Source organism: Nipponia nippon, unplaced genomic scaffold (assembly GCF_047370975.1).
Source record: "Nipponia nippon isolate SJK-2023a ecotype South Korea unplaced genomic scaffold, ASM4737097v1 scaffold_6, whole genome shotgun sequence".
Lineage (NCBI taxonomy): Eukaryota > Metazoa > Chordata > Aves > Pelecaniformes > Threskiornithidae > Nipponia > Nipponia nippon.
Window position 1 is genome coordinate 11,895,426 of NW_028262380.1, and position 144,179 is coordinate 12,039,604.

Genomic DNA, 144,179 nt, shown 5'->3' on the forward strand with positions numbered 1-144,179 from the left:
TTGCATCCTATGTTTGGTTGTTATTAAAAAGAATTTAGTAGTTTAATCCTGGTCTCCAGTTGTCAACATCACAAAGTCATCATGCAGTCCCAAACTACTGCAGTCTGTGGTTAAAAGGAGCACCGAAGTGAAAGTTCAGAGGTGCTATTATTATAGGTCACAACTGACATGGCAGGTACCAGGGCAGAATTACACACACGAGAGATTGCATAACATCTGCTCACATTTTGTCTTCTTCAAGTCCATGTTACTGGTTTTGCTCTTTAATGAGCCCTGAAGTCACCCATTAAAAGGGCAAAATGTAGCTTAGGGAAACTAAAAGCAAGACAGCTTTCCTTTATTCCACAATGAACAGAAGTGCCCTGATTTCCTACGTTATGATGACTCACCACAATTTCTTCTTCTGATGACCATCTCAATGCTTCTGAGGTCTCCAAGCTGTCAGTGTCCATAACTCTTCTGCTGCTCTTAGTCCTTCCTACCCTCAAATTTTCTGCTGTGCTGGCAGTGGAAGGGCCCTTCCTTCCCTTTCCCCCTCAGTCTGTTTTTCCTGTCCTTCTGCAAATTTCCTTCTGCAAATTCCACCCCATTAACCTGCTTCATCTGGCTGTTTCAGTGTCTGCCTTCCCTATCCCTCAGTGCCCATGGAGAACACCTACAGCTTTCCTCCACTTCACGTATCTATTTGCCTGATCCTGTGCTTCCATATTCCCTAGAAATGCAATCATATCCACAGAGTATTAATTCCTCTCCTTGTTTTCTGTGCATGTCTGTTGAGCAGTTCTGATTGATAGACCTTCTTGGAACCACTCAAAACTCTGACAGCAGATGTGATTAACAGGTTACATTGCACAACTGATATAAATTCCATTGGAATAGTATTTCAAAGCTTTATTATGATATATCTAAAAAATCAAGACTGTGTGATGGAGTCATGCCTCTTCGGCGATTAACACCTTGTAGTGGTTATTTATCATCATATATAATTTCAGTCAGGAGTCAGTAGCAGGCTGCTTTCTGTAAAATATGGTTGTCAACTGCATGTTAATGTGAGCTATATGTTCTGGAGAACAGAGCCAGTTTGTCTGATATTTGCAAATTACTTTATCAGGCACAAAGAAGTATATCACTTTTCTGTGGGTAAGGATCTGCTAGAATTGTTGTCACATATCTAGTTTGCCAAAGACATAGTAGTTATTTCCAAAACACTGAGGAAAGTTATTAGCCTAGAAATTCAGAACCATCTTCCAAACTGAGGTCCAGTAACCTGAGGAAGAAAAACTGAGAAGGGGGAAAATATGATCACTCATGATCCCTCTGACATACCTAAGGTAAAGAGGAACAGAAGCTTGTACACATCCTAAACTGAAGAGTCTTTCCTGTAAATGCCTTCTGAAGCATGCACAACAAAACTCCCTGGTGCTATGGGTTACAAGAGCACCTACACCTATGCAGCTAGGTACGGAGAGGGAGACAGGTCTCCTGGATTTGATCTTGTAGATAAACAAGATTTTACTTTCTGTCACCAGCATCCCACGTTTACACTTTGGTGTATACAAAGGTTTACACTTTGTAACACTATTTTGGATTTAATAAATAAATACTTAAGGCTTAAGCTAACTACAGTAGGTTAACATTAGGGCATCCCATTCATAACATGGTGTCCCAAAATGTTTTTCCAAGGTGCCCAAAGGGTAGGAAAGGTCATCTCCACAAAACTGTGGAGCTCGCTTAGAAGTCAGTAGCACTGAGATCAGTATGGAATAAATGTCTTCTAGTCACCAAAGCCAGTGAGAAAAGCTCTTTGGTATACAGCAGGACATCCAAGGGCCTGAAGGGAATTTATAGCAGCCTCACACGCTTTTTTTAATTTTTAATTTTAAATAAAAATCAGTTCTGTAAATGGGCAAGTAGGAACAAAGCCTCACTGCATCTTTTCATAAGCACAAGGTGCTGAGAAGTGCTTATTAAAGCTGCAAGTGCTTGAAGCATGCTGGGATATCCTCTGCCACATGTATGTGTCCCTTACCTCATCTAGCCTTCAGTAGGTTTTTTTTGTTTACAAGCCATCCATATGGCAGCATCATTAAACATGTCATAAAAAGACTACTCAAGTGGTTGTCTTGTTACTCTAATGAAATTACATGTTTTTTAAAACCTTGCCATTCCAACTGCCATATGCTATGAAAACTCAAGCCTACTGGGATGCCATTTCATGTAAAGTTTAAGTGCCTTGCCGGTGAATATAATTAACCATAATAGCATTTTATTAGCTTTAGTTATGACTGCAACTAAAATAACACTTTGCAAGTCATGCCAGCACACATAAAAGGGAGAGCAAGTACAATGCATCAGCTAGGAAGGAGACAGCTACTCCTAGCAATTGCCCTCCTGTCTGGCCTAGCCAGCAGGGGTAGAGGATAATCCTTAAAAATCTCTGCTATAGGGCATAACCGTTGCCATCAGGAGGAGAGCGAGGCAGGGAGTGACTGTTGAGGAGTGCTGCGGGAAGCCAAAAGCCAGACTGGGCTGCAGGAGGAACATGCTGGAGAACCACACAGGCAGAGAAAGCTATGGCTGCTGTATGGCTAAAAAATGGGTTTCTTGGCCAATTTTGCTGACTGGCTTCTTATTGCTGAAAGATGATACAATGCTAACACTAGATGCTCAGCTAGCACTGGGAGGATGGTGATGACATGCAGCTGGGGACAGTAGCCTCCCCAAATGGCAAAGCTGGAGCAATCACTGCTATTAAAACTCCACAAAGCTAGATTTTCCACTACACAACTTCATCTTTGCCTCTCCAAAGTAGTCTGAGCATCCTGATACATCCTGATACATCCTGATACATCCTGATACATCTGATACCCCAGATCACAGCTGGGAGAAGACAAACAGGAAAGAGACATAAGGGATGATAATTCCCAGAGGGAAAGAGGGTAGGAAAAAGTGGGAAAGGAAGAACAAATGGAGGGAAATTGAAATGCTTGCACAGGTGTAAGCTGCTACACCAAAGGAGAGCAAACATTCAGAAAAAATAAAGCTCTTAAACCCTGTGTGTTACTGCTGACGTCCACAGGCCCTTGCTGAGGCTGCTGAAGCTAGTTACAGCTTTCGTGTATGTAGAAACTATAAGACTATATGTGAACAGTTTCTTCCTGCCTAGGAAAGAGCTAAAATATCCTGGGATGGATCCCGTTACACTGTTCTGAACCTGGGAATACTCCAGAAAGGAGCAGTTTGGCTGTGTCTGCCCACTTCCCCTTTCCTTTCCTTGTGACCCTTTCCCACTTTCTGTCGTACCCACTGTAACACATTACTGTTATCACAGGTCTGTTTCTGCTTAGCTAGTTACTACTAGTGAAAAACAACAGAAATTACAATAAAAACTGCTTGTAACACTGGAGATAGACTGCACATGGCAAAAGGAAACAAGATTTTGGCTGAAATCACCCCTCACCTCTTTCAGAATACTCTTTTAACAAAATAAATTTGTTAGTGAATAATATGATGAAATATAAAGCTAGTTAAGGAAAAAAATTTATTTCTATGAATGTTTTAAATAGGCAAATTTAGCTTTTACATTATGAGGAGGAGCACTATTCACTTGAATGAGTCTTAACCTTTCTTTAGGGTGGTGAAGCATGTAGTGGAAGAACTTGGTGTTACCTTTGATCATGTTAATTATCAGTGCAGGGTTTTATCTTTACATATGTTCAAAACAGAAAAAGAAAATAAAGATATTGATCTTTTTAAACTTATTTTATGTATTATAGCATTGCAATTAGATAGAACCCTGCTGTTAAAGACTTGACAGTTGACAAAAATATTTTAGTTAAAAGGCAATTGACAAAAAAAGCAGCAAGTGAGGGACCACTAGCCACTTGGATGGATGAGTAGCTGAGGCATTCACTTTGTTGTAATTCATTCAGTATTACAGCAAACTTGGGAACTGAACCCAGATGTCTTGATTTCCAATCTCGTAGTGGAAAAGTTGGCTTTATTTTGCATCTGTTTATCCCCTTTAATAAGTTTTCCTGTCATCATAATGTTCCTGGGGAATAACAGAAATCAGATCTATGTGATGTTGTCCAAGAGCTGCAACTTTCTATGAAACCATTGGTGCGTTGGCCTTCCAAATAAAAGAGGATATTACTGTCTGTCATGTTTTCTGTGCACCAGTGTGACTGAAAAGCCCAGTGTGTGCATGGCACTGTTTTTCACCGCATCTACACATGACAGAAAGGGACATCAGATCTTCAGTCTGCTCAGCCTTTCTTTGCTTTTCCTGCTATCTCTCTTCCTGTGGCTCACTGGAATACTTTAAAAAGACTTCTGTACTGAAATGCAATCTTGTGTGGGCTGGCTGCTATCAGTACGTCTCAGTGATGTGCAACCAATTTGGTAGACCTATCATTTCAAAGACCTCATTTGATCTGAAGCTTGATGCCGTCCAACTTCTTCACTCCAATAAATCAACCAAAATCTTCCTTGGCCCTCCTGACACCATTCAGCAGCTACTCATCCAAGACAGGGCATCATTCAGGAGTCTCTCACTACAGTTACAGCCTTTGACCTTTTTGGCTGTGCTTTGCTCACTGTGATTACTTGTTCTTTGTATTAGCTTAACCAGGATCAGCTGACATGGTGGTGATGTTGATTTCATCTTCAAAGTCTGATGACATTTCTTTAGTTTTGAATGATTAGGGGGTAAAAAAACCCACCTTGTATACTCTGTACCTTCTCATGTTTTTTTAAATTCCTCTGCAAACTGTATTGGAAAGGCGGCTAATAAATTTTAGAGGAAAAGGAGACAAAACAATGCTTTGAGATTCTTAGGAATAATTAATTCCACTTGAGAGGCACAAAGAGAAAGGTTTTTCACTATTGCTTTGAAGTAACACCATGCCTTTTAAATCCATAATCTGGGCAATTTGATGTTCTATGCACCCCAAATTCACTGCTTGCATCCCTTTGAAGTACACGGACTCTTCAAGCATCAGAAAGCCTTTCCTGAGACCTTGCAGGACATCAGATTTAAGTTCTAGTCCTCTTTCTCTCCTCAATCTCTTACCTAGCTTTTGCCATTAAACATCTGCTTTCTTCCTCCACATTTTTCTGTCTTGTCCATTGAGATGGCAGTCTCTCTGTGTCAGAGTCTGACTGACATATCCTAGGCACAGGTCTCATTTGGACTGCAGACTGACATCATGACAGATCAAAGCAGACCATTGACTCATTGGTCATAGACCTGTCACAAGTGGAGCCCTTGATTTCTATTGATGGGCTTATTCTTCAGAAGTGGTCACTAACTAAACTGGGGAACATTTTTCATCAAGAGGTTTCAACAAACAAGCTACTTAACTATTTGCTGTTTTTATTACAGTATTCACTATTTATAGCATGTGGCTGGTTATTCAAGGAAGTAGCACTATCACAAGTTCCTACCTGATGAGAGATATTCTGTAAAGAAGAGAATAAGAAATAAAAACTCTATTGTATAACTTACATATAATTTCTCTATCATATTTTAATAGAATACTTCCAACTTTCCAAGGTCCTATCTCCTGTCCATCTCTCTTAATACCAGACAGCACACTGAAATAAGTGGTGTCCACATCCTTCAAGCAGCTGAAAACTCTATATGGCCTCTTGGAGAAATCAGGGCAGAATATTTCTGAGGAAAAACAACTTGTACCATACATATCTGGTATAGCATGTGTGACTTTTAAATACAACTAAAGATAAAAAGAAGGGGTACAGCAGACATTTCAATATATATATTTGTTTAATATTTTTATTTTGGCTTTGCTTAGCCTTGCAATTTTCACTGATAAAAAGGAAAGAAAACTTTTAAATACACATTGCAAAAATCTACTCTTCAGTTCTCCCTGTGTTCTATGGTTGTTCTTCAGCCTTCCAGAGCATCACTACAGAACCTCTATGAGGCCTCCAAACTGGGTCTAGTATTTACATTTACACCTGGCAGTACCTTTAAAAACTCCTTGTACCTTCACATGTTTTTCTTTCGTAAGTAGCTAAATTAATGAAGTCCCTGTCACCTATATCAGTCAAAATTTCCAAATCTTCTCCTAATTGCTACTCCTGACACTTCTGCTAGAAACATTTCTCTCTGGAATACCTGTTTTTGCTTCTGCACTACACCGAGATTTTTGACTGAAGTTTCTTTAAAGTATATTCTTAAAAACACTGAAATTCACACAGGGCATAAGGGGGTTTTATCATTAAGTTAATGATGGTAGTATTAAACACCTAAATATTAAAGTACTTGGAATGCCACACTGTTGTTTGTGTTTTTTTTTTTTAAATACTACTCACAAAGAAGCTTGGATTGCAGTTTCTCTATTTTATGTAGAATAACTACAAGGGAAGGAGCAAAAGAATGTTCTTACATTAAATACAGAAGAATATTTTACAGTAGTATTGCTTTCAATATTCAGTTCATGCATAATAGGCCATGTAATATAATAAATGTTTTGTTTAACAGAGGATAATGTAAAACAGATAGAATTAATGTCCTCTGTCTATTGTCAAGCGTTTAAATTGGATCTCTACATGTTATTATATCTTAGGGTCTATGCCTCTAATGCTCATCCAAAACACATCTCAGGTTTCATGCACTTTCTCTTTTCTTCCTATAGTCTTCCTCCTCCTCCTCCTCCACCACCATCCAATCCTACAGTCTTTTTATCCTCATCTTTAGCCAATTCCCACCCATTCTCCTTCTTTGGAGCAATCTGCCTATTCTGGCTTTGACCCAAGTAAGTAATGAGCTGAAAAATCTCCTCTACAAGCCCTCTTTTTCTGGGAATCTTTTCCTAGCTATTCTCCTCCCTAGCAATCTCCACAGTTTTCTTCCTGAAATTTATGTGATGCCTTGAATTGCCTATTGGCAATCTATCTGTACATTAAATAAGAGTCTCTATAGTGATATGAGTCAGAGTCAGGATTTAAATTCATATTTAGTGTTTTTAAAGAAAACCAATGCCCTTTATTAATTTCATGGTAAAAGACTTCTTCACAAGTTTCACAGTTTCTGCTTGCATAACAATTTCAGTGCAAATCTGGGATCTGGTCTAATATCATTAATGCCAGTGGGAAAATTCCAGCTACATTTTGTGGGAACAGGTTCAGCCTCTAAGATTCCCTCTAGCCTTGTCTACAAGCTGCCATCATCAGTCTACTAATTTGTTTCAGTTTATTCTCATTTTCAGTATTTTTTCACATCAGCCTTAGTTACTCTCCTGTAATTTTCAGGCTATACCGATGAGATAAGGTTGTGAAGAGTAGCTTTCTTATACTATTAATAAGCATGTCAAATTGTGTATCTGTAATTTTTGCAGCCATATAAATAGTATAAGCTGGCAAATGAGGAATGACAGTGAATTTTCAGGCATAGTGGCAAATGGAAGGTCAATGTGAAAGGATGGTAAAATAAAAAATACAGGAAGAAAAAGCCTATGAGGAAGGAAAGCTTTTTTATTGGGGAAAAGATATCAATCTCAAAGAAAGATAAAAGACTAGCTTTTGAAAAACTTAGGACGTAGCAAATGTTTCTCCAAATATATCAAAGTCTGCACCATGCAGCATGACATGCCATGTGACCAAGATACTCCAACTCTATCATCCAGACATTGAGAGTACTACTCCTTATACTTGCCTGCTTGCTGTATGGAAAATATGACTTCTAGTAAGCTTGTAGCAGTAGATGACATACAAGAAGCTATAGGGACCATGTATTTATTTTGCTAAACACTGTGTCACAGATACTATCTTTCACCCTAGAGATGAATTAACTGGTACGAGGAAGACAAGAATAAAGTGAGGTGCGAGTCAAGGATAAAATAATCCCAGTTGTGTTTTGGGAGTTTTTTTAGTTTAAAAAAGTCATAAACAAATAACTATAAATATATATGATGGCGGTGTATGTTAAATAGTATATTCACAGTCTAAGTTTGGGCTGCTTTTGCCTTTCACTGTAAACTCGAAGTGGCTCACAATTTCCTAGAAAATTTCTTCACTTATGTAAATATTTCCAAGCAGAAATTTTCCAGGGAAAGTAAAAGGATGTGTAATCAAATCCAGACTTATTTCTGAAAGGAAACTGGCTCATTTTTAGAATGAAAATATGTCTTGTGTTAGGGAAGTGTGATCATTCTTGATTTTGTGACTTCCACAAAGCAAAAACTCCAAACCCCCAGATCCTATTTGTGAAACAGAAAGAATAGGACTTTCCATACTGGATCAAACCAGAGGCCTTGTTCAATATCCTGTTTGTCACTACCCGAGAGAGCAGCTTCAGAAGAAAGCATGAGAACTCCCCGAGGGAGTTCGTTTGACACAGTCCCCCCCAAGATAATTTCTAAGGGTAATTCTAACTTCTAAAGTTGGAAAATGGTATAAGCTCTTAAATTAAGAGCTTTAGTATAAGTTTCAGAAATTTAATATAACTTACAAGACTTTTATTGAAGGTATTTTTGTATACTTCTGCTACCATAAGGCTATGAGTCACACTTGCTTAATTTGTTAGTAATGAATTATGTGCAGGCACGTATATTATTTTAAGATTTGTAAGAAAAAGTTGCCAGAAATTACTCTAATCATCTCAATATCTGCAACCAATTAAAGCATTTCGCTCATTTCTGTTGATGGCTCTGAAATATTCAGAGGGAAAAAAAAGGGGGGGGGGAAATGAGAAAAAGGGAAAAAAATGTTACTTGGCAACAGTCAAGCAATTAAAACAACCCCCATGTAGCAGGGGTGCAGCTACGTGATGCACAAATGCGTGGGGATGGTGAGCGGTGCTGGAGTGGTTGCGCCGTAGGGCGGACATGAAGAGCTTCTCGGCAGGACAGGGAGATGCCACGTCGCTGCTGCGGCAATTGCAAGCTGAAGACCATCAGTGACCGGCAGTGAAGCATTAACCACAATGGCCTACCTGCAAGTGGCCTGATGCTAATGTGAAATGGCAGCTGAGAGCAGCTCCATACAACTTTCTCAGCCTCCCTAAGTAATTGGTAACCTCTGAACCTTGCTCACATGAGTAGCTGGGGAGAGCTGCTCCCAGTTAGGCAGAGAGGTCAAGCTAAAGCCTGATTGTCTGGACCTTCAAACATGTGACCTTCTTCCTCAAAACTTTCTTTCTCACACCTAAAGATCATGCCACTGGCCCCCAGAACTGCACTTTGATCGGTGCTTGGAGCGCTTTGTTTACCTTATGTATTAAGCCCAGTCAAATGTGCTTGAACTGTACAGTATCAATTTTTCCCAGGTCCTTTAAGTTTGGGCAAAGAGAAACTAGCCTGTTTTAGCAAACTTCTACCTTACTTAGTGCTGATCTCAGTCTTTTGCAAAACTGACAGTATCACTAATCTAATCCTGATGTCTGCAATGAGGTTTAACACTTGGAACATCCAAATGAAGTTTAACCGGAGCAATACTGAACTTCTAGGTCCAGCATTTTTCTGGGGCATAATCTGCTTTTAGATTGAATATGACAGTATGTTCTGATTAGCCCAGTGTTGTGAAAAGTGGAATCAAAGCCTTGTTCCAGGCAGCTACCAGGTACTACGGCATTCCCAGTCACACTTAGCATTTGACCATGCATGCACTAAAGTTTTGACAGAGCTTTTGAGAGGCCAAATCAAGTCTTTGTTTTTTTAAATGGAAAGGTAAAAGAATCAAAGTCAATCTCTGCTTAGTTTTTATGGGCTTTAAATATTTTTATTTGGAAAAATATCCGAATATTCTAGTTGCAGCACAAAATGGTTATTTTTTCTTTGCTTCTACTACCAACATTTTCTGGAAATACACTTCACTGGCTGATCATGCTCCTACATTCCAGATAAAGCTTTCGCTACATCCTTTCCTCTGGCAGAAACTCTCCTGTTGCCCAGCATCCTCAACTCTGGCTCATGTTAAATATCTAATTTCCTTTAATAATTAAGAAGACAGTTTGGAGGCAGTTATTCCTATTTCCTTCCTACCTATTCATCTGCTCTAATATCAGCTTCTTTCCCTGCATTATGATTTCTGTTTTGGTGGAAATAATTTTCAAAGCTGGTCACTAATAGACTGGCAATGGTCCTGCTCACAGTGGTATGAAGAATAACTGTTCTGTCATTCTCTGATACTGAATTTCACATAGCAATCACTGGCAAGCCCTAAAATTGTTGCAAGTTTTACCAGTACAAAAGGACATCCCGGTACTCCAAAAATTTGGTACTCACTTAACCTAGTCAAATTCTTTTACAGTTTAGAAAGCCAGCTGCCTTGCAGTGACCGTCAATTTTATTGTACAAATCAATTTGTCTCCACTGATGGAAAATAATTGCAAAGCAAACAAATTATCCATGCTACATTGAACCCTATTCACTCCGGGGATGCTGAGCTTACAGCTTGAGATTTTCCTCTGCCTGTCTCAAAAATAGAGATTGCTATTAAAAAAAAAAACAACCAAAACCATTAAAAAAATCTTACTGCTCTTACTCTTACTGCTGCTGGAGAACTTCAGTATATTAATTTTGCATTTGTCTGGGCATTAAGATGTTATTACGTGGAACTTCTCTGCGTATATTCAAACCCAAGTATATGATAGGGCTTTATATACTACATTTTTAGTACAAAGAACACTGTTGTTGAAAGTGAAGGATTTGGAAGCTGCTGAAGGCTTACAAAGTCACTCAGGATCTTATGTAAAAGCACAGTCCAGCGGCTTTTTATATAGGCCAATATCCACAGAGGGATTTAAACTCCTGAATAGACTGCAGGGTTGGAGTGCATTTACTCAAATTTCACTCCTCAAAAGCACCACCTTCTTTTCGTCTGCCACTGGAAACATTTAAATTCTGTCAACACGCCTAATGCCCCAGCCGTTCTGCTCCTGCAAACCCCCCAAAGTACCTCCAGCCAGAATGCAGGTCTGGCTGCCCTGCTTGGAAGATGGAGAACATCAGCTTGGACTCTACAAAGTGTGGGTGCAGGTGTCATTTCCTAGGAAACGCCTACCATAGGGTTTCCCAGTAAAGTGGACAGCCCCTGCAGCTAGTCCCAGCTGGACTGCCCTTACCTGAGCAATGCCATGTTCCCTCTTTCTCCCTCTGGCATAACAAATATTTAAGTACTTTGGTGAAAAGTAGGACAAACTTAACTCCTCCTCAGGAAGACTGTCAGACATAGGTTTCATCCCCTACTCCATATCCCTGTGATGCCTCCCTGAGGACAGGGTAGCCTCCAAGGTGGTGGCTCCAGCCAGCTCCTGGGAGGGTTGAGATGAGGTCAGCACCAAATGCCAGTAAGACTTTGTGAAAAGAGAGACCTACCTTTAGGGTTAGGTCTGCTTGTAAGCCCTATGGAGAGGGAGGTGCTTCATCCAGCTGGGAAAGTTGTACAGCTGCCAGAAGAAATATCTTGTGCCTTCAGCACTCCCTAAGGAGTTAGGAAAGTCCATGATTAAAATTTTGTTGCCTTTGGGAGTCAAGGTCATAGTATCTACTGTAAGTAGAGATCACGAATGCCAGCTCACAGTCCTAATTGAAGATGTCCATCTTCAGACCATAGAGTCTTTACAGATTCTTGCCCTGAATTCAATGACTAGAGAGCTCAGTGCCGGGCATTGCAGAGCTCTCCAATATCCAGTGGGGGAAAAAAAATTACCCAGTGAAAATAAAGATAATAATAGTAAAATGCACACACATATATATATATATTTACTTCCATCTGCTTAGATTTCAGGTGCTGAAGGTGATTCTTCTCCTCATTTAAAATACTTTCTCATTTTCCTGTTCTAGCTCTGTGGGGATATTTATAACCAACATTCAGTGGTGTGGCAGAAAAAAACCTGGGTGCTTTCAGTATTCTCTGCTATCAGTAAATTTCAAAAGAATAGTATCACCTTACCTATTTTTAAATAAAAATGAGGGCTATATAAGCAGGGCTACTGCTGGTGTTTCCAGTCTGTCCCAAAGATCACCTGGGTGGTAACTTCTTGCCCCAGTAAATCAGTCATTGAGGCTGCATTTCATTCCAAATGTAACTATTTCATTTCACTGCCTCAGCATTTCAAATAGAGTTGCTACGTGGTAAGAGATGTAGCAGTAAGCCACATTTTTTTCCCGGAGATGACATTGAATACAATGTTTGATAAAATACCTCCTGCATGGCTTCTGTTTTTTAAAGGTGAGGTTTCTAAGAAATTAATCCTGCGGTGTCACTCTAAGTGAATATTAAAGCCTATTGGATGGTCCATTTTTCTTTATCATTTAGTGGAAAATTTTAACAAAATATATCAAATTGTATTGATGTAAATTTGTCAGGGGTAGGTTGGAAGAGATCTCAAATTTTCTAAATTGTGGAAATAGGTACTCATTATTAGAAAAAAGTTGTAAAATTACCTCTGCTGAGTAAATAGTTATGGTAAAAACCCTACTTCTTGTTTGACAATGTAGAACCTACATGAAAGAAAAGCCTTAGGAAAGCTCTAAATGCATAAAATGGGACATGGACCTTCCTTCTTCTTAGGTGTCAAAGCCAACAAACCTTTAGACAATCAGCAGTGAGAAGCCAGACTTCCTCAGTTCCAATGTTCATCAACCACCTCAAGCTACTTACCAGACAGGAAAGAAAAAGAGAGGCCAAGAAGTCAGTGGAGGGAGTTACAAAATACTTGGTAGCATACAGCTTAAATTTTTTAATGACATTTTTATTAAATGTTCTTGCTGCCAAATGCGGTTTGCTTCAGTATCAAGTCTGTCTCCATTAATAATGCGTAACTCCACTTCAAAATTATTCCTATAAAGCACTTTCTTAATAGGAGGCATTAGCTTCATGCCTTGCTAAAAAAGTCAGTAGAACTTGGTTTTTGTGAATGTATGGAGTTCTTTATGCGAACATTTGCAATTTAAAACATCACTAAGAACTACGAGAATTCCTGACAGAAATCCACTCTGAGAGAGGCTAAAGTCAAATCACTGGAGACACATTTCTATGATCCTGACCTGGGAAGAACATTGCCCAATTTAGTCTATGATGGGAAAATATTTGAAACGGGGACAAATTTCTCATTGACCTCCTCTTCCCCCACTGAGCTCACATTCTTCACCTTCACTTCATAATTTTTCATGGAACCAGAAGAACAACACGTATTTTCTCCATATGTTTCTGCTCAACCTCTAGTGCATTTGCAGTGAGGTTAACCTTCCAAATAAAAAGGGGCAAGCATATAAGCTCCACATTTGTATAAGAAATAAGAAGGGGCAAGAGTATAAGCATTCAGATGTTTACAGGAGTAGAAGGTCTGAAAAAAACCAGAAATATTTTCAAGAATACACTTTTCATGAGATTTCCAGGAGATCCTTCAACTGCTCCCCAAATAAAGTGAAATATTTTTGCCTATCTTAATCACGTGTCACTTGACATCTACTTTCTGCTGAAATTATGTGAAGTTTTGGAAATTAATATCTGGGAGAAAAAAAAAATATGTGAGGAAAAAAATAGACAAAAAGATTTGTTTCACCCACTCATTAACATCCCAGGAATGGTATGTGAACGCCCTTTATTATCACTGTAAGCTAATACTAATTATTACATATGTTAAATGATAGATTAAATATCATAGAATAAAACTTGGCTCCTACTGGGCATTTTAGAAGAATTTCTATTTAAACATCAGGTATTTCTCTTTCTCTTTTTGCATCTCATTTATCTGCTAAACACTAAAAACATTAATTATGTGGTTATCATAACATCATTATGTAAAAGGAACCAAGACGAGCACTAAGCTCAATCATGTATAAAGTAAACAAACCGCAAACAGGCAGATGGCACATTTGGGACCTGACTCTGACCTGTGAAGTCATTTACTGTTTTAAAACTGAAAGTGCAATGTCTGCATGGTCTTTGTCACTGGTTTAGCAAAATCATTTTAAAACCACCTTTTTGCTCAAACTGGTACAACCCTGCTTGCAATGGCCATGCTTCATAGTCTCTGTACATAAATTTGTGAAACATGGCTTTTAGACCTACGTTGATTTAACATTCAGGTAACTCCTTTACCTTTAATGTGTTTCCTCCCAATTCCCACCTGCAACTCGGAGGAATAAGGAAGCCCATTGCACTCATTTAATATTTCATTAATTGCATTTTAAGTCCACGGCATAACCACGCACTGCTACTGGGAGGACGAAAGGAAACATCATATTAAGATAATATTGATTCATTTAACCAGCATAAAATGAAGAAAAGGTCAAACTGGGGCAAAGCTGGTGCAAGCAAATACATCCCTGGCAGTTTACTGTTGTGATTCAGCTACCGACAACTGCAGGAAGAGCACGGGAAGAGACTCTCCAATGCTCAGTAAAGTGTGCCATTAGTCTGTTCTTTGGAGTCATCAGACTGCCTCGAGCTGGGTTTTGCCCCCTAGGCAATCATCACAATTAATTGGGCATGCAATTTATCATAGACTAATTAAGTGGCTTCTACTGCATTTATCACTGCTTGTAAAGTGAAGGAGCTCATTCTGGCTTTTTATTTGTATGTTTTATTTTCAGGGCAGTTTAAAGCACATAGATTCATCACTTCTAGATGGGTATTAGATTCCCAGCAACTGAGCACCCTTGCACCCAGGAGGGAATGGCAGTCCACCCCAGTGGTCTGGGGCAGATGTGTTTGCATTTGCAAGAATATTAGGCTGGTTTCTGCAGGAAAAGACCTTGATACACTTATGGGTGTGTGAGGCTGTGCATGTGCATGCGTGCTTTTGCAGTTATCTCTACTTCCCACTGACTTTTGGTCAATTGCAATCAAAATTTGAGAGAGGGAGAAAGATCTCAAAAGAAAGAAATTCTGCTAAGGCTCCCACTGAGAAGGTGACTTCACAGTGAGTTAAGCTCTGCTTGGACATGGGGGGATCTTCTTGGGAGCTCTACCTTGAGACAGAAATCAATAGGACACCAGACATCCTTGGTTCCTGTGCTCACAGAATTATGTGTACTCACCACTGCTCCCTGTGCTGTTATAACTTTCTGCTGTCACCAGAATATTTGCTTTCCTCTTGCTGATCTGGGAGTCATTTTGCAGTCATTAGAGAAGATGGCAATTTCAAAGGAAATCTCCTTTGAACTAGACTCCATATTTACAGCTATGTCACTTTTAAAGACAAGGCAGATCAGTGGTACCTGTACGGTCATGGTGGGGTGCAGTTGCTTCTGAAAGGCATTTTTTTCACCAGAAAGCTTTGAGCAGGAGCTCTGCTGGCTTACTCCTGCTGACATGGCTAGTTAAGCCAAGAGCATTCAGATTTGGCTGCCTTTGCTGGTGCAACACATCCTACAGCACTGAGCCAGTGGAGATAACCCAGTCTCCCCACCATTGTCTAAGAAAATAAGACCTGAGCCAACTCCTTGGCCCACCACTTCAAGGTCAATGTTGATGTAGCCAATCAGACACTTGAAAAGCTCCAGGGAAGTGTGTACAATATTTTTTATTATTCCAGAGTTTAGCCGTGTGTAACTGTCTACAGAAGAATGAATTACATAAGGTGATGAAGGATGGAAGGATTTTAATCTAAATGATAAGAGGAAAAAAATGTTCAGCATTGTTTCTGTAATTGGCATAAGAAAGCTATCTATTCTCCAGCAAGTTAATGCAGCTTAGCTACTTTATGTGATTATTAGGGCATCTTAGCAAATACTTCTGAGTCCTCACCAACGAAGCTGGTGAAGGGTCTAGAGAACAAGTCTTACAGGGAGCAGCTGAGGGAGCTGGGGTTATTTAGTTTGGAGAAGAGGAGGCTGAAGGGAGATCTTATTGCTCTCTACAACTACCTGAAAGGAGGCTGTAGTGAGGTGGGGGTTGGTCTCTTCTCCCAAGTAATAAGTGATAGGACGAGAGGAAACAGCCTCAAGCTGCGCCAGGGCAGGTTTAGGTTGGATATTAGGAAAAACTTCTTCACCGAAAGGGCAGTCAGGCACTGGAACAGGCTGCCCAGGGGAGTGGTTGAGTCCCCATCCCTGGAGGTATTTAAAAGATGGGTAGACATAGTGCTTAAGGACATGGTTTAGTGGTGGACTTGGCAGTGATAGGTTAAAGGTTGGACTCTATGGTCTTAAGGGTCTTTTCCAACCTTAATGATTCTATGATTCTATGATTCTATAAAGACTACTCCCAGATGCCCCAAAGAGTTGCGTGGTCTCTTCTCTTGGTCTGTGCAATGCAAGGTTGACTTTACACACAGAAAATCAAGATTGCAAACACATTCCTCAACAAGGAGACATTTCCCATTTAGTTTTCAGCTCCTCATTGTATTTCCCACCCAGTTAACCACAACATTTATTTTTATAAACCAAACTGCCAGGAGCATGCCTGCACTACCCTTTTGCATTTTTAACATGGACTAAATAGAAGGAAACTGTCTTGTATCATGCCAGCTTCACATCTCTGCATTTACCTCCCCATTCAAATAGATTTTCAGTCATCGTTAAGGGTGGAGTACGTATTTAACGGTATAGCCACACTGCACACTACTATGTTGAGTGGTGATAAGTTAATGAAGTTACCTTTAAGCCAGGTACATGTGGGCACTGGAAACTGTCTAACCACAGCTGCATTGAGCTCTTCAAAATTTTTTTTCCCCTCACTTTTTGACATGCTACAAGTTTCTCCCTTTTGTAGCAGAACAGGAGCTGAATGGAAACTAGTAACAGCAGGAGGAAAGCAGAAGAGTGCTTGACCTTTACTCCACCCCAAGATGTGTCCTTAAAGAAATATAAGACTTAAAGTTATCACACAAGCTAGTGTAGCCTGAAAAACTTTCTCACAGCCTAGGGGCCAATATGCAGTATCTGCTCCATGTCCACCCTTTGCCAAATCCAATAGCCCATTCCTACTCAAGAAAGCATTCAAACTTATGTTCAATGAGGGGCAAATGGCCAGTTCCCACCAGAGAGATTTCTGCATCACAGTTTCTGAAAGTTGTTCCTAGTCTCAGCAGTGGGGCTTAGCTTTATTTAGGTAGTAAACTACAATATCATCTTAATAAAGATAAGAACATTAAAATGTCTGCAAACTATAGAAATAGGTGCCTCAGAGTAGAATTGAAGCAAAGTACTTGACAAGAGTTTAACATGACGGTTGACATTAAATAGCTCATGAAGACGTTCACAACTATATAATATGTTAAGGGGTTATTTTAAAGGAGATATTGGTTTTTATACATCAGAACTGTATGCCTTTATATAAGCTCAAAAGTTAAGATTTCCATCACTATCCATTACTGCATTTCTTCCTGTAATGGAGAATTTCTGAGAAATCCCTGAGCAGACAGGTCTTTCAGAGGAATGAATGTAGTGTGTCATGTTGCTGTTGTTTCCCATCAATGAAGTAGGCAGAGGCTGGATGAGAGGAGGGTGGAAGGAGAAGAAGCAGGGAAAGCACTGCAGAGCAACGTGGACCTGCCTGGGAGCATACATACTGCATGGGTGGTGTTACTGGACACCAACGTTTAAGGAAGTCTCCCCTCCTACCTTAAAGATATTCAAGCAGTAGGAAGAGACACTTGAAACTGGAATTCTCTTCTGGATTTTGTAGAAAGTTGCATGGGTGTTCATGATTGTACTCACAAACTTAAAGGCTAAGATCTTCTAAAGTGCAGATGTTTTTGGCCACATGATTGTCCCCATCTCTAATAGATTTATTTATCTATCTGGTATTTCAGTCTATGATGGTCATCTTTGTGTAAAGAAAAGCTAAGCACAATAGCTGATACACCTTCAGCATTCTGTCAAAGAGTATTTGCAAAAACAGCAACCATTGTACCTCTGCTAAATGAAAACTTGTCTGTACAGACGCTAGCCATGCCATGAAAGATTGCATGCTCCTCACACAGCTCCTTCCCTGTCTCCTGAATATTTCTACCGGTCAAGTCTTACCCAAAATGCTTTTCTAATCAATCATTTGATGTCTTCATAAGAAGTTTGGAAACACACTCCCTGACTTGTAAAATATTCTGGACTCAGACTAAGTGTCAGTCTGCATGTTCATTAAAAACATCATGGTAAGCCACAGAGACTGAGGTCCATTCTGTTTCTTCTTTTGGCGATTGAATCAGACAGAGCTGTGCTCTCTTACCAACGCATAGATGCTTCATATCAGCGATTGGATTTTGGTAGAGTTTTTACATATAAACATACCTTTCTACATGATAAAGCAATATAAAAAGGAAGTGAAATGGTCCTTGGTAGAATTTGCTAGTATCCTTTAAAGGATGAGATCCTCAAGTATCACCTAATCCCTGGGTATTCGAAGACTACAGATTTCTTAGTTTTGTTAGTAAAGTTCTCCAGTAATCTACACAACTGCTTCTGTGTGTGCAAGAATTGTGCCAAAAATAGCCCTTATGTTGCAAAATGTCTTATTCCCTACTTGGGATCCAGCTAGAGCTGGTATGAAGATGTTTGCATCTAAGGTAGTCATCTCATAGCCAATGGAGAGAAATACATGCAATTTTGGGACAATCCATTCTATTTCAAAGCAGGCATGAAGCAGACCTCTAGTTTAGATGGATAATGACTTGAAAGTGCCTAATTCCCTGCATTAGCTATAAACTAGAGCTATTATCTTGGTTGCATATATTTACATTAAAGTCTAGTGAGATGAAGCCCTCCACAGGTACTCCACCTCTTCACATGTCCAGTCTGGTAAGTGTATTCAACACACTTTAATAAGAGTAAGCTACCCCCTGAGAACAGAAAGCATAGCCATGATATAATGTTCTGTCTTTGCCTTTTTTTAACTGAAAACATATTTATACAAAAAGCGTAAGAAATATCAAGCAGCTTACCAAGAATGGCTTAGTGATCAGCAAATGGTCCAGTTAGAGGGAATATATGTGATCAAAGCACTTTTCATGGAGGGCAGAGCTGAACATGTAGCAGCTATACTGTAAACGTTGGGCTATTGAAGACACGGCTCTGCCTTCTCTAGCTGGGTTTTCAACACAGGTTGACACAGTCACTGGAGTTTTCCGGATGAGCAACATGAGTGCTCACTGGATCAAGTCTTTCAGGGGAAGTAGTCAGAGGAAAACTCAATTTGTGAATCCCAGCAGATACTGAAATAGGAGCCATACCCCTGAGTATGCCAAGACTGATACTTTTGAGCAAGCCAAGAAGTAAACATTTAAGTGAGCATTATTAACATCAGAAGCAAAGTAACCTGCATAGTTTTGGTACACAGATTGGAGTAGCTGTGTAAAAGTTCTGAGATTTTAAAATATGGATTTGTCCAATTCTTATGCCTAAAGTGAAATTACCTTCTGGTCAAAAATAGGTTTTCATATGTCCTCTACACAAATAGGACAAATGTTTTCTTAGTGATTTCAACTGACTGCAGTGATTTATTTGCTAGAGACAGATTGGTCTGCATTTAATTTTTTAAGTAAGTTTCTCCTTTCTTCATTGCTTTCTTAACACTAGTGAAAAAGTAGAAATTTTGTCAAAACACGCTTCTGATTTCCTGATTACCTACTGGAGGACAGAAGCGTTCCCTTAAGCATTGCACTAGCCACACAACAGCGTCATTTTAGCTGCTGCGTCTCTTTGTTTTGTTTGTTTCCTGGTAGACCTAGCCACTAAGCCTTACTGCTGCTTTAACTAGCTCATATCTCACCTTTGATTTCATTAGTAATTCTGTTACTAAAGGCTTGCACCTTGTGAACTGCATAAGTTTGGTATTTTACACTAATAAAAGCAACAGAAGTAACTAAATCACTTGTACAGTGCTAATTTTTGGCAGAAAACTCACATATTCATATTTTGGTGACATCAATGTTTCATTCAATTTAGCTGATAAAAAATTAATGAAGAAAAATACCTTAGGTTTTGTGACCCACCTGCTTTTGAAGCCATTTTTATTTGACTTGAAACAAGGTGTATTTATCAAGTCTTCAAAAATAAGAACCAATTTAAATAAAGGCAATATTACTTTTTAATTCATAATGGATCAAATATATTTTTGATAGCAATAGAAAATAATAAGTAATATGTTATGTAACTTACAAGCCATTATTGTTTATATATGCATTATATAAAAATACACCTCCGTTCACGTGTGTGCATGTGTGTGTGTATATATTTATGTATAAGTGTGTGTGTGTATAAATTAACAGATGTTCCAAATGAGCATTCTAAATTTTGGATTTCTGGTTTGTTACATTCTTAATTTAATAGGTATATAATCCCTTTTCCGGTCTAGCTTTTCATTTAGAGGATTGTCCATGTGGGTAAGAAAAAGAGTAAAACATGTTGTGGGTTAATAAAGGCTCGTGGCATTTCTTAAAGCTTAAGGAGGACTCACACCATGGGCACAGGGATGCAGAGACACCTGGGGACCTGCCTCGGTGCTATCCCAACCCTGGCAGCCGGACATGATGCTGTCCCACAGCTGAGCCCTGGCAAGAGACTGTTTTGTTTGTTCATTTGAGCACAGACACAACCATCTTGCTTTATTCTGCTTTCCCCAAAGTGCTGGTAACATACCAGCTCAATTTCAGCATCTTTGCTTGGGGAATGGGGCCAAGGCTGCATTCAGAAGCACTTTGCAGCACTGGAATTGTGAACCAAATGCAGCCAGATCACACAACCTTTGTCTGCCTAACTCAGGCCCTGCCTAAAGCTGCTAATGTCCAGCAAAAAACTCCTGTAAAGGTGAGGGCTTCCTGCCATGACCTGTCCCACCTGGCTGGGGAGGATTAGCTGCCAGATACACTGCACGGAGGTGACCACTGGTCTGGTCCAGACCGATGTTTCCTTCCTTCCTCTCTACTGATCTGACTGTCTTAGAGGTGAGTACAACTTCCAGTTAGTCCAGCAAGAATTTTTCTGTTATGCGAGTCATATCATCACAAAAGTGCATTTTTTCTTCTTCCCTCAGGGAAATAGCTCTGCTAGTCTTTGGGCTAGTTCTTTCATTCCTCTTGGGTAGCAGCTGTGCCAGCTGAAGTACTCGCCAGCCTCTTGCCCTGTTCACACCACCCTGCCACCCAAAAGGTCATCATGCACCTGATCTACTGATCACCTGCCCCAGCTTCTTATGGTCAAAAAGAGCCAGCCTGGATAACAACTCAGTGCCAACTTGGTTTTTGTAAGAAAGATTTACAATTTTGCTTGAACGGGCTGATCAGAAGGGATGATAAAACCAGCCTTATCCATGTCTGATAATCCTTACCATTAGATGGATTTACTTCATACTAACTCCTGTGCAGTCCAGTTTCTTAATTTCTCCTTGAAGTTTGTAGTACATTTATGATTAGACTAGGTATCACTTTCTCTAGACCACACAGGAGATAAAGTATTCTCCAAGGCTGAGTAGCACTCATACCATCCAGTCCTCCAATATACAAGCTATTGTTTTTAGAAGTCACCATCTCCCTGGATTATATTCATGTATAAATATCTGTTGCCTGTATTCCTTTTTTTGTACATGTGTGTGATCTATCTCCCAGAGATATACTCCTTCTATAGGGTAAAGGTTTTTACTTGGCAGTGTGATTTTTTAGTAGATTTATAAACTATTTTATAACTACATTTGTGACTGACATAAGGGTTGACTGAGACATCCAACATATGACTTAATAATGCTCCTTTGAATAGTGGGTTATATGGTTCAAATACGTATTTAGCTGAAATATTATTACAGACATAAAATGCTACTTAATGTCAGTGTAAGAGCTATGCTGTCTTATTTTCGTTTTAGTTAGTGGTATGTTGCTTTCTACAATATATTGCTGCATACTTGTCTGTGATTTTTATCTATGAAACTTTATTTTCTGATGACAAACGTTATCTTTATTTCTGTTAAAGATGAATAAAGCAGTGAATTCTGAAGCCATTTTTTATTAATCTAACTTACATGGGTTTCACCAGTCTACTCATCATTAATCATGTATTATTGCTATCATCTGCATTTAGCTGTTACGGTGCTCGAGGACATGGTTTAGTGGTGGACTTGGCAGTGCTAGGTTAACGGTTGAACTCAATGATCTTAAGGGTCTTTTCCAACCTTAATGATTCTATGATTCTATGTGTAGCTTCAATAGAAGTTCTCATTTTAAAATGGATCACTGCTATTGCACCTAAACTAATACCACTGTGCAGCTGAGGAGAGCAGGCTATCGTAAGCCATGGAGGTACCTGAATGAAGAATAAGCACAGGGCTTTTTCAGCTAGCCTGCTAGTCACTGATAGTCAAGCCAAAGTTAATGGAAATACATTCTAGAAGAACTGCCATTGGTTTCCATGTGGTTGAAGAAGCCAAGAAGCCATAAGACTAAATCCTCACTCTGTCATCACCTCCATACACAGTCTTAAATGATTCCTTAGCTTTTTCAGCAGCCAGTTTGCTGAAAGGACTGCCAGCAACTCGTTAGAAGACACCTCAGGCCTGCTTATGTAGATTCACAAGCAAACTTTGTCCTCATCATTACATCTTTTTTTTTTTAAGGCTCTGATGCTTAGGGGAATTCAAAACACATGTTAAATACCTGCTCACAATATAGAGGGCATGTCACTCAGTGCAAAATTCATTGGGACATGCAGACACTATGTAGTGGGTTAACCCTGGCTGGCTGTCAAGTGCCCACCATGCTGCTCTCTCGCTCCCCCTCCTCAGCAAGACAGGGAAAGAAAAATAAGATGAAAAACTCATGGGTCGAGATAAGGACACCAATTACTGTCATAGGCAAAACAGACTTGACTTGGGGAAGACTAATTCAATTTATTGCCAATTAAAAATAAAGTAGGATAATGAGAAAGAAAAACCACACTAAGAACACCTTCTCCCCACCCTCCTACTTTCCAGACTCAGCTTCCCTCCTGACTCTTCTGCCTCCTCCTCCTAAGCAGCACAGGGGGATGGGGAATGGGGGTTTTGGTCAGTCCATAATACTTCATCTCTGGTGCTCCTTCTCCTCACACTGTTCCCTTGCTCCAGCATGGGGTCCCTCCCATGGGATACAGTCCTTCAGGAACTACTCCAGTGTGGGTCCTTCCCACAGGTTACAGTCCATCAGGAATGGACTGCTCCAGTATAAGTCATCCATGGGGCCACAGGTCTTGCCAGGAGCCTGCTCCGGCGCAGGCTCTCCACAGGGTCACACCTTCCTTCAGGGCACATCCACCTGCTCCAATTCTGGGTCTTCCACAGGCTGCAAGGTGGATATCTGGTCCACCATGGTCCTCCATGGGCTGCAGGGGGAGAGCCTGTGCCACCATGGTCTTCACCATGGGCTGCAGGGGAATCTCTGCTCCAGCACCTGGAGCACCTCCTCCCCCTCCTTCTTCACTGACCTTGGTGTCTGCAGGGTTGTTTCTCTCACATATTGTCACCCATCTCTGTCACAGCTGCTGCACATTTTTTACCCTTTCTTTAATACATTATCACAGAGGCACAACCAGTGTCGTTTTATTGCAAGCAATCAGGAATAGCATTAAAATTAGGGAAGAGAATCACAGATGAGAAGCAGGAGCAGGAGCATTCTCCTACGGAGCTAAACTACCCCTCTTCAAAGTCAATAGCTTAAAGGAGGCCCCTGAGCGTGGGGTAGCCACTGCCCTGCATGAGTAATACAATGCAGAGCCTGGCTTAGCTGCTTGGGCTCAGCAGCAGAAGGAAGCAACAGGCAAAACTAATTTGGGATGTTCACATGATGCAGTGTGAAAGGGTTGTGATGGTTGCCCTGCTACAGAATGGGCAGTGCTGTGCGTGCCAAGCAGCAAAGTTCAAACAGCTACAGCAAATCACTGACTGTGAGTTAGGAAATACAAAGCCTTCAAAGTTAGGCAGAGCTTTAGAGCCTTTACTTACCAAATTTATAAGCCAAAAGTTACAATTTTGTTCTTAAAGTTTCTTCCAAATTTACCCCTTAAACTGTTCAAGATTTAATTTCTAATTATTGCAATACTGCTCATATTTTTATACATGTAGCTGTAGGATAAATGGTGGTGCCCATCATATACTGCAGAGCATGTATTACATTGAATAGTCTGAGGCTGCTCAGTGAATTTTTAACGAGAAATTAGCACCTTTTGCATTATGGCAGGAAAAAGCTTTCCTTAAAACAGTAAAACCAAATACTGTAATTTAAGACTTTGATCTGATTATTCAAAATAACAATTACTAATGAGGTAGAAAAGAAGAGCAAGCCTGTTTTTCACACACTAAGTCACAGTTCCTAAAAGGGAAGGAATAGAAATTAGAAAGATCTTCCTCAAAACCTAAGTGGGTGCAAGCTGTAAAATGAAGTTTCCATCCTGCAGGAAACTGGTATTTCAGAATTGTGCTTCTGTGTGAATCATGAAAAGCTAAATATCCAGACTTCATCAGAAAGGAATTTTCCACTGCTTCTTTCTTGTAAATTTCATTGAATTACTATTTTTTAAACAAAAAAAAAATCCTAAAAACACTTAATCAGATCCAGCATAGAGCAAAGCCAGTACTAATTGCATGAAAATAAAGAATATGTATCTTGTGGCAGAAAGAGAAAACTGAAAGGCATGCATGTGCATTACATTACTGAGTGCACAAAAATATTTAAATTCCATTTTGAAAGAAAGAAATTAAAAACAATATCAGGATCCATTATCACTATTCTTTTAACTCTATTGTTAGAAGGTGATATAAACCTTTAGAGAAATATTTAACGTCTAAGTCTCTTTTTCCATCATTTAAAATAATCCCTGATAACAAAGATTAGTTACAGATGTACACTGATGATTTTTTTGTTGTTGTTCTTGCCTCCTTTTGAAGTTAGGACTTATATACTGAAATTATAGATGTATTTCAAAGATATGTATGTCAATTTATAAAAATATTTTTAAAATGCTACATCCCTTTCCATGATCCAGTTCCACACAGACACTGCAATAGCAAGCACCTGTCAAAAATTCCAATATTTATAAAATTATTTATTTGCCTGTTCAGTGATATGACCACACCTTGCCAGCTGGCCTTATGTGCTATTAACATCTCTGAACGGGATGGGAAAGTGGTTTTATGCTTCCAAGCTCTGCCCATAAAGGCAATCTGGGTCAGTCCCAGTATTACAATGAGGTGCTTACTGATGGTGTGCTGCAGAGGTGCTCAGCCTCTTCCCCTATGGGGTGCCACACTGACACTAGTGCTGCTGTACCTGGGAGCCAGGAGGACCTGACAAACTGAGGGGAAATCCCCCATTCATCACACACTGATATAAGCAGACCTGGAGCCAGAAACGACATGGCCACCAAAAAGCCCCTACAGAGAAGCCCTTCTTCTGGTGTTCCGCCATGTGCGATGCGTGGCTGGAAGCAGCACACCTCCTTGCTGATGTCCGGCTGCCCCATCAAGAAAGCCGATGTGAAGCTCTTTCTTTGGCAGCATGACTTGAGACTACACAACCTCAGAAAAGACAAATGTCAAATGGGATCTCTCCTCCAACATGCTGTGAAGACAAAGACAGCAGGGGAAATATACTACAACCTCCCCATCCGCTCCTTTTACATTGTGGTAGCTTCAAAAGACAGATCTTACACAGCAAAGGAAGACAGCATAGGAATATCTCTGACAGGAGCTTTGTAAAAAGGTGTATCAGCTTCAGCTCACATTTCCATTCGAGCCATCCGAATGGCTCCATTCCCTGTTGTTCCTCATCTCCTGAAGGCTGAATCTTCAGTGCTTCACTGCTGCGGGGGGGCTACCCAGCCATCACAGAGGTCTTCCAGTCTGTCTGTAGGCATCACTGCAGAGACATACAGTCTTGTCTCACTTTGACAGATGCTTTCGTAACAGTGAAAGACATCTCCGGCTTGTTTTTGAATTGCAGTGCAATACTAGAGTGATGGACACAAAGAAATGGCATCAGCTTGGAAACTCTGCTCAACAGCTGGTTCGCAGGACTTCAGAACAGGCTGCAGCGTTGTTTTGGAGTGCTTCCCTTTAGCTGCTAAACTGAGGCATGAAAGGAACTGTAAAAGCACTATGAAAAATGATAGGAGGAAGAGCTTCTCTTAATCAGTGATTGTGCCACTTCAGTGGCCAAAAAAACCAAAACCCTTCACAGTTTTGTTTTCAGGCAATTGGACTAAGACACCTTTCTATTTTTTTCTATCTTTAGAAAAATAAAGATGCTCCTTCCTATACATGGGTGGCCCAAGACTGGAACATCATTTTGTTACAGGAGATGAAGATGTCAACAGCTGCAAACTTTTCTGCCTTTGTTTATTATTGTTATTTTTGATCTAAAAAGCTTTTATTAATGGAACAAACAGATCCAAAGCTTCTTTGTTATAATGCATGGACACAACTTGTAATTTATCTCCTTATATTTTTTGTATGTGTTCTTGAATTTTTTCTGCAATATGAATGTAAAAGAAATTGTGCATATGACATAAGCAGACCTTTCTCTTTGCTCTTTATACTTGTAATGTTGTTAGTTAGATTTGCATGCTTTGACTTGTTGGGAAGATTCATTGCTGGCAGAGCGATGATGTCTGGACAGTTGGCAGGTCAGAACGTTTATTAATGTGATTGCTTTGTGCAGAAAAGGTTTGGCTCCATGGAAGAGAAGATCCCCTCTGAAACAAACGTGGAGACTAGGAAATTAATTATTAAGGAGGATGTTACAAAAACATACATCAATACTGTTCAATATGTGGTTGGAAGGTAATTGAAAAAAATTATGTAGACTCTGACTTAAAAGGAGAGGGAGTCTCGTGAACACACACTATAATTCCTGACAGCACCGTCTGGCTGCTGAACCTGTCACACTCCAAAGTAGCACTGGAAAAATGCCAAGCCCACTCTGTAGGGCATGGTTTAAGCATGATGGAGACTGACAGGGAACTTTGGTTGGTTTTCACTTCTTTCCTATGTTACTTGTACTTCAGCTGTAGGAGGGCATGTTTCACTGAAGCATTTCAATCCTTCTTTCTCTTCAGAAAGTATTTAATATGCTCCTAACTTTATATTCCATTAAACCCTGCACATGGGCATCTTCCAGAGAGGTGCATGAGAGAGCTGATCACTGTATTCATTTTCATGCATTAATTACAGAGTTGCCTACACCTGCTTAAATTTCACCACCACTCACAATCCCTTTAACCATATTATAGTTGTCGAGTGGGTTGGTTTGGGGTTTTTTTGTTGGTTTTTTTTTTCTTTAACAAAACTATCTGATATTAAAGACACATTTCTTGATTGAAATAAATATTGAAGATTTATGTAATCCAGTCCAGGATACAAATCCAATAATTTCTCTCCCAGATAAATGTAGAACTGAACTTATATTAATCTCTAATAAAAATGGAAAGGTGATACTAATTTTGGTTGCATTGTTATTTGGCTGGCTTTTGACCAATTATTTCTTTCTTTCTTTTTTCTTTTAACCTCAAAGCACCAATAAAGATGTCTGAAATCTAATCTAAACTCAAATGGATTTCTGAGAGGCACCCAGGGAATTCTGGCAGTCTTTTCCACCTCCAAGGAACTGAAAACTGAAGATTTTATCTTATGAAAAAATGTAGTTCCAGAACACTGAGGCATACGTTTTTCCAGGAGCCTCATAGTCGCTTCAATGAACTTTAATACATCCCATCTATACATGCTGTTGCATGTGAACTAACAGAAGTCTGATCTTAACTTTCTCCCTGCTGGACACCTCTTTTTGTGGATGAGGTAGAGAGACACAGGGAGGCTACTTTTGCTCTATCATACTGATTTCACATTAGTGGTATAGTAGTACAGAATACTAGTATTTCAAACTCTCTCAAACATAACACATCTTTGCAATCTTCCCAGAAAATCATCTTTCCCCTGTCTTGACAGCCATCTGCTATTTCAACTCGGGACTCAGGGAAAGAAATGGATTTTCTGCACAGTCATTCTGTTTTGCATTTCAGCTGGTTTGGGTTTACTATGATTACTTGAAGAAATTCTAAATAGCCCTGTAAGAATCTAGGAAATACTTATAGGAAGCATCTTTCTAAGTGTGCAATACATTATGGGCATAAAAAGAGCAGCTAATAGCCAGCAATTTGGCATATTGTTCCGATTTTGTTAGCTTTACCACTGTTTTCACAGGATGATGGCTTTGAAAAAATGACCACAGAAAATGGTAGTAATACCCATTACTGGAAATAAAGTCTGGAGGTGTATCTCTTGCTCATTTATCTTTGGCATATGTAGGATTCAGGGTTTCTTTAGCTGATCAAGCCTGGGCAACAAACATTTATCCATGTGCATGCAGCACCTGCACTCCCATATTACTTTCTGTTAATGCTATGAAATTGTTTTCTTTAATTTTTACATAGTCTCCAGACCTGCAGACATTCGAGCACATGAGTAACAGACTCCTAACTTCAATCAAATTACAACTGGGAATAAGGTACTTGGGCATGTGCAGCATCTGGTTGCAGAATTAAGATCATTCATCTCTTGGGTCTTCTTAGGCAATTATAGTATGAGATACATGTGCATGGACTATAGGATTCATGCAAAGTGGGCTTCTTTGCCTAAGATGAGCAAAAAAATTTTTAGAAATCAAAGGGCCATCCAGACAGCTAATCCAGCAGCTCCTGCAGTAAGTACATCAGCTCCAAACAATCACCCTATTCACACACTGCGGCATTTAGATGAGGAAATACTGTGAGTATATAGAGTTCATTAACCAGTTCAAACCAAATGGAAGTGTGGGCCTATGTGTTTCATCAAAATTAAGGATATTTTTTTGAATCACCCTAAAATACACCCTAAAAATGATGTCTGAGAGAGGACAGCATCTTGCAAGACCACTATTCGCCTAGATTTACCCAACTATCTTGAAAAGAAGTTTGTGATTTCTTTGGTGTCTGCAAGCTTCATTAACAAGTATGTAGATGCAAAACAGTGCATGATGTTAACAACCTTAGTGTAGTATGTCCCATTTTAACCTAAATTCCTCATGAATTGTCTCATGTATTTTTCTACATCATAGGATGCATGTATTTCCAGCAATAAAAGTATTTTTCAGTATTTTGCTGAAATAGATTAAAAATCTATTTGCTTAACAGATTAAAAACTGTTTAAATTGTATTAATGTTTAACATGTTGTTTATGTTTACATCATAAAGATTGGATATTCAGACTCCTTGGAACAGAGTTTACTTTCCAAGCATTTTTCTGGATTTAATGGGCCTCCTCATGGTGCAAGAGATTTCAAAGGAGGAAGGCTGTAAAGATCTAACATTTTTAATGCGTATGTCTTCAAAGGATAACTTCTGAAACTTTACTTGGGAAAATATGTTATTATTGCTACTGACCTGCCTATGAGCAGATCATCCTACTGAACATGTTACTTATTCAGATGCAGATTTATTTCCAAATTCCCAATACCTAATGATTATCTTTTTCTGTCAGAAATCAATGCTAATATCACATAACGGATTTTAAAAAAATCATTGTGAGCTGTATTAAGAGTTAATTAACTGAACTTAATACACTAAAATAATGTAAAAAAGAGGAAAGAAAAGAGTTTTCTGAATATTTCTGAAAGTTGTTTTTAGTATATAGTCATTAATGTGTTAAAACATGTACAAAAATGCATTAAAGGATCAGGAATATTTTCCTGCAGGTACTTGGAACTTAATAAATAATAAATGTGATGATTAACTACACGGGCAGAAGTACAGAACATTACCAAGAAAAAAACTGCATAAAATCTGGCCTTTGAATGGGTGTGCACCATTGTTTTTAATACATAAAAACACTTGAACGTACTCAGTTGTGTGTGAAGAGAAAACAAAAGAAGTAAGTGTGCTTGAATCAACATTGTATTTTCAAATGAAAAAGATTTAAATATTGCCAAGAGCAGTGACGGCCTCTGGAGTTGGGTGGAAGGGCAGCAGAGCCAGGTGAGCAGAGCACCATGATGCCGTTCAGTGCTGCTTGAGTAGCCACAGAGGTTTGTGCAGGTCTAGAGAGCTGAAGTAAGACCACCACCAGGGCTTCTCCCTGCTCGGCGGTGACCCTCCTCGAGCCTCAGGCTGCCCGTGTTGGGCATGAGGGTCAAAAAGTTCCAGCGGGTCGTATGGGTCGTACATGTCTTCCATTGATCGGCGGAGGAGCTTGTTGGGCCAAGCCTCCACAGGTCGCAATACAAAGTCGACTCGCCCAGCCCGTTTCATCTTGGCAGGAAGGGTGACCCTCTTCATCACCCGGCTGTATCCTGCTGCTTGGGCACTGATTATGTATGTCCCCGGAGGCAGGAGTCGCCAGTAGTCTCCATCAGCAGCTTAGGAAAGGTAAAGGCACAAGAAAACTGAGCTTAGTTTTTAGTCTTGCATCCTTTATAGTTTCATACTCACATACACGTGCATGCACAGATAGCACAAGCATTTAGGGGGCAAATTTTGAAAGAATCTCAGACTTTGATTCAGATTTTGAAAAAAGTTCAGATGCAAACTCTTGAATGACAAAAAGAGACTCCACCTGTGAAAGTCTGGCCTTTAGGAGCTAATGGAGTAAAATTTACATGCACAACGTCAGTAACTGCTGTGCCTGTATCACAGGGAAGGGAAGCTTTCCTTCATGCTGCTTTCCCAGGGGTACAAGGAATAACCCCAAAGAAATCAAATTAATTTAAAACTATGTGAAACTGAAGAAAGTGAAAGCAGAATCCAGGCTGCAATATATATATATATATACACACACAGATATAGCATGTCTAAGGAGCTAAGAAATCCCTGCTTTTATTATATTACATTCAATTACTTTGCAGACATTATAGCACATAAGCCTATGGAGTTGGAGCTGCAGCTGGTATAAATTGCCATTAGTGTAAAACGGGTGTAAATTTCCTCCAGCTGAAGGTTTGAGCCTGCAGGCAAAACCAGGGAGTTTTAAAATAGAAAATTTATTCTTCATTCTATATTTCCTTTATTTTGAATGGTAAGTTTCTCAACTTAGTTAATATTGCATTAATGTTATTTTCTCATGGAATTCCTCAGTCTTTTTTAACACCGAAATTAAAAGACATTTTAATCATATGACATTCTTAACACCACCTAACTCAAGAAAAAATACTCCTTTTTCCTTCAATGTAAACACATTTTTTATTTAATTCTTAATTCTTTAAGGGTCCATTGCCAATGGAAAACCATTGTCTGGGAAGAAGCTTGAAAAAGACCCTAATTCATGCCAGAGTCTCCCACCAGCCTCAAGAATCTGCATCATCTCAACTATTGTATTCCCTCTAGTTTTTTTGAAAGCTGGAAAGCATCCACTACATTATAAACCATTCTGGCTTTCCGAATTGATTCAACAACTATCATTAGAGAAAAATGTTACCATTCATGTCTTCTATTTTGCACTCCTATGGCCTACCCTGTTCTCACTGAAATCAATAATAAAATGAGAGCATTGATTTCAATGAGAGCCTAAAAGCTCAGAACTTTATGACTGTGAAAATTAACAGTTGCATATGCCTCGATACATGTTTACCAGCTGACGATAGGTATAAGGTGAATATAAGTCAATGTTCTAGTTTTTTGGACTTGATATAACTATTGTCCAAAAATAACATATATTTATGCTTTTCCACATGAACAAAAAATGTCTCCTGCCCTTCAATCACTGCAGTTATTCCTGTTAAAGTCAGTGTGGACCTTTTACTCTAATGTCCACACCTCGTGCTCACAGTATTTTAACTCACTTATTCTATGAGAGATCCATGCCTCCACATGCTGAGTTACAGCTCCTGAGCAGGGCTATTGCCATATTCCCCCAAACAGGAAACAAAAAGGTTAATTTCTGAATCTCATAGAAGACACATTGGCTTTGATGGACAGCAGAGAGTTTGGAAGTTTTAACAGCCAGGACTGCATCACCCCAGAGACACGACAGATTCCACTGCCAGTTTGATGTGTCGTCTTTCCTGTTATTCTAGAAACAAACCCACAGCTGAGCCTTCAATTCTCTGTTAAGGTGCCATTTCTATCAAATATGACAAGACTTTTGCAGGTTAAGCTCCCAGTGCCTTCACCCTGCCCCAGGAAACAGCTCAAACTAAAAATATTACCTGTGGTGACATCGTGCTGGATGCCCCTGACTGAAATACGAGCATTTTTTATTGGGTTGCCAAACTTATCAGACACAATTCCTTTTATCCCTCGATGAACCTGGCAAAGAAAAGCAAAGTTAGATGGGGGTCATTTATTACAGTACCACCTCCTCATCTTCTACAAGGAAACCCCTGTGGAGAGGAAACGACTTTCAAGAGGTTCAACCCATTATAGAGGCTCTTGGATGCTGATGCCCCTTCAGATCACATCCTCTGTTTTGGGAGCTCTAAGGGGGCTGAAGAAAAAGGATAACTGGACAAGGGCTTTTGGGGGCTAGGTATGTGGCTCTGCATTGAGTGTCCCTTCTCTGCACAGATCACTGGCACCTCATGATCTGACCACAGTGTTTAAAGGCTGTTTCTGAATGTCTGCCCTAGACCCAGAACCACAAAGAAATGAAAAGTTAAAGCTTTTAAAAACAATCTGATGCTCTATACACAATGAGAAGGCATCAGTGGTGCTATGAGTGAAGTTAATCCAGCATGAAGCAATGGCCCTTTAATCTATTCAAAGTGCAGCACTACAAGATGTGTGAAATAAATCAGAATCAAGCAGAATTATTAGCTTTCAGACAGTACCACTTATCAAACAATACACTGCCATCCTGGCAGCAGAATCAATTAATGCGGGTTGTATAAGGAAACCAGGTCTTTAGTATTATTTGAAACACAGAGTTTTCATTTTCTTTCACCACATCTAAAAGGATCCCAAACTGCTTAGAGATAAAGAACCAAAACTGATCAACTGTCTTGTGATAGACACACTGTTATTAATTTAAAGTAGAGCAGAAGCATAAGAATAAAATAAGAATAAGAAGGATACTTCTATATTAGTATTATTTAATGTACAATCTTTAACACAATATTTGTTAATAATTCTCAAATACACTGATGCACATTAATCAATATATAATATTTAATAAAAATCCTATCAGTGAATAGGAATAGGTGAGGGAATTCTTTAGCTACTTGGGACTGATCATTGCTCTGCTGCCTACACTTCACTACATGTCAGAATGTCATGATAGCAGTGGGTATAATATCCTTTTTCCCTTCTCTACAAGCACAGAACCCAGCTGCTTGAGCTGATGAGAAACGTGCTTGGTGACAAACTAAAGAGTGGTGTGAACTCTGTCATACAAGGAGGTGCACAAACTGCTCACTATATTTGAAGTTCAATAAAATAGAACAAAACAAAACAGGAAAAAATCCAAGTATTTAAATATTCAACCTCCTAAGGTTCTTTTTTTGCAACCTTCCAAAATGAAAACATTTTCTATTGGAAAATCTATATGACCTTTTTAAATGAAAAGTAATTCGATTTCGATTTTTCCCCTGAACAGCTATGATCAACTTGAGCTGTTCTTTACTTCAATTTCCCCCACACTTCTTTCTCTTCCTCCCAGTTTTCCCTCCCCATTATTCTTTGTCACAAAAGAAGAACAGAAAAAAGAACAAACCACCAAAACAGTAGAAAAAATATATTTGCTTTTCTGTTGGAATATAGAGATGTTTACAAATAAACATTAAAATATCCAGCTTTACAGTAATTCTTAATACAAAGCTGGAAAAAAAAAAGTCTAGTCTAGTGACAGCAGTTTTTTATTTAAGGTGAGGCTGTGTTGTCACTGCTTTTGTTAAATAGCCGTTCTGTACTGCACTTTTTAGTTTAGGAACAGCTCAGTATAAGGACTTGAAAACTGTCCCTTAAGAACTATTATGATGAAGCACTGCAATTTGCTTTTCAGCATGGACTTGAGGATTTATCATAGGGATAGTGGGGTAAATCTGGTCAGAAGAGTCATCTCAGACCCAAATTTAATTTACAGTGTAGACATACTCAAAGTAGTATGACCTCATCCAACTTCAATAATAATTTTGCAATTACAACATGATGGGATAAAAATGACAAAATTGAAATTTCTTTAACAATGTTGATTTGTTTTGCTTTAGCAAATATACTATTTTTGGTTTTGCCTCAAGTCTGTGCCACATAAGTTTGGGAGAGTGTTTTGATACCATGTCTGATGGGGAGAAGAGATCGGTGTTTATGAAAATGAATTCTACTTCTTCGTGTTAAGCCAAGTAGATTTGTACACACACCAAACAGCCTGGTATATATCAGAGTAAGAAAAGTTTGAATTGGTTATGGCAGACTTAATCCTTATCGGGAGTAATTCAGTCATCCTTATCTACAAAGTTGTTTTGCTTACTGTCCTGCATTTACTCAAAAAGCTTTTCCAGCATAGACTTCTACAGTATCTCACACCATAAAAATCTTTACATCTTGAAGACTTCAACTGCAATATATATGGATTTAACCCAGCTCCATTTGGATTCACTAAAACTCATTTTCATCAGACAGCTGTAAAATGAAATGAGTTTGGTAGTCTGTACTGTAGACTTTATTGAATGATAATACTTACCACAAGTAGAAAGAGGTTGCTTAGAAAGACCATAAAAACACTCCTAACAATTTTAAATTACTACGTACTCTATCAAAATGAGGCATGACAGAAAGCTAATCTACTAATGGCTGAGAGAAAGATGAGCAACTTCTGTTTCTGTGTTCACTTACTTATTGTCAGTGAGGTATTTGTTTTTGCTGAGCTTATACTTATTATTAAAAATGACTTTTAAATGGCATGTTTTAATGCTCACAGACATACAGTTGTTCCTTTAGAAGATCAGGCTTCATATCTTTTTTAACTACTTTCATCAAGAAATCAAGCTGAAAAGTGTGGAAATGGCATTTCTAGCAAGATACTTAGTACCTCTCCATTTCAGCTGCATCTAAATCTCCTGCAGCCATGTGGTAGGTTTTGGGCCACAAACATGGAATATGGACAGGAAAAAGTTGCAAGAAGCTCTCTGGAAAGTAGATCTTGTTGGTTTATTCTTCAAGAGAAAGGTTGATTCATATTTTGCTGAGTATGTGGGTTTTCTCTAGCATTAAATTTTGGACAGTTGATTTATAATGTTGCACAAAGTATTTACAGACAATTCCCTTTTTCACTGTTTTCAAGGCCTCTACAGTCCTCAGTCTCCATCATTCCTACAAGACAGGCAAAATATTATCTGTGTGTCCTGCTAGACAAACTGAGGCACTGTGGTCCCAAGTGGAGTGTGATGACTGAGTCGGTGCTACCTCGTCAATAACTAAAGAAGCAAATATCGACAAAGAATGAAGAAGAAAAACTGTAAGCACAAAGGTCTGTAAAAGCAGAGCTGTACCATTTCCATGTAATTCAGAAGGGCATCTCTGTTTTCATGCCAGATTGTAAACAGTTCTTCCTCCAAAGGAAACTTTTCGCATCCTACCTCCACGGTAACTTCAAAGCAATTTGTGTGAAGGTAATTAAAATCTGCCATACCTACAGGTTTAAAAAGAAAAGGGAGAGATCATGAACAAGCCATTTAACCCTTAATGGGAGCTTTGCTGTTGCAGTCAGCTGAATGCAATCCCTGTGGGTGTGGATATACATATTGTAAAGACTGTGCATGGCCAATACATAAAAAGCATTCAACAAATTCACAATTCTACATCTCATTTCAGCTACAAATTAACTAATGACAATGACACTTTTTTCAGGTGAAAAAGCATAATTTTAAATTATTATTCACCTGACCAAGAAGTAGCAATAGAGAGATAAGGATTGGTTAATCATGGTAATTGGATAATCAGCTGTATCAGAGGTGATTGCCAAGGGTCACCAGCAAAGATATGACCTTTTGCCATTAGTATGTTCAAAACTGTTTCTGTACAAAAGACATTGGATATAATTTTCAGAAGAATGTAAGCTGAAGATATTTAAACCTAATTCTCACTCATGCCCCAAAGCTCTCTAAATGCCTAGTTTCAACATAATTATTTGGGGATCCAGCTGAGTCTTATTTGAAAACACAAGGGAAGCACTGCTGAAAATTTTATGAACACTGATATTTCATCCATGCCAGTATTTCAGAAATCCTGAAGAAAACTAAAGACTACTCAGCATCATGGGTTTCATTGCATATTGCTTAAGATAAAATGTGCAAGAAGCTGGGTGGCTAAAATCCTATTTTTAGAAGTGATCCCAATAGAGGAAATCAAATTAGCAACCTAAGCACAAATGAATGGGATGTTTGTCTCTGTTATAGTTTTTCCTGAAAAAGAGTTTATTTAAACTGCACTTGCATAGTCTGCAGGATGGATTCAAATTCATGCTGCTAAGGAATGAGAGCATAGCATTAATCATTTATTTCGACATTTCAGATTTTAAAACTAGAATGATATTATAGGCAATAACAAATTTGACCCTTGTATAACTTGTTAACTTTTCTCAGGTCATATCAGAGCTGAATACATCCCATGGTAACTGAATATAGATGTTACCAACATACATTTTGCTACTTAAATCCCTTACAAGTTACTTCTTCCAGGGGACTGACCTAAAGCAAACTGAAACGAATAAAATTATTTCTTTCAAACCCTTGTGTCTCATAAAGGTCATATAGAGGTTTTACCTCACTCGATATGATGGTAAAGTGGTTTTACCTCCAGTGAAGCTGTACCACTCAGCACCATTTATAATACCTCCGCGTTTTACAAAATTTCCACCGCAACGAAGTTCGGATCGGTCTGAGATGACTGGATGTGCATCTGCGTAGGCTTTAGCCAGCATTTTAAACATCTGTAATAAAAGCGTTTGAAATACATTTGCTTTTACAAACTGTAAACTCTGTCATTGCTGCTAGTAACCATTGCTGTTGTGAGCCCAGACAATGAACCACCCTGCAACCTCGAGGCTAATGGAGGGGGTGAGCCTCCGTGCAAGCATATTCTGCCAGGAAGTTTTCACATATCTGCTTCTCCAAGGTCCTTCTCTGCAATACAATACATTTAGCCAGAAATAACATTAAATGCCAGTGGATTTTGTGATACTTGGCTTCAACCTATTGTCTGGGGCAGGAGTAGAGGGCTTGCTTGGTTGTACTTCAAGTCCCAGGTTTTAAAACTGAAATTAGCTCTCCCTGTTATGTTTTAGCTCTTGCTATTTTTACCCTTTCAAAAATACCTACACCAGCCTCAGCCCAAACAGATCTTTGCATTCGCCACTGCTGTTAAAAATAGACAGTGTCAATTTGCTTTGTGCTTCTCACTCACACAGGACAACCTGCCAGTTTGATCTCAATGACAGTTGCTTCTTTGCGGGGCAGAAACCATTCCTAAAAAGCGAAGGATAAGATATGGTGATGGAGGATGTCACCACTGATTTCCTAAGAGTCTTGATACCGATGAGGAGCAGAGGAGTCACCACCCAGAACGGAAAAGTGACAGGTACATGTAGTGAAGACAGAAGAAACAGCAGTGATCTGCAGAAACCATTTCTTTGAATCAGGTTCCTGCCATTTTTGTCCAATGTTTGTTCCAAATTTCTGCAGAAATCCCCCCTCTTATTTTTGCTCATTTGAACCTCATCTACAAAAGCTATAATTTCAGATTTCAACGTTGAAATGACAGCAATTATCAGATGTTGTAAGATCCTACCATTCAGCATCATGGGTTTCATTGCATATTGCTTAAGATAAAATGTGCAAGAAGCTGGGTGGCTAAAATCCTATTTTTAGAAGTGATCCTAAAACTTTATCCTTGATGTTGTCATCAAGGATGAAGACCAAAATGACAAAGCACACAATTTTGATCTAACATTTACGAATGTTTCTAATAATCACAAAGCTGAGACAATTATGGGATCGGGTAGGTGACCAAGGAAAGGTGGAAAGAGACTGATACGTAAATGTAAAGACAATTTTCCAAAACACTTCTGATGACCAGGCACTAAAAATCCTGACCTAATACAAAATGCTTTTGCATCTCCCTTGACTTTCTATGTGTCTAAATATTCCTCATCCCAGATGATTACATCTCCTTCAAAGTTCTGCTGGAAAGAAATGGATGTTAATTAAATATGTTAAGAAGTTTTACTGGCACTAGTTTGGGGTCAGGCCCGATATCTTTAATTTCTACAGGAATTTGGGTTTCAGTTCTGAACTTTCTGTGGAAGATATTTGCTAAAAGTTTAGAAGGTGCCTATGTGACTTAGGAGTATGTTCCTCACCTTTCCCAAAGACATCTGCAGATATTTTATTTCCAGTGAACAAGTCTTTCTTCTGTTTCACACCAAGAGGCATGAGGCTTTTGCCTGGCCACTGGTGCAAGTGAATGAAGATGGGTGGTAGTGAGAAGAGAAAGTGAGAAATCCAAAATCAAGTGAACTTGATTTTAAAAATAAAGTTAAACTTTTTTTTAAAAAAAGTTAAAATGTGCTTGGATAGCAATAAATTTATTATCACTTAGCAGCTAAGGTGCGACTAGTCATGGACCTCAAAAAAATTTAGACATTTAGTGTAATACAGTAGAACAAAAAGAAAAAAAACACAGGGGAATCCTTGTGACTTTGGAAGCATGATGCTTCATTTCGTAAAACGGGATTAGTGCTGTTACCTTGGCCAGCGCTTTTACCCCACTGAATGTCACAGGTTGGGATTTTCAGGGGGAAGGAAAGGAGTGTTTCACCAAAGGGAGTGAACTTGACTTGGTGTGCATCTTTCTGCTCCTGTGAGCACTGGCATCAATGCAGCTTCTTGTGTAACACAAAGCAAGAAGAGCCTGCTAAAACCATCCATCTCCACAAAAGCCAAAAAATGGGAAAGTTCTGGGTTAGGTGAGCTGAACCAGATGCAAGAATGTGAGTGTAAGGACATGGTCCAACTTTGAGACTCCTTGGTACCAGCAGGTACCAGCCGAGGCTGCGATACAGGCTAAAGAGGCTTGAAATCCGCAGTGTCTTGGATCCTTGTGCTACCACCTGTACACCATAAGGGACACAGGGAGGTGGCAGTACCCAGATGCATTTTCAAACAGGGCAACCTGGTTTGAATGTACTTTGCAGAATTTGACTTTTTAATTTCTGGCCATTATCTGCACTGCAGCATTTCACCCTGGGCTGCAGTCAAGGGTACAAACTTGCCTCGTTTCCCCTTGCATGGCAAATTCAACAGGTCAGCGGTCAGAACAAGGGTTATGGCTAGTGTATGGCAGCTAAACCAAGCTGCCATATTTCAGGATGCAGGTTCCCCAGCAGCAGCAGCTGCCGATGTCATTACTTAAATGCAGGTCACTTCACAAATACAGGGTTTATAACCTTCTGGGCAAAATTTAAAGTGATACAGGTAGTGTAAAGTTCCTGTGCTGACTCATTTGAAAATTGGTTTTAATTGAGGACATCCCCAGCCCTTCCCTGGGGGGAACTCAAACTTGAGTACTTATGGGTAAAGATCAGGGGGAAGGCTAACAAGGCAGATATCGTGGTGGGAGTCTATTACAGACCACCCAACCAGGACGAGGAAACAGATGAAGTATTCTACAAGCGGTTGGCTGAAATCTCACAATCCCTAGCTGTTGTTCTCGTGGGAGACTTCAACTTACCAGATATCTGCTGGAAATACAACACAGCAGAGAGGAAGCAGTCTCGGAGGTTCCTGGAGTGTGTGGGGGAGAACTTCCTGACGCAGCTGGTAAGCGAGCCAACCAGGGGAGGCGCCCCGCTGGACCTGCTGTTCACGAACAGAGAGGCCCTGGTGGGCGATGTGGTGGTCGGAGGCTGTCTTGGGCTCAGCGACCATGAAATGATAGTTTTCAATTCTAGGAGAGGTAAGGAAGGGGGTCAGCAAGACCGCTACCCTGAACTTCAGAAGGGTGGACTTTGGGTTGTTCGGGAGTCTGGTAAACAAAGTCCCTTGGGAAGCAGTCCTAAAGGGCAAAGGCGTCCAGGAAGGCTGGACGTTATTCAAGGAGAAAATCTTAAAGGCGCAGGAGCAGGCCGTCCCCATGTGCCGCAAGTCGAGCAGGCGGGGGAGAAGACTGGCCTGGCTGAATGGAGAGCTTTGGCTAAAACTCAGAAAAAAAAGGAGAGCCTACTGCCTTTGGAAGAAGGGGCAGGCGACTCAGGGGGACTACAAGGATGTTATGAGGTTATGCAGGGAGAAGATCAGAAAGGCGAAGGCGCAGCTGGAACTTGAACTGGCCACTGCCGCTAAAGACAACAAAAAAAGTTCTTGTAAATATGTTAGTGACAAAAGGAGGGCCAGGGAGAATCTCCCTCCTTTGTTGGATACAGAAGGTAACCTTGCCACGAAGGATGAGGAGAAGGCAGAGGTACTTAATGCCTTCTTTGCCTCAGTCTTTAATAGTCAAGCTAGTCATCCTCGGGTTTTTCAGGCCCCTGAGCTGGGAGATGGAGATAGGACGCAGAGTGAAGTCCCAGTTGTTGAAGAGGTGGCAGTCACTGACCTGCTCCTCCACCTGGATGCGCACAAGTCCATGGGCCCAGATGGGATCCACCCGAAGATAATGAGGGAGCTGGCAGAGGAGCTGGCCAAGCCACTTTCCATTATTTATCAGCAGTCCTGGTCAACCGGGGAGGTCCCGGATGACTGGAAGCTAGCAAACGTGACGCCCCTCTACAAGAAGAGTCGGAAGGAGGATCCCGGGAACTACAGGCCTGTCAGAGTGACCTCGGTGCCGGGGAAGGTCATGGAGCAGGTCATCTTGAGTGCCATTACGTGGCATGTGTGGGACAATGGGGGGATCAGGCTCAGCCAGCATGGGTTTATGAAAGGGAGATCCTGTTTCACTAACCTGGTCTCCTTCTATGACAAGGTGACCTGCTCAGCGGATGAGGGGAAGGCTGTGGATGTTGTCTACCTGGACTTTAGTAAGGCCTTTGACACAGTCTCCCACAGCATTCCGCTGAAGAAGCTGGCTGCTCACGGCTTGGATGGGTGCGCTCTACACTGGGTTAAAAACTGGCTGGATGGCCGAGCCCAGAGAGTGGTGGTGAAGGGAGTCAAATCCAGTTGGCAGCCGGTCACGAGTGTGTTCCCCAGGGCTCAGTACTGGGGCCAGTCCTGTTCAATATCTTCATTGATGATCTGGATGAGGGGATTGAGTGCACCCTCAGTAAATTTGCAGATGACACCAAGTTGGGTGGCAGCATTGATCTGCTGGAGGGTAGGAAGGCCCTACAGAGGGACCTGGACAGGCTGGATCATTGGGCCGGGGCCAACTGTAGGAGATTCAACAAGGCTAAGTGCCGGGTCCTGCACTTCGGTCCCAACAACCCCATGCAACCCTACAGGCTGGGGGAGGAGTGGCTGGAGAGCTGCCTGGCGGAACAGGACCTGGGGGTGTTGGTTGACAGCCGCCTGAACATGAGCCAGCAGTGTGCTCAGGTGGCCAAGAAGGCCAATGGCATCCTGGCCTGTATCAGGAATAGTGTGGCCAGCAGGACCAGGGAGGTGATAGTGCCCCTGTACTCAGCACTGGTGAGGCTGCACCTCGAGTACTGTGTTCAGTTTTGGGCCCCTCACTACAAGAAGGACATTGAGGTGCTGGCGTGTGTCCAAAGAAGGGCAACGAAGTTAGTGAAGGGTCTAGAGCGCATGTCTTATGAGGAGTGGCTGAGGGAACTGGGGTTGTTTAGCCTGGAGAAGAGGAGGCTGAAGGGAGACCTTATTGCCCTCTACAACTACAAAGGAGGTTGTAGCGAGGTGGGGGTCGGCCTCTTCTCCCTAGTAACGAGTGATAGAACAAGAGGAAATGGCCTCAAGCTGCACCCAGGGAGGTTTAGGTTAGATATTAGGAAAAAATTCTTCACCAAGAGGGTGGTCAAGCTTTGGAACAGGCTGCCCAGGGAAGTGGTTGAGTCTCCATCTCTGGAGGTATTTAAAGAACGGATAGATACGGTGCTTGAAGACATGGTATAGATGGACTTGGCAGTGATAGGTTAACGGTTGGACTCGATGATCTTAAGGGTCTTTTCCAACCTTGATGATTCTATGATTCTATGATTCCCAGTTTGTAGCTATCTTCCCAGGCTTTGCAGCCACAGACTATGCAGCAGCCACCTGTGTCTTACACTGTTGCAAACCAGGGATGCCATTAGGGCTTGCCCAGCTGCACACTGCATTGGGATGGAGCACTTTGTACGTGTGACTGCATCATTTCACTCAAAACTCACATGCTGTCCCTGTCTGGAGATGATGGAGGGACTGCTGTCCTTTCATCCCGCAGGTGAACTGCTTGATAAGGCACATATGGCCACATTCCTCCACCATCTACGCGTAAATCAGGACACCCCTAGCCCAGGTGATGGGATATAAGTGCACAGGTTTATGATTTCCCCTAGTCCTCACCAAGAGCTTCTGCAGCTTTTGTTACCACCCACCAGACATTTCTTACATGGGCTTTTTACCCTGCAGTGTCTGGTCTATTTTACTGCCAAATCATTTTCACACACGCATAGTCAGTAGGTATTGTACAGCTCAGATAAAATGGATTGATATAGAAAATGTTTAATAGTCATAAATATTTAAATATTTAACAGGTGCTGGTGAGAACTGTCACTTTAGAAGAAGTCAGCCCAGAGATATGCTCAAAGATAACAGATGCTTCAAGTTAAAGATCAACTTCTGACTGTTTTCAACTGCTGTTCGTTATCTAATGAACCACTTTTTCTTAAGAGATCAGGGACGTTTTTAACATATGCTAGAAGGCTGAAAAGCTAGCTGTTCTCCTAGTGGGCATGTCGGCAATGAATACTAGAGTGAGGAAACCAAAGGGAAATAGGAAAGATGGCAAAAAATTTCACAGAAGATTTACAGTGAGTCCCAAATGGGAACTTTCCAGGGACAGAAACCAGGGAAAAAACATTCCTGTTCATCTGACCTGGAATAAATGTTACAAGGCTGCCACCATACGGCAGCCAGCCTTTTCTTTTTTTTTTTTTTTTTCCCTACAGATTTCAACAGAAAATAACATTGCTGGTCAGGCTTGTTCCTTTTCTTCTGGAAATCAGTGGTAAAAATATCATAGCTTTCACCCTTTAAATAGTAAAAGCCTGGTTTTTCCTAACTTGTGCCTTGTCAAATTGTGTTTGGCCTCACAAAACATGGGTTAATCTTTACAGATCAAGCTGATAGTGTGTAAATGATCCTATATTTTAAGGCACATTAAATAAATGTATAAATCATATTATATATATGTATATATACATACATTATATATATAAACATGTTATTTATTACATATTTAATACATACATGCATACATAGACACACATGTATACAATCTAAATAAATAAAAATTTGTTACTTGTTAAAAGAAAAAGTTTCCATAGTTCCACACGTGGAAACCATACTGATACTCTCACCCTGCAAAAGCAACATTACCTTCTCATCAGGTGTGGGGGAGAACATTTTTTCCTCCATAGGATGCCTTGAATAGTCGTAAGGATAGGTCACAACCAGCTCACCCCCATGGAGGCTGGCAGAGAGCACAAACGGGATAGACCTCAACCACTTCATGACTGCTTTTGTTTCGGGGGCCACCTGAAATCCAGAAGATAAAAAATCTGTGAGTAGTCATGCAGCTCCAAAGGGATTTGGTCCTGGGCAGGATGAGGCCCAGCAAAGAAGGGAGTGTGTCAGACTGGAGAGCCATGAGGCTCTTGGGCTCTTCCATCCCAAAGGTTAATGGGGGAAGAGTGTCAGTTTGCTCCAGGGAACAGATGAGACACACTGTTCACTGTGGAAAAACTGAAAAAAAAAGTGAAAATTTTGACAGAAGAATAACTTTTTACTACAGTGACATGTTCAGCAGTTCAAAGTGACGATGGCAGCATTTTAGACTTGAAAAATCGTGGTGTTGTACCACTAGTTGCAAACCAAACTACTTATCTAATTTAATTTCTGAATCAGCAGGATTGACTTTGGATGGATAAACTGGAACATGGGGATTTATTTGTAACTCTCAGCACTTGTTGGAAATACATTTTCTTATTTGCTATCCTTTGGTTCAGGTTCATCTGCAAATAAATGAAAACTAACGCATATAAAGCTCAGCAATGACTGCAGTTTGCCTGCAGTGAACTGCTGCAGATAAGTCACAAAATTTGTCTTTCTGACAGTCCATGCTCATAACAGCTGCCAAGGGGGTGAGCACAGGACTCCCAAAGATGCTCAGGGACCCGTCTCCCCCCGACAGGCAGGAGGCTCCTCCATCCCCTTTTTCTGAGGAGTAATTTCACGGAGCTGCTCCAGTGTTGGTTAATTCTTAGGGGTAACAGTGTCATCTGGTGGCCGGTCCCTGCAAGCCCAGCCACACGCCAGTGCCCTTGAGGAGGTGAGGTTCCTTTCCTTGCAGCTTGTGAAGTTACCAGGGGAGAAGTGGGTGAGGGCAGAGGCTGCTAATCCGGACTCTGCTTTGCACAAGTGCAGATATGCAGATTTAAAAAAAAAAATGAGCAAGATCTGTTGTGACAGACTTAGTCCAGCATCTACACAGGGCTGCTAACATTTCATATCACCCTTTGCTTTGATTCCATCAGCCATCAGAAAATCATCTAGCCAGGATCCCAGAGTGGCTAATGACTAGTAACAGTGAACCAAGTCAGCAATGTGCAGGGGAAAAAAAAAAAACACAAAACAACCAAACAAACCAAACAAAACAACTAAAGACCTATACATTAGGGTTGTAATAATAGTAATTCCTGTTTTCTTTGCATCAGTCCCTATTCTGCTATTGGTAAATCACAGTTCCGGAGATGCAGTGGGTAGCACAAACTTAGGTGGGGAGCAGAGAAAAACACTGTGAAGCAAAGGCGCACCATGGATGTATTACAGCTCCCAGCAATGAGGTAGAAAGCAAAGTGTCTCAGGAAAAGCCATGTCTAAACATGGTTTTACCTGGAATAATTTAAGAAGATATCACCCTGCCCATTCCTGACCTAGGCAGGAAGCTACCTCCCTTCAGATGCCATATTTATTAACTGAGTCCTCCTGGTTTTCAGGTTTCCTTAAAATGTCATTCTGTAGTTGTTGAGCTGAACTAGTGCCTCCAGCCACTGCAGCTGTGCTATTTGAAAAGGCTGTGCCTTGTACTTGGGAAGAAATAGGAACATGAGGATTCCCACTGCTGTAAGGTGAATCATTAAAGCAGTAGCTTGTGGTTAGCATATGGACACAAGTCAGATTGTGCCACTTGTCCTCAGGAGAAACGGGCCAGGTCCAGTTTATCTGTCAACCTAGTGGTAGCCTCTGAAACTCTGTGTTGCAACCCTTTCAACCTCAGTATTATACAGAGGCCACTTAAACAGAAGATGAGATGTAACAGATAAAGTCTGACCAACTCAGGAACACAGAATGCACTTTGCACACCAGAAACCTAACCAAGGTTTTTTGTATGACTGGGAAGATTACACACAGAGTTTCCAGGAACGGCATGACCTGAAAAACATTTTTAAAAAGGCAGATAAAGGGCATTCCAAAAGGAAAGGACAAATGCTCTGCACTTTTTGCAGCCTCACACACCCACTCACACAACACAGAGGTGGAAGAAGAAAACAGCTCACCAGGTTTCATGGCAAGGAACCTGGTAGTGTCCAAAGAACACTACCTGCAGTGGTCAAAGTATTTGCTTTTCTGGTCTTTGTACAGTGCCCTGGGATTGTATGATAATGACCTTTATCCCAAGGGAATTTGGGACTGAAGCAGCCACTCTCAGCTGAACCCTGAAAGTGCTTTTTTCCTCCTTTGAACTCATGTCTTCTGAAGAGCAGAAGCCCCCAGGTGGCTTGTAAGGGGCTGTGAGTGACTGCCTGCCCCACAGGACTCTGTTTGGGGGTTCATGGGGTGGCTGAGGAGCTGGCAACAAGCCTGTATCCCCCAAGCGCTGCAGCACCAGCACTGCCCAGGAGGATGCTCCCCCAAACTCTCAGCAGCTCCCTGCCCTGCCTGCAGCTGCCCCAGCTCCCGCTGCCCAGCCAGAGAGGGCATGCCTGACACCAGAATCAGCCCTGCTGTCAAACAGGAGTCTCAGGCCTTGATAAGAAGATTTTTAAATTGCTTCTGCAATTCAGTGGGCAAGGGTGAAATGCACAGTTTTACGCAGAGAGCTCCTAAATTCGGTCCCTCCCCCTGATTAGCCAACTTGCTCACTAGATACCTGCACAACCCGCAAGACACTGCTGTGTCACAGAGTCAATGTCTTATTGAAGTGAATGTTGTGGAAAATCAGGAGTTTCAATGTCACTATTTTTATCCTAATAGCACTTCAGTGACATCATGTACAGTGATTAAGGCTTTGAAATGTGCACATCCTGGTTCAGCTCCACCGGATGATATCAGATGCTATCTGTGTCACTCTGGCATTTGACTATTCATAGACTTTTCCTTTAATGTGGGTTTTGTGGGGTTTGATTTTTTTTTCACCAGGTCTCTTGCTTTTTAGCCAGAGGAGATCAATTTTAAACTATCCATCTCACAAGAACAATTTGGGGCACAATTAGAAAACAGCTAAATTATTTCTGCATAAGTACAGGGAATGGCCACTACCCTTTTTAAACCTGAATCTCATTTCTGTCAATTATACTGCAATTAGTCACTGTCTCCATGGCTTTGAAAGATTTCTTTTTTCCCTTTTAAAAGAAATCAGACTCATTTTGCTAAAGACTATGCCAGCCTCCACTGGCACAACTTCCAAATTCTGTTTGAATCAAGCCAATTTAACTGACTTCATTTCAGATGAAGCCTGAAGTCTCTCAGTCTGAGCCCTCAGACCACTTATTACAATAACTCATAATAGCGGGGAACAAGACACGCTGTACAGCAAGGGTTACGGGGAGACAGGAGCACTCCTGAGTTTATGGGGTTGGCTGGGAGCTCAATTTCCAATTTCTGACCTTTATACAATGCCCTGCAATACTCAGATAATTACTTTAATAAGGCAGGTAATAAACACTATTAAGTAAATGAAAGCTGAGAGGCTGGTGTTGAAACATCCAATTTAATGTTTTTGCATGCACAAAGCCGGCTACTGTAAGAGCCACAAGTTCATCTGCCTGACAAAACTGAAGCTCATTATGGGAGAGCTGATTTGCCTGTCCTGTGATACCACCAGTGCAGGAGAGGGACTGGAGGCTGTGAGACCCCTTCCTGCCAGGTTTCTGAACCATATTTGTTGTGCAAAGCATATAGATTTGGAGGTGCTTTGGGTGTTGTTTAGGTCAGGACCCCTTTTGGGGTCAGGAGAACATCTAGATGTTCCCTGAGGCTTGGTACTGTGAGGAATGAATCGTTGAACCATCACCTTATTTCAATTTCTTCTTCAAAACCAAGAAAAGGTTTGCAGGAGAAGGGGTGTACTTATAACCCCATGTCCGCACCCACCGAGGCAGAGCTCAGACAGAGGGTGGTTGTGTGCCAAGGCCTCCTGGTCCCTTGTCCGTGGTGACAGACACCCTGGGGTGACCAGCACGCTGCAGCTGGGGCAGAGCTGGCTGCAGCAGTGGGGGTAACAATGGGAGAAATGTTAAGCTGTCTCCAGAGGTAGATGATATGCACATTATCCTGAGAAAGCGAGATGCTTTTATCCAGATTTCGCTGCTGTGAAATGGGGTACCAAAACACTGGGGCGGCACCAGAGATGCCTTTGGGATTTAGACCCAGCCTCATATGAGATCACCTGCAGCAGAGTAGAAAACTGACGTATGGTCTCTCAAATCTTCTGCTAATACACCAGCTGCTGAAAAAACCCTGTTCCCCACCCATCTGAGTCTTTGTGGTAGTAATAAAAATGGAATTAGAATAAAATGAGTTTAAAAGCAGAAGAAATTTGGCTTCCTGTGTTTCTTCTTTTAAGGCGAGCTAAGTTCCCATGCGAGTTGCTAGTGTTGGGGCCTGCTGGGCTGCTAGCAACACAGGTAGGACTGAGCTTTGCATTCCTGGACATCACATAGCACGAAGCTTAGTGATGATGAGCACGAGGCCCTGCAGTGCTGCCTCCATCCTTCTCTCCAGGCCTGGAGGCAGCAGCTCTCCCTTCCTGCACCACTGCAGCCTGACAGGCTGTTTCCATTGCTTCAGCTGGTTACGGTCATTTTTAACCATGCTTTTTGTGGAAAGCTGATGCCACACAACTTCACATGAAGCCTTTGTGTGTTTTCCAAGGCAGAAACCACTATTGCATCAAACCTGCACAGAGCTTAGTGCAATGAGAGCCAAGTCCATAAAGTCTTTAACATGCTACCACAGATTAAATCATTAATGATGAATCATTACACACTCGTGACCCCCTCCTAACAGTCATTATTCTTAATCTAAAATAGCAAAAACCAAATTATCCACAAATTTTCCCAATGATTTGTGAAATCTGCCTCTTTGGCCAGACCTACACCATGACTTTTCATGCCAGTTCTGAGCCTGTCCAGTTTAGTCCTACGTATAAAATCTGATTAGCAGAGAATAACTTCAGACCAAACAATCTCACTTTCTTAATTGCTGAGTGTCTCTGTAGTATATGTGATTTATAAAATCTGTAATTCATACCTTACCCCACCAGTAGGATTGTGGAATGGGGATGTGGTCAAGGCGGGCCCCACGAATCCCAGCTCTTCTGTAAGCCTCAGACGTCAAATCAGGGAAATTTCTGTTCAGGTCCAAGTTCTGAGCTGTCTGTCGTCCAATGACCCATCCGTTGTAACCAGCTCCCTAATTCGTAACATAGAAGCCAACCTCAGAATAACTTCCTGTCCCAAAATATCACTTTATGGAAATTGTTTAAAATGCCATTTTAATCAAGGGGAAATGTTAAAAGAAGTAAACTGAAAATGTCTATACTGTTAAAAAACAACACTTATTAATCATTTTTTATCCCCATGAACACTAACGCACTAACTAGCATGCAGGAAGCATTTCGCTCACCAGTGATGTGACTCATGAGAGGAACACAGCAGTTTCTTACTCAGCACAGAGCAGCATGCAGAGTGGGTTAGAGGAGGAGAAAAAGAAAATATAGCTGATGATCCAAGACAAGAACGTAAAAAAACCCAGACTCATACAACAGACAGAGCTCACCACATGAGCAGTGCAGAAAAAGAAAGGTCCTATTTTCATGCTAATGGTGCTGGGGACAAAAGTGAGGTGAAAAGAAGAATGTCGGATAACATATAATAGAAGTTTTGCTTTCACAGGTCTCTTTCAGACGCCAGCTGATCTCTGAAAACTGCCATCCATTATGAAAGCATAATAGTACAGAAAATGTTCACATTTTATTATACCTGCTCTTCTACAAGAGGCAGAATATCTATTCCATGATATTAAACTACATTTCCTTATAAAATAATTTAACAGTCATTAAAGTGAGTCAGTGGGCATTTTGTTCTAGAACTGGTAGCAGAGAGTGCTAAATGTGTGAAAAAGTAAAACACAGTCATTCCCACGTCATCGCATGCAGAGAGCAAAAATGACAAACATGGCTCTGATTTCCTCTTAGCTCTGTTCACATCGCCTTTGGAAAGCAACCTACCACCAAACCAGGCTGGGATCCTGGCTGCTGATTACTAACACTTCCTCCCATATGTGACACACCCCTCCCGGTTTGTCCTTTCCCATGGGGAATTTTAGAAACATGAAGCACTGAACATTTCCTTATAAAAAAATCTTTTACCTCTTCTGCAGCCAGTTCGTACCCATCAGGGTTGAGTGAAGGCAGGAGATGAATTCTGGTGTTATTAATCAAGGTCTGGATGCGAGGATTCCCGAGAAGATACTCTGAACACAGATACTGTGCGAGGTATATTAGCAGTTCTTTCCCCACAACTTCATTTCCATGCATATTGCCAATGTACTTAAATTCTGGCTTGACTGTGAAATATGAAATAATGAGATGCTTTAATTTGATTATACCTGGATGGCTTCCAAATGCAGAGTAACCCAAATAGCTTACTGATGAGTCAGAAAGTTGTATTTACACTGATTTAATGCATACATTTCTGTAAATAATAGCACACCAGTTCCAGGTGAATTTCCCTCCATTACAAGTCAGTTCAGTGACAATTTAAATAGTGTGAAACTAAGTAAGTCCATGCTTTCAGGATCCCAAACCATAAGAGGCAATTGCTGCTCTAAGCTTTTGCTGGACTCATCATTAATTGTGAACAACGAATGCTGCAGAAAAAAATGTCAAGCAATGGCTGGGAAGGAACAAAAAACACTCCTGGCACTCTCACTTAACTTGGGCAGCTTCAGTGCCTTATATTGTCACAGATCCTAGAAACGACCTGCAGATGTGTAATATATTACCCCTGTATTTGGAAAAGAAATTAGGTCGTGCATAAAAAGTGGCTTTTAGGCTAAATAGCCTTGGAACAAGGCTATTTTAGAAACATATAACTTCACAATTCCCTGCAGTTCTTCTCCCATTTCCATCCTTCCTTAGAGACTAATGGAAAGTAGAAAATAGATGCACTTTGGAGACACCCTTTCCTGTCTACCCCTTCATCTTCGTCTTTGATCCTGGCCAGCCTCGAGCACCAGACACTGGAGGAGGGCTGGCACAGACAAATTATGCCAGCTTGCTCGGGCTGGCAAAATCTCCAGCTCTAGAGCTATTTCCACCCTCTTTTATGATGTCCTGAGCAGCATGAAGCAACAGATTTAGAAGGTAATGGTAGATAATATGTTAAACTACCATCTTTTGTCATGCCATATCACAGTTTTAATTTAAGAGGCCGATTCATAGGTTTTGTGTTTTCCTGGCAAATGGAGCATCAGCTTAAAAAGACACTTGCAACTTCTTTTCTTTACACAAGAGAGGAGGATGACAGGCCAGGAAATAGTAATGTAGATATTTGCTCTGTTAGAAGACGTCTGCTGGGATCCTGATCAAGTTTAAAGGCACCTCAAAATACCTCTACACCATGCAAGGCAGCGTGGCCAAGAGTAAACAAAGCTAACACCGCTCTTCACTCTGCCTCCCCTGCAGCACAGCACACAGAGGACCCAGTAGCTTGACCTGAGATGATAATCTCAATAAAGTATTAAGTCAGATGTAGTTCAGTTCTACTACACTGCTGAGGCTGCTTTGATGCTGGAGCTAGTCTGATAAGAAGCAACCTGAGGCTCTTGGTATGCAGCAATGGCCACAGCAGTCCACCAGCTTTAGCCAGGTACTATATTTGAGCCAGGAGCTGGTAACTGGAAAATAATACTTAGTACTCCCCAAGAAAATGATCTGCATTTTGAGGAATTTAGAACATTTAAAAATCTGGCCCTTGCTGTCTCAGTGATGAATGTACAAAACAGAGAACAGCACTGTTCCCCTTTGCAGAAAAGTTGTGAAGACACATATCCTTTAGGTGTTCAGGCACCATGATAACATAAATTCCTGGTATCATTCACCTGTGACACTGACAGGTATTGCACTGACCTGAATTTCCATTCAGGGGGATTGCTTTCTGTGCTGGATTGTCCTTTTTTGCTGTCAATGTCCTTCTGAGGCCTTCTCACAAGTCGTACATATTTTAGGACGTGAAGGACTATGTTTAGACTAGGCACAGGCGTTACTTGTAGGAAGCATGTAGGGTTTGATGGTACAGTGATAAATAAAAGGAGACTGAGGAAGTGGTAGATGATGGAGAGGGCAGGTCAGTAACAGAAAACTATCCAAACTTCTTTGTACGTTGGGCACAAATAAATAATAGCCATATCACTGCAACCAAGTACATGGTCATACATCTAGGAACAAGGACTGTCAACCATGGTCATAAACTGAGGTTATAAAGTTAGGAAATTGCAACCAGACTGTAATTGCTACAGTGAATCATCAGCTATCACTGTAATTCAGGAAGACAAAGGAGGAGAAATGTTTTTGAATCAATGGTTTTTACAGTTTAAGTGATATCCCGTTAAAAGGACCTGTTTTCACTCATATAATCTGGAGTTCCCTCAAGCAACCTGATCAACACTGATATAACTCACGCAGTTCATGGTGTCCAGGCTTGGTTGAAAACTCAATCACAAAAAGATCCTTCCCTTCAAAACTGCGACCTATGCTGTAAGTTGTTGCAATATGGGAGCATTTAGAAGCAGTCTTCTTCAACGTGCTCACCATTTGGGAATACGAATGGTGTTTGAACTGAATAAAGGTTGCTGGCAAGTCTGAAGGCAAATCTTCCTCAACATCTACTTCTCCTGCAAAGAAAAATTGTAACACAGTGCTGAAAATGATGGTGCTCAGAGGATTGCATGAATGCCTGTACTTTTCCACAAAATATCTTTTTCAGTAGTAGAATTATAGAAAATATAGCCACAATCAAAACCTTAAATCTACGTAATACATCCTACGCTGTTTATTGTGGCATATTTTGTTGGCAAAACCATACTAATGCATATGCACACTGACAAATATTTTGTGCAACCTCCAGTTATAATTTGGCCCTTGGCATGCTTAGCACATTTTAGTCACAAAATGTACAGATTTCCCCCTTTGAATCTAGTGGATCAAATTCATTTTTTTATGAGATTCAGCTGTCTTCAGCTATCTGGATCTTCTTCATCCAAACAAAAATCTGTGACCATCACTAATAAGATTATTTTAATGAGTTGTTAAGCTTGTCAAGCAGTCATGAATTTATGAGTGCATTAAAGTTTCAGTTTTTAAATAAAATATTTCAAATACACAGACAGCTATCACACAGGGCAGGGCTTATCTAAATGCACATTGGCAGTCTAAACATCTAGCTCTGAGCTGCCTGTCTTGATGCTCTTTGTGTGTGAGGGAAAGAAACAGATGCTTCTTGAGCACAGTTTAATTAAGTGTTTAAAATAGGTGGAACAAAATGAATCACACCTTACATGTGTCTGTAAAGACGACAACCTGAGGTGACAAGCGGAGAGGTTTTGTGCCACAGACATGTCAAGCTGAGTGAGATGAGACCCTTCCCAACTAGATGAGTAAGATGTGTCAGCAGAGCTTCCTTCCTTACCTCGCAGCTTTGCCAGCGGGTCAAAACATCCCTCTTCTTCCCCAGCAAAGAAGCGGTCGCAGTCTAAGAAGTAGGGCCAAGCCATGTCTATTGCATCAAAGGCAGGGAGGCAATTTTTTTTCAGGTTTTCACAGACATGCCTGCAGGGCTTTATAACTTTGTCCTTTTCACACTGTGGAGCCAGCACTGAGCAGCCCAGGAGCCTCAGGTCTGGATTGCATTCTCCCTGGAGCAAGTTGTGCAGCACGCTGATGAGGATGTACTCAGAGCTGTACTCAATCACTTCTCGAGACTTCTGATCCAGAAAATTAGGATACATCGTTTGAGTATAGGCAACATCAGTACAAGAACTTAAGGCAATGTCCACGCATTTTGCTATGAAAAGGAGATGAACATAAGAAAAATAACTTGCTTCACTGACACTCTGAATAGTTCAAAGACAACATAACAAATAACATGTTCAATGAACTGATTTTTTTTTTGTTCACAGATAGACTGGAGGCAGTTTGCAATACTCTCAAATGAGTCTGATGTCTAAACCCACTTATAGAAAGATGATGGAAAGTATGCTTGGTCTGGAGATTGATTGCAAACAGTTTGATGCAAGTAGATGTCATTCAGCATTCAGAAGGTATCTGACAATTTGATGGGGCATCAGGGGTTATTTGATTGATAAGCACTGTTCTTAAAATAAGATTTATTTTGTTAATTCAATACTTGAACAGCAATGAAAGGACAAATCCCTGGCCAGAAAACACTGGAGTACCGGGCCCACATGGGAGTTCATTTAACAAACAGCTTGGAAACCACCAAAATTAATAAAGCCTGGTTTCCAAAGGAAAGGCTGTCTCATACTCAATTAAATCTTACCTGATTTAAATTAAGAATACAGTTTGAGCTTATTAAACACCAGAGAATCCATAAGAGAGAAAAATCCCCTGTTGAGGTGTGATTTGCTGGTGTCTAACATGGCAAAAACTCAGATTCCTGAATAAAGTGTATTTGTGATAACACTCTCTCCCCTGTCCTTGCCTTTTAGTATGGATTCACTGAGGAGGTGTGAGATGATATAGGGTTTTTTTCTTTAGTGAGAAAGGTATCAGTAAGATATTTGTCTTCTTTGCTTGGCCCCACAAAATTTGTAAGACTTTAATATCTCTGAAACTGCAGCCCCTCTGTGAAGTTTGACTGAAATTGCCCAGAGAGATCAAAAGTTATTCTGGGACTTGACTCACAGGCAAGAAGGCCCATAAATGTGCTTACACATATATTCTCATAAACCTAGTACATTTTAAGAAATCAAGTTAAGAGGTCTTAGGAAGGATAAATGTTGATAATACCTTCAACCCACTCCGAGGTGAAAAGGGAGTAATAGAGAGATGTCTCTTCATAAAATTACTGGCTATTACAGTAATGGGCCTACGTTTGAGCCTCCTTCTCTTGCTAATGTCTCTCATTGGTAACAAATACCATTGTCACAGCAGCAAAATCCTACCTTGTGTGAAAGAGATCATCTCTCTAGGAACAAGACCTACTATAGCACCAACATTAGAAAACCTGTCAGGAAATAATGAAAAAATACTTAAGGTTTCGAGATTCTCCAAGGACAGCAAGCAAAGTCACGTCATACCTTTCTGTACAGTTTGGCATTGACCTGCAAATAAAGAGGAAAAAAAAAAAAGCATTATGGGGCAGGTACCCGTGGTACCTCCCTCATGTTAGGAATTGTCCAATCTGGTAGCCTCACAGAGGCTGCTGCAGCTCTATGTCCTGAGGTCCAGCCATACCACGGACAAGTGCGTATTCCCAACAGGCACATATTACATATATACACAAAGAGAAAACACAGTACAGGCAAACACAAGCAGCACTAAAAGCATCATCCCATTCCCCTTGTTGGCTAATCAGGATGAAAGACCAATGATGGAAAAGTACAGGTGGGTCCCTCCAGTAGCTCAGCTTAGACACACTGGAACCCCAGTAGCTAGGCTCAGTTTACCCAGTAGCTGTCCCCTGGATCCATTGATCTCCCAGTTGCCTCATGCGCTGACACACATGCCGGTCTCTCTGGTAGCTGGCCCAGACCTAGGGTCTCACTGGTAGCCAAGCCCCAGACACCGTGGTATTCCCAATAGCTGGCTTGGACCTCCTGGTTCCTCCAGTAGCCAACTCTGAGACCCTCTGGTCTCTTCAGTATCCAGCCCAGGATCACAGCAACTCAAATACCCAGCTCCCAAATCTTTTGTCCTGTCCACTGCTAGTCCAGCTTGGTGTTTGCCAGCAATTGCACACACTGACATACACACACAACGCACACGTGCTCTGGTCCCTCCAGCTGCTGTGCTCCAGACACACAAGGCCCTCTGACTTGTGGTATTACACCAGTTGCTGCCATGTGGAGCCCCATACACCCCCATCCACACACAAAAAAAGTGAGACCCTTACACAGGCAAAGGGTTGGAAATGGAGTTTAATAAGACAGGACAGATTGCGGGGATCAGGTGCAGAGCATGGCCAGTCAAGCACACTGACCAGCCAGTCTTTGATCCACTTTAAAAAGGGAGGACTTGACAATATGTCTGAAGTGTGGTTGTGTAAGAAATCTGTCCTATGTTTGAAAAAGGCATTGAGCTGCCCAACCCTGACAACTTGACAATATTTATAGGCATGCTTAAAAACTGTAAGTTCGGTGCCTAGGAAATTTCACTAATGAAAATGTAGGTCTTTAGTAAGCTGGTTTAGTCTAAAAGTCCGTGTGAGTCCTTCTGCACATACCAAGATGCCTCATGGGTCTTCCTCTAACAAATCTATTGGTCCTACATAATGCTGTTCATACATTTCTTGTAAAGCAATTAAGCCTTCGGTGGATATGAGGGGACCTATTTCTTCCCCATCCTACTTCATCCTATCTCTAGCAACTGCATTTTACAATCCTTTTAATAACATCTTAAAACTAATTATTTCCCTCCCCAACTACTCTCACGGGAAAGCTTTTCCAAAAGCTGACTCCTCTAATGGCTAGAAATTGCCTTTTAATTTCCTGCCTAAAAGTATTCGTGGCCAGTTTATATCCATGTGTTGTTGTGCCAGCATTGTCCTTTAGCTTAAATAATAGCTCTCTGTGCTCCCTGGTGCATGCCTTCAACGTGTGTTTGCAGAGAGCAATTAGGTACCCCTTGGCTTTCTATTTACTAGGTCACATAAATGAAGCTCTCTTGATTTTGAAGGAATGTGGTTTGATGACCCAGGAGAGGCCTTTTTTGCTCCTGTAGCCAATGATTCTATATTGCTCTTCTCCGATACTGGCAATTAAAGAAAAATATTGCTACCAAGGTACTGGAGCTGTTTTCACCAGTGCCTCATAGGAGCTCAGCCATTATGTGCAAGCTTTTTAAACACCAATGGGTCTGTTTTCCTTGTGATGTATTGGGGATGTAGCTATGTTGCTATTTCTTCTAACTCTCACTGGGGAGACAGGCATCTAGCTCAGTGAATTGAGCATTTGTCCTCATAAGACCAAATTCATGATGTTTTCTTTTTTTCCTACTAAGAAAGTTTAAACTTCTCCTCCTGGCATATTTGTTTAAATGTAATCATATACATGTGTGTTGCTAATGAGTTGATCATTCTTTAGCCAAAAACAAAATCATTATAATGAGAACAAAAATAACCTTGGAATTTTATCTTGGAGGGAGACATTTAATTGGAAATTAGTCTGGTTCTATATTATGAATTGTCATTGATCCACATTACCTCATAAAACAAATGAGGGATCAGAACTAGCAGAAACAGCCCATCTCCAACACCAGCAAGTCCTGGTAAGCAGCAAGCTGGAAAAAATTATATTCACACAAACTCCTTTCCTGGCTTGGTACATTATGCTAATAGCAATAAACAATACCTGGTTCATCAACAGTGCCTTCTGTTACAGCATATCAGTGTTTCCCTTAGTTAGGCACAATCCCCTCAGTGAGTTAGCTATTAAGGTCAAGGCATTTCTAAGAAAGCTTATCTCAGCCAGATACTGCATGTAGTTTTATATCTGGGAATAACCAAGGAATAGCATTTTGTACAATGCTAGCTGGGAAAGAGAAAGGAGTGATCACTTGTTAGTAAAAGCTCCAGCAATTAATCCTGCTGATAAAATTGGATGTCACTTCCTCCCTGAATCCGGATAGCCCTATATCCCAACACCATCACATGCACAACAGCTTGTGAGGCCTTGGACACATGTCTGGAGCCAGACAAATGTTCCATACAGAGGGGAAAACTTGGTGTGGATGGGACTGGCTTGAGCACAGCCACGTCCCAACAAGCAGAGTGACCCTACCTCTGGTTATCACCAGGGTCATTAGCAATGAATCTCCTTCATTACTTTGAAGGGTGGCTAAAAAATATTTGACACTTTTTTTTTCTCCTCAGCATAAAATGACTGTATTGTAGCTATTATTTTAGACTAGAGGGTTGTGTGTGCTGAGAGCAGTTCTTCGTGGGTTCATTTGGGGAGTATAAATGGTCTTTCCACAACTGCTCACATTTCCTCAAAGGCAAGAGCCATTTCCCCTCTGCTGGCTCTGTGACCAAGCTACAAATGTCCTTTTTGTTTGCCTCTCCAACATGCACTGATCAAATAACGAAACTGAGGCACACACAACCTTCCAGACTGCTATTACTGTGCAGGAGTGCTGTAGCCATCAGTCAGTTTGATACGTGGCACAAACCTATTCTCAGTGGTGTCTCAGTATTCTGCTTACTCAGCTGGAGCAAAAAGGTATTTTGGCAACATGCTGGAACAAGCAGAGGAAACCAAAGGGAAAATGCAGCAGGCGGGGTCTGGGCATGGCGCTGCTGCTTCCCCCTGCTCTGGCTCTCCGAGCAGCAGCAGTCTTGCTGCATTTAGCAGATGCCTCTTTCTGCCCAGCTGGCCAGAAGGAGAGGTGTCGGGAAGCAACGGATAGCTAATGGCAGAGACAGGCAAAATTTTGCTAAGTCATATGCTGTAGCTGAGTTCACAAGAGGACTGGATTGTTTTGTGAGCAGGAGTAGATGTTAGCACAGGAGAGGTAAAGACAGCTCTGATTTCACACTGTCTGCTACCTGGCTTCTACACTTTGTTATTTTTACCATACTTATAGGAAGAGGCAATCTATTAAGCAACATGGCTATTACTCACTAACAAAGACGCTGACTGAAGAGGATAGATATATTTTTTAGATGAGGAACCCAAATCCGTATAAACCTTTCCCATGGCAACTTAAGTTGTTCTTCTCAGTATGTGATAAGCAGGGGTGATTCTTCAACAAAAGATAAAGCTTTTCCACTACTTTTGGCCCAGGATATCCCTCACAAGCTCAGAGCTACCAAAACTCACTCATTGACTAGCAGCAAAACTGCTTCCTTCCTCCTGGGTCCTAAACCTAGATCTAAGCCTAAACTTAGATCTAAGCCTCACATTTTTGCAGCATACTGTGCTGTTTTCTCACTATCTCTCTCTGCCAGATACCTCTATGCAGCTGCTTCTGCCCTCTCAGAGGCCAGCTCTGCCCAAACTGTAGCACCTCTGCCCACCACAGCCCCCTGCAAGCTGCCTCGTGAGCCATACATCATGGCTCTGGCATGTAAACACCCAGGAGTGAAACAGCTTGAGCTTTCAGGTTATCCAGAGTTAATATACATAACAGCAAGACAGAAAAGCACTGGTTTATACTAGACCTTGCTTTATAGCGAGTCTTAAATGTGTATGTGTGCTGATGTGGTGTTTGGACTTTTCCTATGTTTCCTAATGCCAATGTTTGCATATGTTTTGGAGGGTGCGGCTCTGCAAGGGCCAAAGATAATTCTCCAGTGCATGTACTTATATAAATAAGTGTGGATGCACGTAACTGGGCCAGAGCCTGCCTGCCTGGAGAGCAGGCAGCAGGAAACTCTCCGAGGCCAGCGCCTGAGCTGCAGCTGAACACTCTGCTCCCGGAGCCCTGCACCCATGGGTCTGGGTCTCTGCACACAGAAATGACCGGCAAATCTCTGTCCCCACCTGCTACAGCTCGTTTTGTCGAAGCTCCAGCAATGCCAGCTAGAAGAGTTCAGCCACTCCCTTTCTCTTTTTCGTAAGAGGAATGGCAGGCAATGATATACAGATTTTCTCAGGTCTCCAGATTAACTTGGCAGGCTTCAATCGCTGCTTCTTGTGCGGTTGAAAGAGCCTAAACCTCTTCCATTTTTTGAACAGAGGCTTCCTGGGCTCAGAGGAAGACAGTGCCACCTCCTCTCATAGTTCCATCTGCAGACAGGTTGGTACAGAGAGACGTTTTTCTTCCTGACTCAGAACAGCCTTTTCAATTTTTTATGTTTATTTTGGTACTTTAGCTAATCCACTGGAGCTACAAAAGTCCTTTCAGTAGCAGAGCTTCTATTTAAGATTACGGATAAAATAACTTATTGAAGAGGAGAAAAGCCATTTCAAGCTTTCTGAGCCCCCTCTATAATATACGCTTCTGGTTTTAATTTGCAAAGGCAAGCTTGAAAATCTACAATGCAGCACATACATATTTTACTGCCAAGCTTACATTTTTTCCCCTTGATGATTCAGCACTGAAAGAAGCAAGCTGCTGTGATTAACCCTAATGCAGACAATAGAGCTCAACAGCTACTTCCAGTGCCATGGCTTGGCTGGTTGCCTGTTTGAGAGCAAAGCCAACAGGATACTTGAGCGCTTGAGGATATTGAATAAGCCCAAGGGCCAGTTTTAAACTCAAAATACCTAAATCATTCAGTGAGGTTTACACAATTGCATTGTTATGACTGACAGATGGAATAAGATTAGATAATTTATCTTGTACAGACCAGCACACCCCCTACCAGCTTTCTGGGTTTCTTACAATACTGTTTTAAACTGGAGGACATATGTATTCATTTCAGTCTGTTTATAGTCAAAACCTCTGCTTTTCCAAACAAAGCATTTCAGTTTCTGATCATATTAGTATTACTGTCCTTGTGGTTCTGCATGGTTCATCGAGTCAATCTTTGCAACGATAATTTGCCTTGTAACACTAAAGAGACAAAACTTAATATCAGCGGTAATATGCAAACACTGCTGGGCTGTACCATTTTGCAAAACATTGCAACAGCACCTGCAAATGGCAAAGCACAGCCTGCCTCCAAAGCCAGCTCCTGGCAGCAGCACAAGGACAAGAGCAGGACAAGATCCGTTACAGAATACTGTAACGGATCAGAATTGCCAGGAGGAGGGTGCAGGAGGAGTGAAGAAGGGGACTAGTGGTAGAGGAATGAGGCAGTTGAGTAGCTTGGCTAGGGGGAAAATGGTGGAGCAGAAAGCCCAGGAGAGAAGGCAGCTACATATCTAAGGCATACATGCAGGGGCAGAAGTGCAGAAGATCCCCAGCCACGGAGAAGGAATTCCAGGAAAACTGGAGGAGAGAGGAGTGATTGCAAAAAGCAGCCCATGTGGTTAACTCCTTTTTCTGGCTACATCAAAGCTTTTGTGAGTAGAGGACTGAATTCCTGGTACTAATCTTCCACTCCAGCAATTGCTATAACTGCCCCAGGGGAGCAACGTATTTGCAATCAGGCAGAAGGAGTATGCAGGAGCCTGATGTGCAGGCAGTCAGACAAGCCCTGTTTTAGCTCTGCTCCCTCACACGAAGAAGCCTGAAAACACCTGAAAGAGATTAATGCCTGATCAGCCTTCACTTTGTAGAGCAAGATCACAGCAGGAAGACGCAAGCCAGTATTTGTTATTAATCACCCTTCTTTCTAACCCACCTGCTGCCTGGCATTCGGTTAAACACCTGTTTTTATCGAGTTACAGAAGGTGTTCCCACAGCAATGACACTGCAGTTGGCTTTTCCATGACTGTTTCTCTCACAGGAGGGTCTGGGGGCTGCGAGAAGATGCTGAAGCTTTCCCATGGGTGACGGGAGTTCACACAACCTGCAGACCATAGGTCAAAAATCTGTGCAGATGCACACCAAGACCTGCCACTGGGCAACAGCTCAAAGCCAACCTCAGTGGTGGCCAACAATTCTCCCTTGTTCCTAATTGTCCACATGCAACTCAAACAGGGCTGCAGTTGTAGGAACCTAAAAGAACTGAGGAAGAGTATTGCTGTCTGCCTGTCTGTCCCCACTGCCTGTCTCGGTCCCTGTAGTGACAGGATCCCTGGTGCCACCACAGCTGTGTCTCTGGCCAGTAAATGCTGCTCCAGGGAGTCCTCCCAGCTGAAAATCCTGAACAGAAGCATAATCCCAAACCAAAAAAACCCTAAGTGACCTTTTTTGTCCTCATCTGAGATGTTTTTCCAGTTGAGAGGGGAAAAAGTACCAGTTAGGAAAACAAAACACAAGGAAACAACAACAACAATGATGACAGCAAAATGGCCTGGGAGTTGCCAAATTGGCTGAAGACCTGCTGGGTTGCACATGTGGCTGGGCTGCTGCTGAACATGCATTTGCTGTACACCAAGATGATCTGGAGACATATAGACACCATCTCTCAGTGTCTGGCCAACAAAGGAAGAAGAAATCAGCTCAGGTCTGGGAAATGCCGGCATTAAAACAACAGATGGGGTGAGAAGGTGGAATATGTCAGAAAATCTCCACAACTATCGTCTAAAGGATCAAATTTTTGTCAGGGTGACTGGAAAAGGGTGAAAACACTTATTAGGCTGGTAATCTGGAGCTGTGATGCCTCCATAGCTTCACTTTGTGACCATACACTCTCTATAGCTCAGTTCCCACTAAGGACTCAGTACTCTCTAAGTGCTTTGGCCAACAGCTTACCACAGAGTCAGAAGCTTACCTTTGAGTAAGTTCAACTCTGTTGAATGCCAGACAGAGGACATGGGACAGAGGATCATGTCTGAAAAATTGAGGGTTTTATTTTTGATGCTACAACTCTTCCAAAACATTTGTGAAAACATCATTCCATCCTCTTTGGACACAGCCCCCTAGCATAACTCTGTCTTTTCGTAAGTTTAGATGTATGAGAACTACTGTAATTAACATCACATCTGGTTCTTCTGTAGGTAGTTGAGTTTTATCCCAATGTGGTATTTTTCTGTTACAAAAGATTGACAGTTAATTCAACAGCCTTGACTTAAATCTGTGCCTTAATCTCATATTGTCTCCTAGATGAGGTTGTCCTGTTATAACCCTGTAAAACTGAAATAGTGCCAATTAAATCAATGGAGTTACAGCAGGATAAACAAATGAATTGAAATTTCAGTTTTATTTCTGCAATGGGCAGAGCAACCCTAAATCCTTAAACTTCATTGATCTGTGACAGCTGCGTCCAACTGGGAGGGTGACTCTGTCCAAAGAAGATTCAGCAGTCATAAAAGCCCTGGGTAATAAAAGCCCAGCAAAGAGACCAGAACGTGGCCCACCAGCCTCAAACGCCGTGTTCACAACATGATAGGTAACTTCTGCATGGTACCTCCATGCATAGCCCCTCCTCAAACAACGGCACCTGTGACATTTATCCAACATTTGGTCCAGGCTTGAGGAGGGGATGGCTCTAACATGGCCTTGGCAGCCCAAAGGGGAGCATGGTAGCTATCAGCCAACCAGCACCCCCAACCAACCACTAATTGACTGGGTGAAGGGAAAGGCAATGTCTAGAAATGTTAAAGGGGATCAACCATTAGTGTTACTAAGCCTTGCTAAAAGCCTAGCTGTGCCTTAGGGCAGTGGAGTTTTTGTTCAAGTTTTGACTTCTATGTATTTACACACCGGCACTTTAAAAATATCTGAACAAGTATTCTGAAGAAAACTTTGCCTTCAGATTAAAATAAGTCATAAACTATTTCAGCAGTAAAAGGATATACCTGTGTATTATGTTTTCAATATAAAGTTACTTTCCCCACATAAGTGGCTATTTCTGATCTCATTTCCCATGTTAAATGTAGCTGAAGATCAGTGTTGCTAAAATAATAATTGTGTAGAAATACTAGAGTCAGTGGCGGGACTCCAGAGCAGCTTACATGACTCAGTGATGACAACTGGCTTTATGAGAGCTGGAATTTCTCATCTTGTGAGTGTGCATGATGTAGATGCTAGTTCTGCGTTTTTTTGCTTTCACAAGACTTGGACGTATCCATCTGGGGTGCGGCAAGCGAGATTCCTACAGCTTGGGCTTTCCCGCACATGACGGCGCAGTGCTGTGGCCACGCTCCGTGTCTGCGCCTGCCCGTGGCAGCCACAGCAGGACGAGGGACCCAGCTGGCACCACTGGCCCTGGGGCAGAGGAGCAGACCCCAGCCCACTACCAGGTCACCCAGTGCAGCCACGCGTATGAGGGCAGCAGTAGCTGGAGAGGCTCTGCCTGCGTGTGTGCACACAGATATGGGTTTCACCAGGAAACAAGCATTAGAAATATCCACAGCAGGTGAACTAATATGCTCAGGTCCCATGAAGCTGGGGCCAGTGTGAAGCTCATGGAAGGAAATGGCTTTTTCCTTCTTTCACTTAGCAAAAACCATGGCACACTATGGAGATGAGAATGGTGGACAAGGAGAGGGGAAAGGTATAACATCTATATCTGAAGCTGTTTTTTCTGTCAGTCTGACTTTCCAGAAGATGATCAGTCTTACTCAATGCCAGAGAATCATAGAATGTCCTGAGTTGGAAGGGACCCACAAGGACCATCGAGTCCAACTCCTGTCCCAGCATAGGACAACCCCAAAATTCACACCATATGTCTGAGGGTGTTGTCCAAATGCTTCTTAAACGTTGTCAGGCTTGGGGCCGTGACTGCCGCCCGGGGAGCCTGTTCCAGTGCTCCACCGCCCTCTGGGTGAAGAACCTTTTCCTAATATCCAACCTAAACCTCCCCTGGCATATCTTCCTGCCATTCCCTTGGGTTCTATCACTGGTCATCAGGGAGAAGAGATCAGCGCCTGCCCCTCCTCTTCCCCTCATGAGGAAGCTGTAGACTGTGATGAGCTCTCCCCTCAGTCTCCTCTTCTCCAGGCTGAACAGACCAAGTGACTTCAGCCGCTGCTTGTACGGCTTCCCCTCTAAGCCCTTCACCATCTTTGTGGCTCTCCTCTGGACACTCTCTAGCAGCTTCGTATCCTTTTTGTGCTGTGGCGCCCAGAACTCTGCACAGTGCTCAAGGTGAGGCCGCAGCAGTGCAGAGCAGAGCGGGACAATCCCCTCCCTCGACTGGCTGCAATATGGTGCTTGATGCACCCCAGGACACGGTTGGCCCTCCTGGCTGCCAGGGCACACTGTCGGCTCATGTTCAACTTGCCATCGACCAGAACCCCCAGATCCCTCTCTGCGGGCCTGCTCTCCAGCCTCTCGTTCCCCAGCCTGTACGTACATCCAGGGTTGCCATGTCCCAGGTGCAAAATCTGGCACTTGGCCTTGTCAAACTTCATGGTGATTGCCCAGCTCTCTAATTTGTCCAGATGTCTCTGCAGGGCCTCTCTGCCCTCGAGAGCGTCAACGGCTTCTGCCAACTTTGCGTCATTGGCAAACTTTGATAACAAACCTTCAAGTCCTGCATCCAAGTCATTTATGAAGATATTGAAGAGCACTGGCCCCAAGACGGATCCCTGCGAACCCCCCTAGTGACTGGTCGCCAGCCCGATGTAACCCCATTTACTGTAACCCTTATAGCTAAGACAGGAGCCAGTGCCACAAAATCTGTTCTGGGCTGCAGAAGAAATACAGTACCTGTCCCCTGCCTCCCACCCTAGTGGTTTCTCCCTCCCCAGCCTTCCCTCCTTACACCTCCCCACTGCCTCCCATCTGCACTGGTTAAACCGGGAGCCTCTCAGGATGGAGCAACGTCTGGCTCAGGAGCAGAGCGAGCCAGGATGGTAGGAAACACCAAGGTGCTTGGGAGAGAAGGAGGCCCACAGGTGACAAGCGTGCCAGCCAGGGCTACCCCGCGAGCAGCGCTCCAGCTCAGACAGGCAGCGGGGCTGGCAAAGGCTCAGGCATCCCTTCTGCATTGAAGCTCCGTCCAGCGCCGGTGCCTCCCCAGCAGCCGTCTGTACCAGCCGGGGAGCCCACACGGTGGCACCACAGACGGCGGCGCGGCCCCGAGCCGGCGGCGGAGGCTGCGCTGCGGCGCCCGGTGCCGCCCGGCCGCGCCGGGAGCGGGGCCCCGGGCAGCGGCGAACGCTCGGGTGTTGCCTCCCAGCTCGCCCTATAAGCCCTGAGGGTTCGCACAGGCACTGGCGTACCCCTGCCCCAGAGGTCCCCAATAAAGCGCTCTCTGAACACGAGTGATCAGGAAGGGCTTTATCGCCTGACCTCTGGTAGCATCTTAACGGTAGAGCTGGCCCCAGTTGCAAGAAAAGTCATCTGCTTTTGCTCTTTCAAGGCATGTGAGTTCAGCCTGCTTCTACTTTGTTTTTATTTTTGTTGTCAGTGATGGTCAGGTGCTGCATTTAACCAATTACCACTGCAATACGTCAGTCAGCAGCAGAGACGTGCACAACTCGGATAAAACAGGAACCTGTGCTATTAGCTCCCTCCACCAAAGGCTGGCCACCTTTCAGGGCAAACATGCTAAGCTGTGCTTTTCTCATCCAAACTAGAGGCTAAGAGTCCAGTAACACTCATCAGGGTCTGGAAGTGCTGCCTTGCAATGAGGCAATGTAACATCTTATAACTGGTGGGACAGTGGCTTACTGGCTCCCCAAGGATACAGGACACAGCTGGGGAGAAGGCATCTGCCCTCTCTCTCAGTGCCATGGTTCCCAGCTGCTGCTCAAAAAGCTCCCCACAGTGTGTGTGATGCCTGTGCCGTATCGTGGGGCTGGTTGACAGTACTCACCTCCTTATTTTACTAAAAAGAAAAGCACAAAAAATTCTGTGAGAATCTTGGTATTGTTAACCATGGTTCATTTTGGTTTCTTATTTAAAAAGAAAAATGAGTCACAGCAGAGGAAATATCACTGAGAAGGCCAGGCAGCCTGCAGAAATGCACTCCAGCCTTGCTAGGAGTCAGACAGTGGCACTGGTTCCTGCTGCCCTTCTCTTCTGCGTGAGCAGCTCCAGACTGGTCTTCTCCTGAAGGGCACCGCAGGTCTGGCCACTGAGATCCACAGAGATCTGCACAAGGGATCCCAAAACAGGGGAGAGACTCCCACTGGTACAGCTGAAGACATAACCTACTGCCCTGGATGTCGAGAGGAGACTCCTGCAAGGTCCATTTGTGGACACGTGCAGCACTGCAGTCCCCTTTCCTTTCACGTGGCCTGACATGACCTTATCTCCCCTTCAGAAAAGGAAGGCCCTTGAGAAGTCTGGCAGGTCTCTCAATGTCCAAGCTGCTACTTTATTCTCTGGTCCAACATCCCTCCAGTGTGATGTGTGCCCCTTCCTCACATTGCACTCCACGTAGTGACGTTGGCAGCTCACTTTCCCTACCACTAGCCATACCCAAGGGCCATATTCAGCAGTCCAGCCCCACCACATGCAAGGTGTATTTCCATTGCCTGCCTTTCCTCAAGCCCTCCCCTAAAGACAGCACAGTTGCCAACACACACAGAACATTCTGCCACAGCAGAGTTACCCCTCGATGATCCCTACATTTGTGGTTGCCAGGATTAATACCCCATGGAAAAACTTTGATCAGCTGGAACTGGAGCAGAATCACACCTCACAGAGAAAGGGCATGCTGCAAACCACACAGCCTCTTCCTGTAATTGGCTGTAAACAGTCTACAACACTTCTCTTTGTGCAGCTTTATCCAAAAATAAAATCCCTTCAGGCTGCGGTAGACCTCACTTTGATGTTCGTGGGAACAGCACTCTCAAATTATATGCAGTACACGGCACACGGGCTGCATTGTGTAGCAGTTCAACGCCAGTGACAGTCTATGGCTTATACTTAAGCACTGAAATATAGCTGAACTTCCTTTGGTAACACTAAGGTCAGCTTCAGGTCAATTTATCCCTTCCTGTACTCCCATAAAATAACTACTTTTCTGAATCAGTCTGAGTTTGAACCCTCTGAAAATAGCTTTCCTGGAGTAGATCTTGTCACTACACTGGAATTCACCACTCCTCTGTCCCCAGATAAATGAAATCTGAATTAAGTCCACATGATTAAAAATACCACGTACTTTTAGAAGATACTGTTAATACTTTTTATTAGTCAACTGGTTACTGAACCAAAAACTTTCAATTCATTTAGCAGCATGTTTCTATCTAACCTTTATTCTAATGGGTAAATCTGATTTTCCAGTTAATCAACTCATACAAATTCCATATTGCTTATAGCAAGCTACAACACACCCTACAGCTGTCCGATCCTAATAAATCTTCTCATGCTTTGGACTTGAAATAAGTGACATAAAGCTGAATGTAAGGAGAAGATTTTTTCTTAAGCAGAAAAGCCCACAGAAGGTCTTAAGTTCATCTTCTTGCAATCTGACTACCACATTCCTAGAAGGTAAGGCCAGAGATGGGGCAAATCCTCTGCATGCCCCACAACAGTGAGGGGGATCCTACCGACTGGGAACTCCGTAAATTGACAGAAAGACACATCTACATGTGGCCTTAAAAGACGGTAATGGGGAAACGTTATGTTCCCTTTACGTTCCCTTATGTCCCAGACTTGTTTTTCTGTTGCAGAGCCACACCACTGCCTGCCTTCCCAGCCATGCTTCCCAAGCACAGCCCCAGTTTCATCGCTGGCAACCTGCAGATTTCCAAAGAGCTGATCCCCTCGTCTCTAGGGGAGAGTGACAGCTCCTGCCTCCCTCGCCTCAAAGCTGGAGCCCTTTACTCTGCTCATCTCCAGGAGAAGGAAGGAGAAGAAGGGGGACTTTTGGGGTGATTAGCCTTACCTAGGGTCTCCTGGCCAGTTTCGCAGCGGGGCGCCGGCTCGGTGGCCCTAAGCAGCCCACTGAGGAGGAGCAGGAACCTCAGGACCATGCTGGAGCCCCTTGCGCAGGCAGCACAGTGATGTGGCGCTCGCTGCCTGATGGAGCGGCTCCTCTGCTCAGGCTCCTCTGCTCGGAGCCTCAGCGAGGCTGTGGCTCTCCAAGCTGCAGAGGAAATTAGTGCACTGCAAGGGCATGCCCACGTCTCACAGCATATGCAGTCCAGGCATCAGATTTCAGCTAGCATTTGAGCTTGGAAAGCAAAAGGCTTTGAGACGGAGAGGGAGGAGGAATGAGCTTCCCCCTCCCCTCTGCCTCCCAACTGTCTCCCTCTTGCAGCCTGGTTTACAATTTCATAAACAGTTTCAGCAAAGCGGGGTCCCTGCAGGGATGCGCCTGCCTGCTCCTCAGCCACCGCCTTTGCTCTTCAGGCAGCAGTTTCCTTAAGGGACATGGGAGCTTCGTTACAGCATGTCTCGCTGAAGCCGAGAGAGTGACTGCCTGGAGAGAGCAGGGGGAAAAGAGAGAAAAGCAAACAATCGAAAGCAACTTTCCTCCCGAAGAATGGTATTTCACAACCCACTTAACTGCAAGTTTAAAACACAACATGACAGCAAAGGGACTGTAAGCTGCATCCCCTCCAGCACAGCGAGAATGGAAACCTACAAAATAGCCACCAGGATCCCCCTCTGCATGCTCCTCCTGGGGATTTTACTTAAGATAAGATCCAGTTTACAGAAGCAAACTTGGAGGGATGCCAGTCTTTTCTGTCTATTCTTAAAAAAAATTACTTCATGAAAATGTAGACAAGATCCCAGAACAGCAATACAGGCTTTAACCGGGTGGTAAATCTGTATTAAGTTTATCTTAAATTGATTTTTTTTAGGGTTTTTGTTTGTTTGTTTTCAGAGAAATATGCATTGTATGTTTTTATCCCTATGCAAAAGGTATGGTGGAGAAGTTTGCTTTAGGTAGGATGTGAACTCCTCATATTTTACCTACACATCAAAAAATATCCTGTATCACAGGAAAAGGAATTTTTCTTAAAAAATCTAAACCAAAACAGATGAAAGCATCCTATCTTTCCAGGCTGTGCATGTTCCTTTGAGGACAGATACCTGCTTACACATGAGAGCAGAGGATCTGTGCTTGCAGTCAGAGCACACTGGCTCCTGTTGATCACTATCAGAGAGATCAGCAGGGAGTTATGGTGCTATATGATAATGTAATCAAATAACCCCTCTATAGGGAAACACACTAAAGAGGCTGACAGGGCAGGGCTGTATGCATCTCGAAAAGCAATTGATGTCTCATCATATACGGAAGAGGTTACACTGTGAGATGGATTGGGGAGATCCGCAGGAAAGTACGTCCTCTTCTGCCAGGCTCTGCAAGGCAGGGTAGCTTTTCTTGCCTCCGGGATTTCCTACTAGATCCTGAGACCGCAGAGTCTGCCCTGGGAGTAAACAGCACCAAAGCCCATGAGGGTTCAAAGAACAAACTTCTAAGGACAAGATTATTATTTAGCTACCTTTTTTTCTGCCCTGATCACACAGTAGCATGTCTGGACTCTCAGGAAAAAAAAAAAGCTGATACCAACACAGCTCTGAAAGTGTGGTCGCCAAGGGCAGGAGTACTTCACCTTCTGCCCAGGTCCCCAGCAGCCTGCAGTCGGCTGCCCTGAATACCAACCTGCCACATTCGTACCTGATGTGCTCAGGTACAGCCGAGGGTGCGTCTGAGCCCAAGGCTTGCTGTGTGCCTGGGCCCTGCATTTTGTGTTAAAGGGAAAGAATGAGGCTGCCCAGATGTAGTCTGAGTGATGTGGCTAAATTCCTTACAGCAAAAAAGGCTGTGGAGATTATACCTACAAACAGAAGCTGACCCCCAGTCCTTGGAAATGATGATTTCTTTCTTGTAATTTTCTGCAGGCCTTAAGAGCAAGGTGTGACATCATTCCTATACATCCCAATGCTTTTTGAGGTGAGCTCTGCTGCAGAACTAATCCTTCAGTAGCTGTAATCCCATCAGCTTTCCCCTTCTCTGTCTTTTTCTTGGCATTTTTTTGGTTTCTGCTTGTGATTTCTCACTCAATTTTCCATCCTTCAGCCTAGGCACTATATCCTTGTGAGTGTCTCCTCCCCTCCACTGCACTTCAGGCCACCAGCCCCAGTTTAGATGCCACATACTTCAGGACCATATATTTTAAAATATTAGCAAACATAAGTCCACTTTACCAGGATCCCCCAAAACATTTTGCAAAGCACTGACACCTGCTTTCACCAGCGCTATTAGCCCTACTGTGATACTCCACATTCATACTGTGCTCCATACTTTATCTCAAATACTAATGAGACAAAGTCCCATCACACTGGGAATACTGATTTGGTGTCATCTGGGAATGTCCATTCGTTATTTCCCTGAATTAAATGATTGTTGTATACATTACATCATTTCTTGTTCTCAGGATTATTGTATCCATCTAATATTATTTGTAGCTTGTCTATGCACTGATTTCCACACACACCCCCCCAGTTCAACCCGCCTTTGGGCCATTATATCGTATTCATCAGAATCAAATGGAGACAGTATTTTCTCTGCCTTGGATAAGGCAGTACAACCTAGTGATTAACTTGGATGAGCTCCGGAACAAAAAGAACATTGTGTCTCATCATCATAGCAATATGCTCAGCCTAATTAGCCTTGCCAGGGGTCAGGACTCCTTGGCCTCTGTGCAGACTTTCCAGGACCAGAGCTACCACCTTCACACACAGCTGCAATATGGTACCCTCACTCCTGTGAGTCACCTTGGGTTTCTTTATGACATTGTCTAGAGCTACAGAGTGGTTTTAAGAGGCTACCAACTCAGATGACAGGAGCAGAGCTCTACCCACTCTTTGTGCTTCCAAGGCTATATCCTGCCCCACACCATAATCGTGCACACTGGACTGCCTAGGAGCTCTTTAAAGCTCTTGTCTTTTCATTTTGATTTCTCTTGACTTCCTTAAAGGATCAAGAGGAAGTATTGGGCAGGAGGAGAGACAGAGGCTTTTGGCATTGCTGGCAGAGATTATCCATACCCAAGGTTTTCACATCCAGGTTTGTTCCAAACATGAGAATGGGAGAACTGGCCTGGCTCAGGGTTAGCTCATCCCCCGCAACCCCTGGCGGGTATGGTGTGCTGTACGGCTCCTGTACACACCAACGTGCTGCCGAGCAAGCTCTGCATGGGTATGCACAATGAAGGAGCACTTGGTTCAGTAAGTTACCTGGTTAAGGACTATTCAGTACAACAGAACAAACAAGTAACAAGGAAAGTGATCAATTAAACCCACAGACACTTAGGAATTAATGAGCAGGTGATGAAGGAGACTTTAAAAGGGACCAGAACATGTTGGTCACTGACTAATGGGCCATTAAAGCAACGATTTAGGCACTGCCTTGAAGGGGGCCAGCCTGAACTTTGTCACTGATAAGAAACATGAAATGTGATTAATATTATGGGGTATTAGAAGTGACTTCAGGGACCATGCAAAACTTATTATGGCCTACTTAGGGGAAGGAGCAAAGGGAAGGACCAGAGTGGGTCAGCCACAAGAGTAGGAAAATCAGAGAGGAGGGGGATAAAGGGAACGGCTGCATGCAGGCAGGCTGCCTGGCAGTATGCTCATCTGACTGAATCCTGTGGCTGGTCCCTGCAATCTAGTCTATTTTCCTATTAAAGGCTTTCTTAACTTTTTTTGTCCCCTATGTAATCTCCCTCTCTGACCTAGGTGTGAGTGCTGAAAAGTCAATGTGCCAGCAACTGGAGAGACCAAGGTGTAAGCTGCAAGACCTAAGTGTTAGCGACTGGAGAGACCTGGATGTGTTTATATTTCCTGATTGAATATAATCCTGTGTCCGTGTGTGTGCATGTGTAGTTTGCTAGCAAACTTCAGTCTGGATTAGCAGGCAAGTAGGAGAAGAGTTGCATCTGGAAAGACTCAAGGTCTGAATCAGTGGCTGGGTAAGGGGCCCAGGGTGCAGACATGGCCTGAGAGCTTGTGCTTATATTTGAGGGATCTGTGAATGTGAGCATACGTGTGAACCCAGAGAGTGCGAGCATGTGTGTTTTCACTAGTGAACCTCGATCCTGAAGAGCCAGAGAGGGGCAACAGGACTGGGCTCTCTGTATTTACGTTTATGTGAGTGCCTTTGGTAAAGGCAGGGCTCTTCTGGTATCATGCATGTGTATACGTGTGCATGTGTGCGTGCATGCCACTGTGGGACCCATCCTCACTGCTGGCTGAACCTGCAATTGGGAACAGCAGTAGCTGTACCCACAGGTCTGGGACAGAGAGACCCCTCGACCTCAGAGCACGCCAAGGAAGGGGGAATCCCCAGGTCCTGATTGCCTGGACCTGGCACCCACAAACATCACATCCTTAAAGTCCACTGCACCAACTAAATAAAACCCTCAATAGCTGGCATCAAAAAAGCTCCGAACTTTTTTGTTTCTCAGCTTCCACAGACCTTTTTACATTTGGGCAGGATGTCTATTTGGTACAATGATAAAACATTTACAGCGTAAGTAGGATAGATGGGGGCCTAAGTGACATTAAGGTAATTAGCAACAAAAGTAAATTTCACAGAATCATCTAGATTGGAAAAGACCTTTGAGGTCGTGAAGTCCAACTGTTAACCTAGCACTGCCAAGTCCACCACTAAACCATGTCCCTAAGCACCACATCTACCTGTCTTTTAAATACCTCCAGGGATGGGGACTCAACCACTTCCCTGGGCAGCCTGTTCCAGGGCCTGACTACCCTTTCAGTGAAGAAGTTTTTCCTAATATCCAATCTAAGCCTCCCTTGATTTACCAGTTTGTCACCACCATCTTTCATGGTTACATGCCATAAGGTGTGGAGAACAGAAGGTTTGGAAGGGTTCTTTCATTTACTCTTACCTTAGATTGCCTGTTCTTTTCCTTCTTTCCAAGGGATTTGATCCCAGGCTTTGCAGTGTGTCTTTCTGTGAAGCTCTGTCCATTCCCCTGTGCATGGTTGCCACCTCTGCCTTCCCCTGTAGACCTGCACCTTTCTAAGAGGGAGAGTAGTACACCTACTGCTCCTTCCACCCATACAATATTTCCAGCCATCCAGCATTGCTACCTTGTTTGACTATTTTTCAGCCCATTATTAGTACTCTGTATATCACCTGCCCTTCTCATATGTTTGTTGCGTGTTAACGCTGACTATATGAAACAAGACTACTAGCAGGTATTGCACAGGTGCATGACCAAAACCTAACAGCATTAAAAGCAGCTAGGGAAGGGACAGTTGGGAATAGAGGAATTTCCCCAACTCTGTCTTTATTTCTGGATTTTAGTAGATCTTGTAGGCTTTCCAAGGAGTTGACATCAAGTTCTGGCTTAGGCTTAAATATGATATATTTGCCCCAATTCTAAAAGAATCTTAAAAATGAACAAACAAATCCCAGAGTGATGGGCAGATGTAGCAGCATCAGCTGGATTTAATCATTTGCACTTGAATCACTACAATAAAGCTAAATAATTTTACAAGCTCTTATTGCTGACTGCCTCTTTCCTGATCAGACCTTTCTGTTAGCTTACAGTCCACAGTACAGCAGTAATCCAGAAATCCTCAGACAGCACTAAATACCAAAACTGGTTTATGTCTGTGGCAGGTACTCGAAGTGGGATTAAATCTAATACATTTAACTTGCGTGCATTCTCATGATTCTTACTATTGTCAGAGAAATTTAGTAGAGGGATATATCAGGCTCAGACTGGTTTTCATTACCTGGTCCTTTTACTTTGACTCTGCTGATAGGAGGTTGAACAATAAACAGAAGCAGTGCTGTCCAGGTAACTGTTTTCTGAAGGACATAAACAGGTTGAGATCAAAATGCTACTTCATGGCTTGTTATTCTCTCCCCCACTAGGTGCTAGTGAAGCTGGCAGAATGGTGTATGGCAGCACATCACATCTGCTCCAACACAAAGTCAGCAGACATAGTTTTAGGACTTTACAGTAGTTTAAATTAATCCAGGAGATATTTTCATTTGCACAGCAGAAACCAATCCCCATCCTGCTTTTTTTCCCCTCTTTCAGTTTCTGCAGAACAGGGCAGAGAAGAGGATCTGCTCCCAGGCCAGGCAGGGAGTGAACTAGCAACTTCCTGCAAAGCAACACCACCTTTTTTTTTAAAAACAACTCTTCTGCCTATCTTTGCAAGACCTTACCCCCCTATGCCCTGATTGTGATTCATGCAACAGCAGAGATCTGAGAAAGGTCCATGAGGTCTTTAACTCTTTCAGCTTCTAGGTGCCAAGTTAGAAGAGGAAAACACATTTCTTCTCTAAACAAGTATTTGTCATTCAAATGAACATGCATGTGCATAAGAGAAATGGCTATTTTACTGTAAAGATACACAGACTATTCTGAGCTCTGCATTTGTTAAGAGGAGCAGATATTTTGGGATCTTTCCCTGTGCCTTCTGGGACCATCTACATTATGTTTGGGAAGCTTTTAACTTTCTCACAGAGAATTTTTTCAGCAGTGCCTTTTATGACAATTTTCAATTTGTTCTCCTTAGGACCCACAAGATTAAACCGGCTTTAGAAACTGCCACACATAAACACCAAGTGTCAGAAATTTGGTGGAGACTGAGAGGAGAGAAAAAGACCACACAAACAAGAGTTTTCCTGTTTTCCTACACTGTACCCTAAGAGTTTAACCTAGAATGGCACATGGACTGCAACTTTCTACATGTCTCAAATACTTCATAAATTTCCTGTAGCCTCTAGCAGTGGTTTTTGATCATTATTGACCAATTCCATTGACCAGCACACTAGGGAGGAGGAGTAATGTTCTGGTAGGCTTCGACAGAGTGAACAAGTCTAGCCATGCTCCAAAAATTAATTTTCCTCTTATGGCTCCAAAATTGGACTTTAATTATTTTCTTTTTATTTCTGACATTTTGGCATGTTTTGCCAATTTCTTTCTCCCAGTTTTTCCTAATACACAGGAAACAAAAGCAAGTAATGAGTGGGTGGGATTTTTTCCCCTATTAATATTAGGGTCACAGGTATTTCTTTCCTCCCTGGTTAAATATAATAAATATAAATAAATAAATAAGTTTGCAGCTCTTGAAAAAAATTTAAATCATTTAAATTCAATACAAGTACTGCCAGCGATAATTAAATTCTATTTCCACCTTCTGACTTGTCACAGATTAACTAAGTCAATGACCCACAAAATTAGTTCCTTATACCACTTCCAGGTAATCCACTGAACTGATCCTACCATAACGCAGAAGAATGCAATTAAAGCAGGAAAAGGCCTTACCATCCTAGAAAGATTCAACTGAATACATGCCTTTCTTTTAACATACCCTTCATGTGATCTCTGTGCTTGCTTGGGCTAATCAGTAAGAAATGAAGCCACTCAGAAAATTTCTTTTGATGACAGGAGAAAATGATGTCTAGTTAAAATTCAGCCATGATCAAAGGCACAAGGGATAAAAAAACCTGGAAGGGAACCTGGCACCAGATGGTAGAACGAGACCACAAAGGGACAACAGTAATAAATATGATTTTATATCCAGGAGAACATGTGCAAAATAACATGCACCGATCACCAAACTCTGCTATAAGCACACAATATTATTTAAACTTAATCATTAAAAAGATAGGAGGACCTTGTTATCCTCTCAAAGGCTCCCTCTTATTGCTCCCACATGTAAAGCAGCAAAGCAGGATTACTGCTAAGGGGTTACTGGTAATGCATTTTGTGGTCTTAGCTCAAGATGAGGCCCAAAGGTTACTTTGCCTGACTCCCATAAAGCAAGAAAAATAATACAAATAAGTCAGTGAATCATAGAGCTGAATAAATAACGGCTACAAGGAAGAATAAGTGTGCTCAAAAAAGATCTGTGCTGAGAACTAAAGGTCTGTCTTTTCTTCTGATCACAGATGGAGTATTAAAAATTAATATAAGCTCTACCAGAAAAGAACTTGACAGTCCTATTTTGAGACTCATTTCACTTTGTCTCTTTTCCCTGTCTCACAGAACATTAATACCAAAACATTCAAAAGAAGTCCTCTAGGGTTTGCTTTGCACATTCGCAGAGGTGCTGGGAAGCATTTTGAAAAAGTGACATCGAGTGCTTTAGTTTGTAGATACCTGATGGCGGAACCACTTAATGGACCCCAGTTTATTGAAGGCAGATCCTCCACACTTTCCAAGAAATCAAGCCCTCCAAGGCTGACACTCTCCAGAAAACTGGGTGTCAAACTCGGACAGCAAGGATCAGTAGCCATTTCAGATTATACTGGCATGAGAGCTCTGAGGATTTCAACTTCACTTTCAGAAATAAACTCCCAAGTCAAATCAAGAGCCAAGCCTCACAAAGTCAGGAGAAATAAGCCGTTAAACTAGTTTAAACTGAATGTTTTTAAAGGTATTTAGATGCTTTAAAATTATGTATCAATATACTGAGAGTCTACATCTAACTAAATATCTGGACAATGATTATTTTTAAGTGTCTTAAGATTTGTTTTCTATATCAAGGCTCCAAGTCTTTAGAGTGGCACAGCCTAAATTCCCCCTAAATAGAGAGTGTTTTAACACATAAGGAATTTTAGTTCAGTTTTTATATTCTTCTTTCATTCAAAGAATTCACAAACCATCAGTGGAAACTATGGAGACCAAATATAAAACAATTGTGAGGTCCATTTTTTCCAGACAATCTTTGGAAGACATTTTCTCTAGCCTGTGGTATTCAGGCGAGCTCCACTTGCCATGCTCAAATTGAAGATGTGCTGAATTGCCCACAAAGGACAAAGACCAAAGGTGATGGATAGGGACAGCAAAGGTGGAGAGACCAGGTTGGAGACCATTCTTGGGATCGTGCAGCCAGCATATTCAGCAGGATGACACCCAGCCCCACAGAGGCATCTCAAACAGCCTGCCTGCTCTACAGAGAGCAAACTGACCTCCAGGCTGTTCTCCCAGCTTTATCAAAGTCTACATGGGTATAACCCATGCCAGACCCATATGCAGCATCTCAGCTAAGTTACTTGTAAGAAAGTCATTAGTTCCTAGACATGGATATCTATTTCAAACGTAGTTTGTAACATTATTAGGGGGGGGTGGGAGTGGAGGGGGGTGGGTGGTCACTGGTTCAGGGCTGCCTCATGTGACTTGTTCCAGGGTTCAGCTAGAGAGCTAGAGTCCTGCAGAGCACCGCTATGTGCCACCCTTCTCTCACATTATTGTGCATCCAATGACATTAAAAGCATGATTATTTTCGTCTCAGGAAAAGCATTAACAAATTGGAAGGGATTTGGAGAGAGGCAACAAATAAGATGGGGGCTTAATCATTGACTCATTGTGAGAAATAATTTGAGCTGCTGAATATGTTTTTTTCTTGGCCAAATAAATGACTAATTGGATATTCAGGAGTCTGAAAAAAGAAGTTGTATAGGACAGGCCAAGCCAGAGTTACGAAGGGTCAAGAGAGCAAGAACAGGGCGGTCAGGGAGAGTAAAAGAAAGGCTGTTGGGTCTTAATTACTAGCCACAGGCTAAACTCTGGTAACAATACCAGCCATGGGCTAAACTCTGGGAACAGCTCCATCAATTAGTTAAATCCTTCTCCTGCTTTTCAAAAAGCCAGCATTTTGCATTAAAACCTCTGCCAGTATAAAGTCATCTAGTGTTACTGATATCATGATGTTGCTCTGGTTAAAGATCTGATCCAGAACTGCTAAGTTTGGTACAGATAGGAGAAATGCCTTATCAACCACATATCAAACTAATCTCTATGGGAGAGGTTTCTTCAGCCTACAAGGCTTCAGGACAAGACCCTTAGCAGCTCAAAAGCTGTCATCGGTCATCCTAGCTGCACTATTAGCTCCCTGAGCTACTGCGAGAGTGAGCTCTCTATGACAACTGGGGATGTGGATTTTTTCTAATTTCCCTCAACTTTTCATTTCACTCGGTTATCCTCTACTCTTTTACTATGATTAGGGAATAAAAAAGAAGCAGTGGCTCATCAAAAATATTAATGTTACTTGTCAAAATTTTGATTAGTCAGGGCCTTTCTTTAAAAAACACTGCTAAGCAGGACACCTTTGGAGCACAATATCCAGTGAAATTCCTGCAGGAGTTGAATTTTTAGATTATTGTGCTAGACACAGCTCTCAATAGCTCCTTCTTTCTCCTTGAAGTAAACTACGTTGCACCAGGAGGCAAGTCCAATTTCCAGCTTTCCTCTGTGAGGAAGTCAAGATTTCAAGAAACCTTGCTAGCTCAAAGCCATCCATTTACATACTCCACCTTACGTTGGACCTGTTTAGCTTCAAGTTGCCAAGCAACAGCTACCCTCAAGACTCATCAAATCAATGCAGCAGCAGTATGGGAAATAACAAGGCAAAAGGTCTTGGGATCCATTCATCTGGTTTTTTTTGCAGGTTCATATCATGCAGAATTGAAAGTCAAAAGGTGACTGACACTCTAAGGGCTGAACCTGAGAGCATCAGCATTGGAAGTAGAGACTATGAGCTATCAGGGCAATAACAGACGTTTAGCCATTGCAGAACAACTATGCATCCACATTGGGTAGGTTGCATTTGCTTCCAATCTTCCCTTCGTGAGGCTTATGGGGACAGTAGGTGGGAAGTTTCTTGAAGCTCCAAAAATAAGAATTTTATTTTTATGAGGAATTAATGCTGAACACCTTGATTCAGCCCTAAATGGATATCTGGTAATTTTATCTGAAAGTGAAAATGTGACAGTAGTCATACTACTACTCTCTCTGTGCCACCGACTGCAGAAACAGGTAGGCTGTAATCCCGAGGGACAAAATAGATTCAGTAAGATTGTTCGTTTGATTCCTCTGCCTGCTTTCTTTGTCGAGCACAAAAAAAGTGAGGGGCACAGCTTTCTTTCTAGTATATTTAATTTGCGTGTTACAGTCCTGCTCAGCTTCACAAAATTAAAAACTGAAGAGGCTGTCAGTGGAAAATGAATTAAAAAAACAACAAAAAACCCCACTGAAAACCAAAAGCACAGGAAAAAAAAAAAGTGAGAATGACACCACAATGGCCTGAGGGAATGCATCAAGGAAAGAAGGGGTCTGAATAGCCTGGCTTTCAGGTGACCAGAGAAACCAGAGGGCAGGTAGAGACTTTAAAAGGTGAGGAAGGTGGAGGAAGCATGGGGATTGACTGAGCTTTCAGCAGTTGCAAAGGGAGCACAGGCTAGCAGAGATGCAAAGAGCAAGTGCTGCTGTTCCTGTGTCTGTTCAGCTCTAAGCCCAGAGATGAAAATAACTGAGTAGATGGGAATTTATGAATAATAAGAATAAACTGGATTTTTAAGAAGGAAGGAACAAACCCTAGGTTTGAATCACTTTTCAGAACAAGCCTCAAGTGCTCCTCTGAGAAAGAGTCTAGAAGAAAGGGGTTTACAAGTGCCAAATTCAGTTGGCTGGAGTGATTGTAGATGCTCAGCAAGCCACAGGTATCCATCAGAGGACAGCAGGGGTATACACAGAGAGACATGAGAAAGCTTAGGAACAAACAAGTCTCAGAGGTGTAAATGACCATCAGAGGACTGGAGTGCAGCTTCCTCTATAGCCATATGATCTGCATTTTCAGTCTGCTTAATATCTTTGTGTTATCATTTGAAGAAAAACTTACACTCTTAGATTACATTTCCATTTAGCGCTGTTAATGTGTTTTGCCAGGATAGACAAGAATCTAAGGTTTTTGTTTTTGTTTTTTAATGTGATTAATTCAGTGAGTAGACTTCTTAACTGAGCTGCTCTTAAATGGTCTTTTGGAAAGATTTCTGCAAATTCAGACTTGGACTCTACTGATGAAAACCTTCAAGAAAAATCTTGGCTTACCTCTACCTGAAGTCAATGAAGCCAGGATCCTACCCTTAATGTATTTTCCCCTTCAGTTATGCCTCTGCCCACTAACAACATGGGTGGGATGTAATACATAGATTGGATATAAGCAGCCCTCAGAAGAGGAGCAGGAGCATCATCTTCCCCTTTGTAATAAGTGCTCTACCCACTAAACTTCATCATGTACATAGAGTCCGTGCTGTCTCGTACAGAGCATCTCAAATTCTTATTTGTACAGAGGGAGAGCAGGACCCCTTTCTACCTAGCTTCCAGCCTAGCAGAGGTGACATTCTTCAAGGAGAAGAGAGATCCCCGTCTGAGCTCTCATGCCCAGAGAATACCACTGAAGCTCCATCTAGAAAAGCATAAAAGGGAGCTGTGGCTTCAACACATGCAGCTGTGTTTTATGAGTAAGGGGTGTCTGTCACTCCTTTTTACATGGTGCTGGTGTGGCAAGCTCCTCAGGATGGGAGGAGGAACACCTTGTTCTTGTATCCTAAATAGCTTTCTCCCAGAAATTCAGCTCCACTGTCAACTCTGAGGTATCCCCAGCCATCACGAGAAGCACATTTTTAAATGCCTGAGAAACTTTGAGCAAAAGATCAACAGACAGATTCAGGATGAAAGTGTTTGTCTTCTATTCCTAGGTACCTTCTAAACTGTGTTTCATGCAATTTGATCTTTTCTTGGCTGTGTGGTCTTTCATCTCTCTGTGCCTCAGGTCTGCTGAGAAAAGCAGTTCTAGTACTTCCCTGGCTTCCAGCAAGGTAGTAAGAATAAAAAGATAATGAAGTATTCAGACTACTGTGTGGGGACCCCAAAAGATATTTTAAATGCCTAAAGCAGGCTTCATCAGCAACGACAACAATAAGAGTCTGATTAGCTGAAAAGCCAGATTTCAAGCTGAAAGCCAGTCTGAGCTATGCACCTGTAAGGAGTGATCGGCAGTCATTTGTAAAACAAAGGTCGTGTATCGCCAATTGACATTTTGTTTTACCATGAATAAGGACAAATATGAAACAGAAGACCTAAGCCATGTTCTCGTGAAGATGCACACACATACCCAATCTCCAGTCCCACACCATGGAGCAAGGGCACTGAACAATTTATTTGGTTTCAATAAAACATTCTGAAAATGTGCATCAGGGCTGACAGCTGCAAGCAAAGAGAACAGAGTGGTTTGATATGTAAAGACAGGAATTATAAAAGTGAAAAGAAGGTGGTAATGAGTCTGCCACTTAAGGTCAGGCTTCACTGAAATACAATTAGAGTGCTAAGCCTTCAGCTGAAAAAAAAAATTCAAACTGAGAAAGTGAGTTAAGTAAATCTACTCTGGGGTTAGGCATGAGGATCAGGGGTCATCTTGGAAAGCATTTCAAGATTTCAGTCCACTTGGTTTAGGAAAGGAAACTTAAACATATGCTGGATAGTTTGCTCAAAATTTGCTGGATACAAGCTTGTATATGCCATGTGCAAACAGCAGGTTGCAGTGAAATGGATGAAATATGCACAAAAAAATAACTTAGGTTATGTCCCAAAGTGAATGTTTTTGGGGGTTGTTTGGAGAGTCTTTACTGTCCACAGTGGGCTGCTCAGCAACTTGCACAGGCAATATGTGATAGTGGATTAGACTCAGAAATGAAGATGCTTCAGTTATGGTTGATAACGTTTCTGAAGGCATCTGGTTAAAAAAAGTGGTGTGAGTGGACTGGAATGATCTGTAGTTCTCAACACTCAAAAATACCTTTAGCCGTATGGACGCTATGACATCTAACATGCATGCTTTGCAATATGTTTCATTTGCATAGAGAATGTATGAGAAACCTGGCTGGGAGCAACTCATCATTCATGCATTGCTCACTTACAGAAAAGAGCAGAAGCACCTAGTTTGCATCGTGCACCCTCATGTCCTGGCAAGAAAAACCTGCTGGTAAAGGGAGAAGAGCCAGGGACACGCAGAAACGGGACCAGTCATTTGGCCTGTGTCACATCCATAAGATACAGGGAAAAACAGCTCCAGCTCAGAGAAGGAGCTGGTTGCATGTACGGTGCCAGGTGACATTTTGCTCTCCCCAACTTCTGGCACTGAAAGACATTCATATATTTACAACCTTTCTTAAGGTCATCTCTGCTGTGTCTCCAGCTGAGCCATTAAATATTAATTGGACCTGCTTTACAAAAATAAAAACCAGAACCTTTAATTTACTTGTGTAATTAACACCTCCCACAAACCAGGTGTCCTCCTGAACCAGACCGAACCAGCCATTTGCACTTCACAATCCTGAAATATGCTACATGCTTTTGAGACAGATACACAGTTGCTTGTTCATTCTGCGTGCACAAGTGCACATAATTATTTTGAGAGAAAAAAAAGCCTTAAATACCACAGAAAATATGCCCTCCAGGTGATGTAGTTAAACCTTCCCACTCACATAGGATAGTTCTCTTCAGTTTGGATTTTTTTTTTTTTTTAAGCACTTTACCTAGATGAGTTTGAACATCTTGTCACAGGTCATTTTATTCCACAAGGCTCAATGCTACTAAATTTCTCAAAGAGCTCAGATTTTAACCCATAGCTGTAAAGAGCACGATCACTCTCTGGTTGTATAAGAGCACTTGCATTAAAGAACTTTGGTTCCCACATGCTTAACCATATAAGCCTAACATTGCAATTAGCTCTGAAATTCAAGTTCAGTACCACCATTACTCATGTTAAGACAATATAAATACGTATTCAGTAATCACCAAGCTGCACAGATTATTTGCAAAGGTTTATTAGGTGCTGATTTACCCAGATGAATAACATGCCTGCTCTTCAGTGAGGCTGAGGAATTTGTGGAGTAAAAATTCACAGAAACCAAGGTCCTTATTGCTCAGCTGCCATCTAAGCTCAGAGACACATATGTTTTCAGTATCGCACAACCCAAGAAAACTAGTTTTGTTTTTGCACTTGGACTGAAGCACATTTATCTTGTCAGGGCTTAGCAGGCTGGGATCCAGCATGTACCTAAACCTTTTGGGAACCTATAGTCTAAGCACTACTTCACCTTTATTGCCTCAGAAACTCAGTCTGACTGTCAGTCTCGGAGATTACCTGCAATATAGGTGTGAGGCAAAAAAAAAAAATTCTATTCCCTTTGGAAGAGGCAACTCTCTCTGCAATAAATAAACATCAGAGCACTCACTTAGGAAACGGGGCATACAGACTCACTTCTTTCCTCTGAAAAGGCAGATTCAAAGCTCCATCTTGGATCTCACCAGAAAACATTCAAATCATCAGGCTTGGACATACTTTGGTGGAGATGTGTTAAGAAAAAAAAAAAAAGCAGTTGAATATCTCCTCAGTTGCATGGACTCAATAAAGGTTTGCTGTGCTGCAGCGTTTATACTCTGACTGCCATTAGGATGAAGGGGTCACCCAGGGAAGGTGCAGTTCTCAACTCCAGTCCCTGCAGCCAAAATATAAGTTTGGAGAAGGGGAGAGACCTGTTTTGCTGATTCAAATTGCAACCAGGCATTGAAAAATCACAGCCCAGGAGCTTTTTGGGCCCTGCTGCTACAAAATGATGCTTCTCTCGGACACTCTTTTAACAACTCACCATCGTTTTCCCTAAGCAGCCACAGGTGGCTCCTTCTGCTAGGGAAGTCATAGTATCAGGCAGTTCCTGCTGACCCCCGTGGCATTTCCAACTCCACAACACACCTGCCAGGTATTTGCCAGTCTCTTGTCTCCTGGGAAAAGTCACTCCAGGCCATTGGGCAGGAAATCCAGATAAAGTTTTCTGGAGCACTACCTTTGAGTTGGCAAGAGTGTGTCAATGGCAAGATGCCATTTTGGATATCACACTTCAGCTTTGTTGGAAATCTTTTGATCCAAACTAAACTCTACTGTCAGGACTGCATATCCAATGTTTGTTTTATCTAAAATGCAAGTAAGAGGAAATCCACAACCTTACCACCTCTGGTGAATGCTCCTATCATGTAAGATATATATTCTCACCTCCAGTATAGCACTAAATCCTTTGATCCTTTTTGCAGCATCCCAAAAAATGGGGGCAAAGTGTGGTTTCCCCCTACCTCCTCCTATCCCCAAATAACCCATAGCATGGTGAATGAAGCACCAAGCTAATGGGAATTTTGCCTACATCAGGAAGCTGGAGGAATGAAACTGAGACCTCTGACTGAATGCTTCCTACTTGGTTAGAAAAGTAGAGCAAGCCCTTCTTTGGTGAGGAGTGGGGAAAGGATAGAGAGAAGAAGGGAGGGAGAAAGAAAAATTTATCTGCAGAACTGGCTGCGCATACTGAGCAGAGGAAGATGTCTTCTGGTAATGCTAAACAAGACACTTAAACTTCATTGCAAATCAAGATTGAGAGGACTACAGCTCTCCTCACCCTTCCTTAGTTTCTGGTGTCTTTACATCTGGAGCATACAAGAGTTAGCTTCCTAATTCTCTGTGGAAATTAACTCTAAACGACATTCTGGAATACCCAGCACAGGCTCAAAATATTTTTTTTTTTCCCCATCTAGATCTAAGCACCTCCAAAAATGTTCAATGCTTTGTGAGGCTGAGTGGTATTGTGAAGTGTGTGCATGACAACACCCTCAACTGGCACGAATAAGCTTCATTAATTAACCTAATAGCAGATGTAGCAGTTTAACTATGTCCTGTTTTATACCTTTAAAATGTGGCTTATAGTTTAATAGCTTTAAAAGTTTATTACTGTAACAGCTTTAAAATTTATTATTTTTTTTCTCCTCTATTATTTTCTTGATACTAAGATAGAAAAAAATCAAAGTAAAGACTTATTTCATTCCTATGTCTTGGAGGTGACGATTTAATACACTTAAATGTAACATTCATTTCTTGAAGTGAGCACCATTTTGTTTAGGAAACGAAAGGTAAGCTAACAATTGTAGGTATCATTAAACTCATGTTTATTCACAGATAAATGCTGTAGTCTATCAAAACTTTTTGGCACAAAACCAACTAAAAAATAACTGAAAATTTAGCATCCCTCCCACCCCCCACAGAGATATCTGGTCCTTCTGTTGCAGCTGAAATGAAAGACTGAAGCATCAGGTGTCAATGGGGGGAGGCGTGTGGCGGCAGAAAGGAAAATAGTAAAACTGGAAAGATTCCATAGACAACATTTTTCTTTTTTCTGAAATACTGTATTTACACAAAATTGGAGAGAGTACAAATACTTTACTAAGAAGACAAAACCATTATAGTACATTCAATTTAAACACAGGCAGAACTATAGATGCAAAACACAGAGGCCTAAGGTAATTGCATGGCAAAAAAAAAAAAAAAAAGCATCAGAATGGCCTCAGAGATTAAAAGCAGGAGATAAGAGAACTTTGTATTTGTTACGCAGCATCACCTTTCCTTGACTTCAATGGGATTGCAATAAGACGCTCTCCTTCCTCATTGTGGATGGTGGGAAAAACCCTCTCCCTGTGCTGACTGCTCAATACTGATTTTACAAAACAGCTAAGCATGTACTTAATTTTCAGCATGGGAACAGAGCCGTTAACTTCAAAGGAAATCATATTTGTGCCTAATCACATGCTTATATGCTTAGTTTGACCAGGAATAGCCTTCTCAATGCTTAATAGGGTCAAGTCTGTTGTTACATAAAAAATAAGTGTTCTTTACTGTCTTCTTTCTTTTTTTGCTTAAAATATATTTTAGAATTGCTTTAATTTTCCCCTTATGTACTTGATTAGAAAATAGTAGCTTATTGAATTCCATAGAATATTTTGATTCATATCTTATATAATCAAAGGAATATTGTTCAAAAATAATTCCCATATTTTTCCAAAGCCTGTTTAGATTTAAAAATAAATAAAAGAGAAAAATACATATAATAATAAAGCAGCTTTGTGTTTCTGGGCATTTGGCAGCAGGTCTGTTATAATATCTTTCAGACATCTCTTGGTATCAGTTAAAATCACCAGATTAATTGATCATTATAAAAGAAAAGATTGTACAATATTATTACAATCCACGAAATATAGCCAATGCATGAAATATGTTACGCATTATATATCCGTTAAAAAGAATTAATATATTTTAACCTGTTCTTTGAAAACAGATAGCTTCTGAAGTAATATTTCTTAAACACAGTGGTATCTGTCACTTCTACTGTCTAGCTGATTTTTTTTTCTGAATAAAAGCGTGTTTGAATAGGACTACTAGCTCAGTGATGGAACTACAGTGCTATTTAACTAAATTCCATATATGTCTTTGTTACTGTTGCTGCAATTATTGTAATCACATACCATTGAAGTGCTAAATATTAGTAACTCAGATATGTGGACTTTGGTTATGCTTGGTAGAATACTGGTATATCAAATATATGTACCACTTCCTAAAGGCTATGTTACAATCATGATGCCTAGTAATAAATAATAATAATAACAATCTCAGATTCAAAGTGCTGACCCATATCACTCACTTGAGGCACCAATACAATAAATCAATCAATTAAAAGACTTATTTGTAATGTTTGAAACTAACAGAGCAGATCCAGGACTGCCAAGTCACATGCGCAGCACGGCAGACTCTGAACCTCTCCTTCCAACCTGGGGATTTCTGTGGTCCCAGAAGATGCTGGAATATCACATCTGATGTGGGATGCTCCAAAACATACCAAGTCTTCAGAAATGCAACATTAAAAGCTCTCTAAGCTTCTCTAAAGCCTCCAAAGGCTCTCTTAAACTCCTCAAGCCTACTCCATTCACTCAGGGACGAGGCTTTGCCATATATTGTACTTGGCTGCAAACCAGGGAAGAGCCTTTCATGAAAGTCCACAAAGAAATGCATTGCATTAATGCAGCTTTCACACCCTGGAGACACGGTCACCACTGTCAGCATGAGAGGGAAAAGGCAGCTTTCCAGCAGCAGCAAACACCTGTCCCACTCAAAGGGGAATGCTTTTCATGGTGTTAATTTGTTCTGTGCAAGCAGTAGTCATTTTCAGTGTCAAGAGAGCTGTTGTACCCCGATGATGGATACAGGTCCCTCTTAAGTATCCTATTGACAATGTTGATCAGAACTTTTTTGTACTGTTGACGTAAAAGTGAGTAAACAAATGGATCTGATGCAGCCTTACTGTAGGTGAGGCACTTGCTTATAATTCCCCAGTAGTAATTTATGGTAACAAAAGGAAGGAGCTCTATCAACCTGTTAAACATTAAAGAGAGATGGAAACACTTGAGTGTTATATTCACACTGAGCCCAGTGCTGAACTCATGCTTCATGAAACATTAAAGTAACACTTATTTTCTTACAGTACACAGTCCCTGCAGGAGAAGGGCCCTGTGCTTACTTCTTGGATTCAATAAAGGCAAAGGGAACTTTCCTAGCAAGGCCACTGGGAGACAACAATCATTCCCTCTATGGAAAGAGAGAAAAAGTGTGTTTTCAATGTTAATGCTCCCATATATCAGAGATAAGAAAGTGCTGCAGTTTATTGCTCACTTTCTGAATTTAGAGAGTTATGCTGGTCAAAATCTTGATAACATAATTGACTACCCCTCTCCCATGGCAAGTTTGAGATAGACAGATGTGACTTGGGCCATCCAGGCTCACTCAACTCAGTTGCCTAAGTACAGCTGTCCAGTGACACTTGAGACATTTGGGCATAACCCCCTTGGCATCCAGGAGCTGCTGCTCCGGGAAGTTGTGGGTCTCCTCTAGGTCCTGTGTCATATTTGCCAACCCATGTAAAGGTTTTGGACACTATGCAGCATCTCAAATGACACCAGAAACCTGGTCTAGATCACTGAATCCACCCCCTCAGATGCAGAACAGTGAACCTGCATTGCACCACTGCTGTGAATTATCACACAAGCAAAGAGGATTCACTGTAGTATGAAGAACAGCACAGCAGTATCTCAGAGAGGTTTGGGTGGCACCTGCAATCCTGTAGTATGCTTAGGAACACAACTGCATCTACTTACCTGTGAAAGTTTCTGTGTGCACTTGGCTGACCGCTAGTTTGGCCAAAGAAAACAAGGAGACAACACTTTTATCATCATTATATGACCAGCCAGCTGTCTCCAGACCTGTGCCTCCTGGTCTGTGCTTCGCAGATGATTAGTGGCCTCAGCACCTCAGCTGAGATGGGTGTATTAATCATGGGTGCAGAAACTGCAACTAAGTTAAACATTTTTTCCACAGAAGTGAGAGCAAAACTTCAGACTATTCCAGCAAATGGCTGGCATACAGCTCATCTGCAGTGGGCAAACTCTCCAGGAAGGTGGAAATAACAGGGTGAGAAGTTTTTATTATCTGTACATCTTTGGTGAAACCTTTTGCAGGAGCAAGAATATACTATTTTGCCATATTAATTCCAGAAGAAAAGTACCATGAGACAAAATAGCCCTTTTCTGTACCCTAAAACATCACTGTTTGAAGATGTAAGATCAGAAGCTTTCTCAAGGCTTGAAGAACCTTTTGGCCTCTTTCCAAAGTGCAGAGCTCTCAACTTGCAGGGTGTTGACTTTTGAAGCTGTTCTGATCCCTCTGCATAGAAAAACTGACTTACCACCACTAGGACTGAACATTGCAACAAGTGGTTGAACTCTGACAGGAAAATTTCTCATTTGTATGCATAAAAGTGAAATCATTCCTATGGTAAGTGCATTTAAAAACCAGATGACTTCTGTCTGAAGCTGCTTGGAAAAAATTCCAGTGAATTCCAAACAGAGAGAACAAGACAACACAAAATGTGAGGAATAAATAAATGTACCAGATACAAAATGTGAGAAATAAATAAATGTACAATAAATGACACTTGCTGCATGGTTGCTTAGGTTTATCCCATCCTGTATATCATCTTAATACAAGAAATATACATTTGATATTTACGTGATTGGTGTTTTTATAAAGACACTAAATAAGAAGAGTAAGGTATCTTTCAGTCATGAAAACAGATGTATTACTATCTGTTCCCTTTAACGTATTATGGGCCCAAACATATTTGCACTGAAGCCAACAGAAGAAAAATTACACAGATTTTAATAAGATAAAGGGTCTGGCCAAATCAAGTCAGCCTTAGAAATATCCATTTGAATGCATCTTAGTATCATTTTCTTGTTTTCAGTTTTGTTACAAAAAAGATTAAATTAATCTGTCGGCTCTTAGTGAACAGATGAATATATCGCTAATGATCATAATCTCATGCACATTTCTGAAATGAGGAGCAAATACTGAGCTCACAACGCAACCTGAGTCACCAGGCCGAAGAGCAAGAAAGCAGGGGAGGAAATCTCTCACATTGCCTCCATAGAGATCGCTTCAGCAGCACCCCCCTAAAAACCAGAACGGGGGAAGGATGGAGAAATGGGCATGGCAGCAAGTCCTCCAACCTCACCTCCACCACCACTGTTTATCTAGTGTTGCCTGGACACTGTCGTGCCTTTGGGACAAAGAGCCTTTGGGGATGTCCTCCCCAAATTCTTCCCATTTTGCTGTCACTGAACCACGCCGGTCCCTGTGACTGAGACAGAAGCTGTACCTTGACACACACATTTACGTAAACTAACCCTCAGTCTTCTCTCTAGTGATACATGAGATACCAGTTTGCCACACATAGAAAATGCACCATCTCACATTTGCCAAATGCAAGATCTGAAGATAGAAGTCACTTTCAGTTTAGAAGTTTATGAGAAATATCTCCACCCTGTAAAATGTGGCAATGCTGGAACTTGCTGCGCTTGGTAATGTTCAGATGGAAAGAAGATGGCAAAATCCCCTTTGCTCAATATAATTATATCCTGATTATGGCAAAAGTGATTAGAAAATGACTCAGAATGTACTGAACGGTGATCAATTAACCTTTTAACTCTGTGATGTAATGTTAATATTTGTAATAATCCTTTCAACTGCAGAAAAAAAATGCAGTTATTCAGGCAATCAGTCAGGAATCCCTTTCAACATATAAATGGGAACCGAAAGAAATGTCATCCTAAAGGTTAAAAAACACTGTCATTTTTGTGCACTGGCCTTGATCTGTCCCCCTACCCATGTAAGCAAAGGGCAATGGCAGTGATCATAAGTGGCCTATGTATGTGTGACTGTGTAAGATCAGTGCGCTAAAGCTGGCCAGTTTCTGTAAGCTGGCATGGCTGCAGACCCTGGCAGCTTGGCAGCAGCCTTGAGGAAGCCCTCACCAGGGTGGTTTCGCAGACTAGTGCGCCTTCCTCGACAGAAGTCAGTTCTCTTCAAGTGTTTCTTGAACACACTGTGAAGTGGGAAATATTTGAAAAAATCACTAGTGAAAGATGTAGCCCATTTCAGTTTAGAGATGAAAGGCTAAATCCTGAGGTGCTGAAATTCAGTAGAGTTACATTGGCTTCCAGCTCACTGATTTATGCAAGATTTAAAAATAATAACCATATGTTGTACAAAGACTACGCAAGTACGGAATGAGAATGATACATGACTACTTAAAAAGGTGCAAACCACTGGGGTGGAGGCCAATGATTCTGACCAGTTGAGGAGCATGGTGTTTCCTATACATTTTAAAAGTCTAATTATTGGTTTTCCTGGGAGATAACTCTCATACCTCATCACAAGGCCATGCTGCACCATTAGCAATATATTTACAGACATTAATGTTTCAAGACACAAAGCTTATCTGACAAATTATCAGCCTGGATAAATTTAAATTATGTCACCTCAGCTTCCAATAGCAGCAAGTTTGGCCTTACGCCTTTAAAAAAAAAGATACCTGAGCTACTCATGAAAAGCTGTCTGCTTTCCTTTCTTTTGCTTGGGTTATGGTAATAAGGAAGGGTGGCAAGGCTTTTAAACTGCTTTCATCTCCCACTGGCATGTAATTAATTCCTGGTACTTGTCCTAAAAGCCTCTTGGTCTTGGCAGAGGCACCCAGACCTGGCTGCATGGAGGAAAGGAGAGCCAGAGGCTGCCGAGGCTTTGCCCAGTGGCTGGGCGTGCAGGCAGGGCCAGCGTGTGTGTGAGTGTGAGTACGTGTGTGTGCGTGCGTGTGTGTGTGTGTGCGTGTGTGTGCTCTGCCCCTCTAGAACTGGCCCCGGGTCTCCGTCAGGCTCTGGCACCCCAAAATTAGCTGTAGCCCGCCCCCCCGGGCACCTGCGCATCACAGGGCATACTGGTCCCGGAAAGTCCCCCACCCCAACAGGCGATACTAACCTGGTGATAATGTAAGGACCAAAACAGATCACGAACGACCCTATAAAAATACTGATTTTCTTGGTAGCCCGCTGCCTCCTCCGTTTCTGCTCATTAAGACAGCGCTGTTTCACACTGCAGAGGGAAAAGAGCAGTCGGTGGGTTAAGGCAAGAAGCGAGGAGGCGAGATGGGAGCTCAGAGGAGAGGGGAGGGACTCGCTCCCGGCCCGAGAGCCCCTGCCCCGGGGGAGGGGAGGGCAGCCCCTGCGCCGGCCCCGGAGGGTGGCAAGTCCCGGGGCAGGGCAGGGCAGCCCCGGCCCGGGAGGGTGGCAGCTCCCGGGGGAGGGGAGCGCAGCCCCGGCCCCGCCGAGCCTGGGGACGATCGTACTCACCAAAGCAGCGGCTCCCTGTTAAAGGGAGCTCGGGCAAGTGGGAGCACCCGAAGAGCGGGACTAGCATTTAAACAAAGCAGGCTACAAATGCACAAGCCACCGTCTTCTGGCACTATAAGCAGCGTCTGAAACTAGAGGCAGAAGCGTTGGCCATGTGGCCGGGGCAGGCAGGAGGGCAGGAAAGGGCGCTGGGGAGGCAGGGCATCCTCTCCGCCCGGGGTACCTACGGCGAGTGCCCCGGGGCTGTGAATACGAACACGCACACATTACCTGGGGTGGATATCCACCAGCAAAACCAGAGTCTGCATGGTAATAATGTCTATCCGCTTGCAGTGGAACCGGGCAACTTTCAACACCTTTAAATAGGTGAAACACAAGATCACCAGCGACAGCATGAAACTGGTGGAGTGAAAGACGATGGTGAACACTGTAAACCTTCTCCGCTCCGTCTCTTCCTTCAGGTGCAAGGTGCAAGAGGCATAAACGCTGTTGTAATCTACCCACGAGTAAAACAAGGATACCAAGGGGAATGTGAGGGAGTGGAGCCACGAGTAGCCCATCAGTATCACAGCGTCCTTATACCGCATCTTGCTGGTGTAGCTTAAGGGGAACACCACGGCAATCCATTTGTCGATGCTGAGCGCTGCCATGCTCAGCATCGTGTTGGAAGTCAGGAAAGTTTCCAGGAAACCCACCGCTTTGCAGACGCAGTCCCCGAGCGGTTGCTGGTTCCTCAGGATCCCCAGCAGGGTAAAAGGCATGTTCAGAACGGTGAGGAGCAGGTTGCAAAAGGATAAGTTCACCAGGAAAACCCCGGCGACCTGCTTGCGGATCTCCGTACTGTAGACGAAGCATAGCAGCACCAGGAGGTTGGAGAGCAGAGAGACAACCAGCACCAGCACGAGGAGCAACGCCAGCAGCACGCCTGCCAAGTCCATCTCTCAGCGGGTCGCCTGGAGCGGGCGAGGGCAGGAGGAAGGGGGCATCCGAGCCGGCACCGCAGCCTCGCCTGCCGCCGCCCGCGGCCGCCCGCGCATGTTGCCGGCGGCGCGGACCGGGGGGCAGGGGGCCGGGGGAGCGGGGAGCAGAGCCGGGAGCAGCGGGGCGCAGGGAGAGGAGCCGGGGGCGGGGAGCAGAACCGGAGGTGCAGAAAGAGGGGCGAGGGGAGCGGAGCGGGGCTGGGCGGCCGGCCGGGCCAGAAGGGGAGAGGACCGGCGGGGGAGCGGGGACGGGGTTCCCTGATAGCGGTGCCAGGCAGCGGGGTCCGGGAGGAGCGGGGACGGAGGCGAGGGTAGGGGCGCCGGGGCACCCGGCTTACCGGAGCCAGGGGCGAGGTCGGGGCGCCCGGGAATCGGAGCCGGAGCTAGCGGGTCCGGGGCGCCGGGGGACCGGAGCCGGGGCTAGCGGGGCCGGGGCTAGCGGGGAGCCGGAGCCGGGAGAGCCGGGCCGGGGGTAGCGGGGAGCCAGGGCCGGGGGTAGCGGGGCCGGGGGAGCCGGGCCGGGGGTAGCGGGGAGCCGGAGGAGGGGGGCGGGGGACAGCGGCCGGGGGCGCGGTGCTCGCTGCGCGCTGTCCGCGGTGCTGAAGCGGGCGCTGCCCCGACGGCCGCGCCGGCCTCGCTTCAGGCCGCGCTCCGCGGTGCCCCCCGCGCCGGCGCCCGCTCCATGGCCCGCCGCGGCTCCCCCTCCGCCGGGCGCCCGGCCTCCTTCAGGCACTGAGCGTCTTCCCCCGCTGCCCAGCCCCTGAAATACTCCAGCCGCGGAGCCTCCCGCGGCGACTCATGCGCAGACGAGCGGCTGCGAGGCACAGGCTCAGGCAGGGATCGCGGAGTCGGTCTGATCCACTCCCGGACCGCAGGCGAGAGCAACAGGAGCCCCACTTCCCGCTAATGCGCAGCTCAGGAAGGATCAGACCTGGCGACGAGTTGCTAGTAGTTTAATCCCTGCGCTGTGGTCAGGCACACCCTGAGTCCACCGGTTGCATCCAGCAATCCTGGAACCTGTCGAAAAGCTAGCGGCCGTGCACCTTGGAAGGTTCCCCCCCCTCCATCTGGGGGATTACTTGCCCTTTTTCACCTTTTTCTTTCATAGCGCCTAGAGGAGCTATAGTTGCCCTCTGCGTATTCACACTGTCCCCATCGGCCAGCAATGAGGGATGTTGCTTGGTTAGAGACTTCACTTTGGCTGCTTGGGCTCACACTTTTAAAGCCCCAGATGGCTGAAAAAGTGCCCACATTAGGGTGGTGCTGGCACATTCTGTGGAAAACTAAAGTCTCTCTCTTACCATTTTCCATTTACACTGTTAACATAACAGTGTGATGGTAAGAAAGGTTCTTTCGGTTATCACATTGTGGCAAAAGCTGAAAAGACAGACATGAAACAGGACAGAAATTCTCCCTCTGCACCTGTCAGGAAAGTGGATCACACGACTAATTTCAAAAGATGCCATAAATCTTTGTCTTAGATTAAAAAAAAAAAAATATAAAAGAAAAGAAGAGGGAGTAAGTTTTGGTGCATCAAAACACTGATAGAGAAAAAAGCTGCCATGTCTAATCACTGTCACATTTTACAGTTGATCGCCAGAACTGACATGAAGAAAAAGGAGAAGAAAAGGTAGCTTTCCCACTATCCAAAATGACTATTACTATCCTAAGGAAATGCTGTATTGTATATATTGTCCCTAGAATGTAGCCTTGTCACGCAAGTGTGACCACTCTATGAATAACTGCACATAAAACTACTTGAAAGAGCCTGAAGGCAATGTTGTTTGGTTGTTTGTTTATTTTTTTTCCAACAGCAGTTATTAGTTTTGGATCGGGCCCTAATTGAAAAGCTTGTTATGGTAAGTTATATGTCTTAAGGAAAGAGCAAAGCAACAAGACATGAGATGTGTTATTTGGAAGAGAACCAGTACTGTATTATTCCTCAGGATGGAAAGAAAATGAATGTTTTCTTTGATCAGAAAGCTGTCATTTTCAAAGTTAAAAAAGAGTAGATACATTTGACAGTGCTTATGCTGGACAAACAAAAATCCAATATGTATCTGTGTAAACATTTGAGAAAAAAAATCTATAAAAGCAAGACAATACCAGTTTTCCCAGAGTTCGGTTGTTGCATTTCTGTCATCAAGGAACCCACATTGCATGGCCAAACACTGCACAGAGGGTCAGGAAGAACTGAACCGTCATGGGAGAAGCTGGCTGTATCCATGCAGAGCAGAGGTTCCGCAATTACTCCCTCTCTCACAGCAGCAATTCTTAAGGTTCCTACTAGTCAGAACCCATCTATGACCTACCTTTCATTTAATAATATCACAAGGTTATGAAGCTTTTATGTTAGTCATCTGGGATTAGAGGCTGTCTGTGTAGTGATGTCAGGTGGGGTAGATGCTATTTTATATCATCACAGAGACAACCTAGATGGGCTGTTCTCTTACTGTGATAACTACTTCAGAAGCTATTTCCTGGTGGATCCAGACAGAAGGCAACTCCTGTCTCTTTCTTTCTCTCTCCCTTCTACACATACACACATAATTTCTCTCATACAGCTCTTTCAAATGAAGAATGAATTGTTTCTGAAAACTAATGGAGAAAGAACACATCAAAATAAGACAAGAAAAAAAAGGTGACAAGTAGCAGAAAGCCAGGCAAAAAATGATTGCTTTTTCACATGTACAGTGAGTTGTATGGTCCCCTGCAACAACATCCTGGGCTCAAAGAACCCAGTAAGGATGATGATGTTAGATATCCTCCTTTGTTTTCAGTGGGCCTTTGTCAACGTGACAGGTTAAGCATACGCATAGCTTCCTGTGGGATGTGGGTCCTCTGCTGACTCTTTCCCATTTACGGGCAACAACCCATAACACTTCATACCAGCCACCTTTCAGTCTGATGTTCGAATGCCCATTTACAGCTTATGAGGCTGAAAACGGTCACCTGTGTGAGACCAGAAGGCTTGAACTTGCCACTGTGGGTTTGCAAAAGTAGGCATCTGCCACCTTAGCCCCTGAAAACACATATACTCATTCTACCTTTTTGCATATAAACGGACATATGTAAATCACTGCAAATGCTCACAATGGTCATACTAAACACACATATTTTCCTAATCAAGATCTTACAGTATTTACTTTCATAATCAAGGATGCTGTGTTGATTGAAACTGGGTACTGTGGAGACTGTTACAACACAAATAAGAAAAGGAAACAAAAAGAGGTGCTTGTCATTAATTATCCTTTAATAGACATAGACTATTCAGTTAGCACAGATTAGGTAAGTACTTGAGACTTTTATTCTAATAGCTGCATCATTCATTAAATCTACACATTCATCCGTTCTAAATATTGACCACAGCTTATTGGATTTAATGGTTAATGGACTGTATTCTTTGGAAAGGACGATTCAAATTCCCTTTTAGTTTCACTCCAGGAGAGATGTGTCATGCAAATTTCAATGTAGATCACAACTGAGCATAATTCAGCTCTAATCAATGTATTCTGCAATGGCTAGGAACACATTTAATTTGGTTCTAATTTTAAGAAAACACCATGAAAGAAGGAGATCTCAAACAAATTATATCAAATAATTTGCAAGCACGGAGAAAAGCAACGCTTTCCCCCAGATTCTCTTATGATAGATGCAGAGAGAGAAATTAAATTATATTAACCAATATGGGGGGGGGGGGGAAATGGAATGACTCACAGAACTGATGTTAAGAACAAAGCTTTTCACTTCTAGGCCACTTGCTAAAAAGTGACCTATTTCAAAAGTGAGCAAGAATGGTTAATACCCATAAGATTTCTCAGCATGCTTTGCTCTGTAAACAGCTCTGGTACTCACAGTTCCCAACAAGCACATGGAACTATCTTCTCACCACTACAATGGCAGCAGGTGTGTTATTGTTGTCACATTAGTTTTAGTTAATGAAGCTTTAGTGAAGCTAGAGTCCTTCAGTCCATCAAGACTCAGCAGCAACTTAATTTTTTTTTATTCCCTTGTTCTTTTTTATTCCCTCTTTCTTTTCAGAGTCCTGCTTTATTATGATTTGAACTATAGGTCTTTGAGCAAGCAGCTTTTCTTCTTTCCGGAACAATAAGACAAATAAGCAAGTAGATAGTAGTAACATAATAACTGGCAGGCTGTTAGTCTCTTCAGAAAGATGCGAGGCCTGACTCATCAGTCTAGTACAATTCTGCAACACTGTTCCCATGGCAGAATTCCAGTGGGCATATTTACCACCTGTGGAATAGCTTTGTCATAAAGATCTTCCTAAAATGGCATAAAGCCAAACTGAAGGGTCTACGCATTCCTCCTGTAGACCCTACTTTGCAGGGAAAAAATTGGAGCAGTAAAAAGCATGTGTATTTATCATAACTACCTGGGAAGGGAGAAGAGCAAAAGAAATACGAAGCTCAACCATGCAGCGGTTCTGCCAACTGAAATTACTTCAAAATTGCTTAAATATTGTAATGAAGAATCTCATAGTTCAACAGACAATCTTGCAGTTGTATTAAAACTATACACTTGCAAAAATCTTTCAGCTCATGTTTGTGTTTATGCAAACTAGACATATTTCCACAGTCTATAAAAATTGATCTCAAAATAATTCAAGCAGAAAATATTTGATTTTGGAGGATGGAGCTGAGGTTTGAAGAACCAGGTAAACATACCACAAGAATAACAAGTGAGACCACACCTTGAATACTGTGTTCGGTTTTGGGCCCCTCACTACAAGAGGGATATTGAGGTGCTGGAGCGTGTCCAAAGAAGGGCAACAAAACTGGTGAAGGGTCTAGAGCACAAGTCTTATGAGGAGCGGCTGAAGGAGCTGAGGTTGTTTAGCCTGGAGAAAAAGAGGCCAAGGCTCCTCCTTATCCCTCTCTACAACTACCTGAAAGGAGGTTGTAGCGAGGTGGGGGTTGGTCTCTTCTATCAAGTAAAAAACAATAGGACGAGAGGAAATGGCCTCAAGTTGTGCCAGGGGAGGTTTAGATTGGAAAAATTTCTCCACCAAAAGGGTTGTCAAGCATTGGAACAGGTTGCCGAGGAAAGTGGTTGAGTCACCTTTCCTGGGGGTATTTAAAAGACGGGTAGATGTGGTGCTTAGGGACATGTTTAGTGGTGGACTCGGCAATGTTAGGTTTATGGTTGGACTCGATGATCTTAAGGGTCTTTTCCAACCTAAATGGTTCTATAGTTCTATTCTTGATGTTTCTTAATGGAAATGGAAGTGGACAGATACTGGAGGATGAAAGGAAAACAGTAAAATATTCACATAATTCAAAACAGTTTCAGCTGAGATACAATTCTAAAAATGAATATGTATGGATATGCGTCAATGCTTTCTCTTTCTCCCACCAATTCATTTTGTCTTCCTCTTCCACAACACAAGGCAGCAGGTAGAACCAGCATTCTTGATTGCAAGATTCAGCTTTGGAATAAAGCTGACCAGATTTTCCTAGAGTACAATGCAAAAATGTGAATGCAAAACTATGCTATTTGTCTGAGCAGCAAAATATATTGATTTCAGCAAAGTTTGTGTCAGGAGGTAAACAAACACTAACTAGCTTTTACACCCAACAGCTTTGCAGCTATAATGCAGGTCTGAAATATTAATGGAGGAATACTGTTCCCTCGAGCAAACAGCACAAGAACTTGAATCTCTGTCTTCCATAACTCAATGTCAAGTTCTTCAAAATACCTGGACTATGCCAGTTCTTTCCTCAGACTAGTTCTACAACAGAGTTACTCCTTATTTAATGGAATATTCAGAACTTGGGCCATAACCAGGATTTTTCATTTTACAAAGGTACAATTCTTCTGCAGTCTTGAAAAAAAATAAAAAGGTGAGTGGATTCCTATTGAATCCCAAGGTAAGAGCACACGTAGCTTCCTTACATTTTCATCTATTTTGTCCACTTCTTAAGGCTTTGGTATATCGATAGTTTTTAACCTGGCAGGAATAAAGATTAAAGTGAATTTTTCTTGCTATTTTTTCCACAGTAGTTCATACTAGCAGTGCTGTACTACACCACTTGTTATAAAACTTATCAAAGCTGCAGGCATGTGGATGAAATTCCCAGGAGTCTTTTATTGGCATTTTCAACAAATGTGACAATGTTTAGCACTCCCAGGGGCCAGCAAACATTAAATGGCATTTTTCAGAAACTGCTGAGGCAATTTATTTACTCTTGCAGTGAAGTTCCAGGAGCCAACATATGAAAAAAACAGCGTGTGTTCTTCTGCTTACTGTAGAAATTCTCCTTTTCCTGGCTTACTTGCTCAAAATCCCCCCCACATCTTACACAGTTTGATTCTGCTTTACTTGAGTCAGTGTAAACCCAAGATAAGTCCCTTAAAGCCACTGGGAAAACCAACACAGTGTAAATGAAAGCAATCAAATATAAAGCTGCAGGAATAGTATGAAGCTTCTATGATGGGGGCCATTTTGGTTACAGTTATTTATTATACAGAGCACTCTCAGCAAGCACATCAAGAGAAAAATTAAACCCACCTTGTGCAGTGGAAGGGTTGATCTGACAGAGATCACTGCTGAGCTGCTCAGGGACAGAGATGCGCCAAGCCCTTCGGATGGCTGTAGAGGAAGGAGTGCACGCACACAGCCGAGAGCTCTTTCCTTAGCTGTGTGCTCAGGAGCAGTTTAAACAGATGCTGAATCAAAGTAACAGAGAGAGCTGGGCTTGCAGGATGGACAAGTCACTGTGGGTTGAACTCAGACATGACCAGAGCAGCCACAGTGGGGCAAATTGCTCTGGCATTATGGCACAGTGCCTCTCAGCTCTGCATATCCCCTCCTATGGGATGGACGTAACTTATCTCCTCATGGATATGCAGCAGTCCAGGCCCCATAATTCAGAGCAACAGCCCTGTGTTGTGCAGAATTGACCCTGCTTCCTTTACCCCAGCCCTTTAACCTTCACACATTAATCTTTCTGCAGCAGGTTCTTGCTTGAATACCTTAAGCAATAGCTTGCCTTTCCCTAAGCTATCACTGCAGAGAGGTTTCTTCACACCCCCACTAACAGGTACAGCTTCTATTGGTGAAGGTAATCAACTGGCACCATCTGCTTCAAGGAATAAATAGCAAGATATTTTCTACGGCAATTCTGTAATATCTAGGTACTGTCCTCCCATCACACCCATGCCTTTCCCCTGCCTACCCACCCATCCACCCACCCCCATATCCATCCACAGGAACATGTTCTTGCAGAAAAAAACCTGGCTCAGAAGCGACTTCACTCTAAGAAATGGAATTGGCAGGTAATAAATAGTCCTGTACTATGCTGCTTTCATAAAAACACTCTCTGGGGCTTTAAACGTGAACACAGGTTATTGTGCATGCACAGCTATCTCAGAGTCTCTATTATCATGCACCTTTCACTGTGTGTTTAAAAAAAAAAAAAAACCACCACCAAAAAGCCCCCATTTTATTAGGGTAAAGAAAGAAAATCAAGGAACTGCCAGGACAAAATTGACACTGTATAATGCAAACTCTGCGCACTGGCGTAGCAGGTGTTCCCACTGTAAGTGATGTTGTTTAGGAACAATAACAATACATAGCCCCAAATCACCCCCTCCGATTAAGCAGGAAGAGAGACTCAGTCTCCCACCAGAAGCATAGAATTGAAGAATATCACACCCCTCCATGGGTCTCACTCTCACTGTTACCTGGGATGGGTTTTCATGTGGAGAACATGAAATAAGTCGGTCCCCAGTTCTGTCAGGAGCTGTGCCACAAACAAATGCTGCCAAAGTCAATAAGATCTTCAGAAACGCACAGGAAAGGGGAACCAAAGCACAAGCTGGGGATGATGGCCCTCTAAAGCCATTCCCCTCACCCAGCTCCACACCTACCTTTGCCCACCTATGTAGAAGGCTGCAGGAAGGGCTCTCTTCCCCAGTACTCTATGGTGGAATGATCTTAGAATCATAGAATCATTAAGGTGGGAAAGGACCTCTGAGATCATTGAGTCCAACCTGTTAACCTAACTGCCTGGTCCACCTCTATAAGCACCACATCCACATGTTTTTTGAATACTTCCAGGGACTGTGATTGCACCACTTCCCTGGGCAGTCTGTTCCAATGCCTAACCATTCTCTCTGTGAAGAAATTTTTCCTAATATCCAATCTAAACCTCCCCTGGCACAGCTTGAGACCATTTCCTCTTGATCTTGCCCTGACCTCTCCTGTGTCTGTGATTGCAGGGACTTGAGTAACCCTTGGACTGGACTCTTGCTTGTTTCCCTCATAGCATTTTTGCATGTTGCTTCCTCAAACCTTGGTTCTGATGGAGGATGGTGGTCATGTAAGCCTTTCACAGGTAGTGAAAGAAGAAATGTCACCTATTCCTTCTCTCTGCAAGGGTTCTGGGAGATTATCTACAGCTGAAGCTCGTTGTTGTGCCTGGCTAGGAATAGCCACCCAAAAGTTCCAGAAAACTTACCCTGTGCTCTGTCTGACCTTCACTTAGGAGGCCAGTGCAAATGAATTATTCCCAGAACAACATTTTTTCTTCCTTATGCTGATGAGGTCCCTCGGGTTTTGTAACCTCTGCAATTTCTTTGGAGGTGCATTACAAATTATTAATTTATTCTGAATTCTGAATTATTGTTTTTGATAATGATATTCATTTTTGTGCCTCTTAAGGTCATTTAAGGTTTTGTCTCTTTCCTGGATAATTGTTTTCATTAACATAGCAGTAGTCTTGGAAACAGCTGAGCAGAGCTTATTGCATAAAGCTAGATGATGGGCACAGAGTTGAGCAAGTAAAAATACACTGGTCTGTTGTCATACACAGAGCAGTTCTGGGCAACTGGTATCTAGAGCTGCTGTGAGCTCTCCCTGCTGCTCCAATACAGGCCCAGATGCTGGTACTTTTGACACAGCAACTTCAAAAAAAAAGGAAGGGACATCTGAAAAATACCTTTATTCACCACAAAAAAAGTGTTCCAGGAGTTGGGAAAGCCCCCTCACTAGCTGGACTAATTCAAGTGTAAGTCTAGGACAGGAAAACCTTGGGTTTAATTCTCTAATCTGCCTGAGTAATCTCGGGTAAAAAATTCTGCCTTGTTTCAACTCAAACAGGGGTCTGAGCCTGCAGAGGCCAGTAACCAAATTGCTGGGTAACAGAAGGTGGCCATTTCTTGTCTACAGTTTAGTGAAACATTTGGAAAGCTTTCATTTTGTTCTGATGTTGAAGAGAAACAAATTTAACATCTTGAAGTGTCTCACAAAATTGCTTTCAGTCCATTCCTGATTAGCAGCCATCAGCCCATACCCTCATGTTGTATTTTTTTATCCATCCTTACCCAAACTCCCACTCCTCTCACTTGCACAATTTGCTGTGTCCCATCTCATATTTACATCATCAAATCTATGTGCAGGAGAGATGAAAATCGCTGACTTTTATTCTCTGCCTGTAAGGTGCCACCCTGCTAGGGGCCCCTATACATTACCCTTATAGAAACAGCAAATAATTATACGTTTCCATGCTATTTAAACAACATGTGAAATGTGCAAATTCCTTAAAAATCATCTTCTATGAGCATGAAATATTGTCATCTTTGGTCATGTGCATGATCATTCAAGGTCAGTGATGGGAAGGAGGCCCCATACCAGGTGAGAAATGTGCCAGGTCAGTGGGGGCAGCTTTTGCTCAGAGCAGGAGTAGGTGGCACCCGCTTGCTGGAGCTCAGTGATTAGCCTGTGAGTGCTGGATTGGATGGAGGGCAGGATGGACCTCAAACACGAGCCATGGTGGACTGGGAGTAAACTACATGGAGTACAGGCTCTGCTGCAGAAGAGTAATCACCGACTGTGACAATATAGCAACATAACCGATTGCTAGCTTCGGTAACCAGGACACTTATGAGCAGCGTTTCTCATTGTTTATGAATGGATATATCTAGTAAAAAAGTGCCAGGAACAGCCCTTTAAGCTAATTTTGTAAAATCCTCCATGTTCTTTGAGATTATGTATGTGCTATTCCTTTCCAATTGTATTGCATAACTGTATCTGAAAACAAGGTGTTTGCTAACTTTAAATGGGTTTATGCATAACAGCTTAAAAGACAGTATTGCCTTGAAAGTTGTGTTGGTTTTTTTAATTAGCTAATGTTAAAAATTAATAATCAAGGTATATTAAGAGGATTTATAGATCATAAAACCAAATAAAGAGAAGAGCTCTGATAACTTATTCTCACATTCTGTCAAAAATGGCTATGATATTATCTTGTTTAGACTACAGCATAAATAAAAATTCAATCTTGATGACAAAAAAGTCTTATGCAGGGAATGTATTGCAGGTGATCTACCAAATTTGTCCTGGCTGATTGCTTTCACTGTTGAAAAAGGAATGGCTCATTTCTGAACTGCATGTGTTCAGCTTTAGCTTCAGCTTCAGCTTCAGCCAGGGGATTGCTTATACATTTCTTCACCAGATTAAAGGGTCAGTTACCTAAATTCTGCTACTGTAAACTAACAGATTAAGTTCACCAATTTCCAGTCCTTAATTTGAGCCCTCTCCAGTTGAACATGTGTCTTTCACTGTGGAAATCACAGTTAAGCACAGGCACACTCACAACAGGTAATACCCACCACACTGATTATGGAGATACTGTTACATGCTGAAGGCTTATATTAAACAACGTCACGCTATGGCAGCGGATACAGCTGATTTCAAAGTTACCTGAAAATCCTTGTTACAGTACTTTCTTCCCAAGTTCAGAGGGCTCTTTCTTATCAATATAAACTAAATTAAATGGCCCTACAGGTATGATTTTATGTTGGCTGTTTTAAGGCATATACTGTATAGTACTTTTTATTTAGCTGAGTGATCTGGACTACTCTAGGTTATAGACCTCTCCTCTTCATTGTTATTCATCTCCATTCTCCTTTTGCGCTGAAGCTTTTATCAGTGATCTTATGTTATCTCCCAAGCTCCTGATCAAAGTATTAAATATCACAGACCAAACCCAATTTTCCATGATATTATCTAAGAAACATAATAATTTGATGGTATTTCTCAACTTAACATTGCCTTTTATGTAAATTGATCTTTATAATAACTAGCTCACAAATAAAAACTGACAACCTCATTCCATTGTTGGAGAAAAAAATACTTTTTATGAAAGTAATGATTGAAATCCGGCCATTTCTACACTCAGAATCTGCAAATGATGTTTTTGAATATAAGTGACATGCAGGATGATTCTGCAGGCTATATGAGGAGCAATCTTGTAACAGAAACAAGAGTTGCAATCTCATAAAACAATGTGTGCTGTTTTATAAGACTAACATCTTTAAGATAATATTAGTGGCTGCTGGAGGCATGGGGAGGCTTCCTGATCTGCAAGTTTTATTCCTCTTCCTTCTTGAACGTGGTACAAAACCAGTTTTGTGTATTTTAATCTGATGAAATTCCTGATGATTCCAGATAACAGCAAAACAATATGAAGATCTGAGGGTGATGTTTCCCCCTCTCCAACAGACAGGTGATCGGTTTGTACCCATTCCCTTTTCTTATTCCAGGCTGAGCTGGCCGTGCAGCGTTCCAGCAGTGCTTAGGCCAGCAGCTCTGCTGCAGCCTCAGTTTCCTGGTTCCCAAAGGCACTCAGTGAGATTAAACTGGAGTGACTAAGCACATACCTTACTTTTCCAAGTGGGTCTACAGGCAAGGACAAACCATTGTTTCTGGTTAAACTGATAGTGCTTTCCTCCGGTTTAAGTAGCAAAAAATAACATGAACAAAATAATTTAAAAAAAGTTTATAATCAAAGTGCTGAATGTAGAAGAAGAATCTGTGTTAACTGGGAAAAATAATGTCTAAGTGATCCAGTTTAAGGTTATTTGATTTAGTAGCTTATTTACATTTTATTTATCTTTCTGCAGTTTCGTTTATACTGTTTTTTGGTTTTTTTTTGCTAGCTCTGTCCTCGGATGATATAAGTAATAGGAAAAAAAAAAATCAGAACTTCTTTAAGTCTTTTTCCCCTCTGGGTATGTATGTATTTGGCCACCCTGAGAATAAACTGCAGCATCCCAGCATCTATTTCTCTCATCATCGATTGCCTTTAATTATTCTCAGTTTATAGCATTAGTGCTGGAAAGCAAGGGGTGTCATATTCAGGATTCTTTTCAGCTAGCTAAGAATTAATGGATGATGATTAACAAGAAAACCTGCCTTGCCAGTCCAGGCTAAAAGGAAAGTGGTTATTTGGCCAATGCATGTGTTTATTGTCCACATATCTGAAAAAATGAGTAGAAGTAGCAGGGTAGCTATATAAATGTATGTTGTATTAATTAGTGGACTAACCTAGACACTCCTTTTTTGCTTTGTTCAGACTAAAGTTCAGTTTCAAAACTGGTTCACAACCATTTTACCAAACTGAATGCATTAGAGGCCTGTTTGTTATGAAACTGTACCCAAATACCCAAACATGGACTGGTAAGTGCTGTTCTCTGTTAACCAGCTGGTTGAGAGCTGGGTGGAAGATGGGGCAGAAAACAGTCAGAAGATAACAAATAAGGCCATAATAGAGCAGAATACTCAAAGAGTCATGACATTTCTTATTACCTTGGGTTTGAAACCACCTGGTCCATTCTCTTCATGTCAATGGAAGTGGAATGTGCTAAGCCGTTCACCAGAAAGACTTCACAGTTTTAGAGATCAAACCTACATTTTCTCCCCTCTTTTAAGTGTGAAGCAGAAGCATCCCCCAACGCCTGTCAGTCAAAGGTTACATTACAACACCTATGAGTACATGATCACCTGCCAGCTCTTAACCCAATTTTTTGATGGTAAAAGGCTGTATCCTTTGCAGCTGCTACAGAATTCCCAAGATGTAACAAGTTTTTGCACATGGTGAAATAAGGTTAATGGGAGTGCAAATATATAGTGTCATTTATTATGTCATCATGCTATACAGTTACCAGTTATCAATGGTACCCATTTATTTATGCAGTATTATTCTTTAGTAAATAACTCTTCTTTCATTGAAGAGGAACTCAGATTTATGACAAGCTGAAGATCTAGCGTTTGGGAGGGTCCTATGAAACAGCTGAGGTATCATAAGGTTGTGTCAGGGTAAAACTACAGTGAAATGATTGTAGAGTGATTCTTAATTTACACGCTTGCCAGTCCAGGGGTTGTGTTTGTCTTTGCGTTTGCAAAATACTCACACATTTTGAATGCTAAGGAAATTCTCAGTAGTATGAAAAATGGTTATTTTTTGTCTTAGGTTTTCCTGTGGATTTCAGTGAGCCTGTAATGGAATAAAATGGCTCTAAATATTTTCAAGGAGGAAAACCTTTAGTACCTCTTCATTTTTTAGAAAATTCTGCAGGTTTGGCTGTTTCAGTCTTTCCTTGCAGTCAAGTGCAGTTCAGTTTTTTGTTTGTTTGTTTTACTTCTCTGAATTTCCTTGGATGTGTTTCAGGCAATATGAAGAATGCAGTCTTTAGGAAGGATATAGTCATCTTGGAGCTATAGAGAAAAGGCGTCTATGTTACTCATTGTATTTCTGCAATGCCAAGAGGTGGCTCAGAGCTTCACTATACAAACTGCTGTTCCACCACACCACAGAAGCACAATTTGATTTTTTATGTTCCACAGGAGAAAAAAGATGATTGCAAGCAACAGTAGTGAAATAATTCTGATCAGCATGGTTAATAGCTAACATCACAACAAAATTAGTACATTACATCATGACTTTGTGTACACCTTCTGAAGTCACTGGCTTATTTTGTTCCTGTGTCATATTGCAAAGTTTTTTATAATGCACTTTTTGATTATTGTCAATAAATCATTACCTTTTTCCAGTCTTTTGCCTCTCATTGCATTTTTTATTATTAGGTTCCTTGGGTGGGTTTTTTGTTGGTTTGTTTTGTTGTTTTTTTTTCCCCCATCCAATTTAACCTTATTTCTAAACTCCTAGGCCTGTATTTCTACTCTTTTCAGGACTTTTGATCTCTAGACCTCAAAAAGATTAACAAACCTCTGCAAAGCTATATATGCTTCAGTCTTTCCAGATTTGGGTCTCCCTTTTCAGCTAATATTGAAGATGTTTATAATCTTAATATAATATAATGAGATTTGATTAGTTGCAGTCCCTACAGTATATGCCACTAGACACATCTTTAACACTGTTAAAGGAGGACTCTTTATCACTGCCACATGTTTACAATCTGTCAGGCAGTTTTCAGCTCACATGAGTATGCTGCTATCCAAGCCAATCTGAATTAATTTAGCAGTAAGATTTCATGAAACACAGTGCCAAGTGCTTTACTGAACTCTAAATATGTAACATCCTCAATTTTCCCTTCACACATTTATATTAGAATGGGTGGTGAGGGAAATTTTCGGAGACATGCATATTTAAGCATGGAACCCATTAACTTTCACTTACTGTTTCACTTCGATTTACAAAGGCATTTAGGGACCCAGTTTCCATTGGTGTCCTGTTGTGACTTGGAAAAAATTATGCTTGCATCAAAAAAAGAAACCACATCTGCAGAGCAAGGGTTAGTCTTCCTAACCTTTCTCTATTCAGTGCCTTCCCAGCTATGCTATAAGAAGAAAATGGACTGTCTGGTGGATTCTGGAATAATTTCAACCCAAAATAATGCCTCTTAGGCATATCCTCTTAGGAAGAAAAACAACCATTCCTGATGGATTTTTTTACCCATCTGCTGTGCAAACAGGTAATAATCAGTAGGGTCAGTGTTTTGGACAAAAAAATCTCATCAAAGGTGCTTTTGTTTCTCATCTCTAGTACCAGAGAAGGCTGTCATAACCTCAGTGCAGGGAAGACAAAGCAAACTGCATGGTAGTCTTCCAGGACTGGTGTGTCAGTGGGGGATATGCTTCACAGAATTTTGAACAGCATGAGTTAAGCCTGGTAAAAATAATGAAATAATCCCCTGAGAACAGAGTGCATGTGAGGTCAGAGCTTTGACAGGGCACAACTATTTGGCTGAGGATCGCTGCTGTTCTTGCAAGAAGGGATCAAAAAGAAAAGAGTTTAGCAAGAGTAACTTTTAAACCACTCTGGCTCTTAAAATTACTATAACTAACTCCATGCAGTGGTTCATTATCAGCATGCAATTCAAGTAATGGACTTCACTTATGTTTTCAACAAGTTCCCTTTGCACCACTCTGGCAGAATGAAGAGGGTGGGCTTTACTGAAGGTACAAGTAATCATTTTATACCTCTTTAACTTCCCAGAGCAGCAGAAAGAGGTTTTGGCATAAATGAGAAGCAACACCCTGTTTCACACTATCTTGGTTAGAAGAGAAAATATTGTGGAGATACTAGTGGTGATTATAGATTCAGGTGGAGACCTGAGGGTCCTGATGGACACCAAGTTGAGCATGAGTCAACAACGTGCCCTTGCTGCAAAGGCGGCAAATGATATCCTCGGTTACATTAGACAAAGTATTGCCAGCAGGTCAAGGGAGGTGATCCTTCCCCTCTACTCAGCACTGGTGAGGCCACACCTGCAGTATTGTGTCCAGTTCTGGGATCCCCAGTGCAAGAGAGACATGGGCAGACTGGAAAGAGTCCAACAAATGGCCATGAAGATGTCAAAGGAACTGGAGCATCTCTGCTATGACGAAAGGCTGAGAGAGCTGGGACTGCTTAGCCTGGAGAGAAGAAGGCTCGGGGAACCTTGTCAATGTATATACAGATCTGAAGGGAGGGTGCAAAGAAGATGGAGCCAGGCTCTTTTCCATGGTGCCCAGTGACAGGAGAAGAGGCAACAGGCACAAACTGAAACACAGGAGGTTCCCTCTGAATGTCATGAAACATTTTTTTATTGTGAGAGTGTGAGCACTGGCACAGGTTGCCCAGGCAGGTTGTGGAGTCTCCATCTTTGGAGAAAGTCAAAAGCCATCTGGACATGGTCCTGGGCAACTGGCTCTAGGTGGCCCTGCTTGAGCAGGGGGGTTGGTCCAGATGACCTCCAGAGGTCCCTTCCAACCTCAACCATTTTGTTATTCTGTGACTCTGTGACCACTAGAAAGTATCAACCCACTAAACCAAAGTTGTTGGCAGGAATTAGTCTGTTTTGATAAGATTTTCAAGCAAGAAGGTCATCAATGTTTTCTATCTTTAGCTTTCCTAGGTAGAAAGATCATCCTGGGACTGAGCTCTCAGGTAGGATGAGAGAGAGAGAGATATTTAAACTTCTGTTCTGCTCAATTAAGGTCAAGTTTTTATCCCATATCTCACTAATCTGTCTTGATCTCTGCTACAGGTGAAGTTCTCTTCCTCCTCTTACTCCCCCCCCCCATAATAACATTTATTTTCAAGATCCATCAGAATGGAGACAAAGGTTAAAACCTCAATTTATGCTTGTCAGATGTGTGTTCCTTGGTCAGCTGTATTCATGTCCTATAATCAGAGGCATTGTGCTCTCCATTTACAGGAGAATCCATACATGTTTGATATGCTAATTGCTGCTGGATTTAATCTTTGTGTTTAGTACTGTAACTTTTCATTGCATTTTTCCATGGAATGTTTTCTTGTCAGTATTTGATAATCCTTGTATTTCAGCATTATATATTTTCTCTCTGAAGCTTTGTCCTCATTTTTATCACATTCCTTACACTGCATTCCTCACACTGCATTCCTCCAGCTTAAAAAAAAAAAACAAAAACACACAATTTTTTGTGAAACTTTCAAATGCTGGGCTTTAGCTTCTCACAGGAATGGACCCAAAGTTGGGATTAAATCCAACAAAACCCCCAAAGTCATTGATACAGTTAGTATATATGAAACTGAATTTCATGAGAAGTCAGTGGGCTTGAGATATCTCAGTAAAGCACATCTTTCTGATATCTTTTTAAGGTAGAATTCCCAAAACGTACTCATTTGTGTCAGCATTATAGATAAAGGCGTGTCTTAGAGGAAACATTGGGTCACTAGTTTAGCTGTGTGCTTCAGCAATGTAAACAAGGCACAGATGAGATTATTTCCTGCAGAAATAGTGTTGGTGGCCACATCCGAGAGAAACAGTAAAAATAAACGAAAAATGGAACAGAGTACTCATAATACAGACAAAACACTGCTTGACAATAGTATATTATACCTAATAACAATAGTTATTAGGTTCTGGCAGCTTTTATAATAAATTGCACTGGGCAGGGAGTCTGATGTCCGTCCATTAGTCCTTCTTTCCAAACCAGTTGCCCTGTCAGTAACAGGAGTTTCCCCTTGGGTCAGACTGCCAGGCATAGCAGGTTATTGGGGTTTTGCGTTGCTGTGTAGTATGAAAAAGGACCTACACGCTGGGGTTTTTCTCCTGGTTATCTTCATCTAACAAATTTCCCGCTGTTGCAGGCATTAAGGACACTGGTGATGTCCTTGATGTCTCCTCTTCTCCTCCTGTGCTACTCTGTGTTTTTATGGCTGTTGGCCTTTCATGGTAAATGTTTTAAATTAATTATTAAGATTAGGGAGAGTTTTCTGACTGTAACAGCTTGGGGGGGGGTGGGCAGGTGTAGAAACTGCATATTTATGGAGCCTCCTGGACATCCACTTCATACATACGATAGCCAGTGACCGCAGGGGTGCATACATGGTACACGACATAAACCTGAACAGAACAGCATTCACTCATCTCAGTGCTGATGATCTGATCTACATTACTTATGAATTCTGGAGCTTTCAGCCAACTAGTATTCACTGTGTCACTTAGACATTTCATGGTCTCCATGAAAAATATTTTTTAAGTCCTCCTATACATAAGCCATCCTCACAAATCTGGACTCTCTTGTCTAATTCTTTGTACATTTTTCTTTGTGATCATCCACCCAGAAAAGTGCAGCCTCCGTTGAAAACATATCATTTTTTATAATTCAGATCTTTATTACTTTTATTTCTCCATTTCTATCTATTATTCTTGCTGTAATAATAAGCACGCCCTTCTGTGTCTGACCAGCTTTTGGCATCATGGGTTTCTGTTAGTTGTGCACAGATTGAAATTTTTAGAGCAGCTAAAAGACATTGGCAAGAATGATGGATGCTTAAAAATAGTAATAGCAGTCGTTTAAAATCAATTGTTTGAAAATGGGCATATGAACAGAAAAAAAAAAAATCTACAGCTATAATGTTCCTGCTTCTCTAATTTGACATTTTCCCCCACAAAATCACTACCAATTTTCTATTCCTTACACCAGATTTTAATAGTTTGTTCTTTTCTCATTTATTGATATTAAAACCTCTTGAGTTTTTCTTGATAATGCCAAAGCATGTCAGTCTGAGCATATGCAAACAGACCCGAGCTGGCTGGATATCAATCCATAGTAGCTGCAGAGCCTGTTGTTGTGCCTAAGTGTGTAAGGAAGCACACCTTTGCTCCCAGCAGTGCAGGGAAGTATGACTGTGCTGACTGACCTACAGTCTACAGCAGAGTTACCTTCTGCCTATCTTTCCTCAGTGGTGACATTAATTTAGGTTATCTCACCTTACCCTCTTTAATAGAACTAGTGAAAACTTAATCATGGCAAAGACTTCTACTCCTCTTTCATTTTTGGTTGAAACTGGCCAATGCAAGTTATTAGACGGGAAATGAGAGACAAGTAGCATGACAGTATTTCCTTAGGAAACCATGTAAAATATTAAGAAAAAAAAAATCCTGTAAAATGCCAGGAGTAGGAAATATACATTATTTTGAACATGCTAAAGAAATCGTCATATTTTCTCAGTTTTGCTCTTCCATTCCCTAGTCTGGAGAAGGAAATCTGAAATTTGGCAGAGCCATGAAAAAGTGTGGGCAGGGAGGAGGAAAGAAATAATGACTCCCATGTGAATAACTGCCAGATATGGCCAACTTAAATGTTTTTGAAAAGTGCATTTTGTCATACCTAGTGAACTTGCTTTTAAACAGAAATCAAACTCTTTTGCCTCCCACAAGCTGGGCTGCTGCCCTGCCTCCTGCCCACAGAGCACCTGAGCACAGAGCATCCCCCCAGTCCCGCCATGGCAGCACTGCAACCCTCAGAGCATCCCCCATCCAGGCATTTAGGGCAAAACTTGGCTTACTCTGTAAGACAGATGTTAACAAATGCTCTGGGAAGTTGTAAAGCCTGGCCCTGATATTGAAAGCAGGAGCTTGTCTCACCCATGCTTTAAGCAATGGGCAGCCAGGCAGGGTGTAGGAGGTGAAGCATCTAGTTTGGGTGTTAAGGGCAGAAAAGCCAGAGCCAAGGAGATGAAGAAGAGAAAGTTGGCAGAAGGAAAATAATGATCCTATTTGTTAAATTGGTATCATGTAAGATGACCAAAGTTGACAGAATCTGAATTAATTAAGACAGTAATCAAAATATTTCTTATCAATTGGAAAGCCACCAAGTTAGCAGCTGTAAAGTCCCAAGTATGCTAACATTAACACTGGGGAGCAGATCAATTGCCAGTTCAGGAAGCAGCACTTTCCCATTTGTGAAAGTGCCAAGAAACACATGGCTACAACATTATGCTGAGAAGTCCTTCACAGTCAAACAGATTTATACATTTGACTGCAATTTCATAGCACATTTCTTGTCCTCCTTTTAACGCACATTTTCCCCCCTTCAGTCAATTGCCTTCTTTTTTTCCTTAGGTCACTGATATATAAGTGCTCTGGTGCGCATCAAAAGCCTCACCTTCATAGAGTGGTGTGAATTGAAGATCCTCTGCTTCCCTTCCTTCTCACAGAGATTTTCACTTTTGATTTTTTTCACTCCTTGACACTACACATTTTCAGGGACATTACCACAGAGACACGCAAATCTTCTAATAGCTGTTATTAACTTCTGTCTCTACTATACTAGAAAAAACTCCATAGCTCAGAAGAAATAAATTTTTTCTGTGTATAATATAACAATTAAATATTTTTTTAAATATGATTAAAATTTTTTTCCCACTTTTTTTGCAGAAAACATCTGGTATTAAGCTGCAGGCAGCTTTTCCCTGCCCTGGGCTAGTTGCCTGCAAAATCTTATTGAAATAGCTCTCTCTTTTTCCAAGCCGCTGACTCCAGTCTGGGAGCAAACACAGGGCTCTCTCCCCATACCACCCATGCCTTTACCCTCAGAACAGATACTGGGTTGCAGCATGTGGGGTCTCACGACCCACAGTACTTTCCCAGATGTAAGATCTAAGTGTGCAACTCCCACCATTGGATCATTTATTTTGTCAGCTGTGCAGGGAGTTTCTCCCCATTGCTAAGACTCTTTGAGAAAGCATCTGGAGGGCCATCAGGTTCTATTTTCATTCCCCAGGCAGTTGTTTAAAGACACAGTTTAACTTCCAGAATAAACTGAGAAGTGGGGTTATGGGAATGATTGTGGATGTATATATGTGTATATATATAGGTTGTAAATATATATATATGTGTGTGTGTATGTGTGTGTATGTGTATGTTTTTGTATATGTACATATCCTGAAGAATTCCTGAAGTTTCCCATTTCCAGAAGGTGGACATTACATTCATTTCATAGACAGAGATGTGAGTTAAAAATAAAGGAAACAGTCAAGCAAAAGGAAATCTGGAAGACAAGACATCCCTATGGCAGGCCCAGAGGCAATAAGCAAAGCCTCCAGTCTTGGATGGTAACTTCCTTAGGGAACAGATGCCACTGCTTAGGTATTTTCCACAGCTTGACACCTGCCTACTGGAGTTAGCATCCAAGGAGTGGACCATTGGATGTGACTCTTTGCCCTCAACTGGGGAGGTCCCAGATGACTGGAAGTTAGCAAATGTGATGCCCCTCTACAAGAAGGGTTGGAAGGAGGATCCAGGGAACTACAGGCCTGTCAGAGTGACCTCAGTGCCGGGGAAGGTCATGGAGCAGATCATCTTGAGTGCCATTACGTGGCATGTGTGGGACAACGGGGGGGATCAGGCTCAGCCAGCATGGGTTTATGAAAGGGAGGTCCTGTTTCACTAACCTGGTCTCCTTCTATGACAAGGTGACCCACTTAGTGGATGAGGGGAAGGCTGTGGATGTTGTCTACCTGGACTTTAGTAAGGCCTTTGACACAGTCTCCCACAGCATTCCGCTGAAGAAGCTGGCTGCTCACGGCTTGGATGGGTGCACTCTACACTGGGTTAAAAACTGGCTGGACGGCCAAGCCCAGAGAGTGGTGGTGAAGGGAGTCAAATCCAGCTGGTGGCTGGTCATGAGTGGTGTTCCCGAGGGCTCAGTGTTGAGGCTGGTCCTGTTCAATATCTTCATTGATGATCTGGATGAGGGGATTGAGTGCACCCTCAGTAAGTTTGCAGATGACACCAAGTTGGGTAGAAGTATCGATCTGCTGGAGGGTAGGAAGGCCCTACAGAGGGACCTGGACAGGCTGGATCATTGGGCCGGGGCCAACTGTATGAGATTCAACAAGGCTCAGTGCCGGGTCCCACACTTGGGTCACAACAACCCCATGCAATGCTACAGGCTGGGGGAGGAGTGGCTGGAGAGCTGCCTGGCTGAAAAGGACCTGGGGGTGTTGGTTGACAGCCGCCTGAGCATGAGCCAGCAGTGGGCTCAGGTGGGCAAGAAGGCCAATGGCATCCTGGCTTGTATCAGGAATAGTGTGGCCAGCAGGACCAGGGAGGTGATAGTGCCCCTGTACTCGGCACTGGTGAGGCCGCACCTCGAGTCCTGTGTTCAGTTTTGGGCCCCTCACTACAAGAAGGACATTGAGGTGCTGGCGTGTGTCCAAAGAAGGGCAACGAAGCTGGTGAAGGGTCTAGAGCGCATGTCTTATGAGGAGCGGCTGAGGGAACTGGGGTTGTTTAGCCTGGAGAAGAGGAGGCTGAGGGGAGACCTTATCGCTCTCTACAACTACCTGAAAGGGGGTTGTAGCAAGGTGGGGGTCGGCCTCTTCTCCCAAGTAACAAGTGATAGGACGAGAGGAAACGGCCTCAAGCTGCGCCAGGGGAAGTTTAGGTTGGATATTAGGAAAAACTTCTTCACCAAAAGGGTGGTCAAGCATTGGAACAGGCTACCCAGGGAAGTGGTTGAGTCTCCATCCCTGGCGGTATTTAAAAGATGGGTAGATGTGGTGCTTGAGGACATGGTTTAGTGGTGGACTTGGCAGTGCTAGGTTAATAGTTGGACTCGATGATCTTAAGGGTCTTTTCCAACCTTAACGATTCTATGATTCTATCATTCTATGATTCTATGATTCTATGACTTAGAGATGAAAAGGTCAGATTCAGACCTGGATCTTGATCATTTAAGAAAAGTAATTGAAATTTTCAATTCATTCTGTTCCCAGCAAGAATGTTTCCCAGTTCCCCTGTACCGGAAAACTGAAAGGCAAAAGCTCTGCCTTTTTTTCCCCCAAGCTGTGCAGAAAAAAAAATTAGAATTGGTTCTAGATAATGTTTGCAAACATATAGAAAAAAAAAAAGGAGAAGGAAAAACTAGATGTGTGTATACAGCATTAGCTTAAATTCAATAGAATAGTTATTGTTTCAAGTAGAAAGTTATTGTTTCAAATAGAAAGTTATTGTTTCTAATAAAATAATATATACAGCCTTGTCTCTGTCTCCTGCCTTTGAAAGTGAAAACTCAAGTTAACCTTATCATACAGGGCTGTCTTCATTATGATGGGTTTGCAAATATTGAGCTGAAGCAAGACAACAAAAAGGAATATCTAAAACCAGAAATGTTAATTTAAAAATGTGACCTTTTTACTTCTTAAAAAACCCCTTATGCTAAGAAATTACAGTAAACCATAATATGTGAATATGAACACACAAATATATGAATTTTTAATAGAATGTTCAAAACCATTTTTAAGAGTGCACAATCTGTTTTACAACTGCAGTGTTTTATAACTTGTTTCATATGCTACACATTTGACAACAAAGGAAAAAATCCAAAGAATATCAAGAATCACTGGGAGAAGTTTTGCTTTTAAGAGAGGACATTTTTTGAGCAATAAAAAACAGGTAAGCAGTTCCACTTGGCTTTAGACAAAATGTATTCTTCTAAAGAGCTATATCTGTGTTCTTGATACAAGTACACCCTTTTCCTCAATCTTGGTCCTGGCAGAGATTTAGCATATTATACGACCCAGGAGTGTGTGGGGAAGAACTGCTTTTATCACTCAGCAGCATGCTGGTAGCTATAAGTTGTTAGCAATAAGTGATGCAATTAAGTGTTTCTTGGAGTGATCTTCATACATAATTATGGTTCCATTTTGAACTACGCGTCACTAATAACACTGTACTTGCTCTGTAATTAGGTGACTACCTTGTATTTCTGATGTACTCACGAGCTGTACAGCAAGAACAAGCTACTCCGCGGCACTGTAAAAAGCCATCTCTCACTGAGACACAATAGACACCATCTAGTCAATACAAAATGTATTTTAAATACTGTTTCCAGAGTTAACAGCAATCAGAACAACTTTTTTCCCCCAACAGTATAATTACATTTCAAACTTGAACATCTTGTTGATTTTCAACAAACATTTTAATTGCAGCATGCAACCTTTCGATACTTCTGAAGTGCACAAAGTGGTACTTTTTATTTATTATATACATCACAGTGGACCCTAAAGAGAGACCTCAGCAACCCACTGAGGAAGCAGCTACTCACACAGAGCATCAAAGACCCTGTACCTCTCATGGCGGGACATGACCAGGTGGGACCTACTACATAAGGAGCAGACCCATAGAATCTATATACCTATGATGCAGTATTCACAGCTGCCCAAGGCATTTGTTAGATTGCAATATTCCAATTAAAAAGTCAACAGACAATTAGCCTGAGAAGGACAAAGATGCTGGAAGATGTATTTTTATGTAGAAAACACCTAGATTTCATGATAGGGTCTCTATTTCTTTCTGAGAAGAGTAAGGAAGACCTTCATTTTTCTAGAAAAATTTGATTGACAAGACTGTGTTTTCCAAACACTTGAAGACTTGGGTTTTGTTCCAGTGCCAAACCAGTTCAGTTCTTGATCTCAAAAATTGTTGCAGCCTCATATTCCTCCCCATGCCCAGCAATCCCTCGGCAGGGCACCGTCCCCTGCAGCCCTTCCCACACCCAGAGGAGATGCATCAGCTGGCACTGCACGGCTGCCACTAGCGACTGTTCAGAAGAGCTGAATTACTCCGTGTAGACCCATCTGTCAACATGAGTGACTGGAAAAAAATGTTCCATGAGAAGTGTCTGGGGCAGGGGAACCTCTCCTTGGCACCAGCCCTGTTAAGACAACCGTTCCTGAGCTGAGGAGATCTGCTGCAGGGAGACGATGTGTGCTTCTGCAGCAGGAACGCACCTTTCATCTTGTGATGTCTCTTCTCCCCCGCATTATGCACAGCCCAGTGGTGGTCACCCTGACCTGTGATTGCCTGGAGGGAAAAGCGTGTCTCTTTTTATTTATATTGTCTGCCTCAGCTGTGTGCCTCAGCTCTGAATCAGAGTGCAATTTTTGCAGGTACCATAAACATTAATAAGAGCAGTGAATATGAAGACAGAGTGCTGCTCTATGAGTAGTTACAGGTTTTTTAAATAACATAATTTCCTAGTTAACATTAGAAAAGTGACTGAGAATTGCTATAAATGTAAACATATGGATGTGGGTGCCTCTTTCCTGATATCAGCATTTTCCTGAAAGCAATTTAAATGAGAAGTGCAAAGGGAATTTATTTTTAGAGTGTGCTTTCCATAAGTGTTTATAGGGCTGAATGAAGTAATGCAGAAGAAGTTTTCAGAATAAAGAGTGCAGTCACCTTGAAATGCACACTAATATGAATTTTAAATAAAACTCACAGCTCCATATTAGCGCAAACACTTTACAAAATATTGAGTTGAATGGCAGAGCAGTATTTGGACCTTTCCAATGTATTCTTTGTAACTTGAACACTGGCTTTTTTGCAGGTCCATCAATTAGACCTTCACAAAAGAACTTCAAATGGCATAGCAGATGCAATGACATCCCAGTGCTTGTTTGAGGTGAAAGGTACCGATAAAGGATTTTGCTGTGACCATACAAGATTTTACTTTCCCCTAAGCTATCTGCCTTTCTGCTCACTCTGACTGCAAAGCCCATGTTGCAGATTCAGGTGTATTTGCACAAATGCACTTTGATCAATGGACTATAAGTGGGAAGAACTGAGGTATCGGCTCACATGCCCCACTGCTGGCTTGGCTATGATGTCCCTTCATCTGTGGCAAGTGTTAGGCTCCTCACACTTGGGAATATGGAGCGAAGAAAAGGGCAGCGAGGTCTTAAATCCACAGCTCAGAGATGCTATCTTAGAATAGAAATTGCCAGAACTGCAGATTATAGAGATTTTCCCACAGAACAACACATGGGGGGGATGTCCTCATGAGGAGGGTGACCTTAGTTTGATACCATGTGGATTTATTTCATTTCACCAAGAAAGCTCTTATGGTTGAGCACTGACTTTAGGAAAACCCGAAAGGCCTGAAGGAAGAGTTTTGCAAATGGAAGGCGTGCAAAATACCCTGGGGACAGCCTGAGATGGAGGAAATGTGACCAGTTCACTTGTGTTACGTATGGAGGTTGACTTACTGGAACAAACAAAACCACAATTTTGAAACAGCTTCATCCTACTAATAAATTACATTGCATCAACAGAGCTCAGGCATCACTGGGAACATTTACTTTGATTTCAGTAAGTTTGGGATCAAATCTTTCACATCCTCATTAGACCTGTTGAGAAATCAGGCTGACAGACAGTAAACTCCCCAGAAAGATTACGATGCCTTAGACTTGGTTTAAAGATTAATCCCTTTTTTTATCCCTGGGCTCCAAATGACGCGATTGTACCAAAATTCACCAAAATAACAGACTGACAAGTGGTAACCTCAGGTGCTTTTTGAGTCAAAGAAATATTTTTGCCTTTCTTAGTCATATTAACTTTTTTTGCCAACAGTGATCAGTGTCAGGTTTAAGTCCCACTGTAAAGCTTTTTCCACCAAAACCAGGGAAGTAAAAAAGAAAAGGGTGACTGGCTTATTAGGAACAGTTATGAGTAATAGGAATGTACAGTGGCTAAATGCAGTTTTGCTATTAACAGAAAAGAGAAACAAAGTCCACCCACTTGCTGAGGATGAATGGGTTGATGCTGTAATAGAGACAGCTGCATGTGGCAAATCAAAATTTAAATTTCAGGATGCAGAGATTGCATCAGGGAAGCTGGAGAGGAAACTGCTGTCCTGCAGGTCAGAGCCCCATTTAGAACTCCACTGGGTTCCTATGACCTGGCTTCCCATCAGGGTTGAAGACCTTCAAAGGAAAGCCCAAACCGCGGAAGCCTTACTAGGTTCCAAACACCTCCTTTAAGGGTTTCCACCTTATCTGCCCAAGTGAAATCCATGTGGGTTGCTGTCAGCCGAGCCAATGTCTCTTAGCAGGAAGCTGACTGGTAGGCAGAGAGAAGACTGAATAAGCCGCTTTGTGTATTGGCAGCTCGTAAAGCCAGGGTGAAATCGGAGTCATCGCAAACCAGACTGGTTTTATGCTGAAGGGAGACTAGAAAAGGTCTCTTTCTGGTGACCCCTTCAGATGAAGTTAAGCTTCATTTTGGGGGATGCAGAATCTGGATTCTGAGTCTGAAAATGAATACTGTGGGTTTGGTGGCGTATTGTGGAACATGGAGGAATGAAGGCTACAAGACCATACCAATAAGACATTAATAAAATTAACAAAAGGACCTTCAAAAGATACAACTGACATGGAGCCCATCTAATGCTCCTTCATACCAAGCTCAGCTGTCCTCAGTCCCAGTGCTGAGCTGAGCCAGAGGGCCATGGAGGCAAAGCTGGTATTCTTAACTCCTGACTTTGGACATGCCCAGCCCTTCCTGGTAGGCAAACATCTACAGGAGAAGATTCAGAGGATGTAGGTTAGGCAATCATTAGGCTATTAAACGAGGTCCTCTGAATCATGCTCTGCAGGAACATACCTCTCTCCATTCTCTACCTGCGCAGCCTAGATTCCTAATTAAGCTACAGAGAATACCAACCTGAATAACTAACAGACTACTTACTGCTGGGCAATCATGACCTGGGATTTATTCTTTTAGAGCCTAGTGTAAAGCCCAGGAAAATAAAGCCTGCTCCTGAAGATACCAGTGTATGACCCCAGGCATCCAAGTAGCTTTTTTGACTTCACTGTAATGATTTATATGTGTGAAGTGTCTATAGAACTGGTGCTTCAGCTGAAGTTATAAAAATACTTCACAACCAATAAAATATGACTGCTGCTTTTTTTCCAGATAATAGCATTCATCATAATCCACAAGCAAGACATATAACTGAATCTGTTAACCCAAAAGAACATTGCACTGCTCCAGTAACTATTGATAGCGTGTTTGTTGGTTTTCATTTCCTGATAAAGTTGTATTTTTTGGTTCTTTCATACAGTTGTACTGTTCACTAATGAACATTGTCCTGGAATGAAAAGAAATCCATTTCTATTATTTCATACTCCGTGCATCCAGTTCATCCTGGTCACTTGTTTCTCTTGTCTTTCTGTCTTTTTTTTTTTGAGGATCTGTATTCTCTGTTCATAAGCACAGCAAGGTTTCCTGGGATGTTCACCAATAAGTAACTTTATTTACAGCAGAAACAGCCAGACAGAGAGGCTGTTTGATCGCCCGTTGAGATCGGGCGTAGGCAAGCTTTCTTGGCAGGAGCTTGGCATGGCTTCATCACTCAGAAGCATGAGCTTCAGCAGCATTTGTTTATATTTGAGGCACAAATATATTTTTCAGTTCCTGAATTCCTGCTTTCTAGTGTACTTTAATAAACTATAAAACTAAACAGAGCCAACACAAATGATTATAAAAATAAAATTAGAAACAACGTGTATCCTGTCAAGATGGCAGGCGGAGCATCCACTTGTAGTGCAAAAGGTCCCCAAAGCCACTCCTGTTTATTCTGTGGAGTCCTCATGCTCTCTATGGAAAGAAAATTTTTAAAATGACAGAGAGATTCTTGATTAAAGAATGGCTGGTAGAAATAACGATTGCTTGAACAGTGCATGCTTTAAAGGGACAAATACCATGATAAGCTTATCTAGGACATTCAGTTGCAGTGAGTTGCTCTGCGCTGAATTACAGCAGTCAAGGAAAGGTTTTGAATCTTCTTTATTTCTGTGTCAGAGAGTCTGAAAACACACTGGATGGCCACAGGGAAAAATGGTTTTTTGTAACTGGGGAAGGCCAGGATGGAAGTCCTGACTGTGCTTTCAACCTTGTCTGGGAGAAGGGAGAGGCACACCATCCCCTGCCCCTCAGACAGCAACTGGTAAGCTCCAGCTCAAGGACCTACTACTGCTGGCAAACATGCCCTCTCTTACATGCATCAATCCTCCTTATTTAAAAAAAAAACACAAAACTGTAGTTTCTGTAGATTCTTCTAGTTTCTTGTATCTTATTGCTTCCAGTGTTTTTACCAAGTCAATGAAAAAGCAGGATTATTGACAGCCACCTGCCCTGGAGGTGCTCGGGGCCCCTGTGCCAGCTTTTCTGAGAAACCTACCTGAGTCTGGCATAAACACGTGGGGAAGCCAGCCCTCCTTTTGGCTTGCCAGCAGAATGAGTCGATGGTGTATAGTGGCTAATTGGAGAGGTTTAATGTATTTATCGCTTGAAGGGGACTTTCAGCCAATTTGTTTGGTTTTGCATGTTTTTTCTGTGAGCTTCACTGAGGCAAGGTTAGTGCTCAGCAGCTGAAAACCATGTGTTATGTGATCCCAAATAGCTTATTATTATTCTTAACACTTAATTCTTAATCTAATACTGCGTGGAGTCATATTTTTTTAGAGAGAAACTAAACCCACTGAACTACTCAAATTTCAAGGGAAGAGGAACAAATTAGTATATTAAAACTTGCCCTTTCATTTTAGTGTCTTGGGTAAGTCTATAATGGGAGCACATCCATTTGCCATTTCCTTCCAAGCAGGAGGCAAGCAAAATTGTATAGGAATTCAGCTTTAACATATTTTGATGTAGGTTTTTAATATGTTATGGAAATGTCTTATGCTGTGAGATTTCCATCATACAAGGTGGTTCCATCTCAAGAAAACCAAGAAAATAAATTTTCCAGTCTTGCAAGAGCTGTGTGATCTAGAAGAGTAGGAGTAAGTATTTATTTGCAAAATAGATGATGCCCCAAATTCTCTGGTGAGCATCTGTCTGATGCTGGAGGTCACCTAAGCTGCCTTTTCATCCTCACTGATACCCAGAGGTGGAGTGCTGTGGCAGCTCAGTTTCCTACCCCATCTAGCAGGCATGGGGCATGTCCAGCACAGCCAGGAACACCCCCTAAAACTGGGTTGCAGTTGCTTTCTACTTACAACCCAGCTAGTGACAGTAAAATACATGGAGATCTGGAGGCCAAGGAGGGTGAGATCTGAATGAATGCACTTTGCTTTCTGTTGGGACTGAGCAACAGTGTGGAGAGAGCAATTAGGCTGCTCACTTGGAAAAGGAGAGGAAGCGCACAGCTATCTCCTCGGGATACAGAAACACCTTTGAGCATTATACATGCAAGAGTCTTTGAATACAAAGCCAAAAAACCCACCTTGGAAATAACTTGGAAAAGAAACTCATCTAAGGAGTCTTAGTGTCTTGTACTCATACGGAAGAAAAGCTATAAAGCCATTTTCCACTTTTTTTCTCCTCCAGGCTATTTTATGACACAGCATCCATAGAGACGTGGGAAATAACCCTCCCCATAAAGGTACCTTTTCTCTGGCCATTCTAGGAGGCTGCAGCTGTGGGGTTTTTCCTCCCTCAGACTGAAGGACAATAAATGTACATATCTTGTGTAAGAGATACTGCCATTAGACAGCTATAGACAATAACAACAAAGGCATCATAGGAGTAAAAAATAAAATCCCCAACCCTTCCTTAGTTCTTCCAGGTAACTGACAAAGGTTACTGTTTGCATGGTAGGGAGCCCAGATGGCTAAACACCTGAGTCAAGCTAAGCTCTGAAGAAATAAAGGATTTCAGTGACCTTCCTATCACCAGTTTTTCATACTATCTAACTTTAGGCAGGTTCTTACCAGCTGCATGGGGTTTTCAGACCATCCAGAGGTTTTCTGTAACCTATAATAATTAATAATTACAGTTTTCTGTAAACTATAATAATAAAATATCATAATTTGTACATTTTATATATATGTATGCAAATTACATACATAAAGATGTTATCTACCTAACTCTGGATTTTAGATACTCTCTATGGACTACATGCTTAAAACCAAGGTACTGCGATACTCTGATTTTACCCTTAATTCAATGCAAAGTTCTGTTTATCCATCGAATGTAATAACCAAATATAAGTGAAGCATAACGATGTTTATGAAAACAAGCAGTCCCTCTTGGCTGCATGGAGTATTCTACATGGAAACTTTTTTCCTCATCAAAAGAAATCTAATAAAAACCAGCAACAGTGGAATAGGTTCCTTCACTGCTCTTCCTCTTACTCAGCAGGAAAAAAACACTGGGAGGAGAATGGAGAGAGTTTTTGTCTGACAAAATATTTTTCAGCTGCCAGACACAATGAGAAGTATCATTTATATACAGGTTATAATGTATAGACAGAGTGAACGAACATTTCAAAGTTGAAAACTTTTGAGTGGAAGTAATGAGTTAGTCATATGGCTTTGCAAAAGGCATAATAAATACTGTCTTCATTTTTTCAGTCTAGTTTATGCATTCAGCTTTTAATATTAGGAACAAGATTAAATCTCTTTCTTTGAAAAATAAAGTCTCCACTGTCTGTGAGCTTGATACAGGAATTACTTGCTAATGCTCTGTTGCCTGTATTTTATTTTTGGGTTTTTTTGTGCAGGAAATCAGAGTAGGTGATCACAATGGTCCTGCCAGGTTTAAGATATGAATAGAAATGAACAAATCTGACATTATAATGGAAGGGTTTTTTTGTTTGTTTTTTTTTTTTTTTAACTTGAAAGGCAAAGAAATGCAAATTCAAACCTAGGACAGTGCAACTTTTAATGTCTAAGCACCTAACTCTCTTATATCTTAGCTATTTTTTCCTGTCATTTTAAAATAAATTGGTTCCAGTTTTTGCACTTAATAATTTTCTCACCTAATAATTTATTTCTTCAACAAAAGAATGCCTATATTGAAACAAACCACTGAAAAATAATCAGATGGAGTTTTCATTAAATGGCATGAGGGTTCTCTGTACAGCTTGAGACTTTTTTGGACTCAGGAGTGTTGAACCTTGTATCAGTCCCTGGGATCGCAGGTTGGGACCCCAGAGACACATGCAGGTGGACTTCTGTGTCAGCTGGAATGTCACCATAGGATAGTGGTCAAAGTAGCTCTTAGTAAAGACATCATTCAAGAAAAGAGCTTCTCGCTGCCTGTTGGAAATTACAGCCTTTTTTTCAGGATATTAACTAATGAGAGCCTGCTCTTGGTGTTCAGTGCAACTAGTTCAACAGCTGACTGACACTTGAATCTTCCCTGGGAACTTTACTGGGGACTAGATTTCCAGGAAAATCCATTATTTTATTTTCCTAGTAAATCTAATTAATCACTTCCTAAATACTCCAGCATTTTTTTAGCTGGACATATAAGCACAGTTGATCCAAACATTAAAAGGAAAGACTGCAAATACCTATGTGTTTCTTATTTCACAGGGAGCATTATCAGTGTTTTCACTGATAGCACTATTCAGTATTTTCAGAATTATTAATTCACTGTTCAGTTCCTTAACTCATGCTACCTTGGACTCCACCTCTTACTCAAACCAGGGATGTGCTTTTTTTTTAACTAATGACATTATGCCACTTTCTTTGGCCATGTAAGACTCCAACTGACTTCAGAGGTCAGGCACAATGATGCTAGGACCACAGGATTTGACTCATGAAACATCATCTGGAGCTACACTTGGATGTCTAAATAATGAGACACCTCAGACTAAAACCTCTGTCCCAGGAACCCAAAGGCTTTTGACAGTAATAGGCAGATTTGAGGAGGTTTTGCACATTTACAGCTCATGCTATTATAAATGAATTGAGAAGTCAGCTATAAAGGCTTAACCCTCGATACAATAAAGAGGGACAATCCTAGTTAAGGCTACAATTTATTCTCTCTTCCTCCAATGATGTCTTTTTCTGTCAAACTCACATTGGCTGCTCAGTATATTCTGCAAATGGAGACTTGCAGAAGTACGCTGGTAATGGGAACAAGTGAAAAATAATTTAAATAAATTAAGAACAGATTTTAGAATGTTTCTGTTGGAGGAAGGATGAAATGGAAGCAATAAGTAAAACAAAGAAAGAAATGCAATAAATGAAATGGAAGCTGAGCATGTCAGCTACAGAGTCCATTAAAGCATGGGGGGGTACATTATTTTAAATAATGAACACAGACATGTCTAACCTGCATCATTGACAGCATCATTACCAAATAAGATCTTTACATTTTAATCTATTTTTTTCTCTTTTTCTAGAAACCTCCTGAATTAACTACTTACTTCTAAGATGAGAAGTAAAGACAAAGATGAATACAAATAAGTCAATACCACAGGATCCTTTCTTACAAAAACAAAATAGGAAAATTATGGCCAGGGACCGACAGGCGCAAAGGCTTACTTTTTGATTCATACGTTTTCCTTAGCAGGATAATGCTTCTGAATCAATACTCCTGAAAGTCAGAGTCAGATTTACACAGGCACTGGGTTTCTTCCACACTTTGCACTCTTCTCCCAAGCTCTGGCAGACACCACTGGAAAACATGACAAATGCTGACAAATGCTGCAGATGTGTTGACATTTCTTCTGATACACATTGTCACTGACGGATATATTGTCTGGCTGAAAGTAGCAAGTATTTTTAGAGATGTTATCATTTACATTACGGATAATGTTAATTTATTAAACCTGAAAGAAAATTTAGAATCAACTGGTTCTTCATTATTTATGTTATTTTTTTATTTCTTCTTAGTTTACAGTAGTGGTAAACTGGTTTATGGTTTATAATCAGCTTTTAGTCAATGTGCCTGTAAAACTGGCATTGGAAGAATTTAAAAATAGCCATGGCTGTAAACAGTGCTAAGAATATTGATTTAATAATGAATGAAGTGGTATTAACTGTAGTCAAAATATAATCTTCCTTGCTGTCTAGGGATAGTTTGAAAAGAAGAAAGGAGGCAAGCTGAAAGCGATACATGGTGGGAGTGAGAGTCAGCAAACCACAGGAAAATCCCCCCCAATCCTCTCCTGTGTGATGCTGAGCAACTTTCATTCCTACCACCATCAAGTGGTGCAGAGCCTCCTGTCACCTGATGGGAAAACACTTGTCAGGCCACATTGCAGGGCTGGATGGCTGTTGGCCAGTGTGGAACAGCACCTTTAAATATCACCAATGTCATCAACTGTAACGGGTAATTCATCCATGGGTCTGCCCACAGGCTCTTTCTTCCATTCATTTTAAAATGATAGGTGTCAGATTTCCTGCCCTACAAAGCAAACTTCATTATCTACAGCTATTAAATGACTGTTCCCTGGCAGTCTGTGGGTTACAAATTTCTGGACTGAAGCCTACTGGTTGGATAGGTCAGGAATTTGTATTTGAAGGTTGTTATAAGATATTGAAAGCTCTTTGCACCCTCTGGCAATTAGAGGCAGAGGGACTGGATGTTCAGCACATCTTTTTGAGTTACATGCCCAGTGCAGGGCTTCTTACAGGTGCATGGGAAAGGATGCGATGATCTTTGTGGTCCTTTCTGTTACTATGTTCTTATGTTCTCAGATGAAAAAGAAATCTGATTTCTCTATTTCTTTCCTGTGGACTCTTAATAGGTAGTAAGAAGTACTAGTGGAAGGCACCGTTATATTAACAGACAGAAACTTGGTACCCAAGGTGCAGAAGCAGCTAGAAGAATCAGAAGTAACCCACATGGCAGAAAAGAATTTATGGGAGGGAAAACAGGAATGGTGCAGAGGGACTGAGTACAGAAAAAAAATGTTAAAATTATACTTTTTCAAGAAATGTGCCAGCACTTCATCCTAAAAATATTTAAGAATAATTATATACAATTGCAACTGCTGTAGTTGCTATAGGTTACTGTATGTTTACAAAGAGATGAGTCTACAGAATTTGTATTTATTAAGATACTATCTGCAGTATAGCAAGTTTGGAAATTCCTGACCAACAGAAGCTTTATAAGAAGTCAAAATGACCTTGCCACGTCTGCTTACATGTTTGTTCTTCCACTTCGAAAATGCCACTTCACTAAAGAGATGCTTATGGTTTTTATATGTAGTCAGTGAGCTTCTATAATCCAAATCACAGTCTAAAGCACTTTCATGGCACCCTTCATGCCAGGCTCCACAGAGTTTATGTAATGAATTTCAGCAGTGACCCCATCACTTCGCCGGTGTTGTAGAGCCTGAGAAAAGCTCTGAAGTAGCTTGCATTTTATTAATGGGAATTCAGACAGGGTCAAATTTACTTCCTCAACATTGAAAACATTTGATTCCCACCATCTAGAATCTACTTTCCTAGCATTTAGAATCTACTTTTCACTGCATATTGAGCAGAGTCCAAACATAAAATAAATAAAATAAAATTTAAAAAAAAAAAGAAAAACAAAAAAATACCTGAAGACTTGACAAGCCATGTAAAGTTTTTATCCACAGTTTTCATGAGGCATGAATCTCAAAAGAGAGACCATGAGAAAAAGCTGCTACCTGAGCCAACGCAACAGGCAAGCTAATTTAAGTGTGACGATAGACCCTCTTGCTTTCTCCAACAACTAAAGTTAATCTTATTGTAACATTCGTTCGCTACTCACTCACTCCTGGAAAGGCCTCATGTCTTCAAGATGAAAAAAAGACAACACGAAAAAAAGACAAACCAAACCAAAACTACTTTAAATTGCTGCCCTATGACTAACAATATGTATTTTCCACCCTTCCTTCTTCCTGACATCTTAGGGATACTTGTCACCCTAGTCACCAGCAATGTTTTTCAAAGTTATATTCATGTTCTGAATGCTGACTTTAGACTTGCACCAAAACCACCTTAAAAGAGCACAGATTTTTTTCTGAAACAGGATGAGAATAGATAAGATCTCTCAGCAGTTTGAGGCAGCTTGCCTAACCTTCCAGTGTATCTATAATTCAGCACCCTGCAAGATAAGATGAATTTTGACAAATAAAAATAAATAATGCATACTTTCAGAGAAAAAGAAAAGTGTATGGAACAAGAAACACCATGCTTATGAAAAAATTAACAAAAGGAAAAAAGGGGGGGAAAGATTGCTTACCAAATATAAGAAGATATTGAATAGTGTAAGTTCAGAATCTATTCATAGCCCAGTAATTGGGATAGTCCTTACTACACATAAAATTTATGTTAGCAATAGTAAGAAATGTTGTATTTTGTGAAAATTTAATCCTTGCCCCTAGCTGGTGCAAAATTCAGCCTGAAATTGCTACCAAAGAATCTGAGCTAAGCTGATCCTTTTGCACTCTCCCAGCATGTTTCTGACTGCTGGTCAAAAGCCAGTGCTAAATTCTTACTATTAAACACCAGATTAATCCCAGATAAACACCAGAAATAGATGTATTATCTTAAAAAAAAACCTACTGAGTGTTTAGAATTTAAACTGTTGCTAATATACAAGAAATCAAGCTGATTTGTCCTTTGTGGAACTCCTTGACTACTATTTTACCTGTTTTCTATGAAAACTCTCTACATAATGGATGTGACTTTTAAACATTAGCAGCATATTCAATGACTTATTATTATTCAGGATTAATGCAGATGTACTCAAAAGGGGAATTAGCACGTGGTACCTAACCCATGTAGTTTGTAGTCTAATGTGGATAGATTAATATTTCAAGGGTATCAGTCAACATTTTCAGATGTAGACATATTTTTCATATTTAGTTTGCTGAAGCAAAGTAAACAAGCGGTTAAGATTTGTATAGGGATCTGTATACTGCATATAATAAATCATAAAGTCCTCATTTCAAGTAAGCGCAAAGGATATAGTTTCTGCATGAGGACTGATAAAATAGATCAGGAGTCTATACATTGGAAAAGACATGACCAAGGAAGAAATACAACAGAAAAATATATTTCAGATGGGATGGAAAAAGTAAACAGAGTATGGATGTTCATTGCCACGTCCTGTAAAAAGACTAAGTAAGCCTAAATTAAAAGAGCAGATGGCAGGATTAAAATCATCTGAAGCAATACCAAAGGAAACTGTGGAGCTCCTTGTCACAGAAGAGTTATCACAACTGCTAAAATTTTGTCTTGATTCAAGAGGAGATCATCTGAAAAACTTGATCTAGCTGAAGGTGTCCCTGCTCATTGCAGGGGAGTTGGACTAGATGACCTTTAAAGGTCCCTTCCAACCCAAACTATTCTATGATTCTGTGACCTAAATTCATCAAAGAAAACTGCATTAGTATGTCTTAAGGAAAAAAGACAATGCAAATCACTGGAACTGGAGATTAGTCTGCAGGAGTATCCACTCCAGGCCTGTCTTCTTCTGATATGATTTTATGTTGAGCATGGAAATTACTTAGAAAATATGACCACTGAACCTGGATTTAATGTGAAAGGCAGAAGAGGCAATTCTAAGGGTGATATGACTCAAGCAGAACATTTTGGATGGATTTGAAGTCCATGACCTAGAAAAGGTTTTTTAGTCAATCCCTGGAGAACGGGAAGGTATCAACAGGCAAGAGCCAAGGCACAGACAAGGGAAGGAAGTGAGTTTTGAAGGCAAAGTAAACCTTAGTGGGGACTGAAGAGAGCCTGAACATGAGAGATGTTTTTAGACACTGCATTTGCAGGTGCAATGACTAAATGGCTGTGATATATGCTCTCGATGGTGGCAAACTCCAGGAAATAAAATGTGGTTACTATCTATATAATAAACACAGTCAGTCTTAAGAAGATAGAAAAGACATGAAAGGGACTGGAATTCACAGTGGGTTTTTTCTCTATTGCACACCAGATGATTAAAAGGATCCCATTTTAGTGAGGTAAAATACCAATATGCATTGCAGAATAGATTCTAGATTGTATTCCTAAGACAATCGTTAGAGAAATAAATATTCTTTATATTGCTTTATGAAGACAAGCATTTATGCTTACAGACCCATTTTATCCAAACTGTGATTGAATTGAGGAAGAACCAGCCAGTGATCAACTCCTTCAATTTTTTGTCCAAGCTGTGTGTTAGTTGTTAGATCTGTGCAATGAAGTGCAACTGGCTGTTCCTTCCCTCTGGCCACTGTGAATTACTAATTGCTGTTTATCTCTGAATTTGTCACTCCTTGGAGGATTTCATTAAAGAAAATGACACAATGAGAACGAATACTTGAGATACCAAGTCCTCCACTTCCAGGCCTGTTATTCAGACACATCTGTTCACACAATAATGTAATTTCAAAGGCATTAAGCTTTGTATCAGAACAGCTTTACAGCTATGAATCTCTATGAAAATAGCAATTCACAGGTATGACACAAAATTGATTAAGCCATAAAGAATGTACACTCTAGGGGCAATTTTTGAAAGAGCGTGAAAAAAATGAATGATCGGGTATTTTAAAAGAGTTCAACACTTCAAATCCTTTGATAATCCTTTGGTATTTGAGGGAAAATTTAGACACTTCTTAGTTTTAAAACCCCACTTTTCTTGAGGTCTGAAAGCTGAGCTCCTGGAAAAATTTGGTTCTGTTTGAAAACTCCGGCCCATCGTACACAGATCTCTCTTCACATTATAAGAACCTGATTTAATATTTCAAAAGGAATAATCTTTCAATGCACGTTATTTTCCAGTGTTGAATTCATGTTTATTTGTACCTCCATAAGAAGATTAACATGATGTAATGACACAGAGTGCAGAAATAATGAAATGCTGTTTACTTGCCAAGCCATTACAGAAAAATCTATTGTCGTCCAAGAAGTAAATATAATTTCACGTAAAGTTTTTCCAAATGTAACAGCAAAATAAAATAGGATGATTCCAGCTTCAAAAAATATTTTCTTATTGCAAGAATAACAATAAACCAGAGCAGTTCATCTCTGATTTACACTTGACTGATGATACATTTTGAAAGCACAAGGCACTAATTTCATTGTCATATATGAAACAGAAAATGCCAGTTGCTATGTTCACCAGGAAAACATTCCTCAAGAAAATTTATTAGAAACATCGTCAGAAGAACTCTCATTTACTTCCTTGAGACCCTGAGAACAATTATGTAATATATAGGATCATAATTCGCTTTAGATTCCCCTGGCCCAGCAATACAGTTGTTTCACTGCAATCCCGAGGTTGTTAAAACAGCCACACAACTCTCAGTGCTGAAATAATCCAAGCTCCACAGTAGACATCACATCATATTTTATGCAGTTCAGCAAGAACTTGCCTCTTCAAGAACCCTAGGAGATAGTTACTAATTGAATCTTACTCACTGCCTAGAAATTTAAAGACAGACTTACACGTGATCACTTCTTAGACATGCTTATCTTAGCTCCAGCTTGGGCTAAGAAGAAACAATTGACATAGATGGTATCAATGTCAGGTCTGTGTCCCTACTGTATGAGAACTGCATCTTCCAACATCGTTACCTCACCTTCCTCAAACTTCATTGTTTTCTACCTTCTGGAATTTTGCCCAAGTTAGAAAATATCAAATGAACATGAATCAGGAGAATCATCTTGTATTTCCACTCAGTTCCTCCATAATAGCTTCAGGGATCCAGGTCAGCCTGGTTAAGTCTTTGGTACGAGGATTCATCAGCATGTGTAGCCCATGTTTGGGAGTGCAGGTTAGTGGGCAGCCACATGGTACCACCACACTGGGACACAACTATCATTGCTTGTCCTCCCAGACCCAGTGAACTCTTCCCCCTGCCTGCAATACTATTCTTCAAAGGACACCAATTCAAACAACTGCAGAAAACCAGCTCCTGCTTTTGAAATGAAAAGCAGAATCCAATTTCCCGGTCCTCTTAGAAAGGTTTCTTCTTTATTTATTTTTATTTTGTAAAGAAAATGATGTAGAATCATAGAACCATTAAGGTTGGAAGGGATCTCCAGAAATCTAGTTCATCTCCTTCTCAAAACTGAGCTAACTTCAAACTTTCAGCAGCATAGGGCAGTACTAACTGCCCCACTCTTTGCTGAATACATTGGCAGTGCCTCTGGTGTCACTAAGGATTTGGGAATACAAAGCACAGACCTGGAAGAAATTTTCTTGGTCAGTACAGCTGGTTCCCCACCGCTGCAGAAAATGATAACATAAACAGCTTCAGAAGGACCTCAGGCTCCATTTGGAATCCAGTTTGGTTCCTGCCTCCAGTATTTCTGCTGGAAAGCCACTCCAGAGTCACACTTTTATAACCTTCTTTTAATATTCACCATTAATGCAATCATAGACCACATCTACCCATTAGTACCTACATTGCCTTCAGCTTAAATAGCCTTTCCTTTGCACAACTGCCATTTACGGCTTGTACGGGCTGCCTGTCTCTCCTTAATGTATTTATAGAAGACAATAATATCCTCTCTCAATCTTTACATACTCATATTGGTAGCACAGATAAGTGAGGGCACTGAGTCATAAAACAGTTTTGCACTACCGTTACAAGGAAGATTGACTTAAGTATCAACTAAAGGCCTCTATCTGAAGAAGAATGGTCTAAATTAACATAGCCATTCATGTACCACCCATGCGGGATGGAAGTGAGGTCAGTACAGTCACAGCACATAAGGAAAGACATGGAGAGAAGCAGACCCTGGATGGTTTCATAACCTTCAGCTGTGGGAAGAGACTTGTGCTTTGCTGCAGCCCAGCCCAACTCCGGGCAGGACTGAGAGGCTTCAGCTGTGCTGGCTGCAGAGAGAAAGATGGTGGAATATCTGCACAAGACACGTTTGAAACCGCCTTTAAAATTAAACTGGTCCTAAAAGCCATATGAACCCTTCCGTTTTGTTTTATAATGGCCTCTGTTTTCATTCACCTTCAAACCAGCATGAATTAAACTGAAACACAACACTTTTGTAGACCATAGCATGGGTTTAATGGCATTTCCCAGTGCACTGATTCAGCTCTTCCAAATAAAAAAGCCCCTGGAGCATAAAGATAGGGGAGTATCTATATGGAGGGCCATCTGAAACAGCTCCTGGGCAGAGGGCACTCAGCATTTTAAAACACATATAGAGGAACCAGCTTTATGAGAAGTTCTGATACAGTTCAGACAAGGAGGCTGATCAAAGGTAAGTACATTCACCACTCAAGCACAGAGGAAATCAAGCAACATACCATGAAAGAACAAATGACTTGCAACATTCACAGGTTAGCTGTAGAGGAGTTTTCATAGACTGAAATACATTGAAGGAAGCACTTGAGAATTTCAGATGTTGAGGCATATGAAGGAGGGAAGATGAAAAAATAAGAAACCAACAAGAATTTTAATGAAATTGGGTATGCAGTAGTATCTTTTGACTTAGTCTGATTCCAAAACATATGAAAGAAGAAATAAGACAAGAGTATAATGGACTGACTAAGTTGAAGGAACAAAAAAATTGTTTAAGATCAGACACTCTGTTCCGTTACAGAGTGTTGGAACTAACAGGAATGTAAAAGAGGCCATTATTTACATCCAGATTTCCCTCAGAGAATTCAGTTGCCAAAACTGACCTCTGAAGTGACCCAAATATGCCACAATCAACTCTTGAGTTTATGGTCTATAGTTTCTGAACAAGAGTTCCATGGAAGGCGAGTCACTGAGCAGAGACACAAGGTACCCAAAATTAATTGCTCATTTCAGAGAAAGCCCACCAGAGATCTGAAGTCTACTTTTAGCTGTAGCTGGTTCTGAGAATCAGGGATTATAAGTGTCTTCCCTGCATGTTTCCAACTCCACTATAAGGTTAGTGCAGTAAGATGTGGACTAGGCTCTCTACTAAATATAATGATGGGGGATTGACTTTTTATCTCTGTGTGTGTGTGTGTGTGAAAGAAATAAGCTGAACTAGTCTGTAACTAATGAATAAAAGCAATCAATCATAGCCAGGAAAGGAGGACATTACCACAGAAAGAACCATCGTGGGAAGGGGAGAAGAAATTTTTCATTTTTAATTTGATCTCAGCACTATCTTGAAAATGAATAATGCTTTCTTTATCACTTATGTAATGCTTTTTTTATCAGCAGAGTGAAGGCAACACCCAAATGGAAACAAATTTTCTGTTTCCAGTTTATTCAGTGTAAATCAAGAGGAACAAATTCATTTTCAGTATTCCTATTTACTGAGCTGCTCAGTGAAACACAGAAGTTGAGTGTTTCATTCTCCAAGGCACAGAACAGCATCCTGTTGGCTGGAATTGGCTGAAGCAATTTGAGAACAACTAATGATGCTTATAAGACTCCAGCAACAATAGCTATAGCACTGAAACACTCTATAAAGCCAAAGAGCCTGCCTATCTTTAAAAAGAAGAGTAGTGAAGAAAGTATTGATTAGCCAACCATTTCTTAGCAAGGAAACAAGGACCATATAACACAGAGTTGTTAAGTATAAACTTTTTTTAATCTACCAAAAAAAAATTTCTTTGTATAACAGGATCATCAGTCTTTGTGGATGGAAAGACAAAGTAAGTATCACATATCTAGGTTTTGGTAAGTCTATTAACTTTGCCTCAGGACAGACTCCCAGTGCTGTAAATGAAAATGCTAAAAAGGAGTTTGGCTACACATTTCCAGGGAGTAATTCATTGGATACACTGACAAAATTGAAAGACTTGTCAAGCAGGGTTCTCTGAAAGTCTGTACAATATTTCAATTTATAAGCTGGATGATGGATGGTCAGTATGCCTATTAAAAGTGCAGATAATACAAAGCTTGAAATGACTGTGCATAGGCTGTAGGATGGGATAACAACTTATTAATGATGCTGACAAGTCAGAGGAAGGGTCCAAAACTGGGATGAAATTCAGCGTGTGTGAAATTCAGCAAGTGCAAGGTTCTAAAGATAAAGAAGAGTAATCAAGTGGACAGAATGGGGAACAACAGATTGTGTAGCTGTTTTGCAGAAATGTCATTCAGAAATAGAGTGCAGAAAGAGAGGAAGTCCAGAGAGAAGCAGTGAGACTGACAGAAGTCTGGAAAATATTGCTTCTGGTTGAGTATGAGGAATAGTTGAATGAATCAAAGTTTTTGGAAGACTGACGGGGAACTGAAACCATCTGAGTTCAAAAAGACTCTTTAAAGTCTTGCAAGACAGTTTTTAAGTCCCTTTTGCAAAAAGAGAAGGTTATAAAGTGTTCTTCATATCTGTGGTAGATAGGACAAAGAATATTTAGGTAAGACACTAGGAAAACTCTTTAATTACAGGCTCTGATTTATGAGGAATTTCAATTGACTGCTTGTGGAAGTCACAGAGTTTCCACCCCAGAGGTCACGTTAAAGGTTAGGCAAACTTCTGTAAAGAATGCTAAATGTATTGTTGATCCTGTCTTTGGGTAGGGAATGGTTTAAATGACCTTTCCATGTCATTTTCATCCTTGTTAATCACAGTTTAAAGTGTCAATTGTGAACTTCCTGAGTATTTGCCAGAAAATGTTCTACTCTTAAAGACTATTCAGTCCTTTGATGGATCAGCTGTAAATTAAGTAAAACATCATTCACTGGGGTAAGAACAGTGTACGGATCTTCTCATTCCCATGTTTTGGGAGTCATTGCAAAGTTATCAAAAAGTCAAAACCAGTGTGCATATATAGCATGTCACCTGCCTCGTAGTAACCACTCCCAGGAACTCTCTTGCAAGGTAGTTTAGATGCTTTGAATCATAGAATCATAGAATCATTTAGGTTGGAAAAGATCCTTAAGATCATTGAGTCCAATTGTAAACTTTGAGAAGCAAGTTATCCCAAATTGCCTCATATTTTTCAAGAGTAAAAGTGTGCAAGTAGACAAGTTCTACAGGGCAGCTGATACTTTTTAAGTGCACAACCTATCTTATCTCGCAGTAATTTATTCATGTAGCTGTACCCCTGTGCTCAGTGGAGATAAAAGGTAATGAATTAAAGACTCACACAAACTAAATAATTAATTTGACTTGTAATACCATACTGAACTCTTTAACACGCACCTGGACAACTATCAGAGACTGCACAGAAACGTACAGCAGAGGCAAGGAGCAACTCTAGCAAGCCTGCATGTAAGTCACCCCAATCGGAGGTCACAGACCCATTTCCACTACCCCTATAGACGGCTATTGCACAGTTATCTGAAAATTGCCCTCACACACTCAGTTAAAAGAGGTATTTTTCCTTCTCAAAAGACAGAATAGTGACAAAAAACTCTGTACATGTGAGAAAAACAACTTTACAAGAGGACTCAGTGGTCACAGCATGAGATGTTGCCAGGTCACATCTCAGGTATATTCCTGTAAAGCCACTCTTCTAGCCCATGTTTTTTTCTTCACTATTTCTCTTCCTCTTCTGACCATCCTACATTTCCATCTCACTTGAATATTTTCAAATTATTTATCTCAGTTTGTCAAATACAGTCTTTTCCCAGCATACATGGCTTCTCTGGTGACACAGGGTATTTTACTACTTTTTGTTATATTTGCATATTGAATCTATTAGAAGGAATTTCATCTAATGACAGTGACAAACTACACATGAGGTTCAAAGCCTTATCTAGTATGCTTACATGCTAGTAAGAATCACTCAGGTCTCAAAATTTACTCAAATTAAATAACACAAAACCCCTTAAAAATCTGTGGGACTACTTGTTGAGTAAGGCATGAGGCAGTAACTGTATTTTAAAAATATTAGAGTAATTCATATGATATATTGCTTTCCTATAAAGTGATCACTAGCAAGTAGTTATGTATACTACTTTAAAAAACACCTGAGAAATTTAGCCATTGTATTTTCCTGTTTTGTTCAAAGGCCTGTTTAACTGCAAGGAAAAGGCCCTCAGAATGATAAGGATTCAATACAGAACTGACATTCTGCCTAGAAAGCAGCCAGGCTTTCATATGTAAATTCTCTGGTGTGTTTTGATTTTTACTTTAAAAAGTGTATTGTTCCGCATAAGGAATGAATATTTTTGGAACAGTTGCATAACGTTAAATTTGCCCTTGGTGAATTTTTCTTTAGTTGCCTGAAATACTATTGCTTCATTTCAGTTCTTCTGAAATGACAGATTCATAAATGCCCAAAGGCCTTTATACATTAACTAGTTAATATGAGATGTCTCCATGATTAATGAATGAGGGTTTTTTTTAAAAACAGTACTTTCATTACCGGTTTTCATGACAGGAGCCTGACATGACAGTATTAAAAGTTGCATAAGAGGAAAAAGAAAACTTCAAAATTTTGTAGGATTAAGGTAAACCAGAAAAAAAGAAACACATAAAGAAGAATGGCAAGATAAGTGGATTACAGTGTGAGATATGCTTGGGTTTATTCTAAAATATTAAAGAATCATTTTTGATGGTAGATTAAAAAATGCTGAAAAACAGATATGAAATTGTTTGTGGACAGGTGAACTGGCAACAAGGCAAAAATGCACTTTCACCTATAATTATCAGCCATGCTTATTTAAAGATGACTAGAGGAAAAAAGAAATCAAGTGTCCATGGAAGATGCTGTGCTGGAAGGTGCTAATGGCTGACATCAGAAGAGTTTAAGACCTAATATTAGAGTAAGGTATTTAAGTCTAAGACGGAAAAAGCAGATTACAAGCTAAAACATTTTCAAACTCAGAACAAGCAGCCAGTCCACAATCTGTAGTTAGAAGCAGCTGTGGACAGAAGGACTGACTGGATAAGGCAATGTGCCTGCAAAAAAAGTTTAGCTAAATCAGGACTAGTAGAAAAAACTTCAACTGTTTCAAGAACAGGAACCAGGGCTTGTTACTACTGGAGGCAGAAAGTCAGTAAAAGAGGAGCTATCATTATGGGCAGAGGTAGATTTAATGGTGGAGGAGAATGGTCAGACATGTCCAGTCTCCCGACATACCCGGAGGTGCAGTGCAGCAGCTCTGCTTTGCGTGATGGGTAGAAGCTGGGCTGTTGTACAATTTCTTCTGTTCATCTGCCATGACCCTCTTTACACATGCAGCCCACATCAAATACAGAGAGATCACAAAAAGTATGCCAGCTTCTAATTTCTGTCTTCTCAACCCCCATCATAAATCTCTTTGCAACACCTTCTACCTTAGCTCCAAACACTGAGGGAACCTAGGGGTACAGAAGATGGGACTATCTGACAGTCTTTTCTTGAACTGTTCGCTAAAAGGCTCTTTGCCTCATATGGCTTCATATCATTTGGAGGCAAAGGTAATGAGCTTTGCAAAGTCATGCTGCTGAAGAAGAAAAAGACAAGAGAATGAGAAGTTGTGAGAAAAATGATCAGAATTTATAGGCACCTACTTGGGCAAGTCCCTGATCCCAGTGCCCTCCTCCTCTCCGGTTCTATAAAAATTGCTGGAACTCTGTTTCCTTTGAGACACCAAATCAGGCTGAAATCAGCTGCTGGTTTTAACACATTCTTGGCAAGAGGACAGACATCTCAGAGAGGCTGCTTCAGTAGGAGACCACAACAGCAAACTCCTTACAATGGTCACTTGGGGTATGAGAATAATTCTAGGCAATTCAGCTTCTCCCCAGAGATGTTCACGTTCCCTGAAAGGAGGGAAACTAACAATCACTTCAGAGAAAGACTCCCAACTAACCTCAGCCAAACCTCTTTTTATTGACAGAAGCTGCTTTTTCTTCCTTCCTTTCCTTTGAGGTCTCATCCCTATATGCTACACTGGTTCTCTCTTCTCACTGTCATCTTCCCTATCCAGGACCTGCTACTGCAGCCTGTGCTTTCCCTCCCCCTCCCCCAGGGTCATCACCTGCTCCTCAGGATCTTTGAACCCATGTGACACCTACTTTAATGGCATAGCATCACCATGGTGGCATCACTTTGCTAGTGGCAGGGAATAAAACATGCATCATCATCATGGGAAAAGCCAGCACTTCTCTGTGCTAGAAATTTTTGTGGGAGGGAAAAACAGCAGCTGCTGTGATGCTCATTCATCCCCCAGCACACCACAGCTCTCCTCTGGGACCACAAGGAAAGAAAGTTAAAGAGAAGTGACTCAGCCTGACTCTGGGATGTTTACTCTTTTCAGCAGTGATTTGCATAGAAGAAACATTACCAAAAAGTTAATGACACTTTGACATTGAAATGACTTTATTTCGACTATGCAATACAAGATTTCTTAGAAATGTGGAATGATGCTTTATTAAAATGGCCCAGACCTTTTCAGGATTTCCAAAGGCATTGCAAATCATTCTGCTTCAGAAGGAAAACAAGTTTCCAAAGGTCAGAATTTCCTACGAAACAGAAATTCAGTTAAATTGAGCTCTTATTGCCATCCTCACTCACAATAGCTTAGAAAGTGCAGCTGAATCTGGTGGTACCAGTCTAGGGAAGTGACAAAGGCACTTCTCCATCTGATGACCTTGTCCACAAAGAATTAATACCCTGTCTACCTTTTGAATTAAAAATTAAAGTCTTAAAGCAATCTTAAAAATGGTTCCAGAACAACAATTAAAAGTGATACATGCTTTTTACATGCTGCTTAGTCACCTAAATTAGAAAAAGCTCAAAAATATTTCTGTATCCAATGATTACTGAAACTAAAGATCAAGAGAGAGTGAGGTGAGTGAATTGCCACCTTTTTGCAGAAATAAACTCCCTGGAAACCATAATAAGCAATCATGGCTCTGTAAGAGTGCTTATTCGTCCACCTGCATAATGTATTTATGGCGTTTTTTAAAATACAGAGGACCAATTTGTACCTGTACTGCCTGAGGTGCACGATTAAGTTTTTCCCCTGGATTTCAAAAATGCATGTGTGAGTGGGAAGGCAGCTAAGGCATTAAAAAGAGTAGTCGTATGCCATTTTTAAATTCAGATGTTTATAGACATTGTTCTGCTTAAAAAGATCACCTTAAATCCCATGTTATGTAGGTTTTAACTTGTGTCTATGAAAGGAGTGCTTTAACTCCTTTCTTATACAGGCTACAGTAGAAGTATGAGAATGTTATTCAGTAGGCATCCTTCACTGATGCCTCCTGTTGTGGTAAGGCAACACTGATCTCAGGTTCCTGACCTAGTCTACGATTAGGTGCTTTCTCTGCTTTTTAACACCCGCAGCAGTATGGGACCCAGGCGCCAGAGCGTGCCATCGGTTGTAGTAGTAGGAAAGGGGCACAGCAGAGTGCACCAGGCTATGAGCACACAGTTAAGGTAACACACCTGCCTTCTGGATGCAAAGCAGACACACCAGATGCAGCGCTCTCCCTAGGGCCTCTTCTTCCTTCCACAGCAACATGGTCAATAGGGAGCACTGGAAAATAAATTTAGTATATTGATTCATTTTCCTTGATGGGGGATGATAGAAAAAGCAACTTTGTAGGGAGACTTGGGACAGAGCTAGACTGATTTTATTTTGGGGATCAACCACCAATTCCATGGTTTACAAGCCAAGATGCCGCTGTGTCGAAGAAACCCGTGGGTGCCAGGAGCTGCACCCATTGCAGTGCAGCCAAGGGCCCTATTAAATTCAGTGGGTTTGTCCTTGTATCCTTGACCTAAAGCAGGAGTAAAGCTCCTGCTTTAAAGCTGGTTATACCAGCTTCCCATCAGTGTGGTGGTCTGCCCCTTCACCATTTGGAAAAGTGCTGTAAGGGCCTGGAGAGCATCCATCGCCTCCTGGGGTTTGGCTTCTGGGGCTTGGGGCCAGCTTGAGGACACTGCAGCCTGCCCAGCTGGTGTTCTCCTTGGCTCCCAGCCCTGCTGACCCTTCACAGCATTCAAGTAAAAAGGTCTGTACATTTATGTAAACATATGTACTTATTTCTCCCCTCTTTGCATTAATTAACTGGATAAGCATTCCTTGCTCTGCAGTGGAACAGTAACCATACTGCCCATTAAGCAATGCTCACCTTCTGACAGCTCGAAGACTTAGGCATCACAAAAGGACGTGAAAGAAAACCAAGGCAGGCTTAGAGCAATAGCCAGAGACACAGCCAAGCTTATAAGGAACAAAACAATGCTGGCTGGCAAAAGGAGATTATATTCCTATCTTCACCTCAGTGAACAATCTTGTCCCAGTGGAAAGACAAGCCAAGGAATCACAAAAATAGCTCTGGCAACTGGCCTTGCTCTAGTTCTCAAGAAAACTTGGGTATAAAATTATCTCACCCGGGGGGGTGGCCTGTGGTGTTGGCTTCAGTGTAGATCTATTTTGTTCACTGCTGATATTTTTATACACTGAGAATGACAAAAAAAAATTCTGACTAAAGTCAACCCTGTGGTTCATCCACAAGTTCTCTAATACACATGTCCATCCTAATGAGTAGTTTACTTTTAGACATCAATTGCTTCTGCTTCTTTCCCATGAGACAGCACCCGCTGTTTGAAATGATGTTTCTTTTCCCAATGCTTGTCATTTTCATTTAGTCTAGACTAGCTGAAAAATAAGTAGTCAATTCCCACTTCCTTCCTTTGCAGAATTTGCAGTAATAACCTGGAATTACAGTTCAACATCAAATCTTTTTCAGCAGATGGCTTTCAGCAAATAAATACACTCAACTTGCCAAGCTTTGTCCTGAAGTACAAAAACTATTCACATCAAATCAGAATTTTAGAAGTTTTCTTTTTCACATTGTGGCCTATATTTTGTTCATGAACCATAACATGTAGTGAGATGCGAACTGTTATTTGTTCAAATTTGCATGATGTTTTTCCTATCAGGTGCAGATTTTAGGGGTAGGAGGTAGAAGCAAAACAGAGTGTGAATGGGCCAGCCTTAGCACCAGTTTTTACAGCACCTACTGTCTTGTCTTATGATACGTTATGATATGTAACGAAACAATAATCAGCTTCTCTCTACCTCACCCCACTTTATACTAAGGATCTGTCTGCCTTTGAGAAATATAAAAGTGGTTTAGGAGCTTTTTAGGGGTAACAGAGAATCCACATGCCCTTAAAACATACAGAAATGAACTGGAGAAGGAAATATTTTCTTACATCCACTGAATGAGACTAATGTGTCAAAACCAAAACAAACCCAAAAAATCATTTAAGACCGTGCAATGGTACTAGTAAGATCTATAAGGCATCGGCTAAAAGCACAGTGTAATTCAATGGCTGGCAGCTGAAAGTGAAGTTCAGAAAACTCAAGGCAGAAATGAGGATTTGAGATTTTCAAGTGAGGTTAATTACCTATTAAAACAAATCAACACGGGGCTGGAAATTCTCCATCCCCCAACTGGCTTTTAGTTCTAATCTCTTTACATTGCAAAAACATTCAGGTACTTCCTTCCTTAAGAGTGAGCCTCCCAATACTTTTCTGTGGTGGTTGCCTACCACCACAGTAACACGTGGGGCTTTCCTTAAGAAGCCTGAGCAGATTCAAGTTCAGATTTCTGTATGTTTACCCAGACCGCAATAAATTCCCAAACCTTCTGCACATCCGCTTCCCTCACCACTGTCCCCAGGCTCTCTTCCATTTCCTAGGACCACCTGCAAAATCACTTACACTCTCCTCAGACTGTTGTGAACACCCACTTGTTTGGCAAAACATCAAAACAATTATCTACCTTGACAGTTATTTCTTTTCTCTTTCAGACCTGCTTCATTCCACCGTGCACTTATCCCGGCTGAGCAGATGTACAGTCTTGCTGGTGAGTTTTCTCCCTCCTCTGCTCCACTTTTGCCCTTTCTGTCTCATCATCTTCTCTGTGGCTTTTTGTGTTTCATAAGCTCTACCTCCAGGGAGCCTATGCTACATCTTTGAGAACTACAGGAGGAGATGTCCCTTAACTTCCAGCAAAAGGTCTTGCTAGAAGACAGAGAAACTGTGAACACAGAAAATCCTTTAATTTGACAGTAATGTGAATAACTCTCTAGGGTTTAATAATTTTCTTAAAATGTCTACTAGCACTTGCCCAGAGCTAAACAAGAATGTGGATACAGCATTAGTACATAAGAAAACACATTCTGTGAAATTCTGTATTATGCCTGCAAAATGTCTCCTTTTAAGAAAAAAAGGTAATGAGTACTGAAATCTGGAATGACAAAAAAAATAAAGGTCTTGCTCTGTACCTGATTTTACTTGATTTTTAATTGATTATGCAATTATGTTCATCATTCTATAGTGCAATACCATAAGACTTTCTCCTTTATCTGTATGTTATAACAATTTTACTTTTATTGGATATACATTTTCATTGTGATATACATCATATAAATATTCACCTTACCACACCACACAGAGCCTATGCTGCAGCTGCAGAGGTGTTGGACTGGGCACGAGCAGAAGCCAAGTCTCAGGCTCCCCCTGGGCTCTGAGCTGCAGGTGTCTCCTCGCACCTTCCTCTCTTGCTGAAGAGCAAGTGCTCGTGAGGGTGTGCCGTGTTGGTGAGATTGCACATGCATGGCTCTGAGAGAGACAAATTCATAAGTTCCTGTATTGGAGTAATGTTTTCCATTCATTTTTAACAAGCATGCATCTTCATGTTAGAGGGGATGTTTTTCTTTAGAGGACAAGCATTCTGGGCATCGCAACCTAGAAAAATGTTTCCCAAAGCGATCAGATCTATAAACTTACTAGTATTAGAATTTCTGCCAGCTGTAAACAGGTTGGATTTATATCTATCTATCTGTCTATATATATATGAGAGACCTTTTTTAATAAGAGATTTTTTTTTTACTGGGCCCATAATTTGGAAGTGGGGGGAGGTTTAAAGCAGCAAGTAGCATAAACGTTTAAACATGGGACCAATTGCAGTACACAGAGTAATATACTGGCTTTAAATGGCTCCATACCTGGAAGGTCCTGTAACCCCAGTACAAGTTAACCCCAGCCCAGCTGGGGTGGTTTCTAAGCAGCTTAATAGATCTGCTGTCATTTTCAGTTCAGAGCTCTCAAGTGCTGCTCTAGTTCCCACCAGGAGGAACAAGGGGCCAGACTGCAGCCAAGGGTCAGAATGGTTCAAGGCTACTCCAGATATATGTCCCACTGTTTCACCCACCTTTCCTTATTGCACCGAGAGAAGAAAGCACCTCCCTGACCTGCGGAAACATCAGACACCTTCTCTCCAGAGGTGGCCTTTCCTGAGCCACAGGGGAGTGTCACCGCTATCATCTGGGTGTACAATCATCATGCTTAGCTCAGATATTAGTTGTGCAGAAGATACCTGGGCTTCAAAGATATTATTACGTACAAAGCAGATTCCATGTGAACAATTATTCAGATCCCTTAACCTGTAAAGGCGGACAATTGTGGCTGGTAGAGATGTCATACACCCCCCTCCAGGGGACAGATGCCTGCTGGATATGATCCAGCTCTGTTCTGGAAGCGGCAGAGCTGAGACACTGGCACGGTGCTCAAGATAACACAAACCCACTGTTCACATGGTGATACAGCTTCTGGGTGATGTGGAAAGAACAATGATGGACTAATAGAGTCTCCTCTGGATTTAGCCAGAGCAAACTCTCACCTCTCTGCTCCGTGTTCTGCTTTAGAAATTTAAATAAACCTGGATCCCAAAGCAGGCAGGTCTAGAGGTATAATATCAAAGTTAACTGTCATGGATACATTTTTAAGAGATGTGTGAGATAACTCTCTGAAGAGCCATTGGTGTCCAGCACTTTTGTAAGGATGATGTCCATGAAAGAAGAATAGAGACTCTGTGGACTAATCATTTTTGATGGAAAGAAAGCTCAGCAGCAGAACTGTGAGAACCTGGCAA

At 41.6% G+C, this 144,179-nt stretch overlaps 2 protein-coding genes across 4 annotated transcripts; both read right to left on the reverse strand.

Moving 5' to 3' along the window:
* Positions 1 to 29,837: 29,837 nt before the first annotated feature.
* Positions 29,838 to 68,079, reverse strand: CPZ (carboxypeptidase Z). Of its 3 annotated transcripts, none has more exons than XM_009471145.2 (11): positions 67,840 to 68,079; positions 54,641 to 54,664; positions 53,011 to 53,385; positions 52,004 to 52,216; positions 49,692 to 49,888; positions 48,572 to 48,733; positions 43,418 to 43,576; positions 36,681 to 36,816; positions 35,378 to 35,517; positions 32,102 to 32,201; positions 29,838 to 30,316 (listed from the first exon to the last, which is right to left on the reverse strand). In XM_009471145.2, exons 1-11 carry the CDS (start codon positions 67,925 to 67,927, stop codon positions 29,961 to 29,963), a joined length of 1,950 nt encoding a protein of 649 aa, XP_009469420.2. In that variant the 5' UTR covers positions 67,928 to 68,079; the 3' UTR covers positions 29,838 to 29,960. The 3 variants fall into 3 exon arrangements, with proteins under 3 accessions (XP_009469420.2, XP_087592762.1, XP_087592763.1); XM_087736636.1 differs by lacking the exon at positions 67,840 to 68,079 and adding an exon at positions 61,828 to 61,871; XM_087736637.1 differs by lacking the exons at positions 54,641 to 54,664; positions 67,840 to 68,079 and adding an exon at positions 54,506 to 54,561.
* A 17,021-nt stretch (positions 68,080 to 85,100) lies between these two features.
* On the reverse strand, positions 85,101 to 92,762 carry GPR78 (G protein-coupled receptor 78). Its single transcript, XM_009471144.2, has 3 exons — positions 91,619 to 92,762; positions 90,978 to 91,091; positions 85,101 to 86,984 (listed from the first exon to the last, which is right to left on the reverse strand). Exons 1-3 carry the CDS (start codon positions 92,284 to 92,286, stop codon positions 86,747 to 86,749), a joined length of 1,020 nt encoding a protein of 339 aa, XP_009469419.1. The 5' UTR covers positions 92,287 to 92,762; the 3' UTR covers positions 85,101 to 86,746.
* Between the last annotated feature and the right edge of the window lie 51,417 nt (positions 92,763 to 144,179).

Bases quoted from the DNA above. Each gene is read 5' to 3' on its own strand.
- CPZ (XM_009471145.2), bottom strand. From the start codon at position 67,927: ATGGTCCTGAGGTTCCTGCTCCTCCTCAGTGGGCTGCTTAGGGCCACC. The intron at 52,217-53,010 runs GTAAGGAAGGAA...TTTTCTTTGCAG, and splicing joins CCCGCTGGCAAAGCTGCGAG to GAGAAGTAGATGTTGAGGAA. The intron at 32,202-35,377 runs GTACAGCTCTGC...TTTCTTTGCCAG, and splicing joins TTCTGAATTACATGGAAATG to GTTCATCGAGGGATAAAAGG.
- GPR78 (XM_009471144.2), bottom strand. From the start codon at position 92,286: ATGGACTTGGCAGGCGTGCTGCTGGCGTTGCTCCTCGTGCTGGTGCTG. The intron at 91,092-91,618 runs GTAATGTGTGCG...TTCCCTCTGCAG, and splicing joins CTGGTGGATATCCACCCCAG to TGTGAAACAGCGCTGTCTTA. The intron at 86,985-90,977 runs GTTAGTATCGCC...AATGTTTAACAG, and splicing joins GGTCCTTACATTATCACCAG to GTTGATAGAGCTCCTTCCTT.